General features: G+C 35.7%; 5 protein-coding genes across 7 annotated transcripts in view; 1 reads left to right on the top strand and 4 right to left on the bottom strand.

The window, feature by feature from the left end:
• The window catches only part of LOC100372125 (small conductance calcium-activated potassium channel protein 1-like), a 60,209-nt gene extending 4,647 nt beyond the window's left edge, over window positions 1-55,562 (bottom strand). For both annotated transcript variants that reach the window (XM_002736164.4, XM_085506929.1), the window contains exons 1-7: window positions 55,365-55,562; window positions 31,524-32,781; window positions 30,673-30,768; window positions 17,318-17,736; window positions 3,336-3,471; window positions 749-859; window positions 166-293 (exon numbers count right to left, since the gene is read on the bottom strand). In XM_002736164.4, coding sequence (XP_002736210.3) covers window positions 166-293; window positions 749-859; window positions 3,336-3,471; window positions 17,318-17,736; window positions 30,673-30,768; window positions 31,524-32,243 — 1,610 coding nt within the window. In that variant the 5' untranslated portion in view covers window positions 32,244-32,781; window positions 55,365-55,562. The remainder of the gene's footprint in view (window positions 1-165; window positions 294-748; window positions 860-3,335; window positions 3,472-17,317; window positions 17,737-30,672; window positions 30,769-31,523; window positions 32,782-55,364) is intronic.
• Window positions 55,563-67,568: 12,006 nt separating this feature from the next.
• Window positions 67,569-93,867, bottom strand: LOC100371979 (vacuolar protein sorting-associated protein 33B-like). Of its 2 annotated transcripts, XM_085506927.1 has the most exons (21): window positions 93,749-93,867; window positions 90,777-90,857; window positions 90,043-90,104; window positions 88,211-88,260; window positions 86,910-86,977; window positions 86,198-86,243; window positions 85,716-85,810; window positions 84,445-84,549; window positions 83,709-83,883; window positions 79,048-79,121; window positions 78,536-78,622; window positions 77,729-77,822; window positions 76,140-76,214; window positions 74,873-74,937; window positions 74,526-74,555; window positions 71,558-71,612; window positions 70,140-70,345; window positions 69,147-69,245; window positions 68,652-68,745; window positions 68,132-68,239; window positions 67,569-67,672 (listed from the first exon to the last, which is right to left on the bottom strand). In XM_085506927.1, the coding sequence occupies exons 1-21, from the start codon at window positions 93,794-93,796 to the stop codon at window positions 67,587-67,589; spliced, it is 1,803 nt and encodes a 600-aa protein (XP_085363053.1). In that variant the 5' UTR covers window positions 93,797-93,867; the 3' UTR covers window positions 67,569-67,586. The 2 variants fall into 2 exon arrangements, with proteins under 2 accessions (XP_085363053.1, XP_085363054.1); XM_085506928.1 differs by lacking the exon at window positions 74,526-74,555.
• A 9,331-nt stretch (window positions 93,868-103,198) lies between these two features.
• LOC100370765 (coiled-coil domain-containing protein 124-like) lies at window positions 103,199-114,550 on the bottom strand. The gene is made up of 5 exons (XM_002736156.4): window positions 114,439-114,550; window positions 110,045-110,222; window positions 107,278-107,449; window positions 106,709-106,826; window positions 103,199-103,817 (listed from the first exon to the last, which is right to left on the bottom strand). The coding sequence occupies exons 2-5, from the start codon at window positions 110,201-110,203 to the stop codon at window positions 103,610-103,612; spliced, it is 657 nt and encodes a 218-aa protein (XP_002736202.1). The 5' UTR covers window positions 110,204-110,222; window positions 114,439-114,550; the 3' UTR covers window positions 103,199-103,609.
• Window positions 114,551-114,796: 246 nt separating this feature from the next.
• On the top strand, window positions 114,797-115,472 carry LOC102802350 (uncharacterized). The gene has a single exon (XM_006818272.3). The coding sequence runs from the start codon at window positions 114,807-114,809 to the stop codon at window positions 115,095-115,097; it is 291 nt and encodes a 96-aa protein (XP_006818335.2). The 5' UTR covers window positions 114,797-114,806; the 3' UTR covers window positions 115,098-115,472.
• A 16,888-nt stretch (window positions 115,473-132,360) lies between these two features.
• On the bottom strand, window positions 132,361-134,671 carry LOC146735004 (uncharacterized). The gene is made up of 4 exons (XM_085506724.1): window positions 134,596-134,671; window positions 134,351-134,477; window positions 133,999-134,205; window positions 132,361-133,212 (listed from the first exon to the last, which is right to left on the bottom strand). The coding sequence occupies exons 1-4, from the start codon at window positions 134,623-134,625 to the stop codon at window positions 132,599-132,601; spliced, it is 978 nt and encodes a 325-aa protein (XP_085362850.1). The 5' UTR covers window positions 134,626-134,671; the 3' UTR covers window positions 132,361-132,598.
• Window positions 134,672-144,179: the final 9,508 nt, after the last annotated feature.

Here is a 144,179-nt window from a genome sequence, read left to right as displayed (position 1 = left end):
TGTCCGTAAACCACTGACATGATGGAAAGTGATGATATGATGGACTATTGCCATATTAACTGGATATTTATCCGCCCATGTGCCGGGTACAATAATTGTACGTCGATTTACTTTTGAATGAACACATGTTTAAATGTAACCTTCTAAACTTGCATATAAACCTACTTGTGGATGGCACTCAGGAATTTCCGTTGATGAGATCTCACTCGCATGGCGTTCACCTTCTTGGCTAACTTGGTATACTTGTAAATAAGCCATGTTTCACGTAGAACATTGGCAGCAGCGTTTTTCACCTGCAACCAATCATGGTTTGAGTTACAACGCCGTAGTCGTATTGCAGTACGTTCGTGTAAACAAAAACATGTATTTTTCACACGTTGTATGCGTTGCATGGGACCCTCGTGTAACATGACACAGATAGATGAATGTGGCGCTCTGACTCAACAACTGGGTTTTCTATAATTATACACCACACTTAATTTAATCGTTCTTCCCTTTGAGTCAGGTTGAAGTGACTTGCAATATTGTGTCTGATTGGACACCTAACCCTTACACCTGAAAATCAAGCTAATCGGAACCACTTGTTTGTTGAAATGTTTCTGGGACATATAACATTCTGCCTTATATACATGTTCGATTTAGCTGGTCATTAACCTTCTTTTGAATTAGAGTATTTCAACAGGGTGTGATAAAATAACATAAACGTAAAATTTCACAATAATCCCTTGGGGTCACAATAATGGCTTACCCTTTTTGTGAGCTGCGTGTCCATCATAAAATTGTGAACATGTTTTTCAGCTCTTGTAAGTTCCAGTTTTCTGGCCAAAACAGCCACGACAAGGGCCGTGCAGCCAGCACCCTAAATTTGATGAAAAACGACATTATTAGGTAACTGTACTGTGGGTTATTCATCTGCAACTAAAAGTAATTAAATTAACGATTATCGATATATATTTGTGAATGTTGTTGGTGTTGTTGTGTGTGTGTGTGTGTGTGTGGGGGGAGTGACAAGAAAAATGAACATCCAACAAGGTTGGGTTACTTGAGAAAGTACCCTAGAAATTCGAGATGTTTAGATTGGCAATGCGTCCATCGTGTTAATACACAGCTATATATTGCTACCACGCCAGCTCTGGTGCAGGCAATATAATCTCTCAGTGACTTGTACCACGCGACAGCGAGTAAACCAGGCTGATATTCCGAACTCGTTCGAAAATTCCCAAGCTATTTGTTTTTATTTATTTTATTCCGTGATTAAATATTCTCAGCATGCTTGCATGAAGCAAATTCTGCTAGCAGTTTATAAATTATAAGTTGACATGGGTATGAGTCAGTGGCCACGGAGGTGCACGATGGGATAGATGTAAATAAAATGAATAATGATGACATATTGTAATTAGGCTTGTGTGTACATTGATATCAGCGAATCAACTTACTGGAACATATTTAAATGCACTTCTGGAAAACACTGACTACTCCTCCACATACAACTTCGGTTTTTAACAACCACACACGGAATAATACAGTAAATGCAATGCAATACAATGCACGCCCGTACGTGGGAGCATGCACAACCATTAGAAAGCTGAATACATCCGACTAATTACGTCCTCCAACTTGTGTTTATTTCAATATTGGAATTATTTTTTTAGCGAATACGATGTGGAAAACCCACGGCACTGGACGTAACTTTGGGTTTAATAAGGTTTATGTGTCAATAAACGCTGACACGTCTGTTTTCAGTTTGGGAAGTTGTTTTGGTTTGAACTGAATAGATGATTCGTCTACGCATGTAAGGTCACTTGGGGTCAACCGGAATCCAATTTGCCACAACAGACGTCGGAATATATTTATATACTATTGATGTGTTATATTATCGTGTACACCCTCCGAATGAAATTTAATCACGTATTCGAAGTTGTTGCCAGGACGACCAGCAAGAGATAAAACTGACTCACGCGATAGTCGAAATCTAACACCACAAGGAATCGAAATTGATCTTAAAATTGCACTGAATAGAAATCCATGACGTCATCATATGCATACACGCGTTCTATTCAACGTTTGCTTCAAACATGACGTCATTATAAATTCAAACAAACCTATGTTTTCTTTTAATATTTTTATTTTTTCAAGTTTAATAAATTGAGTTTATACTATTATCAATATACACAATATATATATATATATATAATTAGAACTAATTGACTCCCACAATAGTGGGCGACTCACTGTGAGTGGGCTTAGCGAGATATTCATACACACAGGATGGATAAAAATAACCGTACAAATATATGTACACCATATGGCGTCATACATTAAGCTTTTACGAAGAAAAAGTCGTTTATCGTCCACTCTGATCTGTAAGATGTCATTAAAGTGTTCTGTATGACGCATGAATTTCACGTTAATTTTTATTTTCTTTCATCAGGTTTGGATGGACAGTTACACGTTATGCTTTGATGATTACCAGTGGAGATCAGTCTTGCTTGTCGCAGAGACTAGAATTAGGTCATTCGGGGAAATTCTTTGAGGCACTTGCGTGGGTGGAATGCGTGAACCTTAAATACGTACGGTTTACATTTATTGGAGAAAACAAATATTAACAACCTCTTATGATAATAAATACAGCACCTGGTAAATATATATATATATATATATATATATATATATATATATATATATATATATATATATATATATATATATATATATATATATATATATATATATATATATATATATATATATATATATAAACGTTTACTAGGCCGAAGGTCATGACCTTTATCATAGTTACAAGACCTCTTAACATTTAGAATTTCCGAGTGATTACAATGATGTTCGACAGGTGCACCTCGTGAATTCGTATGCATATTTCTAGTTAGGTAATATGTAAGATAGTACCGCTGATTTTAGCAGGGAATTGTAACCAGCATCAAAATATACTGTTTGTGTGTCTGTTTGCAAATTTTATTTAATTGATATCTAATAAATCTGTGGAGTTCTGATGTAATCATTGATCTCATTTGCGACCATGGTAATTTGCATATTTAGTGCCCAGGAGGCATAATTTAACATACATTTACATAATTACTTACTCTCAATCATTGGAAGAAATTTGAAAACTAAAGAACTGAATCGGGAAAGAGAAATGGGGCGGCCGTAAAAACATAGTTGGCTTTGTAATCAAAACTTCCAACGTTAAAATTATTCAAGAAAAGTCGTTCTCTCGCCTTTATGTGACAGAACACGTGGTCGTCTGACGAATAGATTTGAGACACAACTACTATGCGGGATATGCAAATTGACTTAGTCGTAGATATTTGACTTACCATAATCCCCGTGATAACTGCTACACCCCTGCCACAGTATGTATTCGGCACCATGTCGCCATACCCAATAGAAAGAAACGTTATTGAAATCATCCACATAGCGTTCAGCATCTCGCCATTGTGCGCATCATGGTAACTGAAAACATCAAATGAAGCCTGATTCATTAAGTGAAACTTCATACAAAAAAAAAACACACGTTTGGAAAACCCTTTTCTGTAAGAAATTATAGAATTCACGACACGTATACACAAATACTGCCTCGTCCTTTAAGGGGAATAAATATGTGAAAATGGAAACATGTTTGAATTAGTACAAATACGCGTGGGCCAATGTTTGTTTCCGATCGCATTAAAGGTATTTTCAAATGAAACGCTTATTTACTATATGGACGGGGAAGGGCATTATTTGACTGGTGCACATTGTTAGTTCTTCTGACATTACAATGTCACAGTTTCAAGCCCTATGGATTCTGTCTCATTGGTTTCCGACAATTCACACAGCAGGAATAAAACGAGCATTATTTAATATTGTAAATAACAGTAACATGATGTACAAAACAACTCGGAGAATAAATTCGTAATGGATAAACTACATAACGAGTTGTGTGCTTGTTCTTGACAAGCGCGCATGGATGTGTATGGTATGCAGCGAATTCAAGTTAGCTAGTATTCCTACTGTGGTATGCACACAATTAATGGATTAATAGGTCTAAAAATAGGCGACGAAACCGATGCCACCGTCAGCTGGAAAGACGATTTACCAAAACATGTCAAAAACCATTTAACATTTGAGCTCAACCAAATATGTTTGGTTCTGTAAATAAGGGACAATGCATGGCTAGAACATCAATAAAATTAATGACCGTATTTGTAAAATCGTTAGTCTGTCCCACAGAACACATTAATTTTCATAACATTGTGCACCTGGAATTCTTAATCATGGTTAAACTATCGTTATGATCAGAACCTCTGAGCGCCGACAGCTCATGGGGAATGCGTTTGAATGTCACAATTCCACTAGTGGAAAATGTCTCAACTGATCGAAGCAAGGTTGAACGTTTTTTTCTTTTAGTTTTCAGGAAATGTGAGCTATATTGTGATTTACTTTCTGATTTTCGTGAGTACCGCCCTGTCGTATTTATTCAACAGTAAAGCCGCGTTAGTAAAGTCGGCCAAATTCGTATTTTGTTCAAAGAACGTTTTTCCCGAGGTTGGGATAAGTGGCGAGCACAATTTTGCTAACCAAAACAGAGATAAGGAATCCTAGTCGTAAACAATGAGAACCGTTTTCTCTAGAAACAGATTAAGGGTTGTCCAATTGAATTCAAGTGGAATATTTTCACAATATGTATCCAGAAGTGTTTTTTTTTTAATATGGCGATATACATGTTTTAATACCATGTTTTAATGAACCCACTGACTTGTACACATATATATCAATTAGTAGCAGAATCCTACCCACCCCTTTCAGTTCGAAGAGTGGATCCTTATCTATTTTAGGAACATTATTGCTTAACATTCGACATCTGATTTGAAAGGCCCAATTTCGACGACTTGCACAATTGCACCTATTCCCGTTTTCCCGCGACAAAATTATTTGGTCTATTGTAAGAATTCTGATTACGACATTCAGGGACTGAAACCCACGTGATAGTAATCGATGCTTTGTGAAATGTGCAACGGGCTCGTTATACAAATGTATTCAAGAAGAGGAGTAATTTCACGGTATGAGACACAATCGACTTTACGACAGCGTAAATATGTGAACACTGGTTACAAATCCTAGATTACCAAGTAACTGTGTAGGCTCACCGTGATAAGACACCTCACGGGCAACACGTAAATGATGACAAACTGCATCAAGTACACCGTTCTATATCTGAACTAATGTCAGGCAATATAAGAACACAGTTGCATGTTTTTTTTAATGATAATATCCGAAAGTTTCGAAATTCGATATGTGTATTAATAATTATTTTGCATGGTTCTGTGTAATATACGATGATTGTAATAGTATTATAAGTTACGAGAAACCCCAGCTATCGAGGGATTTCGTGACGAGTCGAATGTCGATCCTATTTCACTGTTTCTTTCTATTATAATAGCATCGGGAGAACTGGACATGAATAATTCAGTAGAAGATATGAATAATTCTGTAGAAGATATGAATAATTCAGTAGTTGGATATTCGATGTTGCTCTCAATGCCAGCGCACCAACCAGCAGAGTTGTGCCATTTTTCAGACCGGGTTCTGGTGCAAGTCAGAGGCGCACAGCCTCGCAGTGGCCGTTGCGATGTGCAGTATGGAGAGTTGCAGTACCATCGCAATGTGTCCCCTGGCATAGCGTACATGTGTTACGTAACTCATTTTGTATATAGGGATCGATGATCAGACCGAAAAAAATTATCGATCAGTCGGAAAAGGTGTGGTGTTATAGTAGGATATCTTATAAACGTATTGTAAACGTACTTGCCACACAGAGCTGAATCGATAAATTCGAACACTCAGCAAAGGTGTGGTGTTATAGTAGGATATATTATAAACGTATTGTAAACGTACTTGCCACACAGAACTGAATCGATAAATTCGAACACGCAGCAAAGATACTAAAACCAAAAAGTCTAATCCGATCGTAAATTGTCAACCCATGGAATGGCTTCGCCGTATACGGACACCCGTCAATTTGGAATGAAGATTGACAAACACAAGAATGTACGAAATACATATACGGAACGTCCGTTTGCAATATACGCCTATGCGGGCTGTATTTAGCAGTATACGCATTTGAAATGACTATCCGATGCACAAACAAATGCTGTCAGACTGACTTCAGTACTGGCCGACTTCTCTCTGAAACTGAAAGTCTGATACCATATTCATATCATATGTACCCGATATCGAAGTGGGCCACATGTATTCAAACACAATTCAGTTGCTTAGCTTATTTGGTGAGTCGCCATGCAGCTCGTCGATCTGACGATCCAGGTTATTTGTGATCAAAAGAAAAAAATGCCCATAGATTAACGATATACGATTTTAGTATGTCATTTTAGTTTTAATATTTATGCTGCTTGTTCTAATTTATCGTTACAGCCTAGTGGCAAGTGTTTTTTGAATATGTTGTCCCCGGGTTCGAACTGGAATATGTGCAACTGTTCCTCTGTGCAAAACAAGTCACGTAACTCACATGCACCGTGACGTCACACACACACTGCGACAGGGTAGCCGCGAACTCCTCCTCATACGTCAACGAAAATTATCAGCCACTTTTGGAGCCTCGCGCCTCTGTCTTCTATCAGACCTCGACCCCAATCTTTACAGTTGCTAGTCATTCCCGTGAACAAACGAATATGGAGTAGATAACTGCCGATTGGCACGTATTCCCGAAACATAAACAGCCGCCTGAATAGTAAACGTTTCAGTCGAAACAATTTCTGTATGTAATTTATGGATACTCTACCAAGTATACGTTATAATCGTGGGTGTTTAAGTAAGAACAAATGCAAAGACGTGAAAACAAACAAAACGCAAATAATGCGGCGACATTGCATGATCAAACGGTCAAACAACGAAATATCCAGTACAGTCGCCATGGAAACGTGACGAGCCACGAAAACGATTTTCAACTAGACACCGCACAAAATCATGTAATTTTGCTTAAATCGCTGAAACGATCATGAAAACAACTGCCAGGAAAGGACACTCTTAAAATTCGTGTATTACTAGTACTAGTATTGTGTTCTCTGAAATTCACACATAAGCACTGTATAGGTAATAAACAACGTGGTTAGTTCAACGCCCCCATGCTTCACGTAAACCGTGGAGTACTTTGGAAAGTAACAAATATAACATACACATTCTGAATACATTTTAACAACAGTGGCGGCATTCCGATATTGACAAAACCAGTACGGCATTACGATCAGTCACCCACATACTGTTATTACCTCGCGCCCTTTCTGATTGATTAATTTATATACATGATATGCAGCGATAACGACTATTTGCATCGGAGAGTCCAGTCCCCGTTCAGTGTATACGCAATATCTAGTCGAGGCACCGCAAAACACTACGGCGACAACAAAACTAGAACATTTCATTAATGGTGGTGTCACTGCCGTGTGTTAACAAGGTGACACATACAAATGAGTCTTGTTAACCGACAATGCACAAGTTAATATCGGAAAAGACACGAGTTATTGAAACACCTACTGAATGTCGGTATGAAATAAAAGCTCGTCAACATCCCAAGGGACACTCGGGGTATATCTAAGGTGTTTACCGTGCACAGCGTTCGTTGCTACTTTAATCTGTGCAGCGAGCGACAGAAGAGAAAGCGAGAACAAGGAGAATGTAGGTTGTTATAACTCCGATGTTTCAGATGCAAACTGAGAAAAACAAAAAAACAGTCAGTCTATCCAGATAACCAGAATACTCATTAAGAAAATGAAGTTATCAAAATTAGTGAAATAATCTGATATCGGAATGAATCAAATCAATCTGGCAGTGGTCCATTTAAAATATCAAAACAATCGGGCTGACGTTTACCAAAAATATTCATTTAAATTAAGTAAAATTAATGTCATGAAATGAACTAATCGGTGAGCGGTTCACCCCAAAAGACTACATATAACATGTTGAAGGAATGGGCAACCGTTTTCACGAACATATTGAAATAAACACTTTTTTTTACCAAAAATGACAACAATTTTGACTATTGGTTCGTGAATTGAAGGTATCAAAATGACAAAAAATATTCACTGAAATTAGAGATTTGACGGCATCTTCACAAGATACATTTGTAGCAAATATGAAACCCATATAGGTTTTTAAGAAGTTGAAATCGTAATATACGACGACGGAAAACGATGTAAATAGCTTTGCTCAATTTTGTCGACAGCGAGAGCTGCAAAATAAAGTTTCATGATATGATCTGAATGTACGATGAAAATATGTTTTAAAAGAACACATACGGAGCATAACTAATTAATTTCCATTATTTTTATCTCAAAACTTTGATTTTAATTTTATAAAATATTTTATATTTATTAACACTGGGTGGACGTGGGTCGATCATGGCTGGTATCTGGGATACTTTGATAAGTTAACATGAACCTCCCGATCAGGGAATATTAATGTCCAATTTTCTGACAAAACAAACATTATTATGTTCGTGCACACCTGCGTATGCGGTGAGTTTAATTTGTGCTTACTATATTATAGGAATATTTAATTAGCCTTATTCGTGTACTGGGCGAAAAAAAGCCACATCGTTGAAAACTACGCGACAAATGCATGAATAAACGATTTGTGTTATGACGTATTGCAGTATTAATTAAGAGCAAGTTCTATAATACTTGACACATCTGTGGTAACTTGCTCTTTGCCCTAGGTAATAATATTTATTGATGAAATATGGCGATAATAATAGGGAAAAGAACCAATGCAACGGTAAAATGTCGGACACTTCACCACCGCAATAACTGAACAGACGTATTGCGTTTATTGTTTCAGCTTGGTAAAGTAAACGGTGTAAAAATGCTTTCATTGCCAGAAAATGACCAACGAATATTTCTTCTTAAAAAATAAATGAACAATAAAACAAACGTACAACACCTAGTTTAAACAATTTGTCTCTCTCTATCTCTCAAAAAGGGTGCGCTAATTGAAAAACATTACATAAAAAAGAAATACGCTGCATCTGAACGAAGCCTTTACGTTAAGCGATTAACCTTTACAAGGCAGAAAAACACATCTTTCGAAAAGCAAAACATATAGGATATTATTAATTAATACTACACATTTATAAGTAATAAACCAGAAATATAGCCAATAATAAACCGGGAAATAACAGAGTACACGAAATAAACCCGCTAACAATAGCACTGTTTAAAGCACAGAATTGATAACTACTGTTAACTATTGACAAATTGTTGTTGATGTTATACAATAACAACTTATCAATTAATCATTCACGCCTAACCAACACAACTGTGACTTTATTACATCCAATAACATATTAATCTTGGGTATTTATGAACGGAAATGTGTCTATTATAATCACACGAAATATACACCCATCTGCGGCCACATTTCGTTGTTTATGCATACGCAATTCAACCTTATCTAATATGCGCAATTATTTACACCATAACACACAGTTTTTAAACTGACTGTACTCCAAATTATCGTTATATATTATATAATTGTAGCGCTAGCTACTGTTATCACATTAAAAATCCACTTTTTACTATATTTTATTAATTATGCTTTCGAAATTAACCCTCTTCAAATTTAATATATATAAAATGATAGTAGGTAATTGCATTCCCTGTAGTAACTTGCTCGATGCCGCATCATGTATTAATCAGTTATACGATCACAGTGGCTTAAGGAGGGCTTGTTTCAACGTGACAACAGTCAGTTTACGGAAAACTACAAAAAAACACATCTCTGTGATAGCGGCCTCTCAAAAGTGACCTCGAACAATACGAGAGTAGACAATCTTGTCGCGATTTGGACTACTGGAATGATACAATGCACGAAGTCGCTTTACGTATTCATGAATACATTAGTTATCTGTCAAACTTCGTTCTATTATACAGCGCCATACAATTATCTAGGGGCAAGTTCAGGGAGTGTGTAGTTTGTGTAGTTTCTACTCAGCTTAGTTCCAACTTAAATATGTCTAACATGGTTCAAGTACCATAATGTAACTTACTGACCGATTAGTATCGTTGTAAATACATAAGTGATACGGATGAAAGCAGAGTGCTTTCAAAATATTAAAATGCCGACAAACGAATGCACTTTACATTACACCATGGTAATCACATTAGTGAAATACACACCATTTGCAACAGAGAAAGATGGGCGACGACAGATTTGGCACTATGAGCATCATCGTGTGTGTGTATGTGTGTGTGTTTGTGAAGTTTGGATCATGATGAAAGTAAGGATTCCCGGTTGAGATGAAAACAGGACAACTCGTTGATATGCATGAAATATGTATCCTGTGTGAATGTACTGGTAGCCGACCATATTTAAACTAGTTGCAATCTAGAACAACTGTAAAACATGCGAATGATCTGATATTATCGATTACATGAATTATAGTGATCATGAAAACGATGGTATTTATTATTCAAACGTTTCGACAACACATTAAGATGCGAAACCGATGGATGATAGTGCAACATGAAATATATATATATATATTAATACAGGCGATTGGATTAAGAAGTCTATTTTGCAACAGGTTGTCGCACAATTATTTTCACAGGGTAAAATCAATCCAGAAAAGATAAAAAAAACAAGATTTTATTAGGAGCAAGGGCATGCAAACAAAAGTTAAACTGCAATGAGTTTTTAGAAAAGAGGGGTAGCATATACACTTACTTTTCGAAAGACCAGACGGAGTTTAAAACACGGCGGCTAATATGAATAGGTAAAAGAGATAAAAGAATACCATGAACAAAGACATCGGGCTAATGCGAGCACCACGACAAAAACAATAGAAATGCAAGACACGAATCTCTCTCGAACGAAAGCCAGATTAATTGGGTCGAAGCATGCGGCTATTACTTATACATATTAGCCAATCGCAGAATAACTACTTTGGAGTCTGCAGATGCAACAACTTGTACTGTCACAGAATACTAAAATCGATCAAGCAGGGAGAAGATTGACACAGTCAATTAAACGAAGAACACATGAACTCTCATCGATCAAATGCGAATTAAACCCCATCCTCTCGCGATATATCCTTCAAAAATCCGGCAGTTTACACAACATACACACATCATATTAGATGTAAGAATATAAACGGTTCAATAAATAACACTGAATTTGAATAATAAGTTGCCCACCGGCATTGAACGACCTATGCCTTCACAACGTGCATCTTGGGGTCTTTTTTCACTTGACCAAAAACTGATCTAGAGCGACAAAAGAACTCATATATTCAAAACTGCCTCTAAAGCATTCTGGTAATATCGCACAATAGTATATTTCGGGTTCGACCTTGACATTTTGGTAACATTTCGATTTGAACGGCCGTATATGAATAGTTCATCCACTAGAGTCGTGCTAATAAGTTAAAGGTCTATAAATCTTTGAAACGATGTCGACGTGGTGTTATGTTAAGGAGGAAATTGGTGAGAAAATGTATTGCGTAACACATTTATATAAATACAAATTGTTTAATCGAAATTCGCTCGTTTCGAAATTTCAGCTCATACACACGATTTTACATCCAGAGCCAGCAGATTGAAAAATACAATTCTTTGAAATTTGTTCCAGTTTAACGACTCGTTGTAAATACATACCGTTTCTACATTTGTCGTTACTTTAAATGATCTTTCTGCAACGAGGTGTGATGCTAAACAGAAAGGAAGTTGTAGCGTTATTTATCCGGGGAATAATTTCAGAACTCGCAATTCAATCCAATCATTTGCGATGATTTGAACTCACTCATACAGACGGGAACCTCGTTAGATATCTTTTTTTTACTGAACATAAAAACAACGATTATACGTCCGGATATAGCAACGTAATATAATGTATGTAATGATATGCAATTGACTGCACTGTTTTTTTTTTCGCATGAAACGATCTAGCTTATTTCTCTTAAATATAAAATCATAATGTCGGTGTCTTTGGTGATTTTAAAAATAATAAAGTTAAAACATTTAATTAGATATTTTGATTATGTCAAGATTTTATAGGGCAGGTTAATAAAACAAATAAGAGTGAGAAATCACATTTTCGTTTTTTTGGGGGTAGTTAGTTAAATAAGACAAATATCGGTAATGTTTTTCTATATTAGTATTTCCAAAGTTGCTCAATTGTATTAACACTAACACCACAGTAATCGCAGGACAAAAGAAATTGTATTCCGATTACATGTGGTTTGGAATGAATGTTTTCTGCGATATTTGTTTTATTATAAACGAAGATTTCACACAAAATATCTGACGAAAAAAAAATCAGCAGCATCCTCAAGGAGAACTCGGTATCGTTATCGATTACAAATACAGGCGTATGAATTATTTATGCTGTCCTCGGAGAATATTACTTGCACAGTGACATCTGACAAAGAGACTGACTGCACAATAATGATACGTGATCAGCTGAACATAAACAGGGACTGTCTTTAGCAATTAATCGTTCACTTAAAATACGCATGCGCAACAGTCTGGACTTTCCAATTCACGAACGCCGTCTTAACTCCAACCCCCCAATCGCCAAAATGTCGGTGATACATTTTTTATCTATTTTCTATAATTTCTTTGTTAATTCTGCACGAGATAGACACATTCCTATTAGCTACGGGTCTTGAAACACATATTCGCAGGTTAGTCGACGAAAGGTAATACAAGGTGACTTCGAAATTCAAAGGCCCAAAAGAATATTCAGAAGTTCAATTAAGGAAACTGATGTACTTCGTACTTCATCATTTATCCACAATCTCTAAATTATTTCATTAATGTATTAACGATCACAAAGGCAATTACCGTTGTATATGTAAGGAATTTAAGTTATGTTAAGTATAATAAAATATACATTATAGTACGACATGTAACACATGACATGCAGTATGAATAGATTCCATTGTAGCCATATTGTAACGTATTTTAGACAAACTGAGCAAGACGTCTCGAGTGACGTATCTAGTTTTCGTTATTTCGCTAATAGTTATGACAATAACATAAACCAGTTTGTTAACATCGCCAACACGCTCAAACCTCCGATACAGAGACCGTAAAACCGACGCGTCCATGTATTAGATGCGGTGAAAAATCAATAAAAATAACAGTAGCTCATAGCGAATCCGCATAATAACTAGGTCACCAGCATGCAGGGGTCACCAAGGTTTCCATGACAATACGAATTGTAACACTCGTGGGGGCACATGTTTCCTCTGATCATCTAGAGAAATAAAATCTTTATTCTAAACTCATTCCCATAATAATTGCATTGAACAACAAACCGACAGTATACATTGTTAATTACGTTGCAAAACTACTCCCCAAAACCGCGTAATAAGTCAAAAGATGAGCCTAGTCGACAATTGCATTGCAATTTAGGGCGTGTAAAAATGGCTTGTAGCCATAGTAACCAATCTTGCTGAATATACTAGTACTGTCTTATCAAGAAGACTGGGACTTCGCGATATTTGTAGTTCCAACACGTCAAATGTAGCAAGCATTGGGGGGAACTGAGGCGGAACAGTATATCATGTACCGTTTAGACACAGTTAACGCTATTGAAAAACACGCAACTTCGGTATTTTGATGGGCCACAGCTGGTCTGCTTATATAATACTAGTGCTACGCGTTTTTGTCTTTTCGGTATTTCCGCAAATAAATGTCTCTACTGGCGATTACTCGTAATTAACGTCAGTTGCATGAGACTATGGAACAGCTGTGCTTCCATGTGTTGTCAACAACAAAACATGTACACGGTCTACCTGTTTACAACAGTAAACGGTTTGCCTACCACATAATTGTTAACGAACGCCATGGAAATGTAAAGGAATAAAGAACGTCTCTACTCAAGGCACAGAACATAATCGGACATTTTGCATATCGCCACACTTTAGCACGTTTTTATCTAGTTAATCTGCTCTTCAGTCAATAGATGATCAGACTCGGGCACTGATCTCAATTTATTACATTAATAAGGCATTAACCAAGGTCAAAGTTTATTCTGCGAATCGAGTGATGTGAATTAATGATGTGCCCTACAATGTAAAAAGTCTGGATACGAAACAAAACATGGCCACATGAAGATATGTTTTAATAATACAGTCAGGAAGGTGGAAACTGAGACTGCGTCACGGTGAGCGTAAATTAAAACGTGAGGGGACGCCTCGGAATTTAAAATGTTTTACTGTTTTGGCTGTATTTGATTGTGGAAGCGCACAGCATGCATATGTGACCTGGTTGTAGTTAGCTATTTGCTCTTTCCATTTAATGATCACACCCAATATAAAGATATAACAGATGCACAAGTGGCGTTGGTGTCCCGGGGTAATGATGGAATCCTAACATCTGACTCGTGAAAGTTGATTTTTAACATCTTCACACATTTCCACATACCTACCAAAGGTGAATAAACAATAAGCGAACGGTTTTGATTTGTTTAATGAAGGAATACTTGATATGTAGGATTTTACATTCAAGTTAGTGCAGACCAAATAATCTTCGGGTTCGCCATATACTTATAGTAGCATGGTAACGAATACTGATGGAGATAAAATGCCTATATTTGAGTCTCTAAAACATCATAAACCTGATTGCAAAATAATGAATTTTTGGTTATATTTTTGGATTTTATTAACATTAACTTTTCTATGCCCCACTGAGCAATGAATGTTTTTTGTGAAGAATAATAAAAATATACAATATATTTGAAATACGGGATTATCTTCAGACTAGTTAAGGAGGTTGACCATCTACCCGTGACGTTCAAAATGTATAATGCGCCGCATCGAGACAGTTCCATCTATATTTCCACCATTATACAGTGTTCAGTGTACTTTGGGGGCTCAACATCGGTTAATTCTACAGGAAACACATAGTGAGACGTTTGCCATCATATATCTAAAGTTGCCAATCATTTGAATGCTCCCTCGACCCTTTCAGTTGACCCCGAATTTGAACTCTATTAATAAGCCAATTATTGCAGTCACGTGCAAAATGTGATCTTCATTTACTTCAATAACGACAACTTGTTTTCCTGTAAGTAACATTCCAGTAGGGATCGTGGTGTCGACTTAAATGTAACTCTACTATCTATGACGGAAATGAAGTGATGCAGCTGCAGATTTAGACAAGTTAATGGACTGAAACAGCGCTCCACAGCGCAGTGCGCATATTGCAATGATACTAATGCCCAAACCGCGACTGGCTATTCGAATATGGCCGCCGAGATCTCGTTGAAAACAAGAGTCGCGTGACTTGACCATAGTTCATCTGAACTATCTAACAACCGTATTTTGAACAATGAACATGATGATGGTGGGAGACAATGGTACGCTATTTAGAGGTCAAAAACAAGTCACGTGCCACTATTTTGCAATCATCGAATATACGACGACAAGTTTTTTGTTGGTGGGGCAATGCCGTTACATATTTGCATTGTCGTGTTACAGCACGTTGTGACTGTGTGTATAACAAAGTATAGTTTGCATATTAATTATAGGTAAACTACTAGGTTGGAAATATCAATATAATAGAAATATTCCGTCCGACAGCAGACGCCGTGGCTATAGTACATCATATCGACCGCACCACTGCAAGCGCCACGTTGCCTTGAAACACTGCCACCATTAGATAAGTAAAATGATGTAACCAAATCGGCAAAGTAAACGGAACAACGACCCAAAAGCCTGACATAGCACCACCTGTCAATAAATCTACGGAAAATCGTAACAGAATTTAACAGTAATGAACTTCAAGTTAATTGACATTTTGATGGAATACAATTTCGAGAATCTACCCTTCGTATATATACACACACCTGTTCACTACACATTAGTTCACTACAATACAACTACTACTAATATTAAAGCTGTTCATTGGACATACAGTTAAATATACGTGACGCTTCGCGGCATAATAATAAAGCACTACCATTTACAGATACAAATATATTCTTCTTTAAATTGCAATGTGCGACACGTGCGGGGGAAACACAAAAATCAGAGATTCGTCACAATACACCAATGCCTCGCCATATGTGAATTATTTAGTGTATTCTATAATTTGTGGCTGGAACAATTACCACATGTGTTCCATGAGTGATGCTGATCACCCAAGATTATAGAACACAATAATGGATTGCCAGATACATTGATAAATAAATAGCAAACGTGTGTGGTAGCTCATCTAAAAATAGCTGGAAATGACATTGACACTACATATTAGAAAAAGAATATGCACATATATTAATGACAACTAAGCAAAAAAAAAGAAGAAGCACAAGTTGTCTCGCATATCTCTACCGAATGCATAACTAAATCAGTTGATTTAAAATGCAAGCAAATTCCAATAACCCCTGGGGATGGACTTAAGTGACGCGTTATTAATACGCATGGAGGAATTATAGAGTACGTACGAAATGTATTTTCATGAAAGTGATTTTATGATGTGTTTTATTAGACTCCGTGCAGCATTCAACTCGTGTATGTAATACTAATTAGGAATAACATGTATATTATTACATATGTATATGTATGTGTGCGATAAATCATTCATAGTCGCAACATATTTAATTATACGCCGCATAACCCTAGAGAAGTATATATCCGAAATCCTGGTTTATCTTATGGTTGCTTTATCACAGTTATCGTCCGAAACCTTAAGGTTGCCGTGTTAAAAACAACTGAATAATTAAATCAAATTTGTTCTCATTCTACTGATGGGGGCACGGAGTTGTCATAGCTTCAAAATGATGGACGTTTAATGTCAGAGATGCTTCACGATTGCATCTGTGATTTTCACAAAACGGGACAAAGCGGCAAACCAAGCTGCAATCAGTGAGATCATTTACAGATACGGCGAGTTAAATAACGGCGATGCTTCGCAGTGAAGAGTGACAGGCATTATCCGATTTTTTCCCCCGCAGATTATAACCGTGCTGTCATTATTTGCAGTAAATTGCACCATGGAAAGAATCAATCCAGTACCTCGACAGGGAAAGAGGAGCATGGGATCAGTTTGTGGGGTCCACTGTGGGTTTGTTTTGTTTAGCAAGGCCACGTATTTCCTATAAAAACATAATTGCTAGTTGCGATATTAATTCTCTAAAAGTTAGTCTACATAACTAACATCGTAGATGTGTACAGTATAGTATGAACAGATATTCTAAAAAGATCTGACATTATAGCGTATAAATCATACACGCATGCAAATTCATTACAAAGTACCTATATTAACATTGCAAACATAGGGTATTTAAAGTAAACTGAACTCACCGTTCACAAACTCGAAGCGTCCAGCTGGCTATCATCCACAATGTAACCGTAAACACTAGAAGCACTGTCCCGGGGCAGATGGTCATTAAAGTCTTCAACACAAATCGTGTATTAAAATTGATTCGATTTAGTGCACCTATGCTTCTTGACGAAGCGTCTGTAAATAATTTACTATGTAACAGCATCACTCTACAAATTAGATAGAGCCTGAGGAACATCGGTATTGAGAGAATAATATCCAAATCAGCCGTAGCCACAAGTGGTTCCCGTGTATAGGCATAAAAAGTTGTCCATTGGAAGGTGTAATGACCGGGTATGGGATGGATTGCACATACTACCAACTCCATAGTTATGAGTGTATTACGCTGCCACGTCATTGCTATCCTCCAGTCGTCGGCACAATTATCTACTAAAAATAGCTGAAAAATAAGAAAGAAAGACAATTTAGTGAATAAAAGATTTACCTTATTTTAAGCAATCTACGTCACCAAATATATAAAATCGATCATTTGTCTCATGGTTACACTAACATGAGCCCCAAATCTTCCCAATAAATTCAGGAGTCATTACATAAGGAGCAATATATTACTCATATTTCCTTTTTTTTTATAAAATATAGTTTCTTCATGTATTTGCATTTTTATCAGAGGAACTGGTTGTTAACAATAACAAGCACTAATTCTCTCGAGCTCCATAATGACAGGTACGCAGGCATTCACATTATTATAATCATAAATAATAATAATTCAATGTCAATTCCTTCCTTAATTACAAAATTAATTACCGTCTATTTGGCGACTGAATGGGGCATGATCCACTCTCACAAAAGAAACAAAATATTATGAATCTATTTCGGAAATTACAATATACTGTCTCGCTAGTAACGTAAGAAAATTTGACAGATATGCAACTATTAAATATAATGATGACATTCAACATATACAATAATATACAGCTGAATAACAGGGTACAACCTGCTCCATAAATGAGTAAACAATATTTAAAGCGGGAGGGTCGTCACCTGCACACGCCGCGGGAATTGAGTCCCCAAGCGACGATAGCAGCACACGCTAAAATCGCAAAGGCTCATGGGTAGACGCTTGTTTGTAAACAATGACACGCTATGGCCATCTGACGCATGCGCAGATGACGACTACCCCCGCTTTAAGTATGAAGAATACGACTGTGTGCTAAATATATTCAATCAAATCCAAAATATTCCTATGTGACATAATAAATTAAAGTCTCGAGTATGGAGTACATACTTTACTAAATGGAATTACAATAGTATGTAAGCGGAGATCAGACAATGTAAATATAACACAATTTCCAACCATTAGTCCCACACAAATGTGAGCTTATGGACGAAAGTCTAATACATAATATTTATGAATATATACGTAATGAACGCAAACCACTCTGTGGTGGTCACTCATCTATCTAAATGAAGTTGAAGTAGACGTTCTTCGGTTGTGGGTGAGATAACTAGTATACTACTGTAGAATACTTTATTTTAGCTGGAATTAATTTTCGCTGAAAAGGCTTTTTGGGTGTTTTGTTTGGAATATATTTTTACTGATTTTTGATGAGTTGAATGTAAAATATAGGAAAAAAATTATATTCGCTGGATTTTATTTTCTCTGAATCATCCCTTCAGCGAAAATAAAGTATTCTACAGTATTAACACATCGTTCATGAGCGAGGAGTATTTGCAACCAAAGTGGAAGGCGGTGCAGTTATTTCCTAGGTCTGCCACCGTGGCGATTGGGAAAGTTATCGAAATGTATACCAGCCATTCATCACACTTTTGAGGAGAGGGAATCTGTGGCATAGATATATTCGACCAATGAATGATCGAGATGGTTCCTAAGGTGGTCATACAAAAGAGATATGGTTTATGATAGTTAGCTAGTTGTATTTCCAGTCATTTATGGCATTTGCGAAGAGTGAACCATTGCAGCATCGATGTACTCAAACAATAGAGGTGTCAATCAAAAGGTAGCCATACAAGTAGATCTACTAGTAGTAGCTTATAACTGTCTGCTAGTCATAAACCTCTCTTGTGAAGATTAAGGAACTTCAGTATAGGTACACTTGAACACAGGAGGTTTGAGATGGTTGGAATGGTAACCGCAGACGTCAGGCATTGCGAATGCCCATCTAGGTTAGCGCTCATTCACGCTATTTTGGGACGATTAGATTGGCATAGTAAAGTACGCGCCTGGCCACGGTGGCTTCAGCGTCTTCAGTTTCAATTCCGAGTTTATATGTTCATAATATGCCTGTAATTTATAATGCAAGTAGAAGTAGCTTACAATACCTAAGCGATATAAAGTTATCTGTTATGAAAAGTGGAGAACCATCAAGGTACTTATTCATGGCTACTGGAGGTTCTAGATGAATGTAAATGAGACTGTACACATATATACAGCTCGCAAGAGCTACTCAGTTGACATTCCAGACATATTTATCTCTTGTTCAGAGTGTGATAACTTAGTAGTTGCACGGTGTATGTTGGTTGACATGGTTGACATATATTTCTCCCGGTGAGAGCGGAACCTTGTAGCAACTGCATGCGTGTCTTGTATTAGGAGAATGATTAACAAAGTAGTTTTATTTATATTACGAAATTACGATTGAATGGAGTTATCCAGATTTATTGATTCACATTTATGTCAGAGAAATGGGGTAAATAGCATAGCAATTCTATTATATGTAATAAGAGAAATGAGTAAAACAAGACTTTCAATTGGTAGCTGATGTTACAACCAATTCATTATTTCAAATGACAGCGTGTGCGTTATAGCTTAGATTTACATGAATACACGTAAATATACAATGTATTTATTTTTCAGCGGAACGCTCGTTTGTTAATTAATCGTCTTATATAAGGCGGACGAATATAATTATTTTATAAATCGGCAAGTCGAAAGATGATATGAGCTGCTTTTATTGGTGTTCGGAATGTGAATGTGTGGGTATCTATCTAAAATTTGTAACTTTTATTCTGTGTACAACCACGTACAAATTTATTAAGCAACAAGGAGTAGAGAAATGTACGGATATAATTAAATTAATCGGAATATGACATGATTACATTACTGAAGCATGAACTGGCAGTTTTAGATTCGCTATTCTTAGAAATGGGCGGAGTCATTCAAGCTGTCGCGATTGTAGATTTAATTATATCAAATTATGATCGATTTATTTTTTTATATGTTCACTGGTAGGTTCATCGTATTCAGTTGTGTTGGTATTACGTTTAATACCACTTGTGATGGTACGAATTATGTTCACCCGCTTTATGAAAGATATCGAGCGCCCTTACAGCGTGATTTGTTATATTATGTTACTTGTTTTAATGGCAGTCGATAAGGAATAAATTGAATGACCAAATGGCGCCGATAGACAAGGGCGGTACATCGAGAAACATGATCAAAAAATTTAATTTAATTTCACGTTCCACGACGTTTGCATTATTAATAGATTTTATTATTTGTTTTCAGGACCTTGCCATGGAATATTAGTATATATTTATATCTTAATGATCACTCTACGTGTGGGACGCACGTAACTAACCTTTCTTGTATATCAGTTGGAATCATCTGTAATACTCATTTCTTTTTTTCGTTTCTTTTGTTTACTAATTGAATTGGTCCAAATAATCACTGTGGAAATTATTGAAACCCAAGATCCTGTATATACCGTCACACAAACTGTAATATTCAAATTGTGGTCCCTGCTTTGGCACTTACAACACCCGAGAGAAGAGGGTTTTCAAAATGTCGTTCGAATGTATGAATCGTGGCGCCACAGTTGTCGCGCCGCATCGCGTACCACCATACGTATTTAAAGTGTGTGAACACTTTGTTTGCGTATATGTAGTTCGAACGGGTGCGCTGCGTGGTGTGTGTTGCCATTTTATCACTAAATGACGGTGGTCTCGGGGTCGCGTGTGTTCTGTATGTTGTATGAGACCCGCCATTAAAGCACATAGCCACGACGATAACCACATTTTGTATTACTGATGGTCTGCTTTGTCACGTTCTTCAACACAAATATGGGATTGGTAAACGGAACAAGTGGTCATAAATGGTCTATGTGATGTATAATGCAAGACAGCAAGACAGTATCAAGGTGTAACCATACTTCCCTTGCACATAAATCAAACGTCTTACTTTACGTATTCCGCTTAACAAAATATGCATTTTACAGATTAATTACAAATCATTTCACTTTTTTTATTGACCGTAACTGTGTAACTTGAATATGTCACTATGTGCTTTTTGCCCCACTGAGTTAAACGATTTCGGGGATTAGCACATCGCGGACATGAGAAGACATAATATGAAATCGTCTTTCCCATAGCAGTGAACGAACGACCACTGTAAGAACTGATCGAACAGGTTCTAAATTGTTAAACCCAAAACGCCCGTGCTTTGCGGCCGCGCGCCGGTAATCCCCACGTACAAGCGATACCACTTCCTTCCGTTTATTTCCAACCTCTTCCCTTTAAACCATGGATTACTGAGAAAACATGGTCACCATTAACACGTTAATCTACGTGCACTGATCACGCAAGCGAGTTTACGTTCTGTGTACCAGGATATCAGTGATATAAGTTTTAAATGAGACATAATAAAATTTAATGCATGCGGCTTAGTCAGACCGCCGCATCCCCGTCGCTCGAATAAAACGCATGTTGTCATTTTTTGTTTTTGTTTGCGCACTACCCTTCGCCCCGAACATGACACTCGAGCTATTCGCAATAAAATGCCTTTGCGACCATCCACAGACTTAGAAATTCTACAAAATGTTCGCCGCTACTATGCCCGATTAATTAATTATTCAGGGCCAGGTGAAAGTGGATTATCTGCATTCAACCGACAAGAAATCCTAGATGGGATCCGGTGTACAATGTCGCAATAACAGGGCGCCGGTACAAAGATTGTTAGCAGAATACGACACGTGACTATAATACATGTTATAATATCGACCTTCTATTTGTAAGCTTCGGTTTAGTAAGGTCGCTTCAGGGTTAGGGTGTAATCAGCGTCGGGAATTGAGTGTATCATTGTTGAAACCATAAGGGATTTCAAATTTTCCGGTTTTTGACATGACATATTTCGACTTTATTTATTTCTCCTTTGTAGATCATAACATAGTACTATTATGCTAGGTATAATACTATGTATGTTTGAGGTGAACTGATGGGACAGAATAGAGTACGCTGAACTGTAAATATCATGTGCCATGCATTTTGGGTAATTCAAACGCATTAATTAATATTGAACCAGTCATTTCCAATCGCGTAATATGCCAGTGAAAAACAGTACTTAAATAAACATAAACACAAAATGATTGTTGTGAGTCGGCTTCGAATGGTGCAAACTCAAATGAGTACGAATAAAAACGGAATCAAACAACGAATAAAATTATAAATCTGAATAAGGAGCAATCGACACAAAATTTATGCCAAACAACCAAACTGAAAGTAGGAGTCGACATATAATACTTAGTTAATAAATTTGTAACAAAGAATATACATTATACATCGTTACAATTGTTTGTTGTTGTTGTTGTTTTTAATTGCGTATTTCTATGATTAGTTGATCGTTTACAATAAATGCATTCAAAGGAACAACAGCAACGACGACGACGACGACGACAACCGTGAAAACAACATACCTCAGCCCACGTAATATTATCATAGACGAGATACTTTAAGCCGATTCGAATAAATTGTCTACCCTGTCAGTAAGGACAACAATGCTATATATAACTTGGATGCATCAAGAATATCAATAATAATAGTTTATTTCAAATTTAAAGGGTATCCAGGGTATCATCTTTGTTATAGTCTCTTCACATGCTACAACATATTTGACGCTTTCCACATTCCAAATATAGCAAACTCCGGCGGCGTAATTGAACAAAAAAAACAACTTAAAAATCCATTATATAATAAATAATTAAGCTATATTGATTGTCAGTGACACTGGAATACAGTGACAGGTGTTACTGTTATCGTGTTCACATGGGTATTTTTGAGTCCCTTTCCAAAGAAGAAAGAGGAAATGGACATGTTACGCGGACGTGGAGGGATTTAAAAACGGCTTAAAACCCCTTGAAGTGTGTGTGTGGGGTGTCACCACCGGCGTAACTGTATTACTTAATAGTTACGTCGACGTTACAGATAAGAACACGTTACAGTGTTGTAAGTGTATTTACGTCCTAAACTGAAGCAGGCTCACAATGTGTGTCAAATTTTACGACAGTTTAGATTAATAAATTGACCTATATACATGTATGTGAAACTCGGAACATGTCCATTAGTCCCAGCATGGAGGTTACAAGAGATTTCACATGACCCAGAATTGTTAATTATTATTACTCGATTGATAAAGTAAAAAAGACAACAACAAAAATGTATGGTCAACCGCAACATTGCCTATCTAGGAGTCAGTGCCATTGTGCGCATGATCCAACTGAATAGCCGCCATATTTACGCCTCTTGTAAGAATTGCTAGCGTGAATGTAAGATCATAAGATCCGTATGGTTTTAATTACCGAACTAACTCAACTTATTACGCCAACGTTACTTTTTCTAGTGAAAACGCGGTAAGTATCATCTCGAAAATGCCTATACCATAAGCAAACACGATGTCGGGGCTGCGTCATACAGGAAATATCATACATATCGAAACGCTACTGAAAGCTCGCAATACACATAGATGCATTCTACTCAGAAAGGACACTTCAAATTTTTCCATTCTTACATCTAATTGGGACAGTATTTTATTATATTCCGTTCACTAACGGGAGCGTGTAAGTACATTTTGTATGGTACTTGATGAACATACTACGGGTAGATCGAGAGTTCCTTAATAGCTCTCGTACCTTATACAAACTTCGCATATATGCTGGGTAGCAACCTAGCATAATTGGTTTACGATTTGTTTTTGTTGTGTTTTTTTCCGGTTGATATCATCAGATCAACGAATGTCTCTAATCGACACGCAATCACACTGCATAACTACATACAAGGCGACGATTCAAAGTAAATGGTATTCGATTAATTTTCACTAGCCTGCTTGTTACATATTTGGTTTAATGTTGCGTTGTTTAGTCGGGGTTAGGTGAGGGAATTTAGCAACTCGCGCGACATAGTCACCAGTTCGGTTTCATCTCAGACAACTACTAAATGTATTAGTTATCTGAGGTTTCGTAATGCACCTCCATAAGACAGAGCAGTATATTGACAGGAAGCCGCAACAAATCGGCGGCACGCATGCGTACCAGGAATTGCAAACGAACTGACATATTTCCACAGCAATACAAAAGATGAGCGTTTGACAGGGGGATTATTTACCCCCACAGGTAATGGGTAGCACACAACTTTATGTTCAACACAAAATCTTGTAATGAATCGCTTCTAATGAAGTCGATGTTTTCGTAATATCAATACTGCCAGCCCCAGTACGATTCTCAATGTGTTGAAAGCGGCGATGCGCGCTTGTGAACAATTTAACAATACGCATCTGTTTAGATTACTAATAAAATCACAGGGGATGGGTTACAAATCTTGAACCCAGTTTGTTAGTCGTTAATTTGGGAAACAAACTAAGGCCAATTAGTACATCTTCATACACGAATAACGATGTACCAGCACGCTAAATTTAACCATGCTATAAATTTAATAAATAGTAAGCTTGGACCGGTTTAGTTGTTCAACACTATTAAATAGTACATGCGGCGAAATTGTTATCCCATTACTACAGTGGTAGAGCAGGTATCTACTGATATGTGGCGATAGGTAATCAAAATGTCATAAAGTTACACCGTCTAATTTGAGTTTTGATACTAGTAGCTGCTTGAATACTATTACGCAAAGCTTCGAAAAAAACACGTTCAGACAGTTAATATATTTAACTTGATTTTAGTAATTTGCTTTTATCCTCGAGGATCATAACTGTGCCCCTTGATTACAAATCAATATCGGCTTAACTGTGACGTCATACATACGTGCCAATTGTATGTTTAGATAGCTCTATTTAAATCCCCGCTCCATGCGTGTGTGTTTAACACATGTACGATCTATAAACAAACTGACATTGCAACATAAAACAGAGGAAGGTTGAACGAATCGTAAACTCTATCGTCGGTGTCTCGTTGGCGGACAACCAGATTACAATTGATGATTGTGACGTCATAGTCACGTGCGTCCATACTCGTTACAAATAATGCTTTTGTAAACCAATAATAGGCAGTGAAGGACGCGGCAATACTAGTAATTACCAGTCATCAACAAATAACCGTCAAAATTACATTTTCGAGTACCAATGAAAAAATATAAAGTGGTAGGCAACCAATTTAGATTAATATTCAACAATTCCCATTAAATTGCGGGCAACGGTAAAGTATAATGCACTCATTTTGTCATTTGCGGCATTTTACTTCGTGAAGGTAATTCAATGAACTCGCTGAACTTTGAATGACCCCACCTCCTCTTGCTCCATATGTAAAAACATTTTAATCTAGGACGTCCTGCGTAACTACACTTTTACTTGACCTGGGGGAGATTATATGTATCGCCCTCTCTCCCTCTCTCCCCCGAGTGCGGCGTTGGCCTTAATACACATCCTTGTGTAAATCACAGTGAGCACATGCCGCGTTCTTCATTTTATATAAATAAGCGGTTGATCTGTTATCGAGCTAGTATAATCTCGTCCAACTACAAGAGAAATAAATATACCCAACCTCTTTCAGAATACGGTGACGTCAAGCAAAATATGCTGACAGTGACCTGCAAGATGGGATTTATAAATAACACCATGAATGAATATTGTAATTTTTCTCGCCAGGGGAATTGATGAACACATTACACATTGTGCAACCTTCACGTAAACTACGCTGCTTACTGGGACATGGTTGGGTACATTTGAACATTAAACCCGTATGATCACACTACATATAACCATGGCAACTACATCAAGGTAAGTCATGCTTGAGCGCGATTTATTTTTGTTTTCATTCTTCGTGGTCCATCCATCCATCCTTAATTTTCCCAAATTGCAGGCACACTCACGGTGGCGACACTGTTGTTGAGCAAAACTTAGATCCGGAGAAAGGGTCACTGAATCACTGTAGCGCGCATGTTGAGTTATGCACAAATGTCCGGATGTCGAGTGTTTATTGAATTCAAAGAGTTCCAGTAGTTCTATTTATATATCTATTTGTTTGATATTACCGGAAATGAATAAAAATGTGCCTCTGATACATAGCGTTGTTTTGAAATGATGCGTGGTAAATTTCAGCGTTTTGTGGGGCCTCTTTGATGTAGATTTCACATCCATACCCATATTAATGTTTGATAATCCAGGTAGACGAAATCACTTACTTCGTAATTATGCACACGCGGTTTGACGAGTGACATGTACGTTTCACAGCTCATGCGAACTACATAAATCAGCACATCGCCACATGTCAGTTTCTTTACTCTTGTCGACTGTGACTGAAACTTGAAGAGATGCATCGTGGGAAAATAGTCGTAGAGGTACAGTTGGGTGCAACCGTCACACGTACACATATCTCGCACACGGCGATTTCGAGCATTCCGAGTTTCATCATGACCGTGAATGTTGACATATTGACCTATTTGCAAAATCGGTATTTTTTAATTAATAATCGTTTGAATAATTTAACTGTACGCCGCCAAAATAAAGAGGTATACTTTGGGTATTATTTTCTGATGGATTTGAGATAAACAACCTGATAACAATGTATTCGACTACGCGACCTACCTTCAACATCTACGAGATACCGTATTTGTCCAAAAAAATACTAGTTTGACCTCGGCCTGGTACATTTATATGACACAGGGGAAAGGTTATTTCTGGATGAAAATATAACGATTCATCGAGCACACACCAAATGTCTTAAATAAATTCTTTGCAATTGATACATTCTTTTTTGCCAAATCCTCTGAAATACGCTTGAGTTGGGTTAGTGCCCTTTCATTTTCAACAATAAATCCATTGTGCAAATAATTTGTTGTCTAATATAAACCGTAAACGGTATTACTTTACTTTATTACAGGACCATTTTCAACCGGTGAAAAATAAATCTATTCTAATAAGTTCAGCTTATTGCCTTCATGGATCTCCCAGTTACAAATATCGCGTGACTACATACGACGTCCAGCACCTCCAGAGGTTAACTTGTCATAAGTTATGACGTCACGAATGCAAGTACTCCATTTTTTCAGACATGTATCTATCATTGTTGGCAAGTAAATGCATATTTAATGATCCGATACTGAGTTAAGTGATGACATACACCGTCTACACAACTACAATTGCACAGAGAGTGTAAAACACCGGACCACCTATACAATACCCGGCGAGAGACCGATCCCAAGGGGTCGGGAACTCACTAGCTTTGTGAAACGCTGGCAATTTCAACTCTTTGACTCAATGCTCAAATGTTAGGGGTCTTGTTCCTTTATTATGGTGTCAAGATTTGTTCTAGTACTCGGTAACTGGTGTAAGGTTGAAATGTTTTGTTTCAATTCTGGTAGCTACATTTGCTTAATTGCATGATAAACAGAATCTTAATTTAGCTGGAATGCCAGCAAATTTTTTGCGAGAATATACTTTTATATTTTAATAATTCATTGTATTGTGTATGTTAAAGGGTATATTGTGCAAAGTTCCGACTGTACAGATGTATGAAACGTCATTTCCGGAATAATATAAAAAAATGATACTGTTTTTAAAAAAATACAAACAAGGCACCCTAACTCAGTGATTACACTAGTATATTGTTTACAAATCTAGCCTAATTTAGGATCTTGCTTAAAGTCATATTATACAGGCTAATTGTCATTACCTACCTAAGATCTCAACATTTCATAATGAATATATTGGTCAGGGGTGATACTTTACAAATCTATGAAGCGGGAACGGAAATTACAGTTCCAGCAACACTACGGAGCGAAAATCCCAGAGAAGCTATGCGTAATCCAGATGATATGAATCGACATGCGTTTGGGGGGCATGGCCCCCTGGCCCCCTCTGGATCCGCCACTGGGAAATTATACAATCTTACTCGACCGACGTTGACATGCGTGTTAATGTTATTACGACGGAGTATATTAAAACGATTATTCTGGTATATTCCCTGTCACCATGATTCAACTGGGTAGAAATTCTTCATCATTCACATTCATAAAATACCGTATTCGTAACCACAAGTATCGTTTATTTTTTTTTTATTCCGCAGAAATATGGTTGTCGTCGTTTTGATCGTAGCACATGAGTCCTGAGATACAACCTGAACAAGGTACATTAAGACGACCATTGGGCTACACTTTCTAGTCTCTGAACGTTATGTGTATTTTTCATTTCGTGGCACCCCCCCCCGAGTATAGCAGCTGTTCTGGTCACATGATGTCAGAATTCCCAACAATCAGGAACGCGAACTACTTCAGATAGACGAAAATCTACATCACATTATAACACGTCGTCTTTTTTCAGGCGCAAATGAAACGTGAAACGAACATTACATATATCCCGAAATAAAAAGACGCAATTCAAATCAATTTCCACATAGCCCTTTGACCTGCGTGTATCACCTAACGCCTCACATCCACTGTCCTCGACATTTCACAGCATATGTGGATTATTTGCCGCCGTGTGTTACTAAAAAAATAATAGCTCACTCACTGACATTGAAACAGCCTAAATACAGACGCCAAATTTGACTGACCATCTCCAAAGGAGGATTATTTTTAAACGTATTAATAATCTATAGCCGTTATTTTCATCTAATATTTTTTTATAATCGGTATTATTATTGTGTGTGAAAAAAATGGTAATAAACCATTTGGTGGGTCGTGTTCAACTTGAATGTGGGTATTGCAACCCGGTATTGATTGTCAGATGGCGTTTAACAATTGTGACAGAAGGGGTTGTTCATGTCGATCACTGTAACGAGCATCGTGGTATTGTAAATAATAACACTTCAATTTATATATATATGTATATATTATTACTACAGTAGCGTTGACGTACATCTGAAATACGTTATATAGTGTATACGAGATCGCCCAGTAATACAGCAAGGTAACGAGTGTTGTGGTTATGGTATTACATGTACATGGTATGGAGTGCTGTGTTAGCTTACGTGTTTAGTGTTATAACGGATGGTTATTAATAGAAGGCCCTACCCATTTAAGAGTGTCGCGTTATGTGTCGCAGCGTAAACCGGCGGCAGCTAGAAGTGTATTGAATTAGATTCGTCGTTTCTTTCTCGGTCCCTTTAAAACAAATTAAATTACAAAGCAGCTTTTTTGCGGCATAACGATTAATGGGGCCCTTTGCAAAATTTGAAACAAAAAACAAAAAAAACACAGCGTTTAACGTGTGACTACTTTTTTCTCTACCGACACCGCAACGTTTGTTCCGAATTACGTGACATTTAAGTGACACTACGAATACTCAAAAGGCGACGTCGTTTTAGCGTGGCGACATGTTAACTTTGAGAGGCCGAAGAGTTAGACGAATATACATAAATACAAGTCGTAAGACAGCAAAATCGAGGGGCCCACAGAAAGGATTTATCAGCCGTTCCAACTGTCGAGGCGCCTGTTTTGCCGTATTTTCTTTACGTCAGTGGCGTATAGCAAACGTAATTCTAGACTTATTTGTAAACTTGGCTTCACGCCGACGAAGACAATACATGACGTCATTCGACGTGGTCACCAGGCAACGAGCGATGAAAGAAAGGCTTGGCACCGTTTTGTATCTAAGTAAAAGGCGGAGGGTCAGGGAAAGCCAAGACTGATTGTGAGGGTTGACTGAGGCGGAACAATGGGTGACGAGACACTGAGTATTTATTACTCTGTAAACAATATAGATGAATGGTATAACGCCATTGTTATTGTCGTTATAGCGTAAAAATAGCGTCATCTCTCACTGGCATCCACAGTGAATGGTTGTAGAAGACTAACTCGTATACATACACATCCGTACCAGTACGTTTAAATGTCCCACTTTTAGTAAATGCACGAGAATACATAATCCGCCATGTTTAATATTAAGTAGCTATTAGATCTGTTACTATAATTAAAACTACCAACCCCCGGACAGAACCGGTATTTTTTTAATGCTACTGATACTGAAACAAGCATATATTACATATGTGTAATCTATTTTATTAAACTCCAATTGTAAACCAAGTAGCCGGCAATATTCGAGATATGCTTTGTTTACGTTTGACTCCCGATCTGACTACGATATTGACGAAGTTACGCGGCACATCAAGGACATATCGTAAACACATTAAGGACTTACCTGTATTTCTCGGGCATGATAAGCAACGATAAGGCCGAGCAGTACAATTGAAGACAAACTGATCAACGACTTTAAAGCTACTGAATAAACGGCGTCCTGAAAATAGAATAAAACATAGAAATACACACAGCAATAACATGAATACATATTAAATAATATTGATCATTCATAACAAACATATGGAAATAAACAAGTTGATAATTGAAATAATTCATAGTATTGGTACGAAATTATTGTGAGCGTATCGTTTTTGTTCTACGCTTTAGTGTGTGTATATCCATGGAGTTAAAACATATTCATAGCACCGTGGTATGCCATTCGCGCTAAACCGGCGTTTCAATGTGTTTCTGTTTTAATATGGTGTACCATGTCAAGAACTGTACACGTATTGAAACTGCCCACTCAGTGACCACGTTTGGTTTATTTCACTGGGCACGATTGTCGTCTAAATTAATTTTCAACTCCAACAAGCTCATGAAATGGGAAAATCCGCAGAGCTCACGGCAGTGCCGTGTTGACATTTCAGTCGAGTAGTGAGGGTACGTTAAAGGTAATTTCTAACGAGTGCTCTCCGTACACTGACACACTGCCGATGTCACACGGCCGAGCCATATTGTCAGCTCGTTGACGTTTGCAATAGTAGAGTTCATGTAGATATTAACTATGATTCCAAGGAAGTTTGCTTGGGTCAGTGTTTGTTTTCCTGTATACAGGGTTCAATGTCCATTACACATGAACCTGTTGAACCCCCTTCCACTGTGTTATGCAAATCAGGAGAACGCCATCATGATAGCACACGACTGTTAAACTGTTTATAGAGGCTGGGTTAAAGAAGACAGTATTTTCCTCACCTTGCTATACACAAAAAACGATAGTTCTGTTTCCACGATCATGACCACAATTCCAAACATTCCTATTATTAGCGCATAATCGCTAAGTCTTTTCCTTTTCTCAAATAGAGTTCTCCGTAATCCAAGCCTGTAACTTACATGGTGGTTGCTCGCGTTTGATCTCGATCGCCGTCTCTGCGCATCCGTCGCCGATGGTTTCTTATCTTGTGGTTGAAAATGCGGACGATTTAGATGGTAGTGATGCTGTGGGCCTTGGGAATTATTGTCTTTCATGTCGTTATCAATATGTGTTGTTGTCTCTGGACTACGTAAATGACGGAACCGTGCAATCGCTCCGTTGACAAGGACGGAATCACGGGCTATTTCTGCAAACCTGTTCGGCCGTTCATGTTGTCCTGTGATAGGGCTCGGCACACTTAAACTATCCGCTTGTATACTGTCAGACGGCTCCGTTTTTACATGAATTCCGTGACTGGGTTTAAACCTGAGTGCCGGTAATATTACATCGCGGTGATCACACGTGCATTTCGGTTGCATTTCCAGAGATTCGTTAACGCTATACGTCCCATCGTTCACCCCACCGGAGTTCATTTTGTTCTCACCAGCCAAAGCACACGGCGACCTAGCATTTTGCTCTGTGCAGTCAATTTGCCTAATTAGGTCTTCAGTGGAATCGATACGCTGATTCTCATTGGCTGGCACGACAACAACAATAGACATGATTGGCTCTCTGTACTGTCAGTTATCGAGCCTCACTCTGACGTGCATACATTATATGCATTGGCATGTATTCATTTCACTTTTTGTTAATTTATTTTGCGATTCCATGTCGGCATTTCACCTCCGCTATACAGTCAGTTCTTTCAAAACAAACTTTAAAGTATTATGAACAAAACACGCCGAGTATTCTATCAAATTCATCACGCCTTTTGTATGTATTCTAAACAGAGTTTATAATAAGCTCAGCCCACGCACAGTGCGGTGAATGTGCAGAGAATGTACCCTGTCAGGGAATACACTAAAAATAGACACATTCCCGTCACTCTATTGTGTTTTACAATGTATATATTACAGTAACCACAGTTGGGATAATCATACAGCCTCCAATATATAAATACTATGACGTAAAGCGACTAAATCGAGGTTAGTGTCACGGTGTCACAAATATTTCAAATTGAAATTATTTATTTGATCATGACCACAAGTTGTGTATTTTATTTTCTACTTTGGTTTCTTCATTGCTGTACAGAGATATTGCCTGTAAACAAAAATGAAACAAGGATTACGTCAACAATTGCATTACATACAGCACCATGGTCGATGTGATAACATGTAAAAACTGTTTATCAGTCAATTTTATAATTGGTGTATCGGAAATAATATTATTAAAAATCAATATTATATATTCGATCATGATGCAACAATAGTTTCCATTCCTAGTCCTATACAAACGTGGAGTAATTTATAAACACATTTCATAATAGTTTAACAATCACCGTCCTTTACTGTTCTAGTCAGGTCGATGGTGTTGGAAATAAGAAAATTAAATTAACCTGTGTATAGTTCGTTGTTCACAGAGGAACACCCGAGTGCCGGGTTTGTTAATCAGATGGGACATGTTATCCAGATTGCATTGTGATATATACACAACAATATTATACAGAAGAGAAAGAGAGGAAGACAATCAATCGATCTATCAATACAAAAACAATCAATCACCGCGTGTATGTGTGTATATATATATATATATATATATATATATATATATACACATATATTCCATGAGCAGTAACAGTCGCACCAAATCGATCAATCGATCAATCGATCAACCATGTTTATACAAAGAACTGAAGGAATGAGGATATCACGCCAACTAACTAATTACTGAGTTAAAATCAAGTTCACCGATATATACGAGTAGTACCAATGCCAAACATTGTGGATACAACATTCAATAGTGAACTGATCCTATTTTTATTGTAAATATAAAAAGTTTCTGTAATTTAGAAGAATATCCATATGCTATTGACACCCACATGTTTTCAGTTACAATAAGTCTAAAATAAAACGCCTATAGTTCTAAAAATACCCCCATCCGCTTGAAAACGGACAAAAAGTATCGGTGTTCTAGTATTAAGTATCACATTTGAAATGTTAAGCATATTTATGACGTCACATTATGTGGCCGATGACGTAAAAGCGAGTGATGGGAAATGTTCTGCGGCGCCCGCCACGTGGTTAAGTGTGCCAAGGTTAAGCCGATCAGATGGAATAGGATTCTATTAATACACCAGCAAGTCGAATTATTACTAAAATAACCTCATATCCTTCATATCACACAACATAATCGGAGATGATTAAGACAACGGCTGGCGATTTAAGTAACTCTGCGTCACCGTGAATTTTATAGCATTTGTGCTTGCGGCCAGCTCATATCGGTAACTATTTTATGAAGTGTCCAAAGGTCGACTTTTCTGGCTGATATGCCATTTGTCCTGTGGGAGTACTGACATTATATTTTAAATATTTTATATAGGCTCACTTCTTGCAAAAGCTATAGGTCACATTATTCAATACATCTCAAGAAATCAAAATGAATACATCAGAACTTTAAAGCGGGGGAGTCGTCCCCTGTGCATGCGGCAAACGTCCATAGCGTGTCGATGTTTACAAACCAGCGTCTACCCCTGAGCCTTCGCGTTTTTAGAGTGCGTTGTTACCGTCGCTTGGGACCCAATTCCCGCGCATGCGCAGGTGACGACCCCTCCGCTTTAATTTCGCTTGGAAGTAAATCAAATTAAAATGTTAAAATTAAAATAAAGTGGCAATATATGACAAATGCCAATCCAAAAAATGTTCAAGAACAATCTATGGATGCAATTTTTAAAATCTTTGTGTGAAATTCGCAGCTGTAGGCTCATGCGAATGGGACGGGAAAGGAGACAACAAGCTTAATCAAGAAGCACCCACCCCCGTGTTTCAACTGAATCGTGAACAAACTGCCGTTTTTCGAATATGCATGGTGTGTACAACTTAAATTCACTATGCCAACATACTATCATGCACACATTTTTGACCTACAGGGAATCAAAAACTATATATATATTTAATGTATTTTAACACCATTAAATTGTTATGTTGTTCCCACTGCCTTTGACATACCTCTAACAATAGCTGTTCCATTAAACGAAGCCTTGCGTGCAGTGTCACGCCAGCAATAGTAGTTTCACACTCAGATAAAATAATGCTTATATAACATGCGCATGCGCATAATTAGTAAACAACATGGCGGTGCTATGATAAGGGTAATGTTTTCAGGCTTCATTAATTATGTACTGATAGCCTGAAATCTTTGCCTTATTTTTTTTCAAATTTTCTTCAGTATACATATATTCAGTGAAAAACTAACTTAGCTAAGACTATTAAAATGGTGGCCATCCACGTTAATGAGTTTCTACAGTTGACACTGTCGTACATGATGTAACTGGACAATACCCGCTCGTTGACGTGCTATATATTCGTCTCAGGTTGCCGAAGACGGTGTCATTGACTTCTTGATGTTAATTGGCTCGTTAGAAGAATTGACAAGCACGCAATCTCCAGATTCCCAGAAAACGCACTCTGCATTGTCAATAAGTATGGGAATCTTACGTATGCATATGACCCTTAAAAAGTGCAACATCCCAGCGAAGTCACTATCAACGAGATTTTGCAATTATTGTTTTTTGTTTTAAAAAGTGCATGCAGATGACATTGAAATTCAACGAGCCAAACATTTAGGTATGTTATTGCATGTCCAGAATGGCAATAATCAATGAAAGTATCAGGACGTGTGACTTTTAGGGACCCCCACAAGTTGGTACTTCTGATCGACCAATCAACACACTTGGTAGTCCAAGTGGCTGTATTTTGTAACAAAAAAATCTAGTTTTATATTCGGGGATTTTTATACTTGGCGAATTAGTAATGAAACGTCTTGTATGGTGGAAATCTCGGAAGATTGTGACAGGCTTTCGTTATTTTGCGACTGCTCCATGCGTTGTTACAATATTAATGAGATATTAAAGATACCCTTTTTCATTATAGAACAGACGCCATTTTGGGGAAAAAAACGCGTCATAGTTCCTTATTTGGAATGTACCCGGTTGGTTCCACGCACAATATCACGAGATACACTAAATAGAAAAAGCGTGTTACGTTGAAGTGAAACTGTGATTTCTTTGAAAATGCTCATCCAGTTAGTTGATAAATGCGCATGCGTGAAGTTCGGTATTTCGTAGTATTGTTATCCCCGATATTACCCCTATCACATGGACAGAGAGTTTAAAATATGTTTGTAAGCTGAAGAGAACTCGGAGATACACTGTTCATACATTCCGGTCAGCAAACTGAACACGGGGTCTAACAGGATTACAATGCCATAGACATAATACGGACATTTGAGCTGTGTACACTCATTGTATCTTAATTGCTATTAGCTACTTGTGGCGTCATAGTTCATCTCTCTAATGTCAACCTATTTCCGTATTGTTGATTCGAAGTTTCCTTTAATGCGCATTACTTCAATTGTCGCCAATATAAATTTTCGAGATATGATATGGTGACGACATTAATGGGGAAGAACTTTTGACAGGTTAGGGTCTGTCTTGAGTGCCCACTGCTACGAACTTTCGTTTTCTCAGTCTCACGAAAATAACGCGGTCTATAGCATTAATGAACACGCTTGTCCTGTAGAATAAGTGCCGATTTTTTCGTACATCTAAAGATGAGATGACAACTTATGTTTGATAATTTGTGTTCGGTACAATCTTCAATAACAACAATTTGGAGATCCCCAATACTAAAATTGTAACATTCCAGGCTCGGCACCGTGAAACGTGGGGGGGGGGGCATCGTGCTTGCCTTTCAGCGTGTCAGGAGTATATAGATATTCTGGTCGCGTTTAAAGGGCGACAGTCGTCGTGCCGCGTCCTGTTCGATATGGGACTCATAGCGACGTATACAACGCGTATAAAATACATTGTTTATTTACATGAAATTCGAACACGCACTGCGCGACGACCACCGCGCTTTAATTCAAGTCGATAGTGTTTGCCTCGTTTCTAACTGCGTATTAGTTTAGACGATGTCGCCCGACGGCCGTTTATCATCCGAGAGAAGCATGAGACAGCAAGAACTTACTAAGTTTCTAACTCATCTTTGTCGGAAATATGAGCAAGACCGGTGCAATAAGTGAATGCAATAATCACGGATACATGGGTAAACGAGAATAGAACGAGTGCAACGAGCATAGAGCAATGCCGCTGGTCAGAGATTTCAGATGACGCATATGAAACATTATACTCTGTGGGTGGATCTATAATGTGTGTACAGACCAGGAAAACGAATTACTGAGAATATCACGAAAATTGAAGAAATATGACGCAGGTTTCAATTGAGGCGTTTTGTATCGGCTGAATTTCGACTGAGGTAAAAACAAATTCTGAGCATGACGATTCACTTTGATATCAAGGTTTCAGAATATATATAAGAGCTCAATAACTCGCGGAGTTGTGAAGTCACTATATACTAGTAATTCGATGACCGAATCTGCAACATGCCAGACACAATGTATCTCTTCATCTCAGTTCCCGTATTATCGCCGTGTTGTCATTTGCATTACCCGAAGAGTGTTAGTAATATCTTAGGAATATTTGCAGCTGATCTGAACGTCTTCTCAATGTCTAAATGCCGACGCCATATCGCACGAGAGTGGAATTTGATTTGTATAATAATACTTATATTATATCTAGCCTTTACATGCCTTCCTTGTAGAGAGCATATTCTTTCAAATTCGGCCGAGTGGTATACGTGACCGCCAACATATGCAGTGAAGAACATTCACAAACCAATCAACTGTCTACCCCGCAGTGGAAACAGTCTAATTTAGTATTCTATTAGCATGTACAGGGTCGCTGTTTTCATGGATAGGTGAATGACGTCCAGGGTTCCCTGTGCTGTTACCGTCCTCGGCGCATGTAAACAAATCACAGTATTTTTCCGTACTGGATATCGAAGGAGCTATTTGAGTTTAAATAAAAGTAAATAATAGGTGATTTTCCGTACAATTGCGAGATCTCGCGAGATGCATGAAAGACGCGCGTCGAACGTCTGCCGCAAAAATCGAACGATTTGATTTTGAACTAGAATTTCTTTATTTCGTAGCTTACATTGACCGGCCGATCTTCGACAGAGGAATATTGCTTCCGAATATCCTTACTTAATCGAAATTGCCTATCATCAAATGTGGACAGCACATATTTAAGCATGGAAATGTCCCCGAAATACTTTCGCGTTTGTCGAATCCCACGCGATGTTTGACGCCACTACGACGCTATGACCTTTGTTTGTCCTGTTTTTACGTTCGATTTCACGCATAACGCGTGATTCTCGCAGTGTACGGAAAATGGTCTATTAGAGATAGCTAATCTGAGTGTGCACACAAAATAGGGTAGTTTGTACGAGATGTCGACAGATGAAAGGTAGACTTGAAAATTTTGTATAACGCGTCATCATCTCAAGGGCTTTGCGCGTAAATTAAGAGTATGGAAATTATCATTTCCACTGAGTGTATACATTAATGTTAAACAAACTTCACCCAACTCCCCATCGCCTCATCTGGTCGTAAGTTTTTGAAATCCCCCGTCATGCAAAGCGTTTATATCCATTCTGACCACGTTCCGAAGAAGCTCCCAGAATAATAACGGCTCACTATAGCTTAGTGAAACGGTGTCTGGATTATAAAGACTGTGCACAGATGTAATATTATCTTTCATATAAATACAGTAAAACATGAAAATAAAAAAATACCCCCTTCCCCAATAAAAAAACGCAGACTAATAAAGCAGATGCCCGAATAAAATATTTCTAGCGACCGAATCGCTTAGTTTCGCGAACTCAATATAAACATAATAATAATGATTCCACGGGGATGGCTGAATAAGCGGAGTTTGGCGAGCGAAGAGGCCGTTTCGCTGACTTGTACTCTGATTCATAATAATGAAATAAATATTAATTAATATGCAAGCTCGAGTAGTTTTTAAACAAATTCGCAAATAATAATTTCTTAAGCTTAGAAAATGTCTATACATTTCGGTCGACGACTCACATGTTGTAATAATGTTGTACAAATTTGTTTGGGATGCGAAGTTCGAAATGTTACTGTCATCACTGAATAGTTACGTAATGCACTGTAACACCCCAGTAGCTATTGGTTATATCATGTAAACGGTTAGTATATACATAATAACATGGCGTGACTAACGATTAACTTTCTTCGTAAAATATGGTATCGCAAGTTAAAACACAATCGTGATTTAAAGCGACCGTCAAAGATACGACCAGGACACAGACAGCATTCATAAAAAGACAAATATCGAAAACTCACAAATAATTAACGAGTACGCAATTGCAATCAATCAATTTTACATTAAATTTTCAAAGGTCAGAGTTGATTTGAATATCTGTGACCCGGAAACTTTAGAGAGTGAGAACAGGTGCATGTGATTGATTGGCAATACTGGTTATTATTTTATTTCCATAATGCCATCAACGTAAGCATTATTGTGGCCGGGCGCCATCATTACAAAGTATCACTTTTGGTATATTGTAATAATGGAACACCAAGTTCAAATTCTGGCAGATGAATATTTGATAAAATACAATGGCCACAGAGTGTAATTCACCACGTCACTACAGTGATTGAAAAGACAGTGGTTTCAAATGACGTAACATTTCGTCGGTTTTATCGTGCATCAACTAGCTCGCGTTTTAGTCTCCTTCAACCAACAATTTCGCGTCAACCAACAATACATCGAATGGGACACACGACGCGTCGCTGCGACGACTGTACGCAGTGTTTGTACGTATGTCAGTCAACATCATATCAGCGAATATATCAACCAATTGTCTATAGCCAATAGTTTTAATAGTGATTCCACGGTGGGAGCACCGTTACGTCAAAGTTGTTATACTTCTTGAAATGCATTATGGGGCGGGACAACGTATTACCAAGCAAAGTTGTAGGATATTAAGTATTTTTTGCGGTATAGGAAACAATGGCAACATGCCGTAAAGCAACAAAATTGGTTAAATTCAATTTTTTTCGAACTTTCTACAGAGACTCTATATTTTATTCAGTTTGTGTCATCCTGGTAAAAATGAAGAATAACACAAATTATACTTTAGAAAACCGTTCTACCTTAAGCGAATACCGGAACCATGAACAGGCGCGTCTGGGTAATAAGAATCTATTCACTTATTCGTGATTTTCTTCACCATATGCATGAATAGAAGCTTATCCACGAATACAGATATAAAAAGGTTTTTTTTGTTTGCATGCCGATCAAATCCTTCTAGTTCTCTAGCATTGCAAGAACCGACTCGTACCCCGTAGCGTAGCGTATTAATAGCAAAGCGCAAGAAGAAGAAGAAGAAGAAAGTATCACGTCTGAGAGGAATGTGATCGTGACAGCACAGTGTGAATTCGTGTATAGTTGTAAAGACAGCCCCGGGAAATTATGGCTCTATACTGTAGCAGTTTTGAAAGACACATCCATCGGACATCATGTGTAAAAGAGGCAATCCAGTGTGCAGCTTTGTGCGTGGGGTTTCTTTCACTTTCCTCGCTCACGTTATTCATTTTGTCTCACCAACTATAGCTCCGTGACGCGCTGCCTTGAGTTCAGGGCACAGTGCATCATGGGAAACATACGATGAATGTTTACCGTGTCCTTAATAACAGAGTTTCGGAGTTGGATAATGTACACAATTTACTGCTCCAGCAAACATGTGTATAACTAATAAACTGCGCAATAAACACCACTCTCCCCGTCAACGTCACTCCGGCTAATCTATCACATACACGTCTCTGACAATGTTTTTTATCGGAAGGTCAAAAATTTGCAATTTGTTCGGCGACACTGTATACGTATCGGCATTTGTGATGACGCTTTTAAACACCCTTTTACTGTTGTCGTTATTTTGCTGTTTAATTGCTGGGGCCTATTTGAATGGAACATTGGTTCGCTGATTTATGACACTTCTAACCAGTTTTGACTAACTGTAGATTAATTTTTCATCTCGAAAAGTTTGATAATTACTAGGTCGACACGATAGATACATTTCAAACAGCACTTAGTAACTTTTCACTGAATTAATAATTATTAATTTAAGTTTTAATATGGGTATATTATCTTTGACATAATGCACATTATATAAATCTCACCATCTCGACAGAAATGGTTAGACAAAAACAAAACCACGCACTTCAAGTGTGAATTAAGACGTGTAAAGTAAGACCGATAGCGTGTCATTTTTTAAAGATGTATTCATATTTAGTGTTATGGTATATTTTTACCAGCAGGCACCACTTTTTAACGCGTTTGATTTATTGTCCTGCAGCGAAGACTAGCCATCATGATTTCATCATTGTACTCATTGCAAAACATTGATGCGTGCTTTCGCGTGGCTCGATTGCCGGCACAGAGTAAAATACGACAAAAACGTGTTGCCTTGGCAACATGCAAGTCGTTATTTAAACGAGGGATGCGTCTCTCCATAATGTTATCAGCTTAAGGTTTGTTTGTAAGACATCTTCGATTATTCGCCCCGATTGTCGACGTTGCCATGGAGACTTGAGTATTCCGCATTTAGACACACGTCATTGTTCATCATGTATTTTTTTCTGCTTGAAATTGATATACAAGAACAATGCACTCAATATACCGTCCAGACAGCAGTAACAGCTGCCGGGCTCTGATTGCGAGCCATACAGGAAATGAGTAGATTTGTTTCACAATGTCGCTCCTGTCTGTCAAAAAATATTTAATTCGCTATTCGCTTGGTATTATGATACATTTATGCCCCCCCCCCCGCCTGAGGCCGATATCAAGAGCTACCATGATTGTTCCCCAAATTTATTAACCGAAGCTCAAAGCGGGGGTCAATATCGGCCACTTTTAGCGACAATTGTAGATATCGGTCTAAGCTGATGACAATACCAGTTGTATTATCCAGAAAGAGAACAATCAGGCAGTAATAAAGTCGAAACTGTGAACAATAATGCGAACTTTCCGGGTTAAAATCAAAATCAGCATTGAAAAGTGTCGTACCTCAGGCTGGTAGTCGCCTCGACAATCTAAGTGTCCAGACTGTTATGACATTCGAGGTCAGTAACATGCATAATGACGACAGAGGCAAGTAATGCACCAAGAGAGACCAATATCAATATTTTTCAAACAATCACGTGACTCCTTTTGACCATTAACTTTGACTGTGTCACACTTGAACGATCATAATTTGTATTGCCATTCATGTCATACCCCTGCCGTGGCGCCGACACGGTGCACTACTTTATCTTAATTAACTACAAGGCGACGTTAGCCGCATCGAGGGCCATCCTCCCACTCTCCGCCATATATATTGCCGGGTCGGATCAGATAAAGAAGCGACGGTAAAAAGTGTGAAAATGGTAAATTGTAAATCAAAAATATATGCACAATTCCATTTACAGTAAATAATCCACATTTCACTCAAATTGGTCTTGTTGGTTCTATGATATCATAAAACCATTCGAGAAAGAGCCTTATTAGAATTTCAATTTCAGGTCATAATAACTATATGACCGTGTTTTACGTAAATATAGAACAGTAATTAAAAGTTAGTAGAAGACCATTTTTAATCACCACGCAATGCACCATACATCGACGGTAACATGAATTCGAAACCGCAGTGTGGTGGATATCTGTCACTTTTCATGAGTTTGACGTTTGTTTTTCTCCGATTATTTGTCACAGTGTCATCGACCCGTACTTTCAATGATCGACACTATCATACGGGTCGTCATCGACTGTGCAAAAAATAAGATACACTAGTAAGTAAAAGTTATGGCATATACGTCGGATAAATAAGCGACACGATATAATTGGGGATGTTTTACCCGAAATGTTGCATTTGACACCACACAATGATTCGTGGCATACGTTTGATGTACGAAGACAATGCCAATCACGGGGGAGGGATTTTACACACATATCACTGATCACAAATTTAGCATATAAAATTAATAATAGTTTAATTTACACCTTGATGTGAACCACTTGTCCTCAGAATTATTTCCATAAGAAACAAATAAGGGTCTGAATATTTCGACAATTAAATAAAAAACAAATTGATGGTAAATTATGATTTTTATTATTGGACAGACGAACTAAGAGGCACGTTTCCACACAGAATTGAAAATTACGCAAAGCATTTCCTTTTAGAATACGCATGCGCATGTGATGGTCCGACACAGAGACGCGCTTGTTTCTTTTTGGGACGTATTGGCTTAACTACGTTTATTTGAGCAATACTGTAAGCATACCGTTCATTTGTGCAATACTGTAACCCTGTCGTTCATTTGAGCAATACTGTAATCGTTCATTTGAGTATTAGTAGTTCGTTTGAGCAATATTACAACTCGTTCGTTCATTTGAACATTACTGTAACTGTGCCGTTCATTTGAGCATTACTATCTGTAACTTCGTCGTTCATTTGAGCTTTACTATTTGTAACTCCGTCGTTCATTTGAGCTTTACTGTAACCCTGTCTTTCATTTGAGCAAAACTATAACTCTGTCTTTCATTTGAGTATTTTTGTAATACGTTTTATAGAACGTTACTTCACCTCTGAGATTGGTAACGTGGTTGCCTTCAGTTTTTTGAGTGGTTCTTATGTGATCATCTTATTGACGATTTTGCATCCATACGAGATGTAGAGAAAAAGTATTCTAATAGGTGGCACATCCCTCAGTGGAACTAAACGTACTCAACACAGCGATCACAACATACATGTCAACTCGATGTCGATGACCTGACTGCCTATCTATATATCTACATACGCACGTAATACTATACCCATATCTTTACCGCCGATTCTACTGCATCAGTGCATGGAACATACGGGTATCCGGACAGCAGTTCAATACGTCTTGTAACAACCTAGGCAATTTGATCGAAAATGGCCTTGGGCAAAACATGGGCAAATGCCGATCGACTTTCTTATAGGAAACAAAACTCTGAGTAGGTGAATGCACAGAGGAGAGAAGTTCAAAGCCATTCAGATCATTACAAGACAGAGAGCTTGCTATCAACGCAATCAGTCAGCTACCAACGTTCATTTTTTTTATCATGATATCACTAAATCAGGTATCGGGGTTTGAGGTTGTAACAATCGGACGAAATCTTCTAGACTAAACGGGATATCATTTAACAAAGAAATAATAATAAATGTACATCTTCTATAGCCGTATATGTTGACAATAATATTTTGAATGAATACAGTGCGAATATATATGTACGTGTTATACGCAAGTGCTGAGCTCAATCGGAATTTGTCACCAACTAACGACGACAGGACAGATGTTGATACTAAATGCGATGACGTCATGGACAACTAACAGGTGGCCTCATCTGATTGTGACTTTACGTCTGGGAGACGAGTAACTGACAGCTTAATTTAAAGATAAGAACTCATTACAGTGTAACTTATGTGTAACAGCCGATGATACGATCTCGCGATCAGGCCATGCAATTGACAGATGATGTATTTCACATACCTCAAGGAAACTCACTCCAGGCACTTGCAAATTACTGTCGACTTTCAGTAACCGCTTTTCAAACTTAAATCAAAAATTTGAATCAGATTGAAAATGGCGTCTAAACGTGGCAATGATGGGACCACAATTCCGGGCACAACCTCAAATATTCACGAAGGAAAAAATAATGTAAATTAAAGATAGACGCCATTACACGAAGCTCCAACAAAGAAATTCAGCCGGGTACACCAAGCTCCGAGAGGTTTCGACTTTGATATAAAGATCATGCTCTTCTAGTGTATTTAGATTTTTTTCGGAATAAGGGTCTTTTCTTGCTCACGGTGTCAAAAAGGTCGCAGTATGTCTTGCTCTACCAAAAGTGTGATTTAAAATCATTTTTTATGGCTGATGTCCGGAAATCTAGCTAGCCTAATTTGAAATCGCCAACATCTTGAAAGCCAGAAATTATATCTATATGAAAAACAAAACAAAAATAGAAACAAATTTTCCTTTGTCTGCTTGAGTTGTTATGAAATTTATTTGCCATTTAGTAGTGATCGAAAATGAATCCCTGTAGTCGTGTACGCATGCGCATGGTACGGTAAATGCGTTTTTGTGAGCTTTGTGAGCTTTACGCCCTCTATACGGGCGATCCATATACTAGTATATATTTATATATGTTTATAAATAATTTGTTTCAAGGTTGTACTCAATTCTGCTCGTTAAGACAGAGAATCACAGTCACCAGTGACATGACACGTCTCACTGACAATCGCCGATCACCAGCAAACGCTGTTCTTGCAGTCATCTTAAAAAAAAGCAAGGTATTAACGTTCCCATCCTAATCCGAGGATTAATGTGCCGGAAATAGCATACCCGACGGCAAAGAAAGAATACACGTTTTTTTTTTTTTGTGATGTGTGACATTTTACGCAAACGATTACAATATTCATAAGTGCGGCTCGAACACTGAAAAGCGTCGCCTTGTGGCGTCCTGTGACGTCATCGCATGGAAGTGCCATCATGTGGGGGCGGACTGATCGGTATTGCAGGCCCGGGGAGAAATCCATTCCTCGCAACAGCGGGGGGTAGATCTGCATGACGCATTTGGTTGAAAAATCTACACAAATTTATATTCACGAACAATGAAAAAAAAAAAACCATTCTTTGTCAAAATGCATTCCCAAACTATCGATGTAGCTTTAATTTAGATGAATATAAAAATGAGTGTGATCAGAGAGGCCAACAAACCACGGTCACTCAACAAATAGTTAGACCAAAGCGATTTGCATTGCTGAGTGAACGTGAGCAAACTAAGTTTCACTGAACTGTATTCTGGGAATTGCATTTCAGAGATATTCAGATTACTAAACCACTAATACAAGTAGGATGTTGTCGAATCAGTCAGATTTTTGCTATTTCTATCGTATGTTGCCCAGATGTCACCCCTGTATAGAATGCAGTATGTGGTAGAATCGCTTTTTGCAAAGGCTCAGTACAACCACATTACGATCAAGTCATTTGTAAGACGTTTATATGATATAAGGCACACCAAGGATTTTTGAAGATCGCGCGACAGAGTTGACCTTTGACCTTAAGGTGAGGAAATCCTTTACCCGACTACACTATTAATAGTACTAAGAAGAAACAACCAAAGCCGGATTAGAATTTATTCCCTAGCGAATAATCATTGGGATACCTGGACCTATCCACAGCCAATAGAGGGATTGTGACCTACATGGCCTGGCTATCTCGGTTATCGACTTACTTACGGGCTATAGCATGCTTTGAGATGAATCACGGAATACTCGTACTCATGAGTTTGAATATGAATTTAACGTCGATTATATCATTATGTATACTTGGCTCGCGTATTTCCGGGCGAACATCCGTGCATTTTGACCGCCTGGCAACCATCGCCAGAGAAATTGAAAACCCAAAACTCTAAAAAAGAATTGTACTTTGGGCTAGCTGTTGAAACTCCACTACACGTGCAACATATATACATTTGTTTTTCCAGGATTACCTCAAAGTTGAGTTTGTGCTGTTTTTTTGTTTCAGAGAAATTGAAAACCCAAAACTCTAAAAAAGAATTGTACTTTGGGCTAGCTGTTGAAACTCTTCTGAACATAAGAACAGGATTTCCACTACACGTGCAGCATATATACATTTATTTTCCCAGGATTACCTCAAAGTTGAGTTTGTGCTGTTTTTTTTGTTTCAGTTGTATTCTCCCGCTTCTTCGACCGGCGTTCCAGAGCAGTGAGATGTGATAAATGCCTTTAGCGGAATTTCCCATTTATAGTAGAACACAGACGCGCACACAATTGTGTACCCGCAATAAGTTCTTAGTCGGTGGGTGGCGTTGTTAAATATTGATAATTTACGGCTTTCTCTATTTATCCCATATGTGTCAAATCGGTGAAGAAATTGTATGTATAATTAATACGTACATTATTATTAACTAGTAAACTTACATTACATTTACATTATTTAACAAATCTTTCAAAACAGAATGTATCACTGATTCAACACTTTTGCCTAAGCCCCTTGGTCTGAGCAACGTTCTGTGACATTGGTCCGCTTCGAGAATAGCGCCCACTTGCCACATTTCAATATCCATATTTTACGAGCAACATTCACGGCTTGTAGGCACATATACTTGGGTACTTCTAAAATATAAATCCCTTCCGATAAAATGTCAATATTTTAATTGTCGGAACCGAAGCACAATATCGGAGAAACGAAAGTGCAAAATATGCTACCACTGAGGGAGTTTATTATGTGTTTAATAACCCGACTCACTCCGTTTATCGAAACTGCGGTTGGATGACGAATCACAGATACAATTGCTCGATATCAAATCCCACATATTGACTCAGAACCACATGGTTTTTAAAAAAATGTCGGAAGTAGCATCAGAGGGCGCTGTAAACACGCGATGAGCAGCCACTATCACTTTATTCTCAATGTATTGAGATAACGTAATAACGCGCTTCTAACTGCTTGAGAAATAATCTTATACGACAAAGCAGTATATATAATTCTAGTTGATTATTTAACCCACCTACTGGCGGCATACATATTAAATAAATAAATAAATAAATAAATAAATAAACAAATAAACAAATAAACAAATAAATAAATAAATAAATAAATAAATAAATAAATAAATAAATAAATAAATAAATAAATAAATAAATAAATAAATAAATAAATAAATAAATAAATAAATAAATAAATAAATAAATAAATAAATAAATGCGTTGCAATCATCATGTTTTTGAACATAAATTAACTTTATAATTAATAATATTACTCGCTGACTCTTATTAATTCTTTCTTTTCAAAGCAATAATATTTCTACAATCGCTAACTTGTTGATGACGAATAAAAGAACTTTCTTTTTTTACAAAATGAAAATTCTCTTTAATAAATAGTAACAAATAGTCTTTCCAACTACAACAGAAACATAGACCTGGTAATAACTGTGAAACAACTAACAGTATGTTGTTGTCTGTGGACAATGCTGACGTCATATAATCACGTGATGAATCAAAGAACACATCGCATTATACATATAGATATGAATGATATACCAAATCAAGTGTGACCTCACCGAAATTCGCAACACAACCAATGCCAAGTGCACGCGTGATTTGACTGTGCTGGTCCATAAAAAGAGATTCGTTCTAAGATATATGGACGACCTTGGCGGCGGACGATGCCATCAATGTCGGCCGTAACCAAGGCCAATAAGTTTATTTTATTCTTATTAACGACAGCTTGTAGAACGAAATTGGCCACCGGGGATGATAGTTAGTCAGACTTATTATCGATTGCTGTACACGTTGTATTGACACTAATAACGTCATAGGTTAATAAAGTAGCATTAGATGGTATGAAAAGAGGCCAATAGCACATTAATCGGATAATATATTTACCGACGACCACGTGTTCATGTATGTCCAATCATAACAACAGTTATTAATGAAGCACTGTATCTCTGTATTATTATATTATTTGTCTGTTGTGAAATACATCGGAGAAGACGTGACGGTCTCACCATCGTCAACATTTTCTCGTCTTGGATTACCTTCCATGCATATTAAAGAGACATAAAGTCGTTGCGCACTGGCAGTGTCCATTGAATGTAAATAAATAATGTATTTTACACGCGTTGTAAAACGTGTCGCATGGGACCCATATCGAACTGGACGCGTTTTAACAACTGCGGTGTTTTGATATTCTTAAACTCTGTTAATTAATTTAGCTCTGGACTGCCTGTTAATACCCAGATGTTTACCCCTAACTAGTTCATTTGAACCTAACATAACAAAAGAAGGTAAAAGAAAATACATCAAAAGTTGCACGAACATTTTTGGCGGCAATAATATGGCGTTAAAAGTCAAAGGTCAACCAGTTTGAACAACACCACAAACATGAAAATGTCAAATCAATTCTACGAATTTAACTAAATAAGTGGCTGTAATGTCGCATATTTGACGGATGTACGTGACGTCAGAACACTGTTTTTTTTGGGGGGGGCGGTGACACGTTTTTGATGCAATGTCTTCTTTCAAAAACAATATAATAAGAATTCTCGAGTGATACAACACAACAATCGCTGAAATGCACTCAAGTGCGCACAGCGTTCATTACAAAGCGCATTTACCGTTGTCTGGGATAGTTAGAATTACATTATATCGATAATTAGAGTCAATAGTAAGGAATATGTAACAATGTTATTCCCGAATGTCATTATTATCAAGAAGCGCGTAACTGTATCACTATAATATTATATAGACGGTACAGTAATGTACACAAACTATATAATTATTGAGTATTGTTTGATGAACTTCAGTAACAGACTTTTGAAAATGTTGTTTGGTGATACTATGCCCAGAGTGTGTATTATCGTCATTGTCAAAACTAGACTCGTCTCGTTCCTAATGATGTGTTAAAATCAAATTTATTTGAATGTATTATCAAAATATCATGTAGAGGTGGGAACGACATTTAATAGTTGGTAGTTACAAGTTATTAAATCCACCCCAAATCGTTTTATTGTACCTTTCGATTTTTATTAGTAATTACCTTTATTACATTTTTTTTCGGTTTTAAAACGTTTTTATATTTGGTTAGTTGACTATCATTAAAACAGATGATTACGTTTGTACAGCGTTAATTATGATATTGTTCACAAACCCAAATATTAACATTAATCATTGGTTTCTATGGCAAAAACGTCGCAAAATTGCAGATATAATAAGAAAGTTACATATAGTTGTCAAGAATAATTAGAAAATGCTGACATAATGCTACACCGTGGATCGAATACGGACAAATATTTGTGCTGGGTTAAAAAAAAAAGTTTATAATATGTGTCCAAATGAGGTTATTATGCTACAAAACAAAAACAAAATGCTGTTAAATATTCACTCTCATTTATTAGGACGAATGACCTTAGAATAATGTATTAAGAAAGAAACGTAGCTGAAAGATAGCGCGGAACTACACAGAATAGTTAGGTTACAACGAACTACCGCGCGGGGTAAATCAGAATAGACACAACAATTACAACGTGGGTGAATGATACAGAGGCGGTATCGTATCGCTGTAGGGCACACCGCGGTATATGACGTACACTGGTTTGTTGTTGTGGTCCCCGGGCTGTTCGCTAGTCATTAGTAACGGGAGACTTCGGTATATATTTCTTCAAGAAACAAAATCAATAGAAATAAAGCTTACGATTTTTCTGAATACACATAACTGATTATACCCGATGAATGGTAGTTTTTAAGCACATCGTGTTTAAACGTTATTCGTTGTCCGCCACGCTGTTTTGACTTCTTTAATTGGGAGTTCTGAAGTAGATGCATATTTTACCCTTGCAGGGTGCATTTCTTTATTGTGATTTACATAACATGTCACCTTACCACACTTTGAAATGATGTACATTTAGTTACGAGTGGTTTCGTAAGTTTATTGTACTAAGTATATAATCGCCCACATGAAGATAATGCAACGAACAGAGTTGTTTTAACAAATTGGTATTTCAAATGCGACCGTTCTTTCATGTATCGTGTAGCAGTCTTACACTGTGTTCCACTCATGTCATGTGATGCAATCTTATAGAGTAATACATTCTTACAATCTTACAATTACAAGGTCACAGTGTATTACATTCCTGCATGAAGTATATTACAAGCATTCAGTGCACCAGTCTTATAGTGTGTTTCAGTCTTACAATGCACTACAATCTTGCAAAGTATTACAGTCTGAAAGCGTATTGTGTAGTCTTACTGCTGGTTACAATATTATAACGGTTTACAGCATTGCACCGTATTAGTCTTACAGCGGATTACATTGTAGTGTATTGCATTCATACGTGTATTACAGTCTTACAGTGTGTTAAAATGTTACCGTAGTATTACATTCCTACGGTGTGTTACAATCGTTCCAAGTATAACAGTCTTAATGTGAATTACAGTAATACAGTGTATTGCAGTATTGCGGTGTGTTACCATCGTACCATATATAACTGTCTTAAAATGTATTACAGTCATAAAGTGTGTTACAGTATTGCGATGTGTTACCATCTTACCATATATAATTGTCTTAAAGTGTATTACAGTCATACAGTGTATTACAGTATTGAGATGTGTTACCATCGTACTATATATAACTGTCTTAAAGTGTATTACAGTCATACAGTGTATTACAGTATTGCGATGTGTTACCATCTTACCATATATAACTGTCTTAAAGTGTATTACAGTCATACAGTGTATTACAGTATTGCGATGTGTTACCATCGTACTATATATAACTGTCTTAAAGTATATTACAGTCATACAGTGTATTACAGTTTTGCGATGTGTTACCATCGTACCATATATAACTGTCTTAAAGTGTATTACAGTCATACAGTGTATTACAGTATTGCGATGTGTTACCATCGTACTATATATATAACTGTCTTAAAGTGAATTACAGTAATACAGTGTATTGCAGTATTGCGATGTGTTACCATCGTACTATATATAACTGTCTTAAAGTGTATTACAGTCATACAGTGTATTACAGTATTACGATGTGTTACCATCTTACCATATATAACTGTCTTATTAAAGTGTATTACAGTCATACAGTGTATTACAGTGTTGCGATATGTTACCATCGTACTATATATAACTGTCTTAAAGTGTATTACAGTCATACAGTTTATTACAGTATTGCGATGTGTTACCATCGTACTATATATAACTGTCTTAAAGTGTATTACAGTCATACAGTGTATTACAGTTTTGCGATGTGTTACCATCGTACTATATATAACTGTCTCAAAGTGTATTACAGTCATACAGTGTATTACAGTATTACGATGTGTTACCATCTTACCATATATAACTGTCTTATTAAAGTGTATTACAGTCATACAGTGTATTACAGTGTTGCGATGTGTTACCATCGTACTATATATAACTGTCTTAAAGTGTATTACAGTCATACAGTGTATTACAGTTTTGCGATGTGTTACCATCGTACTATATATAACTGTCTCAAAGTGTATTACAGTCATACAGTGTATTACAGTATTACGATGTGTTACCATCTTACCATATATAACTGTCTTATTAAAGTGTATTACAGTCATACAGTTTATTACAGTATTGCGATGTGTTATCATTGTACTATATATAACTGTCTTAAAGTGTATTACAGTCATACCGTGTATTACAGTATTACGATGTGTTACCATCTTACCATATATAACTGTCTTATTAAAGTGTATTACAGTCATACAGTTTATTACAGTATTGCGATGTGTTACCATCGTACTATATATAACTGTCTTAAAGTGTATTACAGTCATACAGTGTATTACAGTATTGCGATGTGTTACCATCGTACTATATATAACTGTCTTAAAGTGAATTACAGTAATACAGTGTATTGCAGTATTGCGATGTGTTACCATCGTACTATATATAACTGTCTTAAAGTGAATTACAGGCATACAGTGTATTACAGTATTGCGATGTGTTACCATCGTACTATATATAACTGTCTTAAAGTGTATTACAGTCATACAGTGTATTACAGTGTTGCGATGTGTTACCATCGTACTATATATAACTGTCTTAAAGTGAATTACAGTCATACAGTGTATTACAACATATTGCAATGGAATATTGCGATGTGTTACCATCGTACTATATATAACTGTCTTAAAGTGTATTACAGTCATACAGTGTATTACAGTATTGCGATGTGTTACCATCGTACCATATATAACTGTCTTAAAGTGTATTACAGTCATACAGTGTATTACAGTATTGCGATGTGTTACCATCGTACTATATATAACTGTCTTAAAGTGTATTACAGTCATACAGTGTATTACAGTATTGCGATGTGTTACCATCGTACTATATATAACTGTCTTAAAGTGTATTACAGTCATACAGTTTATTACAGTATTGCGATGTGTTACCATCGTACTATATATAACTGTCTTAAAGTGTATTATAGTCATACAGTGTATTACAGTGTTGCGATGTGTTACCATCGTACCATATATAACTTTCTTAAAGTGTATTACAGTCATACAGTTTATTACAGTATTGCGATGTGTTACCATCGTACTATATATAATTGTCTTAAAGTGTATTACAGTCATACAGTGTATTACAGTGTTGCGATGTGTTTTCATCGTACCATATATATAACTGTCTTAAAGTGTATTACAGTCATACAATGTGTTACCATCGTACTATATATAACTGTCTTAAAGTGTATTACAGTCATACAGTGTATTACAGCGTTACGATGTGTTACCATCGTACCATATATAACTGTCTTAAAGTGCATTACGTATAACAAAATTACAGTGTATTACAGTCTTAGTGTGTTACAGTAGTACGGTGTATAACGTAATGTGTCACAGTCGTACAGTGTGTTAAAGTCTTGCAGCGTATTACAGTCAAACAATAGATTTATGTACACTATTCAAGTAGATCATAGTATTAAAGTATATTACAATCTTGTAACGTATTGTAGTCATGCAGTGTATTACAGTCGTACGGTGTGTTTCAATCATATAGTGCATTGCATTATTGCATGGTATTACAGTATTACAATGTGCTTACAGTTAGTTACAATCTTACAGCGAGTTACAATCCTATACTACAAGTTAAAGCGATAACAATGATATATTCCAAATTTTACAGTTTTATATGTGATTTGTTATATCTACATAGTTCCCATTAACTTCTAACGCATGGTTTTCATAGTGAAACAGTAGACAAAATCAAGACTTTACAGCCGTTTAAAGCGCCAGAGGAAGGGAGTTGTTTTTACTTGTATTGATATCGTACTTTATGCAAATTATAAACTCCAGAAACAGAAATATAGCATTATTTTTGTCACTCCCGGGCAAAGAAAAGAATTGATAGTACTGTAAAGATGCCGAATACCCATGTTGATTTCACATACGCTTCTAAAAAGTATGTGTATTTACCCTGAATCCAAACTGTATTATGTTGAACGAGACCGACATGTTGCTGACGCATGTCTATGGAGTGGCGAAGAGACCCCTGCTATAGTACTATATTACTTTATTCGCTCCCCATCGAGCGTTGCTGTTCTTTGAGTAGGATTAGTTAAGATTTTTTTTCAAAATCTATGTATTAGTGGATCAGTCAGCTTACGGTTTATTTGGGGGTTAAACATTTTACATCATGGTTTTGTCTGTACATTTTTATTGATTTTTAATGTGCCAATATGTTTTTTTATGCTACACCTTTCAATCCCTCACGATTTTAAATGGTCGATCCCTTACCACATACTCAACATAGCGATTCCTTAAAAACAATTTAAAGATGGTGATTCCGCAAATAGGATTCATTTCTGTTTTAATTGAGCTGCTCTCCTAAAGGTCATGTTTATGAGATCGAAGACGGAACGCGTAGGCAGACATGTATGTTATGTCAACGTTTGCCGTGAATATGCATATGGTGGTATACTTTGACCATTACAAACATTTGGTCGGGGAGATTTTAGGAAAAAACTGCTTTTAGAAAACTTTGAAAATAAAATAAAAAGGAAATATTCCAACATACATATGAGAGAAAAAAACCTTTTAAAAAATATAACGACATCATCGTTTGAAACAAAATCTAGTCTAAAACGAACTGAAAGAAAACAGCCATTTACACAATAGAGTTGTCCTCAACCAAGTTTCTATTGGCCGACCACTATGACGATCAATAGGAGATTTATAACCATATGATTAGGCACAGAAATGAAATTACATGAAAAGTGAATTAATTCATTAATATACCGGTACAAGTGATTGCCTAACGTAAAAGTTAGACGGATTTTAGCATTCCCAATGTGTTAACATGTTTAAAAATTTCATTCTAAGAAATGCATATATTGGTACCAGGGCTTAGAATGATACGGTGTTATCCCGTTAACATTTCCAATTTATTTAAACTTAATTTAGGTTACACTTAAGTTAAACTGCATTGATTTTACCTAGAAAAAGTTTAATTAAACTATAATGAAGTCGAATACAGATAGTTATTTGCTTTTTATTGAACTTAATTAACTGTAATTAAATTTCATTTCTATAGACAGTTATTTAATTAAACTTAAACTTAACTGAATAAAGGGTTATTTAAATTTGAGTTAATTGCTGCACTTTTCATGAGAGACCTGTGTGTGTGTGGGTGTGTTTATGTCACCGGGGGTATTACTGTATACAACAGGCAATACAGTGAGCCACCCACTCAAAGGCTAGCCTTAAACCACATTTTGTTGTCTCAAGCCGAATGTATGACTATACACGGAACTTCAAACAAAGGTGTAACAACGTGTATACCGTTAACTATTACTTATGGCATTAAATAGTACTGTTATTGAATTATCGACAGTGTCGAGGTCGCATTAATCGCGCACGTAGCCATTACTACGTCATGAATGACGTGTTTGGGAACATAACATTCACAACATGACAGTTAAATATATGCGGTAGGCGGGGGAGAGGGGTGGGGGACAGTACAGTCATTGTTCTTCAGAACGCACAAGTTGAATCGCCCAAAGCTCTCTGTATTTGCGCGGGATGGCGGACTATAGTTTGCATACTAACGCGTACTCCATATAACCACGACACATTCCTAATGAAAATGGTAAAGTTTATCCATATCAATTCCTACCTTATATCTGTTCAGTGTCCAGGGGGTTTAGCGTCATTTTATATCGTATTGAATTGTAACACCAATGTCGACCCCATGTTAGCGATAATTCCATCGGGTAACGAAAGCAGAGTACGCAGTGTCAGAACGTGTTTTAGACCACACGCTGCACGCTGCCTGTAATCAACATATATCCACACACTGCCGTTCCAGACTGGCCAACTCTTAGATTAGTAAACATACTTTAAAACGTCGACGTAAGCGTTCCACTTGGCTAGTTTTATGGATACGCGGGTAGCGCAGTTATTCGTTGGTCATCTATCAACACATTGTCTACACCGACTGTAGAGTTTCGGCAAGTTATATCAAATTGTCTTTGTGATTGGCGATAAATTAAACCCCCTACACAAACAATTGTATTTAGAAAATTATTTATTTTTGTATATGTTGTCTAAATCCCCTAGACGATGTCTTTCACTAGTGGGTATACATCAGACATAAAAGCGTTATTGTACTTTTGGTAAACTTCCAAAATCCTTCAAAGTCCTGCTCTACCACTGTTTTTTTTTTCAGGTCAAATTTGTAATGAAGTGGTAGTTTCCAAGAGCAACGAAGTAGCTGAAGGCGATACGGTTATACATACTCACATGGGAACATGACGTGTACGTCACGATGTGTGCTCTAATGTAAATAATAGTCGGTCAAAGCAAAGTATCACTCCGTACATTATCCGACCTGTGCTATATGTGTGTACATTATAGTTCAATTAAAGCGGGGGTGTTGTCACCTGCGCATGCGTCATATGGCCATAGCGTGTCATTCTTCACAAACAAGCGTCTACACATGAGCCTTTTTTGCGTTTTTAGCGTGCGTTGTTATCATCGCTTGGGACTCAATTCCCGCGCGTGCGCATGTGGCGACCCTCCCGCTTTCGCCAATTGACATAGATCTACAGATCACAATAGATCCATGAATTAACTGACTACGCTATATACTGACGAGTGCTTATATGACTATTAGGGGCACCTGGGACACGAGTGCGATTACGTAATTCGTGATATATGTATGCAAGTGCTCTCACTAGAAAAAGTTACGTCGGTGTAAGTTTCGCCCGGCAATTAAAAAAGATATAACGATTTCATAACCCACACCAGCGATGCTTACAAGATGCGTAAATAGGCTATGTTTCATTTCATTTTTCAGTCAAACAATAATGCAGTAGTGAATCATGTAAAATGTCATAATAATATACATACATATAAACTTGTTGGCGCATGTTGGAACCATGCAACATACTTGGAGTACCCATCGTATACAAGTAAGTTTAACAATTTGATAAACATTGGCGAGCCTTCCAGCTTTGAAATAAAATAAACTTAAATACAGTTGACTGTGGCACTCAAATTTAGTCTAGGACGCCAATGCACTAACGACATTCTTCACAATTGCTCGCTGGTATTGCCCCTTCTTTACGCTATTACGTAATAGTTACGACAGTGATGATACCTTCCTTTCAAGGAGAGTTTACACTTTGTTATTTTTAAATTCATTTACGTCGATGTAAAGTTGCCACGCTGTGCGTTCGAATTTTCAATAAAACAATTTTACAGAGATTGTGACGGGGTTGAGTGGGGGCGATATCCATTCCCCGTGGGTTCAGGAAGAATTATTTATTTGTTTTTTTTTTTTAGAAAAACAACTAAACAGTGTTTTGAAATAATAAACAATTGCACCGTGACAATACAACCCTGTCGTGTACCTTATATTACCACCACTTCTAGTTTTGAATATACAAAATCAAAATTGCTGAACACATTCCGAGGTATATGATAAGATCATTTACACATAATCCATCCACGTACAGCACATATAGCGACAATTTTGTTTATACCTAACTGTAGTTTTTAAGAAACATTTCCATGCGATGCTCGTAGGGTGATAGCGTGTACCCATCTACATCAAATATAATTCGACGACAAAACGCAATCGCACATTTTTAACTAGGCGAACAGTTAGATATTCTTGTTCACGGCGGAGTCAGCTTATGTTAAATGAATAAGAAACTTTTCACTCTTTCCCTCTAGAAAAATATAATAATACTGTAAAATGACTAATTTTCACTGGGTTCAAATTTCACTGATTTACCATTTCAGGCATATTCAGTGGGTTTTAAATGCACGGTTTTATCATTTACATAATGTAATGTATTGCATGTTCAATTTTACATATTCACTGGGTTTTAATTTAGCGCATTTTCCAGTCAGCGAAATAAGAAAAATTAAAACCCAGTGAATAATTAATCTTTTTACAGTAATCGAGGATTTAGAATGATTATAAATTTCATTTATATTGAAGGCGCAACTTCTCTGATGTTGACACAATAATCAAATGTTGTCTAAATCTTTGCTTCAATTTTCCTTATAGCAGATTTTTGAAGGGAATTGTCAATTCTTTTTCACAGCGTAAATTATTATTTATTTCTGTATTTATTTCCTTTAGTTCTGTATTTTTTTTATGAGTAATAAAAAAAAATGTCAAAAAAAGAGAAGCTTAATGTGACTTGCTTCTCATAACGCGATTTTCTGTAGTTCTCAAATGAAGTAAAACAACCAAGGATGGTGTGACGAAGAATGAGTGGAACCCGCTCGACTTGGAACGTATAGTACTCGACTAAGATGAGCTGTTAGATAGGTTGGATATGGAAGTTAATCATACACGTATAATAAAGCGTTACCCCGTCGCCTTCCCGAGATTGGTATTGCTTACACCCGCTTTAGGGTGGAGTAATAAATGACATTTTCACCTTGTATTCCAAGTGAACAAAGCGAAAACAACTCCAGATTTACTTGCCTGGAAGCGAAAGCGAATACGTAAAATAAAAATGGGATTATCAGTTTTGTTTTTTAAAATGTCATGTGTGAATTATATGAGCTAACAAATCGAACATAAATGCGATTTCGTGTTATCATTACTATATAAATTATAAACAACGCCTAAACAAATATAGAGAGAATACGCTTGTCAAAGAGCATTTACCTCGTCTGAATCCCTCTCACTTTGGATGGAATGGCGCACTGGTAAGTCAACAATCACGTGTGAACGGGCACGTATCAGCCAGCAGTCCACTGAGTAATTTTAGAGAAGCCAGTCAAAGGAACAAAAATCATACATTCACTGAATTCGAAAGAAACACGTCAATGCAAGACTCAACTGATTACATAATAGTAGACTCGAAAAACCGAAATGCGAGAAGTCCAATTATGTTTTTATTTTTATCCGTAACTATAAAATAGCACCCACGCTCACGTATGAAAGTAATATCAGCTGTTTGCGACACACACAGAGAACAAACAAGTGATTGGTGTATACTTTAACGCCATCTCTTCCTCACATATTAATCAAATAACTTCTCCTCAATGCTAACCTGATATGATTACCTACCGGCTGTTTGAGACGAGCATTATGTCAAAGCATCATATTGTGATCGACTCGCAAAACGATTTATTGAACTTTCCTCCAATAGTCATCAACTTATATTTGCTCTACTATGTTTCATTTTACTGTTCGTACGATTTCAGTGAGTTATTCTGTGACAAACATACTTACAATGTAACTGACCACCGAGACCAAAGGTGAATGTAATTTGTTTACAATTCTAACTTAATTTAAAAACAATGTCATTATATCACTATAAACAAACAAGTCATTCACTGCCAAGTCAGCGAGCTACATACATGGATATGCTCACATATATTCTACATTAAAACAATTTCGCATTATACGTTTATAGTACAGACAATAGCAAAACATAAAATGAAGCAGAACATCATGGGTATCATCTAGTTTACTGTGCACAAACTCCAACATAACTGTCGTATCATTTGGGATAACTGGTTCACCCACAATGATGTTGGATATACGTATATGTCATGGTACCTATATGAGATATGAAGGTTTGCAATGACGTGAAGAATAAAGGGAATGATATTTTCGATATTTTTCAGAACTACACATTGATGCACATAATTATGTCACCTAAAACAAAGAAAGCAGCATAATCTATTACAACATGGCCTTCTTATTCTTCCAGTGCACGACTTCCGGCAAAATTTTGCGTGCGACTACTTCATCATGGTATTGCGTTTAATTATTTAGTTCATCAAAAAACTAAATTCATCAAACAATTGCCAGACATTTTCTTTAAATGCTGCTCGTGTTTTGGTTGGTTTGTGTTGATATCTTACACCACAATCATTGCAGATATTACATTAATTCATAGGAGTATTTATTTCAGCAAATGACGTAACTAACGAAGGAAGTATTGCAAACTTATGTTTGGTTGTTGTATCACATGAAGAGGAAGTATAAATATACCTCGGTTCCACACGTGTGAAAAGACTTACCATAGATGATCTATGTGAAATGGTAATTAGGAGTGCCGCGTCACATATTTGTTCTTTGACTGATGGTACGGCGATATGAATGTCATGAAAGGTGTCCAAGCATTCGCGGACTGACGAATCATCAAAAATTTGTGACGGATTGGCGTAGAAAAACCGTGCAATGCGAAATTTAATTTAATGTGATTACACCAATTTTATTTTCAGTAGATCCAATGAGAACAATGTGATATCTTTAGTTATCTTACTTTATTACATCTAGGTGAATTAACATTTGCTGACTACATGATGCTAAATGCTAACAAGTTTGAATGCTATCTGCTCCCGAATGTCTGAAAATGGTTGATATATTTTAGAGATTAAAATGAACACAAAATGGCCAAAAGCTACGAGATCTTAAAAAAAATGTCGCGTATTACTTTACCAACTATTGGCATAGTCTGTACGGTCTGATGCATTTTGTCATCAATTCGATCGACGTCTCAACTAACATCTGAAGCGTGTTTTAGTAAATAGAGTTATTAATATCGAAGAGTTGAGTGGTGTTGTATCAGAACTCACAAAATATTAAACAGTCGGCGGTATGTGGGTGCAATCCGATCACAGAACGCCATTGTCTCGACCGGAAGTTACTATCTATTACTATCTACTATGCAGTATCTACAGTGTTACCGATTAGAAATACATTACGTGTTTACAAGTTTTAACAGCGGTAGAGTCGGTGACATTTTGACAGAGTTGAATTCTGTCCATCCAAGATGTAGTTGATGAGGATCAATAGACTCAGTCTGCCTCTCAGTACAAATGGTACGCATACTCTGTGCTCTCCTCGCTGTAATTTAGTAAAAGCTGAATCTAAACAATCCTGTGCACTGAATGATGTTTCGCGTCATGTAACGATTAACATACAGCCAGAATATACCAGGGACAAACATTAGAAACTAAAATGACATTATAAATGCCTACCTAGCGGCTTTAACGGTGTATATTTGTATTCCATGTGTTGTTTCCACATACAACTTCAACTATGAAAACTGTCAATTTCATGGTCTTGAGTCACAACGTGCAGTTTTTCCAATAATATTGAACTTATATATACGCCTATTTGACAAGAAAACATCTTGGCATACTCTCCCAGACGACAGTTTGTCATTAGGGCGTGACTTTATTTGGATTCAACTATTTATTGTAGGGTTGAAATATACACCAGTTATGCTAATTCATTCGGTTGCACTCGGCGTTGTTGTTCAATGAACTTAGTAACCCTCTTTTTGTAATCCACATGTTACAGACTGCGATAACATGCGACATGTCACCACCTTTATATTAAATAAATGCATGGAATTCGACCATTTGACTGCGCTCCCTAATGAAGACGACGTTTGTTGACATGAAATAGTAAATTCATTTAATAATCGCTTGAACTGAATACATCTCAACATAAGTGATAGGCATATACTGATATTTCAAACCAACGGAAAAGAGTAAACGGTGCAATATGCGATAAGCAAAGTGTTTTTTCTCCTTGTGATGAGCGTGAATGTGTGTATAACGATACAATTATTGCGCATGCACACTTTCAACCATGTTTTACAAGAGGGGAAAGCGAAACATTATATACTAGTCGTCTCCAAAATTGGTTGGATGTGAAAGATTTCTTTTAGAGAGATTCGTAATGTTGAGATATTAAACGATGATATCATGTCCAAGATTGAATTAAGTTTAAAATGTAGAAAAAATTTAAAATGTAAAAAAGTTCGTTTTTTATATTTAACAGTTCTAATTATAAGATTGTCATTAGTCATTTTCAGTATCTACACAATACTAACAACTGGAGTTCAATGTTCAATATACTGTTTCAGCCATATTTGTCTTAAACCCCTTTGCTTGATTTGTTTTACATGATAGACATGCTACCGACAACCCGTTGCCAGATGCATGTTTGTAGTTATTTTCTTGTAAATAATAGCGATCAACTAGCCTACAGCATCACGAACATCCTGCGCAATTATTTGTGTGACTGAAAATGTAAAAAAGTACAATAGGGAAACGTTTTAAACATACATTTGTATAGCATCTGTACTTGTTTCAGATGATGTATATGTTATTATAGCAGCATGGTTAGTAACTGTCAGAGAATGACTGAATCACAAATCAATTTTATCTTCTTTTCCCCTGTTGTTGCAAATGTTCTTTACATTATTATGTTGAATGTATTTCCAATGAAAACTACAGAGAACATTTTTTAGCAATTCCTTTTGGATGTTACTCCAAAGACAACATAATCTTTTTCTATTGTCTTTAGACTATGAGCAAAATCGGAAATATATATTGTACAAATCAGTCATTTTCTTGATTTTGACTCTTTTGAATATATTTAAGTCAAAAAACAGATTTCTGCATTTTATTTGATCGACTAAAATACACTATTCAACTCTTCTATTGATTGTCACGTATCGCATAATTATATCAAATGCGAATTTAATACAACCGGTTTGATATCTTTCTCACGAGAGATACTGTTAAATCCATTGATTTAAACACAAAACAATAATACTAACCATTAGATATGCAAGTAATTGCTCTGAATTATATATACTTGACACTGATATCTGATAATAATATTAATTTATTGAAGTAGAACAAAGCACAAGGAAAAAAGAACTGAATATTTGATTTTCGTATCGATCAGACATGAAACAAAAATAACACGTAGGTTCTAAACTATGTATGATAAACTTGCTTCGACGAGTTTTATTAATAACGATAGATTGTCAATACTAGAATATAGGTTATGAATTATATATAGACAAACCCCAGAAAATAAGTGGAAATAGGTATAAATATTTTCACAGTGTCAAACTTGACCCTTTTTTTATTATCAATGATACAAATACGACCATGTGAAACAGTTTTTTAACTAATGTATTGCTTTCTTGCTGGGTGGCTTTCCTACGATTGCTTGCGGAGTGTTCCCATCGACAAATACTTTGTTTGTGATTTGCTGTCAAAGAATTATGTGTACTGTAATTCACAACAACTGATGACGTTTACCACAAAATGTCATCTCTGGTACTTAACGATGAATTTAAAGTTAGTATCATGAATAATATTTATTATAATAATTTATATTACAAAAAGCAATTGTCAGGCTACATTGAGCTGAATTCTTCGAATACATTGCATCTGTTCGAACTATATTTCACTCAATTTCACCAAAGAATCAACGTGTTATATATACACGGGAGAACACAAAACAAATTTATTCTTAGTCGATAAACCCGTTCCGCTACGCTCGCTGACATTGAAGTAAAACTTGTTCTTAAATTTAATAAGGTAGTACTTTTCAAAATCCCAAAAAACATTCGATCTATATTTATTCAGTAATTTGGCAGATGAAATCGTATAGTGTTCGACAGAAACCGTATGCTATTGCTCAAATTAGGATTGATATTTAAAAAATAAATGTCAATATTGCTTCTAGCAATACGACATGTTATCTCCGCAAATAAACTCTAATTATCGAAACTTCTAACCCATTAAGAGGAAACGCGAACTCTTCTGGCGATGTATCACCCATAGATACACGAGGCTTTAGATGTAAAGTATAATGTACCGAACATATTCTCAGTTGGCGGTGAAGCCCACTACGGAGTTGCTGTCGAACATGACTTGGATATTTAAAATGATGCTCCCACTACGCACTAAAGTATGATGACTCTCCCTATAGCTATTACTGGATTAAGAAGTGGGATTAAAGAGGAAGCTAGACAAATGCGAGACAGTGGACATTAGACACATTTACACAATTTATTCATATTTTTTATCTTCGATCATATTTTTGAGAAATACATTTTTTTAAAGGATTCAATATACTTATATATAATGACACACGACGAAACTAAGAAAAAACGTGAATGACGCAAGTGATTCGGAAATGACATTTACAGAACCCGATTACATATATCTGTTAGTATGTCATCTTCACCTTACTTCACTTCAGTTCAACAATCAATCAAAGCTAGTTGCCAACAGTGTCAAAAGCAGTCACATCATTTCCGTATTTATATTTACGTCATTATTTAGTTTCCGGAAATGTGCATACAAATATAGACAGTAGTCGCTGCTTTGCCAACGTCTTCACATTGACGGATCTCCCATCCGAATTTGAATCATTCACGATTGAATATATCAAACATCATATGCATTAGCGAATAAATTAATTCGTATTGAAATAATTGTGAATACAGAGAGTATATGAAAACATACAAGTATTTCTTGTAAATACAATGTATCGCATAATATGAAATGACGGGAATACTTACAGTGAAAAAACAGTCATCTCCGCGATTTGTTACGGCGAATAATATAACGCGCCAATAACGTGACGAGCACGACACACACAGAAGCACTCGAGTGGCGTGATAATAACTATAAGGGACTTATAAGTGGGTGTTTTGCCGGGTCTTAGTCTTGGAAATTGCGTGCGAATCGCGGATAAACCAAACTACAGCCAAGGAAGTGAATTGTAACAATTGTTAAGAACAGATTGATTATTTCTTTCTTTTGGGGGCAGCTGAATTGATAACGTCAACAAGCAGACAACGTCCACTGCAATACGTATCTGACGTTGCGTAATTAATGTTCAAACTGATTCGGTGAATTCAATGGGCTTGAAATAACGTTTCCTGAAAAGTTTAAACATAATTCTGCTTACCCTTTTCCATGCAGCAAACTGTGATCAGAAATGCAGTATTGGTGGCGACGTTTGCAGACTTGCTAGCCTGACGGTTTGATTCCGCGTGGCTCGTTGAGTGAACTATTACATGAACTTGCTAGGCAACCAATCGAATCAACTACTCTAAGTTTAGCTTACATAGCAACAACACGGTAATTTATCATGGAACCGCATCTCACCGGTTCGGAACACATCCCATGGCAACAAGGTTCGCAGAATGTGAACAATCCGTACAAAGACTATATCAATTTCGTATTTCATTCTTGTGTTCTGCAACATCGAGGTTTTCAGTAAACTTTGAACAATTTCCTTGGAAAATGTTTCACAATCATGCACGTTTGACGCTATATGTAAGAACTTGTCGCGGAGCAGGGGGCGCAATGAGAATGATTACCATGGAAATGCAACGTTTTTCTGCGTGCAATTCTTATTATTAAATTCCGTCGTTTTTTTCTTCCGTCCTAATAACAAGACATTTTGTTGCAGTGATCCGCGTACTGCGCGGGACTACCATCGTTTGAACATAGTATAATATTCAACAATCTACTAGTATATGCATGAGCATATGAAAAGGTGCTTCGCCAAACAACATTCTTATTTTGACACAATATATATTTTGACACAGCTCAGCAGTTAAAACTACCTGGCGTCTGTATGTCCTTAACTTAAAAAAATAATTCCCCCCAAATACGGCGGTAGTTCGAATTCTACTCGTACTTAACCATGCATAGTGATAACACCATTGTCACATGAATATTAGCCTACCAGAAGAATTTGCGGAATTGGTCTATAATGTGGTATATTACAAGCGTGGGGGACTATTATATACAGATTTTACATGGACAATGTCGACGCATACACGTAGTACTACTACCAGAATCAGGCGAATTTATGTCACTTTGTCTAAGCTAATTGAACCAGCAATTTCTCAGCCTTTCTCAAGACTATATATATATCTCGTGTCTAGACACCGGAGAGATTATACCTCAATTGACTTTTTTATCTGGTATATGAAACACATGCCATACCAGACAGTGGTGATACAGTAGCATACTTTCATCTCAGGATGTTGATAACTTGGATTTGCAGATCATGTTCGCAATTGCGTTTGTAAACTAGTCTATTTTGTGCACAAAACATCAGAACATTGGCAACAAACAGTACAGTAAACTGAAGCGATTCACCAAATGTCAACGGATTGAGAAGCATACTATACTTTCACAAATTGAAGTTTTTACTTTAATTATTCTAGAATCGACTGTTGCTTGGTGTGATAGTGGTGTACCTTTGAATGTAATAGTATGCTTATTTATTACCCTTGAGAGATATATCGATTAATCATTACTCACTAGTTCTGAAGGGTACGAGTTATTGCTGTTTAAAATGCCATTCAATTAATAAATTGTGGTTTTTGAGCTATTGAGGATTTGGTTAACTCAAAGAAAATTGTCGTAATCAAGTTATTTCGATATTAGTGTGAATTATTCACGACCAGTTATTTCGAAATTTACAGTTTGTGATGCGAGTTTTGGTTATGATTTTATGCATATATGCATATTTGGGTAGCAGCAACCAGACCACATAGTTAGATATATCGAATAAAATGAATTAAATATGCAAAGTGGATTATTGATAGAATATAAAATAAACTTTCTGAAAATAGTTAACTAGTATGCAAGATTACTATCAGACATAATACACAAACAAAATGTACACATTGTCATCCGTCCATTCGAGTAGCTAAATTATACGAACAAAACAATTCCAAACTGGTCAAATTTCCTAATTAGTATGCACAGATTTGTACCAACAACTAATCAAGTCTGGAGTATCTGTATAACGAAATACATTACAATTGGTGGAACAAGATTTAACACACATCTGTATGACAATTTCCTGTTTGTGCTTTACAGGAATGCTAAAAATAATGTCTGAAAGACGCAATGGCAACCAAGAAAACATTATACGAACACAATCTGGTTTTCATTATATACATATAAATATTCCATATTTACTTTATTATACATATAATTACGAGTATGTACACACATCACGATAACATAAATTTTAAAATACATACTGTTATGAAAAGAAAGACTAACAAGTAAAAAAACAGTAACATTGTTCATTCAACAGTTCTCAATTCTCATCATCTATAAACTCTGAGTCTATAATATGTTAGGCATTTTGTCCATTATTGCATGATTGTTATGCAGGTTATCATAGTTTCTATGGTACTGTTTTGTGTTATTATTTCACAGTTTATTTTATTATGTTTTGTTCTGTGATGTACAAAAGTGATAATGATATTGTGTTTCACTGACATGCTAGACAAAAGGTACTGAGCACATTGACTTTTCTCATCTATAGTGAAAAAGGTGTTCTTCATTACAAAGATAACGTTTTCCAGGTAAGAAGCATGTGTAAAGAAAACTACACAATTGGAGAGCATTTACAACAGATATAATATTACCTATATAACATATTTTCTCATTTCGACTCAATTCTATGTTTACAAACTGTATGTGGTTCACAACTTCCATCTTAAAGTGTGTCAGTTTACTAAAAGATGCATAATACAAAATTACAGGAATAAATGCATTGAATGGGTTACATAATTACAATAAGTATTAATATTCCTTTGGTATGGCCATACAAGAAACAAGCCCACAAATTAACTAGCCGTTTTCATTACCCTGAATAGTAACTGCTACCTTCCACATTTTTGTTGTTGAAAACCTGATATATTTGATGAAATTACTTGAATCTAATCGGTATTTTTTGGGCAGCGTTTTCAAGCAAAGTGCTTAACTGGATAAAACTAGCTGGAAGAAGCGTGATCAGGTTCAATGTATATTTATCGATTTGGATGAAATTATCATCTGAGCTGGATACAAACTTCATCTCAGTTGACTGCATACAATGATTGGATTACGCAAGAGATGTTTTGAATTAGTGATATCAGAATAACAGTTAGCACTGTTGCCTAAGGGAATATTCTTAGTAATTTAGGTTGTGGCAGATGAGTGAATTGATTCATCGGAGAGTTCCTGCTGGTGATGTGTTTGCAATTCATATCCACAGATGAACCTGGCATGTATACTTTTATTTATTATCAAATTTATCAATAATAGAGTCTATTAGAGTATTGCCATTGATTATTGCCGTGGTTGCTATGATAAATCTATAACCTGAAATATAAAAAAAAACATGCATGTCAATCACTACGTGTCACTCTCATGATTTCGGTAAACAGACATTTCATAGAATGTTAATTTAAATCTATTTTGAATACAATGGTTTCAGAGAAGGTTATTTTGAATACAATGGTTTCAGAGAAAGAGTTATTTCGAAAACAATTGTTCCAGAGAAGACATTATTCCGAAAACAATAATTTCACAGAAGAAGTTATTTATTATTGTTGACAAAGATTTCCTAAAAGTAGGAAGTGGGTAGGATTGATGGCATTGTAACAAAATAAGACAAATCTGATTAAGGTCCACCCATGGTACCAGAAACCAATCGAGGGTAGGAAATATGACCCCCATGGCAATATGTATTATGTGAATATGGTAGGATCACACCACTGTTAATGTTAACTACAATGAAAAAACAAACCAGATGTATGTCTAATAATTATAGTACACTACCTTTTCTATTACCAAGTAATCTCAGTGCAGCTATCTCAGCAAATGTACATCCACCCAGGAAATATACCAACACTACTTTGTTCGATAATGAATCTGATGTGCCTTTACCTGCACAGAGAAAATATATTCAACATTAAAATTAGTTCCTTATTTGGAAAAAATAATTACATTATATATGGAAGAATTAGTTCCTCATTTGGAAGAAATAATTACATTATATGGAAGAAATAGCTCCTTATTTGGTAGAAATAATTACATTATATGGAAGAAATAGCTCTTTATTTGGAAGAAATAATTACATTACATGTATTTGGAAGAAATAATCCCCTGAAGTATATGAAGACAGACATAGTAGCACTGAGCACAGGAAATTATTTCTAGCACCAAACTTAATGTTCTTATATCCTATGAATTCTTATTAATGTAATGAATATCTCGACAACAATCAATATGGTGTAAAACCTGATGTGTAACTGACATGAATAAACTTATTAATTATTGTATTAATACTTGAACTTACTTTTTGCAGACTTGGCTTTCATATGAGAAAAAGTAAGACCTGGAAACAGTTTGGTGATATCCTCCAAACCAGACCAGCCTCCTCTAATCAACAACTACAATGAATAACACAGTGACAATCAGAAGAGAAACTAAACAAATGAAACATAACAAAACCTAATATGTGCAGGTGTCAATGTTTTAAAAATAGTGTTATTGTGCAATGGTGCACATTGTACATCACAAAAATGAATATACAAGGCTGGGCCACACGGTAAGATTAAAATAAAATCTTACAGTGTAAAATAGGATTTCAAATTAAAATTATTAGAAATCATAGTTGAATACGTATGACAAGTTGAATACCATCAGAATAACAGCCACCATTCAAGCCAAGTTCAAGAAACAGAAAAAGAAATTGACATGCTTATATATATATTATATCATGTCCTATCTTTGCCAGAGAAATGTAGACAGACAGAGGGACAGACGAATTTCAGATTGTGTCACAACATACCTCGTCAACCAATCTACATGAGATTGGAGTATATGCACCGCTGAAGACGTACCCCATGTCTTCCGGGTTTTTCACATCATAGTCATCAATCTTTGGAACCTGTAAAGGAAACAAAAACAAGATACTGCAATGACAGTCGCAAAGCATGTTTTATGAGTTTCATTCACATCTATTTTGGGTACTTCATTCACTCACATTTTTTAAAAATTATAGATTAAAGGACGGTAATCATCGCGGCACACATGCGTGAGATATATGGGTCTTATATAAACAAAGATGGTGACTTTGAATGTTGCGCAGATCAACAAGTACAAACAGAGATGTTACCAAGCTCTAATTTGGTATTTTTTAGGTGATTGGAAGGTATCGAAGGACTCACTGGCGGTAATTAGTGCAAGTTGTGCCCAGGTCAAACCTCATACTTGTGATTTCCATTAGATGAGCGCATTGGACCATCGTCCTTCAAGCGTTTAAACTTGTGCATTATGATCCTCGGTATGCAAATTTAAGTCAATTCAGCAATTAATGTTGCTAAAATTTCATTATGAAAGAAAAATGCCAATCATGTAAATCACAAAAACGGATATCACTTATAGAATGTTTAGTTACTACTTGCAATTTGCTCATAATTAAAATAAAGGAGAAACAAAAGTAACTGTCACATGGCATAAACAGAAATATGATAATTTAGATATAATAAAGTCCTTGTTTAAATCTTGTATATTTATAAGGTGTATTAAGTATAATATAAAATTTGAGGTTGACAATTGAGGGTGCCCTTGATGAAATAGTGCGTAAAGGGGGAGTTTAATTTGCACCAACTGAGCAATGCACCTGACTTTGACCAGTGAATTCATAGTGTCCAGACTAATTTAGGAATTTGCACTTTGGAAAAAGTCATTTATTATTTGATTATTATTATATGAAAGCCAAAATTGTTATGTTGCAAAGAGAAGCGATGTGCATTCCTTCAATCAACAATAAATTTCTTACCAATGCTAACTTTTTGCTGACTGCTTTGAAAAAGCTTTTCTTCTGCAGGGAAGTGACTTTATCCACAATGATGTTACTTTCTCCAGTTTGTTGCTGTTCAACAAATATGCCTAACTTTTTTAACTTTGAAAAACTGATCGTGTGTTCGTAACCATGGCTCTGAAGAAACAACGTCTTGAAAAACTTGTGATCTTTTGGTGGTAGACCTAGACACAATCAAACACAGATGTTTTAGTTATTAAAACATAATAGAGCATACTGACTGCAAACATAGTCATCAATGAATATTTGAGGGACGATTTCATTTGAATCAGAATCTGATTGAATCAGAATATATCTGATTGGCGATGGGTGGCGGGAGGCATCCAGGCATTTTCAGTTTTTGTTGTTTTTCTCAACTTCAGCTGTTTTTCACCAACCCCTCGCCTGGCATTCTACAACAAATCACACATAACGCATAGTACAGTGGTGCACATCAAAACAATATAGAACTTTCTGTGACATCTACGAGAAGAGTCATTACAATGAAAACCTGGAAGTCCACTTGTATTTATTAGTTTTTACAAAATGTACACATAACTTTAATTTTCACCAGGCGAGGGCATACTTCATATCCAACTTCTAGTTTGAGGGCAGACTTTCATCAGACACCATTTATAAGGTTTAATAATGAAGGTCTCATGCCACTAATTAACCAATGGCTGCTCGTAGCCCTCAATTTAAATGCCCAGCAAGAACCAATGAAATTTTTTAAATATTATTTTTCTCAGGTGCTCCCTGTTTGAGGGCGTAATCACCTGGGTCAGAGGTGAGACCAACATGTGGTCTTTTGTTTACTACTTAGCGGCTGTGTACCTGTGGGTTTATTCTGTGTGTTAATGGATGTTCTAATCTTGGTGTTTTTCCAGTGATTTCTCTTGGTGCAATCCAAATACAGTAGGTGTGTCTTGTTTACCTGAGATTTGCAAGAGTTTGAGCTGGCCAACATGTTAGTTTTTTTCATATGGTTGATTACTGGCATGTTGATTTCCCATTTTTGAGCCATATTTTCAACTTTCTTCGTCATTTTCATATAGCAATCTCGTCATATGTTAACATTGTCGTCTATGGAAATTCAATTAGTGGTATGAGCCCTTAAGTGACACTTGCTGAACAGTAACAAATAAAGCTTCCATTCAGATTTACAGATTAACCTTTTGTGCACCAAAGTAAACATTTGACACCAATCAGAAATAATTTTATCTATCAAATTATCAAATTTTTCTATAATTTTTCTAAAAGTTTGATTAAGACTCATAGCAAATAGGAATTTGAGTCTATTTGGTCCAAAATTATCAAAAAACGAATACATAAAAACAGGCAACATGTAGCACAAACATTTTGCTGGGAAAAAGTGTTAATAAGGAACCAATACTTACCGCCTTGTGTGAGTGACATTAGACACAGCAGTTTCAGAGGAATGTTAATCAAAAACTGATAAAATAATACAAGAATATATTAGTAATTAAATATGAAGCAAGGATATAATAATTTACATGACAAACAATTAATTACAGCAGGTAAACGTACATTAACATACATGGCATAATATGTAACAATAAAACATCAAAGGCGGATATAAATAAGGGTAAGTAGCTAGGGTGATGTGGAGATAATTTTGTTGACATTACACTTTTTATGAGACACATTACATAGTTTCAAAGGCGGATGAATAAGTTTAAGCAACATTGGAGACATGCGGTGAAGACCTCATTGAAATAACGCACTAAAATCACATACTTCAAGACAAATTACATGATGAAAGATGTTAAGAATATACAGCTTTAGTATGGAATTACTGACATCTCTAACTAATCCATAATGCCATTTTATTTAAATGCAAAAACTATTAATCTGATGTATTTCTTTTAATTCGGTGCTTGTGTATCAGTTAGTGAATGGGTCAGGGGTCAAACACTTGGGTCACAGGTCATGAGTTGTTTGTTTCATGTACAATACCATATTATTGCTATATTATTTATTGCTGGACAAAACATTCAGGCAGGTATACTGCCTTGTCTAGCTCAAAATACAGTGAGCCCACTTAATAATAAGGTGGCGACGCACCATTATTTAATTTTTTTTTAATTTTGCAGTGTTTTTCTTTGATTTTCACAACATTACGACAGACACCCCCTGCCCCTAACACCACTACTAAAAAATAACTACCAGACTTTGCCCGAAGAAGAACTGAATATTTTATTTTACTACTAACTACAACCATAAAATTTATTTTAAGCGTAGCATAGATGTTAATGTACATGTCCACCAATCACTACATAAATATCTTACATTGACGTCTTGCAATTTGATCAGTATGCTATTCCACAAAAATCACCTTTTAATGTACTTTGTGCAGTTACTGGGGTTCATCGTGGGTTACTATAATTCAGCATACCTGAATGCTGCCAAGGAAGGGCTGTATTTGTAGCTGTATTCAACCAAAGACTCTTCTCTATAGTCTTTGATTCAACTGGTATTAATGTGTGGTTAGTACATTGTATGTATAAGCTCTGGTTTTCATTCGCTGGAGCCTAAGTCAACATTGACAGTTATTCTAGTCTTTGTATTGTACAAATACAAATTGTGCCCACTGTTCTAAGTGTGATGCTTATTTTTGATAGTAGACGGTTTTAGTTATCAGCATCCTTTGTTTGTATTTACTAGGAGAGAACCCTTTCTGTCCACAAAGTCCACGGAAGCTTTGTTGAAAACAGTCTCCATTTTCTACCAAGCTGACTGTCTTTAGAATCAGTACAAGTTTTTTCTCACTATTTTTCAAACAACATCCTGGATTTGAAGCAAAGATTTCCAGATCGACTATGTGATGCATGGTCAGTCTACTGAATGAGCTAAGTAGGTGATTTGTGATTCAAAGCAATATTAGGCCAGACTTTTATTATCCCTTGTTTTGCGAACCCGCCGAATGAACAGGAGCTGAAAATGAAATAAGAATAAAATTTTATTTCAGCATAATTTCTCACGCCCGCCGACTTGTAAGTGCAAACAATTGCTAAAAAAAACTTATTTTTATCTTCATATTTTTTTTCGTCCGCCGCATAACAAACCCAAGTTGCATTTTCGTGGGAGAATCATGATCAAAGTACCGAAGTCTCGCACAGATGAGAAACAAGGTTATACATGGAATAAAATTTTATTTCATTTCTTCTTTCCGATCAATGATCTCAATTCTTTGAGAATCACACAAATCTAATAGAAAAAAAGAATTAATTTAATTTTTGTTTTCGCCATCCTCAAAAAAAATTGTCTTATAAAAACTAGAGAAACAAGAAATAAAAAAAGTCTGGCCTTACGTATCAGGTATGATATCTACAGGTTATTGGCCTGGTATACAAGAAGAGTTACACAACACAATATATGTATTAATAGGGCTGCAGAAAGCCCTCAAACATTTTTGCAGCTTCAGACTTTTACCCCAGTCCCTCTATAGAGAGAAGAATTAAAAATGGAAAGTAAATTGAGCTCTACTGTCACATGACAAAGGTGTTAGTGATCCCATGCTATAACTACAAATACAGAAATACTGTGGAGTATTTTTGCTTGGAATTCATTTTCGCTAATTTCACTGAAAGAATGATTCAGTGAAAATAAAATCCAGTGAATATACTTTTTTTCCTATATTTTCAAAAATCAGTGAAAATAAATTCCATACAAAACACGCAAAAAGTCTATTCAGCGAAAATTAATTCCAGCTAAAATAAAGTATTTTACAGTACACAATTATGTTAACGAAACCGATGTCACTAAACTTAAAGTACTGTATATTACCTAATATAAGCACAACAAATACATGTTCCTACACTGTAACTTGAATGGTGATGGTTGTCACACTGCGTCCTGTTCAGTATGGGACTCGTAGAGATATACACAATGCGTGTAAAATACATTGTTTGTTTACATGAAATTCAATATGTGCTGTGCAACGACCACCACCCTTTAAATCCACTCATCTACCATATGGAAATCAGAAACTGCCTTCTACATGTGAATAGCAATACAGCTACTTCAACTTTTTATTTTTAGTTTCTATGGAGATGATGGTCAACTTTAACTTTTGTTTGTAAATAATATTCAGCGTATACAACTGCTGAGTGATGTGGTACGAGTTACATGTGACTTTTACAGCACACGGAATTTTTGTTTTTCAGTTTATACGCAATCTGAATGTGTGCTGCGCAGAGAGTGTGACATGTTGAACATCAACTTTAAGATTTTACTCAAAATTAAAGGTTTGTTCAATATTTGTATAAGTGAGTGCACTTCTAATAAAAGAAATATGGTATAGTGGTATACATACATAGTGGGTTATTGTGAGTACAAACTTACTGAGTTAGTTCTTAGTGTTAAGTCACATGACTAGTGAAAGAAAAAGCGAGATTACATGTATGAATGAAGTAAATATGACAAAGATATGATTATGATATGAAATTGATAATATCACCACACCCACCACCATTGCAGACTAACAGAATATTGTTAATTTTGAACTGAAAAAAAATATCAAATCGCTTTTAAGTATGACTGAATGCAAAATAAATCGTATAACCTTCTCAATAAATGCTGCATGAGTATCTCTTCACATTATTTGAATGGAAAATTTTAAGAGTCTTAAGACTGACATTCCACATGTAGAAAATTATACCCCAAATTATACAGTGAATAGAAATTCTTACCTGTCTACATATCAATTCTTCAATGTAACCATGGCAATCCTTTAAATCAACCCCTTCCAATAAATCTGTGAAAAAATAGCATTTACTGTATTAATTACTACCGCTAAGTTAGGTGGTCATATTTAGTCAATATGTTCATAAAGAAGGTTATCATCCATGACATGTAGACATCTATTTTGCTGTCAGCACTTTAAATAAGGAGTGATGTGCGCCCTCTATCAATGCAAACATTCTGTCATCATTATGGACAAGCATTACATCGATAGCAGACGGCACACTTCTTGCAGATTTTGTTTCTTCTATTTTCAGAACATCCACATTGACAGGTGTTTGCCTCAGCAGATGAATTTTTGATTTAATAATGCCTGCGTATTGCATCTAGGATTATTTTAAAATCTTACTGTCAGGAATATAAACGTACTTGAACTTGACGAACACATTTTACTATGTGGTGCGGACATTTTTTAACTATAAAATGTTCCAGGAACTGTTGACCTAGAGCATATGTGTCTGTGCAGTGTTCAAATTTCTTGCGGTTATTTTCAATGTTGATTTCCCAGACGTACTAAACACGAAATGATCAGCAGTATACCCTCTAACAGGACTGATTTGGTACGGATTTTGAGTTGAAATGGTCATCCCAAAAATTAAGTTACATGTAGGGCTTTGTGAATGCTGGGAAGAGGTATTCAAGAAAATATAAAGATTGTGTGCAGCTGTAGTGAGCTTCTGATTTTCTTTGTTTTTACATTTATTTTGTTATAAAATGTGAATTTAATTTTACCAAATTAAAAATTTCAAATTATACTGAAATGTTTTCCAAGATTACCATACCAATGTACAATTTTCTGTTGCGTGATTGGTGCACCAGGTAATAAGCACAACTACATGTGTTTGCATCACGATATACCTCTGTGCGTTGTTTTGGCTTAAAGATTGCACTAGTGGACAGGTTTCAAGGATTTCTGCATGTAATGAGCTGTTATTAAGCAACCCTTTTTTTGCAAATGCTTGGTGGCCTAGGGAAGGACATGCCATGATGTGTATATAAGTGTCAGTCGAGTCACGCAAGAAGTACACATTTACTTAGATTTTTAAATCCTGTATTCATCTTGTCATATGTTTTGTATTATTCTCTTGCTTTATTTCATATGTAGCAGATTTTATAAGTTTACATACATTGACCCCATGGTTTTTTGTAATTTTATGGATTTGAGCAAAATTGGAGAAATTGTGAGTTTTATCTGACAAAGTTATCATGACTCACTGTGTTCTGCTTTCATATGTCTTTCAAAATCCATGGCTATTTTTTTCTTCATAATCACTTCACATGCTCCAATATCTAGACAAATACAACAGAAACATTAGATTAGGAATGGACATGGCTAACACATTTTGAAGCATGAATTGCTAAATTATTTCTTGTGACTGGCAGGCTTTTCTACCCACCACTAAATCTAAAAGATGAATTATGTATGTATTTTGACCAATTTTTAATTCAAAATGGACGTCAGAGTACTTTTTATCGCTATGGGGAAATCACAAAGTCATTGTTTCCATGGGAACATTTGTGGGTACCTCCACTTTTTGTTTGTACTTAGTCGTTTATTTCACATTGCGAAATATATCAAGGATTCAGCATTTTTTCTGTTACCAGCATCTATTTTCGTCATGTGAAGTTGTCGCAGTGTAAATAAACACAATTAATAAGTGCACAATACGCATTTTTGCAAGATAACCGACTACCCAGTAGCCTAAGCATCATGGATTTGGCTGTGATTGGGTTTTCAACATCTTTGGGTGAATCATGAATGCAAATACACTATATAAAGAAATTATTATTTGATGCATTTTTCATAAAAAAATTAGTCGATACGCACACAAGACTCTAAAGTTCCTGTGTAGTCATAGTTGGTCGAGTATAAGCCCCCATTTTAAAAAAAAAAAAAAAAATTTCTTCAGAGCAATAATTTATGCTAAGTTCAAGTATGAGGCATTATTGTGTTCACTGTTAACTAAAATAGTCAATAAAAAGAATTGCTGGTTGTTGTCGTGGTTACTCCCATCCTTAGATGCATTTTCATGTTCCAGAAAAGAATGTATTACCAAATATAGAGTACAACCTATATTTAGCTTTGGAATAAATTATTTACTGACTTCAAGTTATCATTTGTCTTCATTGATGATTTTCACATATCTGATTGCCTATTTGCATACCATCAGATTTTAAAATTTTTCCTTGACCTCGCTAATCAAAAATCATGATTCACACAGTATGGAATTTGGTGATTAGCACATGACACCGGATGGACCCGAAAGACTGTGTGTTACAATATGGAGAAGACATGACATATTATGTCTACCGGCCACCCTGGAGAATGCCGAGATTATTGGTATGAAAATACATTCAGCTTGAATAGGAAAGCATGTGGGGCCATTCCTCTGTGGGCTTATTATCAGATAGATTACTTTTGTAAAATTCTGCAAATTTGGAGTGGGGCTCCTACTCAAGCAGAAGTTTATACTATAGTAGATCCCTCTCTTTATTGAAATTTTTTTATAACATCAACCACAGAACTTGCATACTACCTAAGCTATTTGTGTTTAGCGTACACGAAAGCAGACGTACAGGAAAGCAGAATTCAAACAAAAATGCATGAATGAAATTAAAAGAACTGTTAACTATTTTTTGTTATCAATATGAATATACAAGTTGAAATAAAATGGTAGGATTCAAGAAAAAAACACAGCAAAGTCTTGACAAATTTCAGACTGGGATTATTTGACTTACACAAATTATAGTCAAATTCAATAAATATTTCATGCAATACAAATGGTTCATTTTCAGTAACTTACGAATAGCTAGAGACTTGTGTTGTTGTTTCAACCCTCGTAAATCATTGGCTACAAAACTTTTCATAGCGCCAACTGAATCCAAAGTGTGTCTTTTCTATTAGAGGAACCAGAAAGCAAGAAACATACAAGTTAACACAAACAGTATCCAAATCTTGTTTTCACAATTAAATGTATGCCTACTTACTCATGTCCATCACTAGTTTAACTAGTTTATACCGTACTCTATCATAACTATAAATAAAAGTTCAGTTTCTCCGATTATTTAGTTCATCCCTAGTCAAAATATAGTTTACTAAATTAAAACTGATAAATCCTAGTGAAAAAATAAAAATTAAGTTCCTTCCCTACAAAAGTGCTTATAGTTATATGTGACCGAAAATTTATAAGGGGGTATGCCACTTGTTTGTACTGAAGATTACACTTGAATTTACACAAATTGCCAGATGATACCAAACATTCATTTTTAGAGACACTCATATGGAATTGAGAAAGTTTGTAAAAAATCAGAAAAATCATGTTTTTTTTCTCAGAATTGCTTATTCATAAAATTTATATTACCGGTACATGCTTTTTTGACTTTTTGAATACAAGATACCTAATTAAATCTCTCCAAGCGGCCATTGTATACCTTTCATTGATGCAGTACACAAGAAATTCATGTAGAGGGAGCTCTTAATTGCATATCACTATCTCATAAACCTTTGATTGGACTTTTATACACTAAGCATAGCTCTTTGTATCAACAAATCTATCTCGGTAGTTGTAGTTTTAATTGCGCACAGTAAATGTGAGAAAGACAATACTCACATTAAATCCAACTTGTAGAGCCTTGGCCTTTGAACTCAGAAATTCAAACACATTAGAGAAATGCCTGTTTCTGATTTGTTCAAAAATCTGAAATAAAATAATTATGATAATGGTTACTATTCATATAGTTATATGTATGTAATATTAATTGAATTAATTGACATTGTAGGACAAGTCAATTTTTAGACTTTTTGCAGTTCAAAGAAAATAGGTTGTTTGTCAATGTTCAGATATTTTAAAGTTATTTTAGAGGATATCATCAATGCTGGAATTGCCGTTATTCATCACCATGACAGAGAATAAGCATTCTGCCATTTTCTTGATAATATGGATGCAGTGTGTGTTTTACCAACACTACACTCGCCTGACTTGAATCCTTGTGAGTATTTATATTTACATAAAAACTTGTCTGAACAGACTGTGAAAAAGACAACAACTGTGTGAAAATGTGGATCGAGTAGCATTCAATGTCTTTCAAGATATGCGTAGAGTAATATAAATATGACACTTACATTATCCTCACAGTTGAGTAGCAATCGAGTGCTTTTATCGGAACCAGTAACGTCCTTGTCAAATTCACAAAAACCTGAAATACAAATTGCATAATATGGTCTACAAATTGGTGAAATAAATCATGTGAGTGTTTGGAATAACTTCTACTACCATTATCCATTCCTGAGTTCAAAGTCACATATTAGGACAATACTTTTACTGGTACATGTACATGTATAGCAAAATGATTTTTCCTTTGAAGTGATAACAGTTACAATCCAAGCAGTTAAGCCATCAAACTAATACCTGTGCATATGTATGACATGATGTATATATAAATTATATAAAAATGATGTTGTATAAACATGATCAGTCAATCGTGTCAGATATTGCCCTGGAAAAGCTTTCATATATATGGCTACAATTTGTCCATTCCAGATCCGATCTTAAAAACAAATTGACGTGCATAAGGTCCCATAATGTCCAATATATGTGCCAAGTTTGAACGAAATCCATTCATAAACGACTGAGATCCGGTTCCTGAAAGCCAGAAATGCTGGATTTGGGTGATTTTTTAGAACAAAAATGGCCACCATTTTCGCCCTTTTTAAATTTGCTCGTCAAACCAATACATCTGTATATCTATGACATGATGTATATTAATGAATACATAAAATTCAAACATAATCAGTCAAAACATGTCAGAGATATGGCACTGGAACTGCGAATTGGCTATTGGCTATTTTGAATCCAATCAGAAAAACAAAATGACATGATGCATCAAGGTCCCATAATGTCCAATCTATGTTCCAAGTTTGAACAAAATCCATCAGTAAACAGCCGAGGTCCAATTCTGGAATGTCAGAAATGCTTGATTTTTGATGATTTTTCAGCACATAAATGGCCACCATTCGACCATCTTGAACCAGAATGTGAAACAAATGATGTGCATATGAATATGTATAATATAAATACACAGAGGCACACGCACAGAGGTCAATCCATATGTCCCCGGTTTTAGGATTGTGTCCAAACAGGTACTAAAAAAGGAAAAAATTTAATTGAAACAGGTTGCTTTAATACAAATAATGGATTCTTTCAAGGCCCGCATTAAGAGGATTTATCATATACCTCATATTGCCCTGCCTCATAATGCTATAGGAATCCCGATGCGCGAGCTGTGCAATAATTTTTCCATATCACGCCCAGGCCCCGTTTACCATATTTGGTAAATGCGTCTATTTCCTGGAATTACTACTCTGTTTACAAACAACGCGCGTAATTTGAGTCTGCGCTTCAATAATGGCTGACGATATTATTCTGTTGAAGGAAAATATACTGAAAACACCAGTTGGACTCATTATTACCCTGACGAAAGCCGGCATTCCACCACAACCAATCATAAATATAACTGGTCACAAAAACGTGTCAAGTTTACAGCACTACGATACTTACATTCAGCTGGCATCGGTATCGCGGGATACACCCAGCGACACCGATGACAGCTGACTGTCTGACGATACTGTCTCTCAACGGAAGATCGTCGGCGCATTTCAGATATTTTTAGTTACGCCAGAATCTGGAACTGTAAACCAAACTGCTTTTTGTTTCAATTGTTTCTCTTTCACCGACTACAGTTTTTAACAACTGTGAAATCAACATGTCTTGACCTGTGGCTACAACATCAGCTCCAAGAAAACGCACGCTGTCGGACGGTCAGTAAATGACCAACTTAGCTGAACTGTAGTGTCCATTCTTAAGAAAGAAAGTTTATAATGAGTTCGTATTTATTACCGTTAAATATTGTTATAAATTTATGTTCATTTGATGTTTCATTAAAACGTAATTTGTGGATATATTTGGTGACATTAGTTTGTCTATAGACCCCTGTCACTGACGTCATGCGGTACCGGTCTATTGTGTGAGAGATGTTGACGCCTTTGCGTCATTTAGAATCCTCCGTATAAATCCGTACCAGTAAAAAGGCCCATATCGAAACCCGGATGAAATCGAATAGGTTTCTTTTGGGCAAGATGAGCGAAAAATAACATAACTAAAGACTTTTTTTTCATATAAGGTATATGATAAAACCCTCGATCGTACGGCTTATGCACCCTCGCAAGCTCGGGCGCTTCCGCCGTACGACCTCGGGCCACCAAGCCGTATCCAGTCCACAAAGAATAAAGGTGCCTCAAAAGATAAATGTGTTGATTACATTGGTGAAAGTTTTGCACAAATAAGTGGTGTCATTTCTTGAATGATAAATTAGCAATTACCAGTAGATGAAAAAAATTGCCCCATACTTTTATTTAAATCAGTTTTAATAATTTACATTCCCAAGAAAGCATAACTTCAGAATCAGACTTGATCAGCCAAATTCAAAATACATGGAGTTCCTCAAATTTCACAGATGTTGGCAATTTTCACTGTATGTTTGTTGTTAATAATATTTCAGCTTCTCAAACAAACTTTCTGAAAATGGAAAGACTTTAAAAACAAACAATGCCCTTAGGAAAAACAAAATAGTAAAAAACTTCTGGTAAATTTTTCCAAAATCAAATCACAAGTTTTTTTTTTTTTTATGGCACTCTGAAATTGTTATTGAATTAGTGCTCTTATTTTTATTTTTCAAAAAAAATTAATTTCTTTTTCATTTTTTCCTGCCAAAAAAAATTAAGAAAATGCTGTGATGCATTTGTTTTACCAGGTAATCAAAAACATGAATAAAAAATTGGTAAGATAATAAGAACTGAGGAAAAATACTAAAAAAAGGAAAAATACTAAAACCACTTTTAATTCATAAACAACAAATTTTTCTTCACTAGTCATAGAAAATTGCAACATTTCATAGCAGTATACTTGTCACAACACTGCTTAAGTTTGCTCAAAACAGTTTTCCAAAAGTGGATAGGTTCAAAATGGACACGCAAGAGTTTTCACAGCATAGGGCAAATTACTGAAAGTATAAACTTTTTATTCTTTAAAACTATAAACAATTCAAATTTTTTTTTTAATTGAATGAGTCATGTTTTACTTTTCCTACATATAGTCCCATATATTAACTCTGAAACCTGAATAATAATATCATGTTTATCTGTAAATTTACTTGTATGCAATAAGCAATGAAAAACCTACAAATGGGCTTAGATTCAATTGATATTGATGTGTTCAGGATGAGTGTGCTGTGAATGTGTACATACAATGGGATGTACCGGTATATTGTTCTTACTATAAACCAATTTTGGGTAACCCTGGTTATTTTGTACAGTTTGCTTCATGGAAATGGTGTTGAGCAGCAGTGACCATGAAGGAGAACCTGATGTACATACATTAATTATTATTAATATAATAACACCAATGTAGTGGCTTAGTGTCTGACTGACACTGTGTGAATGACCAGCAAATATACAGTATACATACTGACTCAACCACAAGCTGTGCAACCAGGATATTCAGTTTTCAAAACAGATGGTCACCAGAATGCTCATTTGTATTGGGTAATAGGTGCTTTTCTGTTCACTGCGAGATCATGCATAATACTTGAAATGTGCAGACCAAACATCTGCGCAAAAATTGAATGATTTGATTTTTGTTTGTAGCTCAATGTTGATATGCCGATTTTTCAGATGAATATGGCATAATTTACATGTACTTTTCAAAATGCAACTAATGCATTTTACTGTGTAACAGGATGCGAGTTGCACCAGTGTGATGCCCTGCAGTTATTAATTAATTATTATGGATTTTAAACTGAAATTTTGGGTGAAATTTGTTAATAAAAATATTAATTATCAGAACCTATATGCAAAGTATTTTTTACAATGTGATCGATTAATACATATATGACACTAGTAGGAATTTGATGTGTATTCACTTTGGCAAGTGTGTCTCAATTTTGTGCGCGAGTCTTAGATTTAATATTTCCATCATTGATAGAAAATTGAAGAATAAAGGCAAATCCCCTGAATGTCAAAACTGTCCTATATATATATAAGCAAGGTTTAGCTCACATAAATGTGTCCATAAAATGTAAATTAATTATATGATAAAGTCATAAACACCTGAATAAGTTTTAGGGGTGGATCAGAGAAAAACCTAGGAGGGGTGGCAGAAAAATTGTGCAAACTATTTTTTCCTTCACTTAGTTTTGTGGCAATTTTTTTCCCATGATGACTTTTCCATAATTTTTTTACAATGATGTAGAATATTTTTTCTTTAAGATTTAGACACACAGAATTTTTTTTCTGTTATTGATTCCTGTAGGATATATTTTTTTACTTGTGCAATTTTCGGTTTACAGTTAGGCCATCTAATTTTCAACCTCTTATATTACAGGGCGTTCTATTAATTTGCATATGTCACGGCCAGTTCATAGGCTGTGACTAAACAACAAAATTATTTTTGAAACCATCGATGTATTTACGGTTACAGTGAGACACATTGGCAACTTTTGAACTAATTTGTGAGATAGTTTTATCAGCTGCCTCCATGCATATCCGCAGTAAATAAGGAAGGTTTTGTGGAGACATGAATCCTGCGTGTTACCACTATAAAATTGGAAGAATTGGAAATGCAAAATCTTCAAAAAAGATTTAAAACAAAAATGCATATTGGTGAAAGCGACACAGTGCGACAACTGTGGAACTTTAAATATGAGCAAAATTTGTATTGACTGACTTACCACTTTTGATACCAAATATTTCATCTAGTAATCCTTCATACGTGACAGTTGAACACAATGGTGTGACATAGTCTATATCTCTATCTAGTAATATTAAATGTCCGATCTCATTATTTAGTGCCGATTTAAGCTCTCCCTGTCTTTCTTGGATCAACTTCATCATATCCTCAACCATCTATGAATCAAAAAAAAATAGAAATTGAAAATATTGTTATGCGCTGTATGACAGAAATCGAACAATGATGTCATAATATTACTGTATTGTAACAAGTATATTTGATTGATTGGTAGTGCATGTGCTTATGTAATTGTCAGAAGTATGTCTATGACCAAATTACATCGATATCATATTAGACAATTATGACATCATTCATTATGGTTCAGTGGAAGTGATATCATCAGTTTTCGTGGTTCAGTGAGTGATGTCTTCATTCTTTGTGTTTCAATGCAAGTGATGTCATCTTTCTTTCAGTGCAAGGGATGTTATCATTCTTTTAGTGCAAGTGATGTCATCTTTTATTGTGGTTCAGTGAGTGATGTCATCTTTCTTTGCATTTCAGTGTAAGTGATGTCATCTTTCTTTGCGTCTCAGTGTAAGTGATGTCATCTTTCTTTGCATTTCAGTGTAAGTAATGTCATCATCATTCATTGTGTTTCAGTTAGTGATGCCAAACTGGAGATGCAGAAGTAAACATCAATGCTAGAGTATTATAAATTCAAGCTGACTGTGACTAACCTTGGCACATCTTCCCTGTCCATGCACATTAGGTATGGTTCCAAATAATGACTGTATGGTGACTAGTGATGTAGCCACTGTATGCAACCATGTTTGATCACCATGCTGAAAATAATTACATTATAAAATCACGATGGAAATACAAGTATATGACCTGTATGGCTATGTATGTATACGTGAGTAAATGATTGTTTGATTTGGAGTTTAATACAAGTGATACTAAATTAAATCAATAATCATAATTACTAGTATTTTCTCATGAGTGGATTCCAATATGTAACAGGCAATGCCTGATGAGACAACACAGCTGATTAGATTATTGATTTAGAAATAACCAAATAACATAGAAGCTTGAGAATTTTGAACTTTGAAATATATATTTAAACCAAGCACAGTTCAAAATGGCATCACCTAGCGGCATTGAACAGAAGTATCTAAAACAAGCTAAAATTTGGTCTGTTAAATGCAAATTTCAGAAGATAATTTGTCATGAATGAACATTTTCATGTTGAATAGTACGTAAGTCAAAAATGGCAACTCTTTGGCTGTACTATACATTAGTACATGTGAAGTAATCACTTAGAGATACACTAATTATAATTAAACAATCTTGATATTAGAATACTGTAAAATACTTTATTTTCGCTGACAGGATGATTCCGTGTAAATAAAATCCTGCGAATATACTTTTTTTCCTATACATGTATTTCACATTAAACTCATCGAAAATCAGTGAAAATAAATTCCATACAAAACGCCCAAAAAGCCTTTTCAGCGAAAATTAATTCCAGCGAAAATAAAGTATTCCACAGTACATCACTATTAATCAGATGTATAGGATAAATAATCTGCTTACAAGAAGTGCCATTCAGCACCATATAAGGATTGACAAGACATATTATATGTATTGAGGTGGAAGCCTGCTCATAATTTTTGTGAAAATTAGTCATAAATCGCATGACATGAACTAAATGTTCATTGGTTTATTTTGTAAAATCGTGAAGTTATTGTCCCATGGCACTATGAAATAACATTGTGTGTGTGTCACAGTGACATACATGTATTTTGAGAAACTTGTCCTAATATTTTCAAGAATCTTTACTTTAGAACAATTCCAAAGAACACAATGGTAAAGAAAAAAAGCTTTTTTTGACACATTATCATTTACAATATATGATTTTTTTTTCAGCCTATGTCACCAGTCTACAAATTGAGATATGGCATAATAAATATGCTCAAAATAGTGAAAATGATTTTCTAACCAAACTTACCATAAAATAAGCAGGAAAAAATTCAGGAAGTTCTAAAGACAGTATATCTCTATCTAGTGGGATTAGATCTAAATGGAACTCTTCAAATGTAACATCTAAAAAAAAAAAACAAGTCAATTTACAATTCAGACATCTATCAAATAACATTGGAAAGTGTTATTTGAAGATTTTTAAAAAATATTTTTATGTCAGGCAACAGCTGCCGACATTGAATGTCACTGTTGTCTCTCCTGACTTTTTAAGAACAAATTGCAAGTATTGATGGTGGATGTGGTGCATTTCACCAAAGAAAACATCCCTTTTTGGTGCACAACCCCATAAATTTCAGATGCAGACATTAGGAGTCGGCCATTTTTCTGTGAAGTATTCTGAATCAACAATATTAATTTTCTTATTCTTTCAGGTCACATGAATGCATTCTGACCAATCAACATGATCGATCAACAATGGAAGACAAAAATGAGATTCATTATATTACTTACCTCCATAAACACCTTCCTGTTCAAGAATCATTTCACAAACATACAACTACCAAAAGAAAAATAACAGCTACTATTACACAACATGGATTATGAAAATATGTAACAAATAATATGAGATTAATAGGAGAATTCTGCACAAAGTCAGTACACAAATGTATCAATTAACCCAGTGTGAAGGTCGATGCGATCCTGTACTGACAGGTGTCAGTTGAGTTGCCCACTCAACTGGTATGGACACAAAGACAAAAAGATCTATTTGTCATCCCACTTTTGCAGTATCCTCGTTAAAAGCTTATCATTACACATCTTTTCTTTTTCTGCTTGTAGTAATTATTTATTGAGAGATAACAGCCAGAAATAGCGACCAAAAAAAGTCTTGCGAAGTGCAAGCAATTGCGTACAATGACAGGATTCCACACCGTCATGCACTATCATGCTTCTTCAATACAGCTTTTTACTGAAAAACAAATTGTTTTTAGATCTAGGTGTTTAATATAATACAATCTAAACAAAATAACTTACTTTGACCACAGACAGACTTCTGTGATAAAAGAGCATGGGCTACTAATAGAGCAAATACAGTATGAAATTTAGACATCGTTTTTTTGAGTTGAATTGAGAGATAAGTCTGGTGATGAAATTTGTGTTCAATGCAGGGTATGGCTGGCTTGATCACCCTTAGAGGAAGTGATACATGACTAGAATAACTTACCTTTCTCGGAACTAATATAATTTTGTATTTTCTACTTCTAGACTCGTGTTTATCAGAGTTGATATGATCTGTAAAAACAAAATCAACACATTTCAATCTCACACTGAATACATATTTCCGTCAACGTCATATTGTTTCTAACACCAAAACAGCCAGCTGTCTGCTGAGTTGCTGACTCATTTGCAATGTGCGTCTCGAGATTGTTCATTTCAAATTAAAACTAGTTGGTTCAAACCATTTGTACAAGGATGTGCTGTATGGTTAAATGCGCCCATTCATGAATGTTATGACATGCACCAAACCAACCAGCGGCTGAATCGGACATTTCAGACTGTGGCAGTACATATATTTTGTTTGGATAAAATTGTCATTTACTTTACAGCAATTTACATGATAGAATGAAATAAATCAAAGATCAATTGCATCGTGAGACTTCTTTTTATATTCAACATGCCCAACTACTAATTTGACATGTTAAGGTTGGTTTAACGTGACTTGTACTAATCATGTTACGATCTCCAGACACGCATAGCAAACCAGTCAGCAACCTAGCTGGCAATATTGCTGTTTTGGTGTTTGGAACAATATGACGGTGACAGTAACTGACTGAGTTACTCACCTCATTGCAATACAATGCATAAATGTATAGCTACTGCCAAGTTTGTTTGACATGGTGGTATAACCGATACAACACTGCATATAGGATTTTAAAATGAAAACTCCAGACAATTCTTTTAACGAATTTATGTTGAATATTTTTAATGGCTTCACATCATATAAGATTTTATGTGAATGAGTATGATGTCATCATTGAGAGGTGAATTTCAAGTGAGTGCCCCCCCCCTAAAACTCAATACGAGAAAGGATACAGTCATACTGTAGAATACTTTATTTTCGCTTGGAATTTATTTTCGCTATTTTCACTAAAGGGATAATTCCGTGAAAATAAAATCCAGCGAATATACTTTTTTTTCTTATATTTCACCTTAAACTCATCAAAAATAAGTGAAAATAAATTCCAAGCAAAACGCCCAAAAAGTCTTTTCAGCGAAAATTAATTTCAGCGAAAATAAAGTATTCCACTGTACATAAACACAGGATGACATGTGTGTGTGTATATATATTTACAATATTCATAGAAAGTACACAATTTTTATAGTACAAACTGTCTAAATTCTATTGAATGTATGGGAGACTTGCATACAAGTGTGATGTGGTCAAAACATGGGTAAGTATCACAGTGTAGGGTTCCATCAAGTGGTCGGCTAAAGTTAATCGGTTGTAGTGTTCTGTAAACTTACCAGCTATCAATTTCATAGTTGTCATTCTCGGTCTAACTAAGTAAATACGTCTGAAAAATAAAATACATTCACTAGATGTTATAAATATGTATCGTTTTATCAATCAATAGTTCTGAGTTTTAAAAATGAATTGTTATATTATACATCTGTCACCATAATGCCATAAGTTACAGCATACTGTAATTTTGCGGTATTTTACAGGGTATTTTCATCCTACCATATTAGGAAATGTGAATTCCAAATATGGAATGATTACACGCGTAAGTGTCCTCTAATAATAAAAACAAACATGGCTGTCACCAGAGTTTGACTGGACTCCACACAAAAAAGTTCACTGATTCTGTTCTAAACATTTAGAATTTTGGCATTTCCATGGTGTATCCTTGGAAGGAAAAGATGTATAATGCACTCAGACAGTACGTTGTGCATCAACCTCTGCTGCACATTGATCGATAGTCCAGCTGTACTGTCTATGTGCATACTTTGAGGTATTCTCATAATAACCTTATATTATATCTAAAGCAGCATAATGTATAATGTTGGTGACTATCAGCTTTTTCTGTATCATTGATATGACTGACATGTTTGTAAAGGAGTCACTGACATGTTTGTAAAAGAGTCACTGACATGTTTGCAAAGGTGTCACTGACATGTTTGTAAAGGAGTCACTGACATGGGTGTAAAAGAGTCACTGACATGTTTGTAAAGAAGTCACTGACATGTTTGTAAAGGAATCACTGACATGTTTGTAAAGAAGTCACTAACATGTTTGTAATGGTGTCACTGACATGTTTGTAAAGGTTTCACTGACATGTTTGTAAAGGAGTCACTAACATGTTTGTAAAAGAGTCACTGACATGTTTGTAAAGGAGTCACTGACATGTTTGTAAATGTGTCACTGACATGTTTGTAAAGGAGTCACTGACATGTTTGTAAAAGAGTCACTGACATGTTCGTATAGGTGTCACTGACATGTTTGTAAAGGAGTCACTGACATGTTTGTAAAGGTGTCACTGACATGTTTGTAAAGGAGTCACTGACATGTTTGTAAAGGAGTCACTGACATGTTTGTAAAGGAGTCACTGACATGTTTGTAATGGTGTCACTGACATGTTTGTAAAAGAGTCACTGACATGTTTGTATAGGTGTCACTGACATGTTTAAATAGGAGTCACTGGCATGTTTGTAAAGGAGTCACTGACATGTTCGTATAGGTGTCACTGACATGTTTGTAAAGGAGTCACTGACATGTTTGTAAAGGTGTCACTGACATGTTTGTAAAGGAGTCACTGACATGTTTGTAAAAGAGTCACTGACATGTTTGTAAAGGAGTCACTGACATGTTTGTATAGGTGTCACTGACATGTTTGAATAGGAGTCACTGACATGTTTGTAAAAGAGTCACTGACATGTTTGTAAAGGAGTCACTGACATGTTTGTATAGGTGTCACTGACATGTTTGAATAGGAGTCACTGACATGTTTGTAAAGGAGTCACTGACATGTTTGTAAAAGAGTCACTGACATGTTTGTAAAGGAGTCACTGACATGTTTGTAAATGTGTCACTGACATGTTTGTAAAGGAGTCACTGACATGTTTGTAAAAGAGTCACTGACATGTTTGTAAAGGAGTCACTGACATGTTTGTATAGGAGTCACTGACATCTTTGTATAGGAGGAGTCACTGACATGTTTGTAAATGTGTCACTGACATGTTCGTATAGGTGTCACTGACATGTTTGTAAAGGTGTCAAAGTTATCTTCATTAACAACATGTCTACCAGTTAGAAATTGTTGGAAATGGTCGCCATGGAATCTGTGACATATACTTACTGATCACAGCCAACTTGAAGTCTATTTGCCTCCAACTTGAATATCTTGTCCACTCCATGTTGCTGAAGGAAAGAGTAAATAGATAATTAATAATTGACTAACTGGTACATACATGTACAGTCCTGATTGACCAGCTCAGTTAAAACAGAACAAATAAATTCCAAGTGAAAAAAAAGCATTTTACAATATTATCTTCATAAGTCATTATTTTACTGTTACAATGAAGGCGAACAAAAATAGAAGCTGGTCCTACATATAAAAGTTATGGATGAAAATGATAATACAGTTTTGCAATGAAATCAACATGTTGCACTAGAATTAAATGTTTGCTCAATATTATTAACAGTATTGATGTAATTGATTGTTGAAATTATCACAGAGTACACAACATTGATTTTGAAAAAAAAAAAAAACAGTGTGAAGATGTTGTATTAGTTGACAGAAGTAATTGTTACAGTAGTATTTTATCCAATCGTTTACTCACAAACTGCATTTTCATTTTGTGTAAACATTGTATGTATCACATGAGACTGACATAAAACACAAAATATATTTCCAACATTTTAATATGCATTCAAGTATTTAGATCTATATTACTCATGAATCCTAGATATACGTCTGGATTGTAAAAATGTTTGAATTCAAATTTTACGTTGCAATGACCAAAAAGGCTAGCGTGATCTCTGTCAGTCAATTCAACCAGGTGTTCAAATAATAGTTTAGAATGGTCTTACCTTCAATAAAGAGGCTCCTGCAATTCTGTCTAATGGCCTCATTAACTCTGGATCTATCACCAAATCTTTTCTACCTGATAACTGTGAAATAAGAACTGACCATTTAACTTATTCATTCATATAAAACAAAACTGCATTCTGTGTCAATTTACATAGGTACAGTAAAACTACTGTAAAATGTTCTAAGTCTGATAAAACATTTCATTTTTACACTTTTTTACACATAAAGTTTCTCTAAATTTTGTCATGAACTCATCCTACTTTAAAATAGAGGAAAGTTACACTTATTTTTTACTTTTGAGTAGTGTTCTGCAGTATTTTATGCAGAATTATCAAATAGTTTTATCCAATGTTCCACCACACAAAAATTACATTTCCCAGTCTTAGCAACATGTCCCAGGTAAAGTAATATGTAGGGAATAATGGGTGAAGCAGTGGATGTTATGCAGACGAAAATGACCATGATTTCTTTACATGAACAAATCATAATGGATTTGTAGATTACCCTAACAAATTAAATATACTGTAAAATACCTTAATTTAGCTGGAATTAATTTTTTCCTGAAAAATGACTGACTTGAATGTAAAATAAGGTAAAAATAAGAAAAAAAGGTATATTCGTTGGACTTTATTTTCACTGAATCATTCTTTCAGCGAAAATAATTTCCATGCACAATTTTTTTTTTCCAACACTGAAAAGTACCTTGTACAAAGATTGCATCCTTGCAGCCTCTGATATTATAATTACTGTAAAATCTGTATTAGAAACCGTGGCTCCTGTTAAAATGATACAATGCAACAGTGGGGATACGGCTTTTATTAGAGCCTCTACACATATGAGAAATGATAAATTTCTTGCTACTCAATTATTCAAAAAAAAAATGGTTGCGACTTCTATTAGGGATGCAGCTTATAATACAGATTTTAAGGTACAATTATTGCCTGCAATGACATGATGTAAAGCTGTATTTTCATTCACTTTTCTCATGAAAATACAGCCACGGAATACACTGCAATACTCATGAAAATAACTTCCATTCCTCACAAATGCAAGCTGAGGCCATGTGATTCTGTCATATACTGTTATGATAAAATGTAAGCATTTTTACCACATGAAGAAAGATAGAACTTTTACATAATCGAGTAGCAATGAACATACAATGTACTGTGGCAGGGCAGGTCACATACCACAAGTCGTTTATATGGTTACACAGTTTACAGCAATTCCAGGCACTGATTTGACGCCGAAGTAGTGCTAGATGTTGATAACTTACTACAATAGGTTACACACTTTGTTTTCACATTTACAGAAGTTGTTACAAATAATGCAGACAGCATGTCTGCAATTTGAAGCGCGCTGGAGGGAAGTTCCGCCCATAAAAGTGGCGGTACATTAGTTTTGAATTTTTTCCTCCAATAAACGATCAAGGCTCTCAACTTACTTTCCTACTTCAATTTGCATCCACAGCCCTTCAACAAGGGACTGTGTTGTGTAACATATTATTTCAGTGAGAGGGACGCATAAAGTTGCGGCACTGTGAAGAACGTTGGTTATTTTAAAGAACCAGCTGACCGACTGATCATTGCAGAATTGTTGATCAAAGTGCATTAATTCCTACTATGGAAATATTCGTATCACGCCAATCCATATAACTGAAAGCTGCCTGCAATAAATGTCCTATGAAGACTTCGCCCAGTATATCAATAATGAAATCTGTTACAGCAATTCCAGGCACTGATTTGACGCTGAAGTAGTGCTAGATATAGATAACATTCTACAATAGGTTACACACTTTGTTTTAACATTTACATAAGTTTTAACTAGAAATATAACAGACAAATATTGCCCAGAATGTTTTCTATTTTTGCTACAAAATCCAATGCCCCAGACTTTGTGGTGCGTCTGTCCTCAGTCACTTTTGCTTAAAGCGATTATTTGGTGGCACATCAACCTTTTGGTTCTCATCGTTGAGAACTATAATAATCGAATAACACCCATTCTACTTATGTATTCAATTTCATTATTGATATACTGGGCGAAGTCTTCATAGGACATTTATTGCAGACAGCTTTCAGTTTTATGGATCGGCGTGATACGAATATTTCCATAGTTGGAATTAATGCACTTTTATTATTAGTAATAAGAGCACAATAAGTTTTTCAATCGTTAATGCTTCTATGGATGTTTTTGATTGAGTGTTGCTGTCGATGACAGCCAGAGTGTCTTTTCCATCTAATATAGTTTTATTACAGCAGAAAATAATCAAATCTGTGTAGAGCAACCACCTATACCTTTATATAACAGTTGGATTACTGTGTTATGAATTGCCAACTCATATATTTGGCACAATATTTGTCCAGAAAATAATAACATACTGTTACAAGAAAAAAAAAAATTCATTGCAGTCAAATAAGTTTGATACGAGAAAATTAAAAATTGTTCTATAAACGTAATGTTTTATTATTACAATGGTCTCTAAACAAAGTCGAATCTGTGAAAATATTTCCAAAAGGGAGATCACACAAGACAGGTGTTCTTTATGTCATTATACAAAGATTTCTCATACATTATGCCTTGGCACTGCCGAAAACCGTCACTATATGCAGACGGTTTTGAGGTGGACACGAAGGAAATGAATGTATGATTGTATTACATGTACATTCAAAACTGTCTTAGTGTCCACCTCAAAGACCACCTGCATATAGCTGCCGTTTGTATATGATACAGTATATCTGTTTATTGCAAATTAGATTATATGTATAAAACACTATGTTACATGATTTGTATGTTACATTATAATGAATGCCCAGTCACCCCCACCCCACCCTCTCCCCTGTCAGCCGACGATAGTGCTCGAGATGTAAACAATTGCATTATACTGCCGGTTAACTGTAATCCTCAATGATTTTGACTTCCCAGCTTGCCTCTGTCAGCACGTATTCGGTAATAATAATAATGAAAACACACTCACGACTTCCAGCAGATGAACTAACTGGTCTCTTGCAATCTGCCTAAGCATCTGTACATCGGGATAATTTGGCAAATTTAGAATCGATGGGTCCAACCCACCCGGAACTGTTCTGGACGCAGCCATTTTGGTTTGTGCCCTTTAGGTTAGTCAAAATTAAGATGCGATAGGAAACACAGGCAAACAAAGAAAATCACGATATTTGTTGTACCATCTAGGTATTATTATTACTATTTTATAAGTGAATTTAATACAGTAAAACCTATTAGTCATGAATTATGTTTACATCTAACGAAATGATACTTGTCTAATTTACGATTTTTTCTCACAGTCGAGTATCCAGGTGACAGTCGAGATAGTCGAGTGTCCCAGGGTGTGTTGATTGATTGATGTCAGTTTCACGATGAGCCCCACTAAAAAATGTAGTATTCGCAACCGGTGTTCGATAGCGAAATATATTAGTGTTTTGAGATTAAATTGACATAAACAAAACATCATCCTGGAACACACGATACTGTTGTGTACTCAAAGATTATAAATTTGAATAAAATCGGAATTATTATTTTTTCAGCCAGATCAGGCAGAGTTTAGTACAGAATTTTAAATAATCACCATAATTTGATTTTTTGAGACCTAATCAAATTATAAGTAAATATATTCTTCATACGTTAACGCAGTATGTCCCACCAAATGTTATTCAATTAATTAGGCATTGATTCAAGACAAGTTTTTGTTCAACCTATTTTTCGAGAACAAAAATTACAATGCCCGGACAGGGCCAACGTAATTTTACGCCCTCTATCGTTACATATCGCCTGAGAGCGCGTAGCCTGCAGGAAGTTGTGTTGTTGGCTTTGTTTGCTTTCTTCAGTTATTTCTTGCTCTTATCTTAGATTACTTCAACATTTCAAATTTAGCTGAATTTCGACTTTAATACAAGCGGGTAAGAGACTAAACATGTAAGCAAGGTATAATAAAAACCTAATAAATAAACTACACACGGGTAAATACTTAGACAAACGCCAACATAAAATACTCCCTGAAAATACCGACTGAGAAGATTTCACAATTTCTCTCGCCGAAACCCAGCCTACAAACATCTCCTCCTGGACACGTGGTGTGTCAATTGAACAGCGCATTCGTGCCATAAGTACGTGTATGAACCAATATTTTACGGTTCAAGTAATCCTAAAATTGGTATCCTTAGAACATCCGTCCCCGGAAAACATTTGCATATAAACAGCTTTTACTCGCTAACTGAACTTCAGCATTATTTTTTAACTCAAATTAATGGTCTGAGGTTGTAGTTACCTTACTGTATCCTCTGATGTTATAGTAGTGTAATAAAGTTTTTTTTAAACTACCCCAAAGCCATGTATTATGGATAGTATTTTGTGTAGCCCACGTCTTCAGCGTATGCGTACTGGGTGAATTGCCAACTTTTCCCAGCATACACAAAGATGGGTGAATGAGTTTAAATAAACACCATAGTTCAGAGTGCCAATGTACAAATCAAACGACACTGAATATCGCTCTACATGTCTGATCTGTTAAATTATCCTCTATATGTATATGTATCGAATGAAAACATCATCTGTTTTCCCTTCATTGTAATCCCTTATTCTAAAAACATCCACTTTTTGTTTTCTCTAAACAAACATTATTGCTACAGGGATACAGGAAATGCCCGAAATGTCACGGAAAATAATTAAAATCTGCATTGCACTGATTTCTGTGGTAAAATTATTTCTTCATATCTCCAATTATTGCTCGATGACATAAACAAGTAATAATAATATATGTCATATCTTTAATGCATCTTTGGAAATACAATATCTTCGTTCATCCTTATAAATACAATTGTGCAATAGGGTATTAGCAATATGATATAAATAAAATCAATATAAAATCCCCTATTAATATTTTAATTGGATTTTTACTAATATTACTGTTTTCTGTATGGTTTTGATATTTTTTGGACGTTCCAAAATGAAATTATTTTCATTTGATACATAGTTATTGTTACAATACACTTGGCGTTTAATTTAATGATTTCGCAATATGATAAAATCATTTGCATATAGTATGAGCAGTAAAATGCTCAGTAGTTCATAATTTGAATTTGGTGTAACCTCTTATAAACAAGTCCATCACGATACTGTGGAAATTACGGCGCATGAAAAGAATGAGAAAGTTTCCAACAGAAAATCTACAGAAAATTTCAAGAAAGACAAAAATATTTTTTTTTATAAACATTTATTAAACGTTTTTCCTGGAAGACTCGCGCGTCATTTAAATCCAAATAATTTCATTGGCTAGTGGAGCCATTTGGTGACGCCCACTACCCATGAGTGCGGGTTCCAATTACCAATTCACTACGACTTCATATCTTAGCACGTTGTGATTAGTCAAGTTGCTTTCAATTTATAAAACATTTATAAAAACTTTATATATATAATAAACATTCATGTCTTCACGAAAATTGCTGTATCCTGGTCATATATTTTTTGGATAATTTGTAAGTTATAACCGAAAACTTGCAACATCGACCACCTTACCATTTTAATGTTTACTTCCCATATGGGGAGTACACTATAATATATGAACGCCTATAATTATAGTAGAATATAATGTGTTTGCAAACGTTATCTAGGATCGGGTTTTTAGTAACCGTACTGGGACACAGAATGGTACTCTTAAATTCTGATACTTTTTCTGACATTTTTAAGTTACTGTAAAATTAGATGGTTCACCATTTATGAAACAATTGTATATATTAGTCACCGGAGTGTATCATTCTGTGTTTTAAGTACACATTTCGACTTGACGCCACTAGTAGAATACTAATTAGAGTGTCCTGGTGAGTACTTGCTCGAACCGTCACATACAAATATAGCATGTGTAAAGTAAAAGAAAAAAAATATCTTCACTGTGTTTGAGTGAACAAGTGACCTCAGATTCATGATATTTACATATCTGGTCCTCAAACACTCAAAGTAACCCGGTAATATACATGTTGTCTCATCTTTTTGCAAGTGACCCCCCCCCCCCTAGGTTGATGTCATTGACCCCACTAGCTACATGAGTTGGCATAGCAACCTTTGCTTCATGAATGTTTCAATGATTTGCATTTCGAACGTTGGTGTTTGTTCCGATCAAAAACAAAACAAATACTTCTAGCTGCCGCTCTGACACGTGCCACGAGTCTCAGACCTAATCACATTTGATTAATATTCATCAGCCTGCCATACAATACAAAATATAGCATAAGGAGTAATAAAGTAGAAACAAATACTAGATAGGTACAATAATATATTAATCAGCACGTTAAGGGGTTGCCGAATAAAATGACCAGCAGCAAATCATTGTAAAGTTGTAAACAACATTAAGAAATAAAATACCAAATTTAAACGTGTCTTCAAAATTGGAGATGATTTGACTAAAATCACAAATCATAAACGAAGACAGCTGTTCTTTAAATTCGGAATTCTGACCGTAAATTATTGATTGAGAACACAAGCAAAATCACAATTTCAGAACGTAAATTCGAATCTGACAAATAATTGAAGATGACAAAAAAGTAGAAAGGTCAAAGAAATTAATTATTTGATGACTGTAATACTGATAACCATCTTGGCATAGAAAGCACTAGGCAAATGATATAAATATTGAATGAGACAAGGTTTATGCCATAAAATACACTAATGGGCACAGCTTATAAGCTTGGTTTGAAAATGCACACCTTAGGTAAGATGTAAATAATTCATGCACAATGACAACAAGGCAGAATACACGAACCATCAACTGAGAACGTATACAGATTTTTTTGCTAAAGAAATACTTGCAGATAATAATCAAAATCGCTATATCGTTCTGCAGTGACCAAACTGAGAAATAAGAGCTGATTTAAAAATCTTCAGTTTGTGAAATTAAGGAAATTAATTATGAGAAGCATTTTTGTTGTCATGTTAGTTATACACAAGATTACCCAAGACAACAAAAACAAATGCGAGTTATTAATATTTTAAACAATAAGGATAAACACTTTATAAATGATGTAGCGAAACGTGTACACATTTATAACTTTTTTAACATGCAAGAACATTTAAAGCGGGAGGGTAACCTGCGCACGCGTGGGAATTGAGTCCCGAGCGACGATAACAACACACGCTAAAAACGCAAAGGCTCACGGGCAGACGCGTATTTGTAAACAATGACACGCTATGGCAATCTGACGCATGCGCAGTTAACGACTCCCCGCTTTAATTAAAAGTGAAATGCCCAAACCAGCTGCTTCAGGAAATACCTAATTTGCCATTTTTTGTCTAGAAATTTGAGTGTTGCTCATTTTTATGTCTTCAGAATTTATTACTTAATAGCATTTTCTTCAAAAACTCAAATATGGAGTATGATAGAAATAAAGGTTCTATTCTATTTCCTACAAAAAAATGGCACACTGTGGCTTCGACGATGCACAGTTTACACATATTGTTCTGAGAATTAGAGACATTTTAATACATGGCAACTTCAACAGAATAGCAGGACAGCTGTGCAAAGCGAGCTTATTACACATGAACCAATATTTATTGACAATAATCTTTGCAAACGATTCATTATGTTTTGGGCATTTTGCCTCCTTCAAATAACTGTCAACTGAATCCATAACATTTTCTTCTAATACTGATTTTGACGTATTTTCTAGGGCCTTTTCTATAGACTGATAAAAATACCTGTGGATGTAGCAACATTTACGTGCAGTATGTGAACGTTCTAAGCTCGTGGTGGGTGTGCGTCTTTAGAGTGAACTGACGGTGTGTGTTAGAGTGTGTGTAGGGATTCAGATTCAGATAGCTGCTCAATGCGGTATTTTTTCTCATATTTAATTCCCGTTTCTATTCATCCATAGTTATTATACACAGTTTAGTGTCAGCTAGTTCTTGTACTGCTCAAAATACTTATATTAATATATTAATATTCATCAAAACTATACGTTTCAAAAACTTTGTATGTAGTCTCCATTTTCCCCATTTTTATGTTTCCCAAGCTTCCCGCTTTTATTTGCAATAGTGTTCTGATTGACATAAACAAAATCTTCAAATCCTTCAAAACCTGGTACTTTTTTTGACAACGTCTTATGTAAATAAACCTCTTGGCTACCAATTAGAAAATTCAATAGTTGCGCCATTTCCCAACAAAATAAATTCAGGGCTGATTCCCCGAGTCGGATAACTCAAATGTTCCCTCCCCATTTCTCTTCAAAAACCTGCTTACTTTCCAAAACCTGCTTACAGAATAGACGGAGCAATGTTTCATCGCTTTCTTTACAGAAGATACATGCACTTGAGATAACTTTTGGTGGTGTCAATTTGTATATAACCGTGTTAGTGGGCTGGATATTGTGTGTAATTTTGCACTGACATTCTCTGAGCTTTGAATAAACTTTACGTTTAAATGGCGATAAATATATGCTTTCCCATTTATTTATATAGGTATTCATCACTTTCACAAAATTATTTCTGATCTTGGTGAAATAAAGTATTGATTCACTATACCTAAAACCACTAACTGAGCACTACACTGATTTAGATGATTGTGTGCTCCAATAATTGAATACTCAACATTATATCTTGATTTAAAACAGTAAAATGCGACATGTCAATATATGTTTCCGCTTAGCTGGCAGTGATAACAAAACGCCATACCATTTTAAAAAAGCAATTCCTTTCAGTTCAACTTCATTCCATTTAAACAAGTATCACAGAACAGGTCATCGACATATTGGATACCCGCCTCTGAAAGTTGTCTAAAGTACATACTCTTAATTTAAACACAAACACATTCACCATGATATCAACGATAGAAGTGGTTTAAACATATTCGCTCCTCGACATATTGATTGTTGTGACAATGAGAACTGTTTTTGATTGTATGATCATTTGTTTCTACCACATGCCAAGTCCAAGAAATTCAGTCTTGAAATCTGCAACTTCTACATACAATTCATCCAAAGTGGGCAGAGTAACTCCATGTTGAGTTCTTATATTTTTGTGTTGCCCCTTATTTATGATTATAACAACAAATAAACAAATGAGGCAGATTTAACTTTCTGTGTAATCTGTCCTTAGGCTACTACTCCAGATTAAAGTTTGTTTTACAAATGTACTTCTCCATTTACAGTTTAAAGGGCGGTGGTCGTCGCGACACGCATGCGCGAGATATGGGTCATATTAACAAAGATGGCGATTTTGACTGTATTTTTTTGACTGCGCACACCAACGATTACAAACTGAGATGATAAAAAGCTTTAATTTAGTATTTTTGTTGGTGATTGGTAGGTAATTGTGATTTCATTAAAAAAAGCGCACTGGATTGTGGGAAAATCAATGTTTATCCACACAAATGTCGCACATGCGCGGCACGACGACTACCGTCTTTAAAGTTAGTCAGTATGTATTGTTGACTTGCAGAGACCGCTATATAGTTTGGGTGCAACAGCTGTTAAAACGAGGCGGCAGAGTTTGTGATAGTCCGTTTATCGAAAGTGTAGTGTATTGTGGCAATCGCAATCGCAATGGAACTGCTTCTGTTTTTTTCACGCACACCATTTAATGCAGCAAGGTTTGACTACCTAATTGAGTGCATATATGAAAGATGAAGATGAAGTAATTGTTGTTAGCAACAAAGAAGATATGGAATTTAATTTCAATTCCGAAGGTATGACATGACCAATCAATGGGGTTGCTTCGTCTACGAATTTACACCATACCCCCGGTTAGACTTTGGACTTAGAGATCAAATCGTTGGGGTTTGAGGGTTGAGAATGCTGTGAAACTTATCATCAGGAAGTGCGTGATATCAAATTCCCGAAGAAGGATTTAAAGCTGTTTCTTTTGCAAGTTCCAGTGCGACTCCTATCACATCAACTACATCATTACGTCAAATAAATAAAGTTTAGCAGTTTAAATACTAAGGCCCAATAAAATGATTATTATTTCCAATACTTTGAATTCGTCGTGTAGTCTTTTGTATTTGCGATTTCAAGTTGTTATTCTTTCTGTTGGTTACTAGTAATTCTCAGGTGAGTTGTATAAGCGATTCCAGAAATGATATAAACAAACTAGCGGCAGTCGATGAAAAATTATCAGCCTAACAGAAATGTACACGTATTTATGTATGCCCCTAATGTTATGTATGTTTCAGTATATTAATAATACAGTATAGCCGGGCAGTGGAGGTAAACAGATCTGAGATATGAGAAGTGATTTAGATACGAACTTGTGTTTCACGAAAGTCGGTTGAATTTGTCATGTCCTAATTTTATTCGATATGCATTTTTTATTTTGATATATATTCGAGCATTCATTTCCTAGTAAAACACAATTACTACAATTTCTGCTCTAATCACGTAAGACCACCATTGCACTAGACTACGAAGTGAATTAAGAGCAGATTATTTTGCAAAGACCTTATCTACAATAAAAAAAAGAATCCATTGCTTGCAGTTCAACAAGATATGTAGGGTAGGTTGGATGTGGGATTGTTTCATCGCCTGAAATCAGGTGTATACGCACTATAATTTCATATACAAGACCATCGGTGATTGGAAGAATTTTGTATTTTCCAAATGTCTGGAGCGACATTATTATTATTCAAAATTGTTTACAAGTTTTCAAATAAGCAGCACTTGACAAGGAGCAGCTTCATTTGCATATTGAAATATAGAAATAAAAGACTATGTTATCTTGAGTGTTATCTTAATATACACATACAAAGATTGCTGCAACGAAATGAACACTAAAGTTGTGATCAGGTTTCACTCTAGTATGGGCTAAAATTTAAAGCTAATCGCCTGTACTTGCACATCCACTAGTCCCAGTTGGAAACTTATGAAGAATATACATATTTCCAGTCAGTCGTTACCTATGATTAAAGCGCGGTGGTCATCGCGCAGCGCGTGTTCGAATTTCATATAAATAAACAATGTATTTTACACGCGTTGTATACGTCGCTATACGAGTCCCATATCGAACGACTGCCGCCCTTTGAAAGCATATGATTAAAAGTATTAATTATTAATACCAAAGGTCCCAACTAGGTTATTAGGTTTCTATTTCGATTATAACAAAATGAATATCGCTGCAACATAATATCCGATAAAAAAAAAAATTGGTAATATTAACCATATGAGCCTACCATTGGAAGTAACATTACATCACAATGATAAATGATGCAACATCCCGTGTACAGTCACCGATGTTTACTAGTTACTAGTATTTCTTTCGAAAAAAAAAAAATGCAGAGATTAAGAAAAATTTACAGAAATTAGCAAAAATGCGAAATAAAGAATTCATTGTGATTTTTTTTTTGTCAGAAATAACAAAATTTTAAAAAGTGTATTTTCACAAGCTTAGATAATCAAATTTCACATATAGCCACTTCATATATCCTTGAACCTTTAGCCTTGCGGCAGATTACAAGATTCAAAGTCAAGTGTAGATTATGTAATCTTAAATCAACACTTGGTGACATCACACTATTATATTGCCAATTAACTTGAATGACACCCTGACTGTAGGTAGGTCAAAAACTACCAGAAGAGAGTTCCAGAATTTGTCTTAGAATTCACCCGAACATCTCGCAAGATGACAGTAAAGGTGCAACATCTTCCTCAATTTTAAGAGACATTTTTTTTCAGTATCAACATTCAGGACTCAACCCCAAGTTTCTTTAGATCAGAGCAGTGGTAGGATGGTCACTCTCCTGACTCTAATGGCCGCCGAGGTGTCGTTGAGAATGAGAGAAAGATGTATGCAACTTGTTTGTTTGTTTGTTGCCCCCAAATAACGTTTCATTCTCCTTCACTAGCATGTCTACTTTTCTAGATACCATGGTTACATAGGTCAGAAAATCATTAGACACGATGATGATTGAAAATGAAACACTATTTTGGACAGCTATCTCACTCTCAAAGACATCTTAGTTGGAATTTATGAGCAAAGGTCTATAAGGAGGGTCCATTGTTGTGTGGGTGTGTGCGGGTGGTTCAAGTAGCAGAACCTTTCTGATCCCTCAAAGTCTTCTAACTTTAGAATAGGCCTGGCCGAATTTGGCTCAACAGATGTTAAACAACCTACTCCCTAGTGAGGCCAGAATTTGCAACAAAGTTTATTATTAACTAAGAATTTCAGAAGTCACCAGTCCAGCTAGAACTGCTGAAATAGACGAATACTGAAAATGACATTATGGGGAATCAAAAGTATATAAAAAGCCTTGCTGGGATAATCAACTTTACATCTAATCTAGATACAGCGACCATTTTGAATAGACAGATATAACCATCATTGATATACATGTGCCATAATTATTATCCCTATTACCCCAGTGTTAACATACAAATACAACTGGCATAATCCTCAAACAAAGAAGCTGAAGCTGAAGCAAAGATGGCACCACTTGTACATGTAAATACAAACTTTTATTTACTTCCCTTACAGTACATAACATGTGGAAACATACATGTATTTTTAGTATGGATCGACAAATAATGTTACGAATAATGACAATTGTGTTTAATGCATACTACCAATCTCGCCATCTTCAAATGCATTTTATATTAATGTTACATACAAACATTCTCCAAAAATAACATCAAAAATGATGTACTCGTTCGGCAAGCCTTTGGGGTTAAAAGATCTCTGCTTTTGCTAGATTTTGGAAAACCAAAGATACAAATGCATGCAAGCAAATAATCAGAGCTGCTGATTTTCTTACATAGTAAGTAATGCATAATGAAGTTGACCCCACTCGTGATATGAAACATTAAGATGCAAGTGTTTCTAATAATAATATTTTATAAGTGTCTGATCATCTTTTCTTATTATAAGATTCACTTCTTTGATTCATTGGATTCTCTGGTGATTTCATCCAGTCTTTTTTCAACATCTGCTTCAGTTGTGATAATCGGAAATTTGGAAAATCAGCTTTTAATCTTGGTAGATTTTCTTCTTCAAAGGCTTGATAAGCAGCTTTCATCCTTCTTTCTGGGTGCCTCTCAACTTGAGACTCTTTAACACTGCAATAATGAATTTCAAGAAAAGTAAACAACTAATAACAGTTTACAATATTAAAACAAAGACACTCACAGCACTGTTGTGTTTAGAGCAAAGAAAATCAGTTTCAAATGAGCCAATCATACATTTTTTTCGGCATATATGAAAAAAAAGGGAAAAAAAACGAACGAAAGAAGAATCAAAACTGTGTGATGAGAAACAAAATGCATCACCACATTATTGTTTCAAGAAACCTTGCACCAAATAGATATCTATTTTTTGGCCCTTATTTATAAATACATGTCACGCATACAATGGCACTATAAAATGCATAGTAATATAGTTGGAACATAAACTTGTCAGAAGTATGGATCCAGAAAATGATGCTTGATTATGATGTTTTTTTAGCACTAAAATGATTGACATTTTGTATCTGATTGTCAAACCAGTATTGCTCTGGAACAGCCTTAATTAAAACAAAATGGCTACTACATGTAGTTGGCCATTTGAATACATCTATATATCTACAACATGATGTAAAACGAATATATTTAATTTGAACTTAATCATTCAAAGCACATCAGAGATATGGCTCTAAAAGTGCATTCATTAAAACGAAATGGCCACCAGTCGGCCATTATAAAATAAAATGACGTGCATCAAGGTTGCATAATGTCCAACGTGCAATGTATGTACCAAGTTTGAGCAAAATCCATCCATAAATGTTTGAGTTTGATGATTTTTTAGCACAATTGTTTCAGCAAGAAGCTGACCGGGCTCAGCTATATTTTCTTGTTGCAGATCGAAGACCAAGCTCAGATATATTTTCTCACAGATAGTAAACTAAGCTCAGCATTTTTTCACAAGGGGTGGGGGTGGGGGGTGGGGGTAAAGGGAAAAGCTCAGCTATATTTTCTCACAGTGGGTAGCAAACCGAGAGCTCAGCTGCATTTTCTCACAGTGGGTTGCAAACTGAGAGCTCAGCTACATTTTCTCACAGTGGGTAGCAAACTAAGAGCTCAGCTACATTTTCTCACAGTGGGTTGCAAACTGAGAGCTCAGCTATATTTTCTCACAGTGGGTAGCAAACCGAGAGCTCAGCTGCATTTTCTCACAGTGGGTTGCAAACCGAGAGCTCAGCTACATTTTCTCACAGTGGGTAGCAAACTGAGAGCTCAGCTACATTTTCTCACAGTGGGTTGCAAACTGAGAGCTCAGCTACATTTTCTCACAGTGGGTTGCAAACTGAGAGCTCAGCTACATTTTCTCACAGTGGGTAGCAAACTGAGAGCTCAGCTACATTTTCTCACAGTGGGTTGCAAACTGAGAGCTCAGCTACATTTTCTCACAGTGGGTTGCAAACTGAGAGCTCAGCTACATTTTCTCACAGTGGGTTGCAAACAGAGAGTTCAGCTACATTTTCTCACAGTGGGTTGCAAACTGAGAGCTCAGCTACATTTTCTCACAGTGGGTTGCAAACAGAGAGTTCAGCTACATTTTCTCACAGTGGGTTGCAAACAGAGAGCTCAACTTCATTTTCTCACAGTGGGTTGCAAACTGAGAGCTCAGCTACATTTTCTCACAGTGGGTTGCAAACAGAGAGCTCAGCTATCTTTTCTCACAGTGGCTTACAAACAGAGAGCTCAGCTACATTTTCTCACAGTGGGTTGCAAACAGAGAGCTCAACTTCATTTTCTCACAGTGGATTGCAAACAGAGAGCTCAACTTCATTTTCTCACAGTGGATTGCAAACTGAGAGCTCAGCTATATTTTCTCACAGTGGGTAGCAAACCGAGAGCTCAGCTGCATTTTCTCACAGTGGGTTGCAAACCGAGAGCTCAGCTACATTTTCTCACAGTGGGTAGCAAACTGAGAGCTCAGCTACATTTTCTCACAGTGGGTTGCAAACTGAGAGCTCAGCTACATTTTCTCACAGTGGGTTGCAAACTGAGAGCTCAGCTACATTTTCTCACAGTGGGTAGCAAACTGAGAGCTCAGCTACATTTTCTCACAGTGGGTTGCAAACTGAGAGCTCAGCTACATTTTCTCACAGTGGGTTGCAAACTGAGAGCTCAGCTACATTTTCTCACAGTGGGTTGCAAACAGAGAGTTCAGCTACATTTTCTCACAGTGGGTTGCAAACTGAGAGCTCAGCTACATTTTCTCACAGTGGGTTGCAAACAGAGAGTTCAGCTACATTTTCTCACAGTGGGTTGCAAACAGAGAGCTCAACTTCATTTTCTCACAGTGGGTTGCAAACTGAGAGCTCAGCTACATTTTCTCACAGTGGGTTGCAAACAGAGAGCTCAGCTATCTTTTCTCACAGTGGCTTACAAACAGAGAGCTCAGCTACATTTTCTCACAGTGGGTTGCAAACAGAGAGCTCAACTTCATTTTCTCACAGTGGATTGCAAACAGAGAGCCCAACTTCATTTTCTCACAGTGGATTGCAAACTGAGAGCTCAGCTACATTTTCTCACAGTGGGTTGCAAACAGAGAGCTCAGCTACATTTTCTCACAGTGGGTTGCAAATCGAGAGATCAGCTGCATTTTCTCACGGTGGGTAGCAGACATTTTCTCACAGCAGTTGGAGAACCAAGCTCAGCTACATTTTCTCACAGTGGGTAGCACACATTTTCTCACAGCAGTTTGAAAACAAAGCTCAGCTACATTTTCTCACAAATGAATAGCAGACTAAGCTCAGCTATTTTTTTCACAGCGGGAAGCAGACTGAACTGACAATAGTTGAAACTGACAAACTGAAATTTACCAGGACTAAAAAAATACTGTGCATCAAACTGACAACAGATAAAATCACTATAAATAATATGTGCAGTTTCTATTGATGCACATAGGAATGGGATTTAATTTTCAAGAGGGTTAATAAACAATCTCAGTTTTAAGGGAAATCTACCTGAGTACAGCAATGGCATCTTCAACAGATCTGGCTTCCACAGCTCCTTCTTCTAGAGGTATGTTAGGGTTCTCTTCAAGAGGGTCTTCATTAACACTAATGTTACGTTTTGCTTTTTCTGTGAAGTAACAAAAAATATGCAATATAGTGTAGGAAAATATTTGTTGAAAATTTTTAGATTTCTAACGAACAGCATAAAGAAGATACGAAACATTTTAGAATTGATATTCTATTTTTATTGAAGTATAAATACAGATAAATGATGTGTTTATAAGTTTATGTTGTGAACAGAAAAGATTGAAATTCCTGTTTTGTTTGAATCGTTGCTTTGCAAAATGATGTGTTGTGAACATGCACTGGAGTCATACTTAGCGAAACGACGATGAATGCAATTCTGATGAAATTAAATTTATTATTGAAAAAAAATTTTTTTGAAAATATTTTCTGATAATAATTATTTTTTCATCTATGTTTTACAAAAAAATGTTAGACCGAGAATTAAAAGGTTACAAATTTAAATCATTTTTTTTGAACACTTTATGTAGGTTCATTGTGAAATAGCTACAAACCTTTTCTTTGCTGTTCTTGTTTCTCTAATTCTTGTTGAATTTCAGTTCTTGTCAATTTTGTCGACTGTGGCTTCGCCGAAATTTTAGCCAGAGCAGCTTCTTCTTCTTCAAGGAGTTGTTTCTTGGCAAGTTTCCTCTCTAAATCTTCTTGTCTCTTCTTGTCCTTCGATGCCTGCAAATAACGTTGTCAAGAAAGACTACATCATTTTAAGATCATAATGTTACTATTATATTCAAACCACAGGATTATCCATAGTTACTTGATGCAGGAATTCCATGAATATTTTTCATTATATTAAGCGTGTGGTTATTTTCATCACCTATCCTCTCCCTTAAAAAATGTAATTGGCCTTATTCATGGCTAAATACAACATGGCACAGTTCACCCATACGTCACTGTCTATATATACAAACAGGGTATGCAAATTTCAAATCATTGATACAAATGTTGCCAACAATTATAGTGGGTTTATAGTAGGAATTCTGCCAAGGTATAATGATGAGGCGACTGCTGAATAAATGGACCATTGCTGGCAAAGATGGTTGGCTGATGTAGCTCCACTGTGTCAGATGCATAGCCATTTTCAAGATAACAAAAATATCTGACATCTAAGGTTCCTACTTATGAACAATCAAAAACAATCGACTAATGGTTTTCAAATAGCTGTCAGAAATAGTTTTCTTTCACTAAAAAATGCTCCTAAAATTAGAGCAAAAGTTATTGTTATGAAATCAACAAGTCTGGGAGAGATCCACACAAGGCATTGAAGCAATTAGGCAATTTTCAACAACAATCTTTCAATCATTGAAAGTATCATCACATTAAATCTGACTGAAGTCTGTTAACAGTACATACATACATGTACATATAAAATATCAAGTCAATCAATCATACCAGCAATTTTCAGTAAAAAAAATAGCATTTTTTCAAATATGACGCAAATATTGAATAAAATTAGAGACTTGAAGAGACCATCACAAAATGAACAAATTTGACTGAGGTTCACCCAAGGTGTCTGCATATATAAAAAAAATATTTAAAAAATTGGGCTTGTCATTTATAGCATTTTTTACAAATTTACCAAGATTAGACTTGCTTATATAAATTGTGTAAACGAGGGGTGAACGCGAAAGTCATGTGACCGCGAAATCCCAACAGACTTGCCATCAGTGTAAACGCCTTCACATTACAGGCCAGATTACAGTGGGTGGAGCAGCCGAGCCACTGATCATAACAATAAACCGGACATTGCACCTGTCTGTGTTTACTTGTCTCGCGCTATGTTACCATGTTGTTGACGCCAACAAAATTGAGTAAAACAACCATCGTTTATCCGAGAACGCAAGTTTTATAATATCTTAGAAAGTGTGTATGATTTCCGGGGTCTCAGTTGATATGTTAATTGGCCTGTCTTCTGATTGGTTGAAACATATTAGACATGTCAATCATTACAAGCCCGAATCTGGCCTGTAATGTGAGGGCACTTACACTGATGGCAAGTCTGTTGGGATTTCGCGGTCACATGACTTTCGCGTTTACGCAATTTATATTTATTTTTCAAAATTTTTTGCAAGCAAGTCAACGAGATAAACAAAAATATTTATATTAAAAATAAGAGAATTGAAAAAAAGAACCACCCAAAGTACGGTACATTTGTATTGAGTATGAAACCAATTCACCCGATGATTTTTAAGAAGTAAAATCAGAAGATCAATTGGTAATATGAATAGCTCAACAGGGGAGCTAAATATTCATTAAAAATGTGTATTCTGAATTATTATTATATCTAAAGCAGTATACAACAAAACTGTAAGAAGGGTTGATAAATTCTGCAGGTTTTCATGCAAACCAAAATTTAACATTGCAATTAAGTACTACAATAAACAAGCAGCCTCTCGGCTGGGATAGCTCCACTGTTAGCAATGCACATTTCAATTAAAGAGCAGAAAATATCATTAGAAAATGAATAATATGTATAGTATCAAAACAATCAGACTTGCGGTTTTCAACAAGAAGTGGAAAATATCACTTTTTACCAAAAATTACAAAAATATTCATCAAAATTAGAGAATTGAAGATATCATTACAAAATGAACAAATCTGAGAGAGGTCCACATGTAGTACCTATATATGTAATATCAAAGCAATTGGACTTGCGGTTTTCAACAAGAAGTCGAATATATCACTTTTTACCAAAAATTACAAAAATATTCACCAAAATTAGAAAATTTAAGATATCATTACAAAATGAACAAATCTGAGAGAGGTCTACATGTAGTACCTATATATGTAATATCAAAGCAATTGGACTTGCGGTTTTCAACAAGAAGTTGAAAATATCACTATTTACCAAAAATGACCAAAATATTCACCAAAATTAGAGAATTGAAGATTTCATCATGAAATGAACAAATCTAAGAGAGGTCTATCCAAGGTACATATACACCAAGTATCAAAGCATTCAGGCTTGTAGTTTTCAAGAAGAAGTCGAAAAAGTAAAACATTGACACGGACGACGACAACGATGACGGACAATCACTCATATGATAAGCTCCGCTCGACAAAGTCGACAGCGGAGCTAAAAAGCTAGTTGGTAGTTTTATTCTGATTTGAACAAACAATAAAACTACATCATTTACAATGTACACGTAGGTGTATATATTATTACATAAAAACTATTGAAATTTAGCTGCTTCTTGCGGCTTGTACACTATGCCAAACCAAATACAAACCATGGACAACAAAGTGTTTAACTTTCATACAAACCTTTCTTTCTTGTTTCCTGGCTACGTATTTGTCGTCATCTCTCCATTTCTCGTCCTCAATTGCCTTTTCTCTTCTTTCATCTTCTATTGCCTTGGCTTCCGCCTTTCTGGCTTTCGCAACTACAGCCTTCGAGTTCTCACCTTTAAATTTTTTCGGCATTGAACTGTTATGGTATCACCTGTTAAAAAGAAGTTGTATTACAACAGTTTATTTTTTTCATCTTTCATAAAATAAACCATAATAACTTTATTAAAACCATTGTCTTTACCATTGAATTGTATAATGTCATCACATCAGATAATGAATATTTAGACATGAACCCAAAGCATGTAGGTACAAGTATTCAGAAATAAATAAAGAAGAGGGTATTAGAAAAGAATGAAAGTGAAAGTTTTGGGGCAACAGTATGAAAGTATACTTGTCATAAATTTCAATATTGAACTCATACAATTTGTGATGACATTGTTGCTAAAACTCATTTGATCCTGCACACTCACTCCTGAGACTTGCGTCGCTTTCACAATTGGTTGATATTGGCCGGTTGAGTCATTACTTGTTAGTACAAGAATACAAAATGAAGCACAACGACAGTATGGTACTTGTATCAGCTGAGGCACATTGCCTGACTTCATACTTTCCATCGATAACACCAAAGAAAATTGTTCTGCACTGAGCGAGCATTTGCATTCAATGACAAGATTCTATTTCCGTCTATACTTATAGTGCTAATTTCTGTGTCCAATGAAAACAAAGGAAAACGTTTGAATATGATGTCAATATCCTGGGACACGTTCAATGTTAGTGATGAAGTGTAGTATACCCATATAGGGGGCAATTTGAGCAAGTGCAGATAGAGGTACATTTTGGAACAAATAAATACACTGCTTTTTTAAACAATTAAAATTAAGTCTATTGTTTTAGTGCTTGATACATGTATATGACAATTAAATGTCAAAAACCTAAAAACTAATTATAATCAGATGCAAGGAGTGAGGTGGGGGGAAATGTGAATAAATATTCCATTATTTGTGAAACAAGATGATGTGACTTGTAATTTCCAAGTATTGCAATCCGATAGTGAATGCCACCTATATTCTTAGGTGTGCTCATATCTCTCAGAATGAATTACAATCACATGCAAATTCTTTCCTGTCAACAAGCTAATTTTCCCTGAAAAAACATTTTGGCTGTGAAGTTTATTTTCACTGATTTGTGATGAGTTGAACGTTAAATATAGGAAAACAGATATTCACTTGATTTTATTTTCACCGATTCATCCCTTCAGTGAAAATAAAGTCCAAGTAAAAGTAACTAAAAGTACTTTTAAGTATTAAAAGTGTTTTTTTTTTCTTGAAGTGCACATAAAACACAAATTACTTTTATTAAAGTGGAGGGCTTGTCACTCTCATTGATTCCTTAAGCGACAATAACAAAGCATGCTAAAAACCCAAAGGCTTCTGGGTAGACACTTGTTTGTAAACGCTATTGCCACCTGCACAGGTGACGACTCCCCCGGTTTAATGCATTTATTAAAATACAACTTATTTTGACTACAGTCTCACATCTGTTATTGTACTGTTGCTAAAAAAAACATCTCAATCCAAAAAATAATAAATTAAGGAATGCTTTAATAGAAATTAGAATTTCCTGCCAAATATGATATAATATGAGAAAATATGATATTATTGTAAATATGCTAAAGTGGGGGTGCAGTCACTTGCGGATGCTTCAGATGGCCATAACTTGTCATTGTTTACAAACAAGCGTCAACCCATGAGCCTTTGCGTTTTGTTGTGTTGTTATCGTCGTTTGGGTCTCAATTCCTGCATGTACGCAGGTGACGACCCTCCCACTTTAATTTAAAAAAGTGCTATAATTTATTAAGGAACGAAATACATACTTATTACATAATACATTTTATTACATATGTACTGCAGTTTATTTTGATTCGTCCATGAAATCAAAATCGGTATTTCCACAACCCATATGCAAATGAGGTCTGAGAGCAAACAAAGTAGTCCCTTCAGGAGTACAGTTTTTCGAAATAAACAATATTTAGAAGTATGATATTTTCCCCTTGGGGTACATGAATATACTTGCCGAGTGAAATGAAATTTGAACAACAGTAATGGTACTTTTAGGCAGTCACTTATTTGGCCCAAACTAATTTGCATATCACCCATGCAATAATGTTTTCGGTATTTTCACGGTCGATATGCAAATGAACATGGTATTTTCATTGGCTACCGAACTATTTTTATTTTGTAAACACATTTTCGTCTGCTATTTTTATCCAGTTCAAATCATTCAACAACATTTTTGGCATGTCAGGTGTACATCAAATGAAATACTCCGATTGGGAGAACTTAATGTATGTTGACCACCTGGAAACTGAGTTTTATAAATCTTGAAGGGCTCTCAGAAGATCCACCAGCAGTAAAATCAGCGATTACTATGCAGCCACAACCATCAGCATTGAGATACCAGGTTTCTGCTGGCGACGTTGCGGCGTTACTCAGTTCCAAATAAAAATTACCAACGCCAAAAGAGCAACATTTTAACTGGTAATCAAGACTCAGTCAATCCACGACCAGCAAGCAACATCACACATGAAGTTGTAGCGTGCAGCTCAGCGACAACCGCTGCCGACGAAAGTCATCCCGTCAGTGGAGTACCGCAGTTGCACAGCATGTTTGCGGAACTTTTAACTTCAACATAAACTGTGTATCATAGTCGTCCAGTTCAAGTTCTGGTTCTGTCGTGTTCCCAACTAAACGTCAACTCAGGCGTGTCGAGAAGGAGACTATATTCCGCCTTGGAACTAAAGAACCCCATGGTATTAACAAACAGTTCAACTCATTTGTTGAGCTCACTACCTAAGGCGCGTTATTTGTTCTATTGTGGAATTTTTTGTGATTCTAACTTATAGTTCATGCGCGTTCTTACGTTCCTATGTTCTACCTGTACGTTATTACACTTTCTTCTATGCTATCGATAAAGAGCCATTGCTCGAAACGTCTAGCTATTTTTAATAGTTATTTAGGACTACGATTACCAAATATTATCTTCTATATATCTTACTATAAATAATATAGAACATCGAAAATTAAAACAAACAGTGAATCAGTAAGCTTGCAAGAGTTGTGACTTACCAAGCGACCAGTATTTTTTACTGGTGATATGCAAATCAATGTTATTTAATGACTGACATGCGAATCACACAAGTTAAATCTCGAGTTAGATGTATTTGAAAATACACGTTTAATCTTTGAAGTCGATATTAATTAAAATAAGGTTGCCATGTCTTGTACAATGACAGTGGATTATAGTGTATTGTTTTTTTATTTTAAAACTCTTTGTTCTGTTTGCTGCATTTATCAGTCGGTATTTCCGACGCTAACACTGTGGGCGAGCACATATCTGCAATTAATTAACTACATATCAATACACTGGGTTAACCAATCACGGATCAGAATTTAAAGTAGGTCACAAGACTTGCGCACACTTGTATAAAAAATTATAAGCGCAGCTTCACAACTTTCTAGCTGATTTTTAGTCTGGGTATATATATATGATTAATAACACACCCCATGGCCTCGCTCTAATGTTTGTGGGGTATGAAAGGGTGGGGTATTGTCATTTGTGATGTGGTGGATACATGCTGCATTGTGAATAACTTCAAAACTCCACAAAAGTCAGAGTGAGGCCCTGGGACTCTGTCATATTAGGTATTGTCCAGTTCGACAGTGGGATTGCCAGGTGACTATAAAATATCCAAAATATGCTTGTCAATAAAAACATTGAAAATAGGATAAATATCTACTTGTACATTTACTGTTTTTCCAGGCCTGTTGTGTCAGGTTGTTGGATGCCACACTGCCGTGCTTGGCACTGAGACCATGCATGGACATTAAAATCACCACACGATTGTGAACAAGTAAACTCCTGAATTCAAGATGACAAAACAATTATTAACTGTAAGCTTTGGGGTATATGAAGATTTGACTCCCTGATGTGGCAAATATTCAACTCGGCTGTGACTTGATGGATAATTGCCACATCTTGGAGACAAATCTTCATATACCCCTCAGTCACGGTTGCAGTTTGTTTTACATCTATCTGCCGTCTACCTACATGTATGCACATTTCTACATGTATATATCCTCTAGTAGGAGTGAGAACCCTAGATAGTAAGTCGTGAGTTATATATTGTGCACGATTGTTCGATACAATCACAATCACAATGTAATGTACCAACTGGACCACTACATACCATCTGCAAATATCGTTTTTGTCATCTCAGACTCTAGCAATATTTGTGATATGTACACTGCCTGTACTGCACAGTGTACAGAAAACAGGCAATCCTCAAATGGATAAATGAGCACACTTACCTGGTCTGACAAGTAACGAACATCTGGAAATATCACAAATTATAGGTACGTTCTATTCTAATGAATTGCACAATAACGAACGGCAATCAGAAATAGAGTTCCTGTATGCGAGCGATTGTTCGTTACTTTACTCCAATTATAAAATTCAGATCATACCATTTATTTAAAAGGGTTATAAAGAAGGTGCATTTACTTTTACTATCACATTACTTCAACCTCAACAATACAACCAATTAGTTACTCTAACTAACTTTAAATAATGTTGTCAGCCTCTTTAAAAATTGCTTAAAATAAATTAGCATAAGTACGAGGCATCTCAGTAACTTAGTACAACACCCGACAGAGAATCGTTGAATCCAAACTTCTAAATGGCGGACAAAATCATGGCTGATTCGCTCTCGTCCGAAAAACCTGAGGACAAATCATCGCAAGATGAGAGATCTGGCAACGGCCAAAACCTGATAGTAGACGAGGAGGAGCAAGAGAAACAGGCGGAACGTGAATTGACTCAAACGGACCATCTGAACAAGAAGTTATTGAGCTCGTTTTTGGATCGATTGAACCAAGCAGCAACACAATTCCCGGAAGTTGAACGGGCAAGAGAGCTCGAAGAGGATGGTCGTGACAACAAACTTGCTGAAGAGGGTTTCGAAGACTAACAATGAGTGTCCGAGTTAGAGACCTTGGAACTCAGCACGACAGACTTGTATATGGACAAATACAGTGCTTAATTGGTATCTTTTTTAGCGTCATGGTGCATTTTAACTTCCGTAACGCTATTCTCAGTTTGTGCCAGTGGATGACTAGTATACAAGGTCAATTTCATATAACCGACAGGACTACTCAGCACTACCCAGTGTTACATGTGCATCTTTTATGGCTTTCACGTGACACACCTTGAACTTTGAATGAATCTCGACAATATTTATGCAAATGAGTTGTTACGCTGTGGGACGAAACTTTATCTTGTATCATTGACCTGGTGAGATCTCTGTATTTTGTATTGCTGCACAACATAAACTGAACAAAGCGTACGTGTGAACCATATTTTGTTTGTTACCTAGGTACAGCCACCCCTCCTAAATTGAAAATAGTTGTACCATGGGTATTACATCTCTCATATCAGGGTCACTATGGTATCACCTGCCCCTCCAGCATGATCTGACAACTGGAAATTATCAGTCGGTTTTTGTTTATAATCTTGAGGTAAAAATAGAATCTGTTTATCTCAAAAATCACGCAATTAATAAAGCATCTTAATGCGGGGGAGTCGTCACCTGCACATACGTCAGATGGCCATAGCGTGTCATTGTTCACAAACAAGTATCTCTATCCATGAGTCTTTTTTAGCGTGTGTTGTTATTGTCGCCCGGGACTCAATTCCCGCGCGTGCACAGTTGACGACCCCCACTTTAAATTTACATCTTGAACGTGTTTGTTTGGATGTCTTAAAAATAAAAAGTCGGGGGTATTAAAGATTTCTGAAAAAAATACAATATATTGTTATTCTAGCTATTTATATCATTAAATATGTTTGTTAATCGCAAATGTTGTTCCTAACTACATTTACCCAAAACCACGCCCTCACAACACCTTTCGTGGTTTTCTATACACATGTACATTTAAAAGTGCCCATTTGACAACATTCCATCACAATATAGTAAATTATATTACCTTTATTTCATAGGTACAATACTAAATCGTTCGATTCTCCTCTCACCATTTCTCTTCAACATAGACAAAATACAAGTGCTTATTCTATAACAACGCGGCAATACAATTATAAAAAATATAGCGTGGAACTATGAAATTGATCAGAAATTATTAATCATTAAATTATTAAACGAAAAACAATGATTTAATATGTATTTTTTCGGATAAATGTAGAAACACAGCGTACTAGGTTAGAGAACAATAATCCCAAAACAAAGATTTGAATGCCAAAACAAGACGTATAAGCCTCGTGATTATAAGATATAACATGCGAGAGTGAGTATGTACGTGTATTCAATACCACGCGAATTGATCAGAAACTACAGTAACTGTAAACCCTAAACACAGAACACGATTTTAGATATTAGCGGAATGATGAGTATGGCAAAGATCTAGTCAACCACAATATATTAATATTAGTTACTATTCTTAATGCACGATTCGTTAGTCTTGTGTTTCTTTGTATCGAAGGTGATTCATATTCACTGATTGTAACATGTTTCTGTTGATAAACAGCATTTGCATTTGAATAAGTGGCAAGTATTTAGTTGAATCACAATCCATCTGACCGGCATTCTGCCTCATACACTGGTACGCCTACTCTACCTGAACATGCCGTATTTTGTATGCGACATCAAATCCGGAGGAATTTTTTACTATAGAAAGAATGAGATACAGTTGCAATTATGAGCGATTAACAAAACACAGATTATAAGGTATTTGAAACAACCGAGTGGTGTAAGCGGTATCCAAGCCGAGGTGCCATAACTGTAGCGGTTATTTCTATAGCATTGATATTAAAACCAAGTCGTTAATTAGATTTTAAACATTTTTGAGATTTCTCCAAACAATAATTTTTAAATGATAATTTAATATTACAATCATCATTATTACAATTATTGTTTGCGTAATATACTGTCGCATACGACTTGTTTACCACTTCCGTGTGACTGAGTATGTTCTAGAACCGTACTGTGTCTGGGTGGAATTTTTAGAAGTTGGTTGAATAGGTAATAGGGCACTGTAGAAGGCAATAGAAGGTAATGGAACATTCTAGAAATTTGTAGTAAGTTCCAGACTCATTATGTATGCTGATGTAATGGTCTATTTATAGACAGTGTGGGTATATATAGGGGAGTTGTTCAGCACTGAGATCAGATCGGAGATCTCGTTGAATTGTATTGGAGTTTAAGTATCTAGTTATTGGAGTAGTGGAGTTTTACCGCGTTATTGTACTTGATGTTTGCAGAGTATAATAATACCAGTACCAGTTGAAACCTCATCTGTTGGCTCCGTGTTCGTATTTTATCATCGCCGCCAGGGACGTCTTTTTGTTACTGTTGCCATTTTGGTATTTGAACCATCACACCTGTACTATACCAATTACGGTAATATTACGTTGTGTGTGACATATACACTTCTAATTTGCTAATAATATTGAAATGTATATCGTTACGATCACTTCCCTGAGATTACGACTAGAGGGTAAAACTTGTATACATCACCCCAAACACAATTTCATTCCAATTCACGTGAAAAAAAGGAATCTCGTGAGAACAATCTAATAAGAGTACATCTGTGCCTTGTATATATTTTGGCTGCTGATATTTTTACATTTTTACAAGGGTTGCACATTTTGGTCACAGAATTAACTACTTCGAATCTCTTTCCATATTTTAAAACGGCATACAAATAGTCCAAATGTATATTTCATTTTTTTTTATTATAAAATGACTTTATGAACTACTTTGAAATCACTCATTCGACAGTTTATCTGTTCATTTCTGTCTGTTAAGAAGCTCTAGCAACAATCCAGTAGCTTATAGCAAGAGAATGGCTATGTTTTGTTTTCGATGTAGATCCTCGAAGTGATTACGAAAGTTCTTTTTATACACACTCGCATGCCACCTGAGATTTAGATGGACAATACTCCATAATTCTATACCACCAGATACCTGCGAAGTGCTAATCTAAACAGCAAGAACAGTTTGAGGGAATCCCCCCAAGAACCAATCTGCTTCGAGTATTCAATTCATTATTTTATGGCATGACTTTTCTGAACTGAAACTGTAAAGAAGCAAATTATCCTTCTGCCCGTATGGTGGATTTGCTCGGTATAGAAACATTATTAGTGTCCTTGTATGTAAAAGAGAAGTTCCGGCTCCATCGTAATTAAAAAACAAACCCCAAAGTTAAATTTGACAGACCAATTTAAGAGCAATAATGTAAGAACCCCAGTTTTCCATTCACAGAGGTGCAGGATGGTGTATGTTTGTGGTTAAATCCACCCCTTGGTTTTATACCGTGGGGTCCATGTATCAATCTTTCACTGGGATGATTATGTTTACCAACGCGTTATCCATGTACGTCGGTTTAGTAATTGTTGTTATATCTATATTTGGTACATTATTTTCCCCTTATTGTAACAATTTCTCCTTTTTCTTTATATAAACCACCAAGTTCTCTAGTTTAGGTGCTGTTGGTGGATTGAGTCTCTAAGGGCACTATAAACCTGGTAATTTCATAACAGATATGATAATACACTACACACCGACCGAGCCGTTGCCAGGTTAAAAAGGTCACGATAGGTTACATATACCACTGTCTCTAGAAATATGTGTGTCCTTTGGATCATCAGGATATTGTAAAAACGCTAGAGTACAAGGTAATTTAAGACAAAACCATAACTTGCTATAAGAATATTAAACCAAGTCAAATACTACACTCTGACAATAAATGTAATATTAAAACCCACAAAACATGCAACATTCTCATATAACATCACTGGATTTCAGCAGTATATATATAATATAATATTTTGACTTTGAACTTTACAAACATTTTACTCAAGTAGATGGGATTCTGTGCTATCTATGCGTGTTCGCATTCATGAAAAGATATATCATTCCACCGACAGCTTCACACTTTTAGCTTTCCGTAAATGTCTAATTCTAAACCATATTAAACTGTATGATAGTGTTCCTAGGTCTATCATCATTCTAATCGGGACAAGATATGCACTTTGCTGGCCAATTTATTTCTTTATTAACATGAGGATTAATTTGTTATAAACAAAAGGTACAAAAACAAATTCAAATATGTTAATGGATTTACCACCACAAATATAGTGATTTTTATCCAATGAGGACTACATAATCTTTTTAATTTTAATTTTAATACGACGAATGCTCTACTCCTCCACAACAATATCTCACGCTCTCCTGCTTGTGGCATATAGATTTCCCAGCTCATAAGCTATCGTTTTTAAAGAGATATTGTCTTCTTAAATCCTAACTAATAATAAAAAAGTAGAAAAAACGACTAGCCTTAGCAATAAAACGTTCTTTCACAACAGAAGCAATTTTATTCTGAATTAGAATAAAATTCACTGGGTGCCACATATGAGTTAGGATGTGCTAAGACTTTGAGAAAAAAATGACATCGAAACTTCAACAGTACTAGAGGACGCTATGACCTCGTCAGGACGTGTGTGTATATGAAAGCTATTCTCATTGGTGATGCGGTGTTCGCCAAAATACAGCCCCAAAATATACCGAATCACTAGTGCAAATAAATAACTTCCACATTAAAGTCTTAGTGAGCAATCCTGTTTTCAGATTTTTTATTGTGTGTGTGAGAACTAAAATTCCTAAGTTCAGTGAAATGTGTATATTTTGAAAACCAAGTGTGAAGTTATTATCCTCTCAAAACATTTTTTCAATGCATTTCTGACTTCAGAGGTGTCTTAAAAATATAATTTTAGTTCTGTCATTTTCGCACGTAATCGTAATGCAATCTACAAAAATATTGTTCATATATTTATTTTTTATATATTCATTTTTATAGTTCAGTTGTACATGCATTCTATAGAAATATATACCACACATTCAGAAAGTACTTTGGGATTTTTGTTGGATATCATGAAAATTTGATATTTATTTACTTTATTTTTTTCAAATTGCATCTTATAACCGTTCTTACAAAGACACATCAATTGCAACTATCTATTGAAATCTGTCCCGTTTTGTTTTTATTTGTTACCATCGAATTACTGAGAAGAATAAACATAAAAGCGGAACTGTGTTTCTTTGCTAGTTAGAGCTAACAAGTGACTAACAGCTGTTTCTGTATATGTAACCTTTGATGGTTACGGCGTGACTTATCAAACAAAATAAAACATGTGCGACATTTCTATAACACACTTCAAGCAAAGTATTACAAGTGAATTTTCAACAAAGCAAAACACAAAAATGGAAAAAAAGAAAAATGAAAACCCAACTACGTTAATAGTAATTAACTGAAATATATAAAAATGAAAAGTACAGTTGAAAATAAACCACAAATGAAACTGCAATGTAATATATAAAGGGGAAAAAAATATTAGAAACATAAAAAAAAATAATATTGAAATACAAAAAGACAAATGAAAATATTCCCTCATAAACGTGTAGCGCTTACCAGTCATGTCACATCCTGGAGCTGGTTTAAATTCGCCAACTTGATTAATCGCTTTTTTGACAAATTAACATTGGTTACTAGTACCTCACAAACAAATCCAAATCATGTCAAGTTTTCATGCAGTAGAAATATAATTGTAAACACTAACCATTCACCAACAGAACATGAATTCAACACATTCGACTTGAAATAAACCGCTACATATGCTCCTCTCTTACGAAGTTCAATAATTACGGCCAAACACCAATATTTGTGCGTATCAAGTGACTTATTCACAAACTGCTCTGTATATGAAGAAACATTGAACTCAACGCAAATTAATCTCTACCAACAGCTTGCTATCCACATATCTTGGGCTGCTTGTCTATGGGTGAAAACATAAACCCCGAATTGTAAATTGTATCATACCATAAGTTACAGTTAGTTCAAGCGTTGCATAATAAGAACGACCCAACTTTATGTAAGACATTCAATTCGAAACACTTGCTAAGCGCATTGACATCAGAATACTAACGAGTTCATACATCATGCACCGTTTTATATGATGAAATGTACTCATGATAAAATTATGTACAAGTATGTACTTTTTAGTGACTTGTATGATATATCATCATTAAAGAATTCTAGTGCTGCGTATTAAGTTTCGTCATTTGCCACTGGTGTTGTTATTCAGAGGGCTAAATTGGATTTGTTCAAATTTCACAATCTACCAAAGATGCCTATTATTTCATTTTCATACTTCATTGTTTCAGAGGAAATGTCTTTTTTGAAATTGTATCTGTTATGGGATTGATTATTTTATGTCACTGCCGACTTTTGTTTCTTCTAGTTTGGAAATATTTTTTTTTGTTTAAGTTGAGCGCGAATTTAAATAGCTTAACATCCGGGGGTTATTTTGTACAAGTAACATACATAGATCTATTATGACAATCCCAGCCGCGAGGGAAGTTCGCAGCCGAGTAATTGATCGATGTTAGTCAGCTGTATTGAATTGTAAATCACACTACTATGTTTACAAATTTACAAATACCGTTTTGGTCATATAAAAAGGAATTCTACTTGAGAGATATTGAACAAAGCATACCCTTCTGTGTATATATCAGAAGATGGATGTAGTATTGGGACGGAGGCGTGTTATGTGTAGTCTCTACGGCATTTCAAAATACATTGTATTTTTTGTATTATTTACTAATCTTTCATTCTGTGTATGTTTCATTTTGCTTCTAGTCGTTTTTTTCTGTTTGTAAAAAACAATAAAGATTATTTATGTACAGACATAGATTTTCCGTGAGAAAGCGCGTGAGTTCACCACACTTCTATCTCTTCACTCGCACTGTAAAATAAAAAAAAAACATTCGTGTACTTCAAAGTTGCAGAATGAAGTGTTGGGCCCAGTGCCATTTAATGAGTTCATCGTCAATCTACCCTGTAAGTAAGACAAGGTATAATATTTTTTGGGAAAATTAGAGAAGATGGTACCAGAAGAAGCTAATATCATACTACTCATAGTCTGAACAGTTACAAAGTTATATCCGAATACTGGATCACTGGAGATATCGTACTTGTCAACAGAAGTATTTCAACACAGTTAACCATTATCATCTGGATTTTAAAAGACAACTCTTACATCCACTAAAAATCTATATCAATCTCATTCTTTACTAAGAGGGAGACCGTTCGAAAATTGATAATGATAATGGATAATGAGCGTGCGGTATCGTAGTGAGCTCTAAACATTTCCTAGGTAGAATCAAATCAAACCATTTGATGAAGGAACTAGACAAGTGGTGCAAGCCAATGACAGCTTGGCGTTAATACTATGAAAAATAGAGCGACCTCGTCCTTTATTTTAAATATGCAATTCCAAATAAGCTATTATGTAGTATTTATTGTAAATGGTATGAAACTTTTTCTCAACATCTGAGAACAAATTCGTTGTCTTTAAAAATAAACACAGGCAATACGGACAATAATTGCAGACTTCTTGTCTATTGGCATGAATAGTATATCTAACTAGGAAAATAGCCGTGTTTAACTTTTATCTTTGAAATTATCGTATGAAGTGGAGGTTTCAGGGCCTATGAATAAATTACCGCTACTTTGTATTTATGTCCGCAAATTATTTATGAAAATATTGAATGAAATCGGTGCTCAGGCGACTAAAAGTCATTATTGAATATGTCCACATAAAGTGTAAAAATTGGTCAATTTACCTAAAAGTAATGTCAGACTTACTGCTACTGGCCAAAAATATTAATCAGAATTCTTTTCATTGATTGGGAACATCTGGAACATTCAACATTTCAATCCAATGTGTGTATAGTGTAAAAAAATATAACAGTATTCAACTAAAAACACGGAATCCATCATTTACTCAGTGATAATAGGGGCAAAATTTTCCTGTCTTATTACTAGTGTAAAGGAAGATTATATTGGCAATAGGAAATGAAAAAACAATTTCTGGATTTCATTCTTAACTAGAATACTGAAGATATTCACGCCACAACATCGATGCGCTTCAATATATGTTTATAACTTTGTTTGTAATCGAGTGTTCGCGCTACCTACCGAATATATGTGTGTGTGCACATATATATCAACAAACAATTTAATTGTCAAACATTATTTTTAATAACACTAAGAAAAATACAAAAATAAACCTTATTACCCACTACGCCCAAAGTTGCTAAAATATTTCAAAATCTAACCCACACATAGTGACAAATATAATTCTGTAAAATCAATTAAATACAAATAGACATAACATTCACAAGACTTATTCGCACACATTTCTGTATACAAAGAATAAATCACAACAACTACCTCATAAACTCATCTATCTAAAAAACAAACAAACATATTTGTTTCCATGTTGCATTAAGCGCAGACTGACTGGGCTTGTGTAATTTCGTCAATTGATAACTCCCTGTCATAAACCTGGACGCATGACATCATTCCACCAAACGATCTGTTATCACCCATTCGTGATCCCAAACGTGCTTCAAATTGAGTGGCGATCTCTGTCTGTCCTATATATTCAGAGCTCACCTCTAGTCCATTTACGTATATTCTGGACATACCGGTATTATAATTATAGCTGCCACCTACAAACAGCCACTGATGAAATGGTAGGTATCCATGTACAACAAAAATTGGACTACTCATATTTCTACGTACAACTTGGAAAACTAAAGCACCATTTACTATTATGAAAACGTGAACTCCGTAGCCGTTTCTATTGAAATAAAAAAGTGGCCCAGGCTGCCCCCCCAGATTTACGTACATAAGAATTGTGATTGAATAACGAGTATCCAAAATACCGTTGTTTGGGACTTCAATGTAGGAATTCGATGAGCCAGTGAAACGATACGCACCACAGCGTCCACCATTTTCATCTAAATATGGACCTGTGGAAACGCCATGGTTACCACCAGTAGATATATCGGAGAGTCCATACTTCGAATTCAGTGGCCAAAACCCTACCGGCTGCACTGCTTACAGAGAAAAGAGACCAAACATCAAACGAGAATATTATAGTATAAGCAAGTCGAGAATTCAGTAACTAAGACGAAAATAGGTCTATTTCTTCCAAAATAGTATAGACAAATACAAATTAATGAAAAAAAGTTTCTAGCAAATCATAATAAGTATACAGTATAATCGAAGGTTTATGGCTACTTTGGAGCATCCATTCATTTTTAGTCTCGACGCCATACTACAAGGTGTTGTAGTCTCACCTCATTTGTAACAAATTGGAAAATAACAAAGCATGATTTAGAATTCAAAGACTTGATTACGCAACATTTGACCTGTGTTTAATATTGTTTGATGAGAACAATCATTGCTATTAAAATAAATAGGATCTCACCGCAGACATGAAGGTTTCGTTGAAAAAAAAAACATGTTAAGGTTACACAAATTTAATCATCCCTGGCCATCTGAGTTGCAGAATATTCAACCAGTGTACATTTTTTCTACACGTAAAATCACATCACACATAATATAAACAATGCTATTTTATGAATATTTATGCTTTCGATGTGAAAAAAAGATCGTGTTATCGCTTCTTAAAACCAAATTATACCTTTCATTTTTGTACATGCTTGCAAATTATGCCCCAAAAGCATTTTGTGATAATTCGTGATTCGTATGCTCTGTTGGTGACCTCCAACATTGAGCAGTATCATACTTAAAGCAGTTAACAGTTTCCAAGAATGTCCCGGCAGTGCACTTAAGCATTAACACGGTATATACCTATCAACATACCTCGATATACTTACATTCTGTTGGAAATATAATGTTTCCCGTACATACATCAGTCGTCACATCAAATTTTGTAGTCGGCACTGTCGTGATGGATGTTGTCAGTCGTTTCGTAATAGTGTCCACATCGGTGACAAGATGGGCAGCCGTGGTCGGATGTGATGTCCCTATCCAATATGAGGTGCGTGAGACCACTGTATATTGTCTGTCCACAACTGCCGTAGCTAATATACACAATATATGAAAACAATTAAATTTACGACTTCACAGATACTCCAAGATTGTAGTTATATATGTCTGCGCACACTTTGAGTGTTTTAACCTACGCATATCAATTCGAATTTTAAAATTACTAATTGTTACATTTACCTGCAATGCCAGGTTCAGTATTACCGACAGTTGACACAAGTACGGTACCGACAGTGAGCGTTGTTGCAATAACGGAGGTAATACCAACAGCTAGGCGCTTGTAGAAAGAGCCGCCAGCTTCCACGGGCTGGAAATAGACATTATAATTATGTTATAAATACTAATCAATACTATAGAAAGTATATGTCAGCCATAAAGATACTTTCAAGTTTACATTATAGTCAAGAAAATGATAAACATCATACATTGCTTTTTTCCGGCAACACTCTGTTCATGTTTGCAGATACTGTGAAGAACAGTGTACACTATCAAATGGTGCACTTATACGTGAGAAGTTGTATATTTATAATCGACGCATTCAACATAAAAAAGCCGAGAACTCCCTTAGCAAGGGATTATAACATACATGTATATTTCCGAAGGGTCTTAATATAGTGTATTGTACTGAAAGCAGACAATAGCTTCATATTCTGTTTTCTTTTACTAAGTGTTGTTGGGTTACTTTTTTGCATAATTCAACGAACGTATTTGGATAACAGATGATGTGTAACATGAACTAAAATGTTCGCTAATTTTTATTCTCGATCAACTTTGATATACTTATAATAAGCATTTTTTAAAGATTCTAAGACGTTTTTACATTCCCGGGGAAATCGTGTCACTTATATGTGACGGGGTGAACTATTAGGCATGGTTTCACCGGTGAGAGCAGATTTAATCATCGGAACTTTTATTTATTTAATTTAATTTAACACTTTATTTAAAGAGGGTAGGCCAATATACAATAAAGTAATTTTCATTGGGCCCTCTGTAGGGACAAAAAACACAATATACATATTATAGGCTTGAGCCATTTACAACAAATTTTTCACTCAGATAAATTTTGTAGGTTTTCTTAAAAATGCCTAAAGAGGCTGAATTTCTGATATGGAATGGCAAGTTATTCCATAGGGTTACCCCTCTATACTGAAACGTCCTCTGACCCATGGATGTTTTCCATTTAGTAATGCGTAAATTATTTTTAAGAGAGGAACATGTACTATACTTGTGGGTTTGGGAGATAGGACTGAACATTTCACTTATATATAAAGGCGCCAAGCCATTGGTTGCCATATACATTACGATACCTAGAAAATATGAAATTCTGTAATCGATAGGCAAGATACTATGTTTTTTGAACAGTTCAAACGACGATTGGCTAAAGTTGTCAGAGGAAATCACACGAACTGCCCTTTTCTGAAGCTTATACACCCGACATAAATTTGATTGACTTGTATTTCCCCATACTATACAGCAATAGTCCAATAACGACTGAATAAATGAAAAATACAATGTTCTTCTGACGGAAATAGGTAAGAAGCTGCGAACTCTCATAAGAACACCAATTCTTTGGCTAAGCTTTTTACAAAGTATATCAACATGATAATCCCATGATAGAGTTTTATCTAAAACCACCCCGAGCGACTTTTCGAAACTGACTGTTTTAATTATTTCACCATTGAAGTTAACCAGAAAATCTTCGCCATTATTATTTAGCCTTTGACAGGATCCAACAAGCATAGATTTTGATTTAGATGTGTTGATTGACATGTAATTGCAATTAACCCAACGCAAAATTGGCCAAACATCATCATTAATGCACTTTGTGACTACATTGATGCTTGGTCCAGACGATAACAGAGTTTGATCGTCCACATACATATCAATGGAACTGTTTTCAAGAAATAATGGTAGGTCATTAATAAATAGAAGAAATAATAATGGTCCTAAAATCGAACCCTGTGGTACGTCATGTCGAATATTGACAGCATCCGACTGTTTACCCATCAAATACACAACTTGCTTTCTGTCAGTTAAATAAGAATTAAACCAAACAAGGGAGATTGGAGAAATGCCATAAATTGAGAGCTTATTTAATAATACATGTTTATCTACCATATGCTTAAATCAAGGAAAAGCAAACCACACAATAAGCCATCATCCATATTGTAGCTGTATGGCAAGAATGTGATTTCCGAAAACCTGACTGCGATTTAGAAATTAAATCATTACTGTTCAAATAATGGTATAAGTGATCATGCACGTGTTTTTCAAAGATTTTTGAGATTATTGGGAGAAGCGAAATTGGACGAAAATTACACATGTCCTGGGATCCGCCCTTGTGTAATGGAATAACTTTGGCATGCTTAAACATGTCTGGAAAAATACCTGATGAAATGCTAAGGTTGAATAAATAAACAATACTTTCACAAATGAATGGAGCAGAAATACGCAAAAGTTTAGATGATGTATTGTCAAAGCCAGCTGACTTAGAACTTGATAGTGAAAACAGTTGGTTCTTCACGAACTGGCATGTGACCGGCGGAATAACAAATTGACGAGTATTGGTCAATTTGGGTTCAATAAATTTCCGTAAATTCGTAAAATATGAATCACCCACTGAAACATTGGGTCGTAACTTGTCGGCAACAGAAGCGAAATGTGTATTGAAATTATTAACAATTGCCAACTGAAATATTAACGTTGAGAGAGTTAGATTTACCACCAATGATCAAATCGTTAAGGGTTTTCCACAAGGCGGCACTGTTGGAGCTATTGATTTTGATAAGTTGAATATAATGGTTTTTCTTAGCGGCCTTGATTAAATTAACTACCAGATTACGTTTGGCTCTATATTGGTTTAGGACAGTGACATCACATAAAGTACGTGCACGCCTCCGAAGTTTGTCTCTTTCTCTAATTTTAAGTAGAATGTCCGTATTCAGCCATCCTGGCTGTCTTAATTTTTTCACACGTCTACAAACAAATGGGGCATGCGAATCACAAATATTATTAAAAATAGAATGCCAAGTCTCAAAAGCTAAATTAGTATCAGTAATGTTGTGAACGGAAATTAGAGGCGTGTTCCGAAAGTCAGCCAAAAATAGAGACTCAACGAACACTTTGAAATTTCTATAACGAATAGAAACATGATTGTTTGATTGAGGGAAGGAACGGAGTTTGCGAACCACGAATATAGGGTTATGGTCCGAAATACCCAAGTTGTGAATGAGAGCCAAATTAACGTTTTCATTATGATTTACATAAACATGGTCCAGACATTTACCGGACGCAGGCCTCGTAACACCATTAATAATTTGAGAAAAGCCTAAATCAGCTAAGCAATTAAACAAGTAGTGAGAACAATTAGATAGAACATCATAATTAAAGTCACCAAAAATATACATTTCTTTGCCTTCTAGATAAGCGTTTTCAATGTTATGAGCTAACATCACATCTATGTTATGAACAGTACTTGGAGGTCTATAAACGCAACCAAGTAAAATAGACCTACAAGTGGGTAGAGTTAATTCAATCCACATAATTTCAATAAAATTGTTCTCAAGGTCAAGTCTACGACTGAAAACGATGTCGGAGTTGATGAAAGCCACAAGTCACCCCCTCTCCCGTTTGGACGGTCCCGCCTAATTAAATTGAAACCATTAATATGAAACTCATTGTCATGGTAAGATGAATTGAGAAAGGTTTCACATACAAAAAATAAGTCGACTTGTTTTTTACAATCAGCAGTAAGTATCAAATTAAGCTCATCAATTTTGTTAGATAAATGGTTAATATTAATAAACCCAAGCCTCAGACCATTCTGGAGGTTTAAATTATTCACGAGACTGCAATTGTCCGAAATACTACAACTGGAGTGGCTAGAAACGGCCGTGTCATCCTGGCCGGATATCTAAAAGTTACAGTGTTTCTGCTTGTGACCCGTTTTCCCACAACTCCAGCATCGAATACCTGTTACTTGACGACCTACGCGAACTGTATGGCCTGCCTCGCCGCAATTGTGACACTTTACATCGCTACTGTTGTGCTGCTGCCTATTTAAATTACACACGTGGAAAGTATGACCAACACTACCACAGCTGTAGCACGTCACACGTCGTCTGCTATTAGAGTGGATATGAGGATTCAAATTATCCCCATGGATACTTCTACGATGAGCACTATTACGTCGGTTTGAAAACTGGATGGATCGAGTTATAGGACACATGGTATTACAATTTCCCACCAACCTGCCTGTACCCCGGGCATTCAAATGAACCTTGTCACTGTATAAGTTAGTGTTAATGGTACCAGCATTGTTACGTAATATTGTGTCATTGTCAATGAAAGAAGCACCATTGTTTTCCGCCACGAGTCGAAGTGATCGATTTAATTAATTCACAGCTGCACGCAAATAGTCGTCTCTTGGACACACACTTGAAATAAAAATCTTGGTTGCTGGATTAATAGCTTTAACTTTGTTAACAGATGATGTGCATTCGTTAACGATGTCATGTTCAAAAATAAAATTCTGAACATGATTGGTTCCACAATGGATGATAACCGAGTCGCTGTTTGCAATCAATTCTGACATATTGTCAATACACCTTGAAACATCCGGGAAAAGCGCCCCTGACATTGCAATCACTTCTGTTTTGTATAATCTACTTGAATCAATATCTCGGAGAAGTGAATCTCCAATAATAATTGAATTAAGCCGATCTGATTCAGATTCATATGGCGGAGCTTGCGGTGGAGAATGAGTGACTTCACAGTGCTCTTCCGAAATACCAGGTGGTACATTTTCCATACAGCCATCGTTAGAACTAATCTTACGTATTCTGCTTTCCAAATCTGTTGCACAATATGTTTCTAAAAGCTTCCAGATCCTTTAATAGAGCATTAATTATAACTGGGGGTACTGGTGGTGTATCGTCTGAGTGGCCATCTTCAGTGGTAGTACCGATGCTAACAAGATTGAATCCTTTCTGTTTATTCTATAGACTTGTGAAACCTTTTGTTATAAAAGTGGCCGTGGGATTGATGTATAAAAAAATGGGTTCAGTTCACAGGGATTTATTTGTAGCTTTCATAATGTGCAATGCCAGCCCCCAAAGCGAGACAGTACACCGCCACACAATCCCCATACAATACCTCCTCCGTGTCCATGGCTACGAAGAACACATAAATAGATGTTACCGTGGTCCCATTGTTCCAGCGCTGCCGGTCAGCATTTCCGACCACACTATGAACGTGATTAAGTATCAGTCCCACTTGAAGTGTCACCAGTATGATGGCGTGTATGGAATCATTAACAGCGTATACGACCCACAGAATATAATGGTCGTAGTTAAAACAATAATTTGAAAGATACATATGTATGTTTGGCACGTGCTAACCTTACACGCGACGAATGATTCACACTCTCATGTGTAAAGTGTGCACGCGCAGATATTTGTCAAAAAAATTTAATTCGTCGTTATTATTATCGAAGAAATGACTGTGATTTACTTTCTCGCATGAAATGGTTGTTGACATTCAATAAACAGCGTGTTTATTTGTTTCACTGCTCTTAGTCATGGAAATAAATAAGCATTGTATATATAAAATGTTTCAGTTCACAGTTCATAGGAAGAAAATCGGCGATATTAAACCCTATGCATGCACGGAAGTAAATAAACCGGGAACGTCGAATTTGATTGAAGTTTGTTCGGTCCGCTTGTCATTAAAGGCATTGTAAGACTGTTTTATAATACATCGATCGGTGTCGATGCGTCATAAAACATGCACGTTACAAAAACAAGTCTGGGTATTATTAAGTCTAAGGCCAAAACAATACTGTTGATACCTGTGTGTTTATGAATATGATTATATGTAGTTCATTTTGCTTCGGTGTCGTAGATAACAAGAATTGGAAAAAAAACACGGAAAATCTTTACAATGCTCACGAAATGCTCATTATATAGAACAGTTGGAATGTGAAATTCGTTGTCTCTCTGCTTTTCGTATGGGGTTATGCGCAAACAAAAACAAAATTCCCATTTTAATAGTGAGAGAAAACTAAAATTCAGTCTTCAAATATACCCAAACTATAACATTTTGCATTAAAATACTTCATCAGAACTATGAATGAAGATATGTTATAGTTATTTGGGGGGGTTGTGTGTAGCGTGGTGTTCCATGTATGTAGCTCGCTGACTTGGCAGTGAATGACCGCGCACAATCGTTATCTTCAGTAAACGAGATTACTATTTGAATATAAATACTGTAGCTTGTTCAGGGAGCGATGTTTTTTGTTTCGAACACAGGGGGACTGTGTTTCGAATGAGAAACTAGGCAGTGCAAAGCCTGGAAAATATGTGTGTCTTATGCACATTAATTTTCTTGAATTGGAGCTGATGGATATGTGTTTTTCTAGAGTTAGGGTAATCAAAAAGGAATCGACGAATCGCGTATCACGAATCAACAAGCTAATGACGACTTTTGGACTACAAATAATACAAATATTAAAGGTGAACAGCAGAGCCTCAAACTTTCCATGTTTAATTGAATTAGGGAGGTATCCTCTTACAATACAGGGTACAAAACAATTGTTAAAATATTGGATGAGGGTTCAGGAAATGCCTGAAAATACATTAGTATGTGAAGCATACAAGCTTGCTATAATGATGCATGATTCTGGTACTAAAAACTGGGTATCTGGTGTGAAAAAGATTTTGGAAAACCTAAATTTAAGTAATATCTGGGAAGATGGGCAAATTAAATACAGCAATGCAATTCCAGAAAAAAAGTAAAAAATGCATGTTTGATGATGATAAGGGCGTGCATCACAAAAACAAATTGAGAACATACAGAGAAATAAAAACTGAAATCGGTTGCTCTGGCGACTAAAAAATCATTATTGAATTTGTCCACATAAAGTGTAAAAATTGGTCAATTTACCTAAAAGTAATGTCAGACCTACTGCTACTGGCCAAAAATATTAATCAGAATTCTTTTCATTGATTGGGAACATCTGGAACATTCAACATTTCAATCCAATGTGTGTATAGTGTAAAGAAATATAACAGTATTCAACTAAAAACACGGAATCCATCATTTACTCAGTGATAATAGGAGGAAATATATTGAAAGAATATATTGGCAATAGAAAATGAAAAACAATTCTGGGTTTCATTCTTAACTAGAATACTGAAGATATTCACGCCACAACATCGATGCGTTTCAATACATGTTTATAACTTTGTTTGTAATCGAGTGCATATATATATGTATGTGCACATATATATCAACATACAATTTAATTGTCAAACAGTATTTTTAATAACACTAAGGAAAATACAAAAATAAAATGTTTCAAAATCTAACCCACACATAGTGACAAATATAATTCTGTAAACTCAATTAAATACACATAGACATGATAACATTCATAAGACTTATTCGCAAAAATTTCTGTATACAAAGAATAAATCATAACAACTATCTCATAAACTCATCTATTTAAAAAAAAACACATATTTGTTTCCATGTTGAATTAAGCGCAGACGGACTGGGCTTGTGTAATTTCGTCAATTGATAACTCCCTGTCATAAACCTGGACGCATGACATCATTCCACCAAACGATCTGTTATCACCAATTCGTGATCCCAAACGTGCTTCAAATTGAGTTGCGATCTCCGTCCGTCCTATATATTTAGAGCCCACCTCTAGTCCATTTACGTATATTCTGGACATACCGGTATTATAATTATAGCTGCCACCTACAAAAAGCCACTGATGCAATGGTAGGTATTTATGTATAGCAAAATTTGGATGACTCATATTTCTACGTATAGCTCGGAAAAACAAAGCATCATTTTCTACTATGAAAACGTGAACTCCGTAGCCGTTTCTTTTGAAATTAAAAAGTGGCCCGGGCTGCCCCCCAAGATTTACGTACATAAGAATTGTGATTGAATAACGAGTATCCAAAATACCGTTGTTTGGGACTTCAATGTAGGAATTCGATGAGCCAGTGAAACGATACGCACCACAACGTCCACCATTCTCATCTAAATATGCACCTGTGGAAACGCCATGGTTACCACCAGTAGATATATCGGAGAGTCCATACTTCGAATTCAGTGGCCAAAACCCTACCGGCTGTACTGCTTACAGAGAAAAGGGACCAAACATCAAACGAGAATATTATAGTATAAGCAAGTCGAGAATTCAGTAACTAAGACGAAAATAGGTCTATTTCTTCCAAAATAGTATAGACAAATACAAATTAATGAAAAAAAGTTTCTAACAAATCATAATAAGTATACAGTATAATCGAAGGTTGATGGCCACTTTGGAGCATCCATTCATTATCAGTCTCGGCGCCATACTGCAAGGTGTTGTAGTTTCACCTCATTTGTAACAAATTGGAAAATAACAAAGCATGATTTAGAAATCAAAGACTTGATTACGCAACATTTAACCTGTGTGTAATATTGTTTGATGAGAACAAACCTTGCTATTAAAATAAATATGATCTCAACGCAGACATGAAGGTTTCGTTGAAAAAAAACATGTTAAGGTTATACAAATTTAATCATCCCTGGCCATCTGAGTTGCAGCATATTCAACCAGTGTAAATTTTTTCTACACGTAAAATCACATCACACAAAATATAGACAATGCTATATTATAAATATTTATGTTCTCGATGTGAAAAAAAGATCGCGCTATCGCTTCTTAAAACCAAATTATACCTTTCATTTTGTACATCCTTGCAAATTATGCCCAAAAAGCATTTTTTGATAATTTGTGATTCGTATGCTCTGTTGGTGATCTCCAAAATTGAGCAGTATCATACTTAAAGCAGTTAACAGTTTCCAAGAATGTCCCGGCAGTGCACTTAAGCATTAACACGGTATATACCTATCAATATACCTCGATATACTTACATTCTGTTGGAAATATAATGTTTCCCGTACATACATCAGTCGTCACACCAAATGTTGTAGTCGGCATTGTCGTGATGGATGTTGTCAGTCGTTTCGTAATAGTGTCCACATCGGTGACAAGATGGGCAGCCGTGGTCGGATGTGATGTCCCTGTCCCATATGAGGTGCGTGTCACCCCTGTATCTTGTCTGTCCACAAGTGCCGTAGCTAATATACACAATATATGAAAACAATAAAATTTACGACTTCACAGATACTCCAAGATTGTAGTTATATATGTCCGCGCACATTTTGAGTGTTTTAACCTACGCATATCAATTCGAATTTTAAAATTACTAATTGTTACATTTACCTGCAATGCCAGGTTCAGTATTACCGACAGTTGACACAAGTACGGTACCGACGGTGAGCGTTGTTGCAATAACGGAGGTAACACCAACAGCTAGGCGCTTGTAGAAAGAGCCGCCAGCTTCCACGGGCTGGAAATAGACGTTACAATTATGTTATAAATACTAATCAATACTATAGAAAGTATATGTCAGCCATAAAAATACTTTCAAGTTTACAATATAGTCAAGAAAATGATAAACATCATACATTGCTTTTTTCCGGCAACACTCTGTTCATGTTTGCAGATACTGTGAAGAACAGTGTACACTATCAAATGGTGCACTTATACGTGAGTGGTGGTATATTTATAATCGACGCATTCATAATACAAAAGCCGAGAACTCCCTTAGCAAGGGATTACAACATACATGTATATTTCCGAAGGGTCTTAATATAGTGTATTGTACTGAAAGCAGACAATAGCTTCATATTCTGTTTTCGTTTACTAAGTGTTGTTTGGTTACTTTTTTGCAGAATTCAACGAACGTATTTGGATAACAGATGATGTGTAACATAAACTAAAATGTATACGCTCCTTTTTATTCTCGATCAACTTTGATATACTTAAGCATTTTTTTAAAGATTCTAAGACATTTTTACAATCCCGGGGATATCGTGTCACTTACATGGGACGGGGTGAATTATTAGGCATGGTTTTTCACCGGTGAGAGCAGATTTAATCATCGGAACTAGTTGCCCCGCTATAAACATGCACTGACGAATACACAAAACGACGCACGGAATGTTGAGAACACTTCTTAATCGATGTAGGGAACCAGTGATACTGTAAATGCCTATATTTAAACGCGACACTAGTTTGAAATAAGTTATACTTGTCTTGAATAAAATAATTGATCTCAAATTCAGTATAACCTACTTTGTTATGCTAACAAGTTTGAATCTTTTCTGTTTATTCTCATAGGCTTGTGAAATTTATTGAAAACCTTTTGTTATAAAAGTGGCCGTGGGTTTAATGTATAAAGAATGGGTTCAGTTCACAGGGATTTATTTGTAGCATTCATAATGTGCAATCCCAGTCCCCAAAGCGGGACAGTACACCCCACACAATTCCCATACAATACCTCCTCCGTGTCAATGGCTACGGAGAACACATAAATAGATGTTACCGTGGTCCCATTGTTCCAGCGCTGCCGGTCAGCATTTCCGACCACACTATGAACGTGATTAAGTAACAGTCCCACTTGAAGTCTCACCAGTATGATGGCGTGTATGGAATCATTAACAGCATATACGACCCACAGAATATAATGGTCGTAATGGTCGTAGTTAAAACAATAATTTGAAAGATACATATGTATGTTTGGCACGTGCTAACCTTACATGCGACGAATGATTCACACTCTCATGTGTAAAGTGTGCACGCGCAGATATTTGTCAAAAAAATTTAATTCGTCGTTATTATTATCGAAGAAATGACTGTGATTTACTTTCTCGCATGAAATGGCTGTTTACATTCAATAAACAGCGTGTTTATTTGTTTCACTGCTCTTAGTCATGGAAATAAATAAGCATTGTATATATAAAATGTTTCAGTTCACAGTTCACAGGAAGAAAATCGGCGATATTAAACCCTATGCATGCACGGAAGTAAATAAACCGGGAAGGTCGAATTTGATTGAAGTTTGTTCGGTCCGCTTGTCATTAAACGCATTGTAATACTGTTTTATAATACATCGATCGGTGTCGATGCGTCATAAAACATGCACGTTACAAAAACAAGTCTGGGTATTATTAAGTCTAAGGCCAAAACAATACTGTTGATACCTGAGTGTTCATGAATATGATTATATGTAGTTCATTTTGCTTCGGTGTCGTAGATAACAAGAATTGGGAAAAAAACACGGAAAAAACTTTACGATGCTCACGAAATGCTCATTATATAGAACAGTTGGAATGTGAAATTCGTTGTCTCTCTGCTTTTCGTATGGGGTTATGCGCAAACAAAAGCAAAATTCCCATTTTAATAGTGAGAGAAAACTAAAATTCAGTCTTCAAATATACCCAAACTATAACATTTTGCATTAAAATACTTCATCAGAACTATGAATGAAGATATGTTATAGTTATTTGGGGGGGGGGGGTTGTGTGTAGCGCGGAGTTCCATGTGTGTAGCTCGCTGACTTGGCAGTGAATGACCGCGCACAATCGTTATCTTCAGTAAGCAGGATTACTATTTGAATATAAATAGCTAGTACAGGGAGCGATGTTTCTTGTTTCGAACATAGGGGAACTGTGTTTCGAATGAGAAACTAGGCAGTGCAAAGCCTGAAAAATAGGTGTGTCTTGTGTACATTCATTTTTTTGAATTTGAGCTGGTGAATATGTGTTTTTCTAAGGTTAGGGTAATCAATCAGGAATCGACGAATCGCGTATCACGAATCAACAAACTAATGACGAATTTTGGACTACAAATAATACAATGAAACATTGTTTGAACGCTCTTGTGCTTGAACTATTAACTACTTTTAATAAATGATAGACCCTGTTCAGAATTTAACGCAATTTTTTCGCACCAACTATTTGTTATTATATTTACCTAAATTGGTAAGCTGTCATTTGAATCCCTCACTTTAAATCCACAATTCATTATTAACTTGACTTCGTGTTGTCAGGAAGTAAACGCTTTGATGAGAAATCCAGCGACTATCATCATCCGTTTTCGCGGTTTCTTGTAATTACATGTGCATTAAGGGCAGTTGACTATAAAAAAGACAGTACATTGAAGGAGTATTTAAGCTACCAGTTCACCATCGAACACTTACATTGCACCCTATCTATGGCGGTGAACGAATACCAGTCTGATAGTTGTTCACTTGTTACGTAGCACTTTTGAATACAATTCAGAATTTAATTTGACGTACGAAGATTGAATTCCCCTCGGGAATTTAGCAAGGGTGTGTCAACCAAAACTGACCACTACTTCAGTTTTTAGTGCATCTTTCAGTGGATCTGTCGTAATTTGTTTGAGGGGGGGGGGGGTGCTCTATTTTGGAAAAATCATTAATCCCCCCATTAAGACATTACTATAACTGGTTTCTATAATTTATGTTTTGAATTCACCATATGCCCTCAAATTATGGAAATGTGCAATTTGAATGTGTGTCCAATAGTGATTATTAAAGTAATTTTACGCAGCTCATTATAGACGCATTATTGGCTATGAAATGTACACAGAGTTGAATCTTGAGTACACTACAAAAACCGGCACGTCCATCTATTGTGAAATGTATTATGGGATAAGTATTTGAAGCCATTTTCTAAATACTAATTAGGACGAATGTTAGCTGAGGTGGTTTTGGCAAAGTATAATTGTGTTCATTGCACATTTAGAAATTATTGTGCATATTGAAATTGAAAGTTTGTTTTACAGTGTGTTCGTTCTCGCCACGATGATGCGTGTCGCAATCCAGTACATCAACATATCCTATACATTTCAAACGACGTTGCTGTTCAAAAATATTAAACTACCATTAAACTAACAGTTTAAATCTAGAGCAAAAATGTCAAACGTACACGTATCTGGATCAGAAATGTGAAATTCTAAACAAGATAGAATTGGAAGTGTAGATACTTTTGACAACAATGTAACTTCATGTAGAAATGGCCAATCACGTTACCATACTCGAATGTGTTTAAATAATCCGAAACCGTCGGGTATACCATGTGATACTTACCGATATATGGTCACGAGTAGCGGGCGACAACTCATATATAGAGGGTTATACAAGAAATATAAACTATTATAAACGAAAGAAATTAAATCAAACTTTCATGATAATATTATTTTGAAAACGTAGTTGGACTCTGGTGACCTTGCCCTTTGTTATATAATATTCCCTTTATCATAGTTTGTTTCAATACGATTACGCATTGTCATAATTAATTTTGAATACAAACAACTTTTGGGGTTGAACCAACAGTGGGGAATCAGTCTACCGAATGTAATTGATAGATGTAAATATCTTACAAAAACATTGGTGCCTAATTTGTTTAATTATTTTAAGGGACATAATTTCCAGCTTTATTCAAAGTAATTCAGATATTTTAGTATAAAAACAAATGCCTCATCGCAAAAAAATTGCTACACTTAGATGTGAATAGATTCATAAAACATGCAAGATAACAGAAAATTTTAGCTGGCTTTTGTCCAAGTATTTTGTACAGGTGTCTGTCAAAAAATAATGATTCACTGAGACAAATATGAACTGCCTTATTATATTCATTGTGTGACTGTTGCCTGTTGCTTCCTGACTATCTACATCTTCAAACACTACAATCTTTGTTTTTGAACTCCGTTTTTAAATTAGTATTATAAAAGTTCCAAAATGTGGATGCCACGTTTTGCTTTTTATGTATATTTATGTATTGTTTTTGATTTGATAACTTTGAATTGAACAGATTTTCCATTAGCTTCAGATCTTGATCAAAGTTTGGCACCCAGTTCATAGGAGTGCTTATATTGATTTTCTGACATCTTGATTTTATTGGTAGGTTTGCAAATGTGTATCAGACTGTGCAAAAAATCTCTCCATGAGTTGGTTTTGAAACCCAGTATAGTATTCCCATGGGGTTTGGGAGATACATTTCCAAGGATACTATTAAATGATTTGCTTCATTGAACACATACAACAATGCATATTTCCACTGAGATCAGTGACCTTTGAATGTGTATCACAATTTTCTCAATTTTTGCATATTGATATTTTCATATAGGAAATCTGTCCTTCATACTCAGGGATGACTTTATACTGATGAATAAGGTGACCACGTTTAATGAAGTTTGGAATAGCATTAGTAAAGTTATTGTGCACACAATAACAAGAACGACGACAACAACGACGACGACAACGCCGGACACAATTTTTCATCATAATATACCTTTCCCTTCCATCATGATGGTACGGGCAAGGTAAAAATGAAATCTAATTAAAAATTGAACCGTTGATTCGAGACTCGTGATTCGTTGAGTCGTGAATTACCGTAACTCGGTTTTGTGGTCAGAATACTATTTACATGAAAGCGGTTTGTTTGTTTGCGTTCTGTTTTTTTGGAGAAAATTACCCAAACACAAACGTTGTCGCCTATGGAAATCTAAGTAGCATTTTCCCGAGAGGATAAAACGTACATATTTGTGTTTGTCTTACTCATAGGCGCTCGGCACGTTTTTTTTTTGTCTCTTAAAACAAACAAAACACACAAAATGGTAGAAAAGGTTTTCGACCATGACATCGAAATTGTCGAAAAAAATGGTGTGCATGCCCCGAGGTTTTAGGTTCAATTATGGAGCAGCCTGTTCACTTGGGAGAACAATAGTATATTGTATTCGCTTCCCACAACTCAATGAAGATACTACTTTTCATTTGAACAAAAATAACAAGACAAATCTACAGATCTGCAGTTGGCAAATTTCGTACGCCCGTAATATTTCTATTTTTCGTTTCTTTTCCTCTTTAATATTAACACTCATATAAACTGTAGTTGTAAAATTATCTGTAACAAGCAATTACGCGTTTGTAGTGTTTTGGTAAATGTCTTCAAATGGTCGGTCAAGATGACTTGTCGTAGAGTTCCAATTTTTGCAGGAATTCCAGTAATTTTTATTTAGAAGCAGGATAAATGGTATGTTTCTTTCCATGGTCGTGTTTTTACTTATATCGGCGATTGACTAAGTATATTACTTTTTTATTATAGTATTTTTAACATCGTAAAAACGTACCGAGCGTCTATTTCTACGTTTACAGCACAGCTTTTTCTCGGAGCCGTCTCGACTATCGGGCCGAAATCACAACATCGTTAGTAATTTCGCGTAATTTCTGGCTTGACGGAGTGGTACACGCTCTAATATATATTTGACCACAGCCACTCTCCTAGTAGAATGACTGTGTTTTGGCGGAGTAAAGAAATACTGCGATAGATTGATAGCTCAACGGGAAACAGAAAAATGGCGTCCGAAATTATGCGAAAACAAGAGGAGGACGACTGAACAGATCCAAAGGAAATTGAAGGAAATTTTTAAAGACACCGAAGATAAAAACAGAAGCGGTCGCGTTACGGCGACGTGTTCCTACTAGGTATAGGTTGACAAAATATCACAACCGTTGAACAATTACAAGGTGGTAAATTTGTATGACAATAACTTAAGCAAATAGGCTGTAAGATATTTAGCATATTTTAGCTGCCGTGTGTCCTGTTTATTCGCGATACCTATATCATAACACCAGTGCATTATCTCAGACTCATGACTGTTTGTTTTTTCTCCTAGCTCAACAGCATTTTGGCATGTAAAGAAAAGCACAAGCACAAGACCAAAATCGTTTTAAACACTCTTGTTTTCATACTAAGTATTTGGCGGCGCTGTTCTGGTCGGCTCTGATCGAACTGAATTGAACTCTAGCAGATCTCAGCTCTTGTTCGGCGGCCCCGACCGTGTAAACGTATTGATGATTTTTCAAGAAAGTGAAGATGCAAGTGTGCAAATAAGACAAATCAAATCAACTTAAAATGGTGAGGATTTCAGATATCAACAATATAATAATAACATTAAGCGAGATTGGTAGATAGGCCTACACTGTGATAAACATATGAGTGTTAAAAAGTAACAATATATATTATGTCGGGAATGCTGAAACAAATGCAAGGAAATCCTAGTTACTTGTTCACAGATTTAACAAGAAAATGGAGAATACAACACACATTCAAACTAAAATAAACAAACATAAACAACATAACATAAACAAACTATTGAAAGGGAAGGGCACTTGAGTGTAAACAGAAACATAATGATCACTCTCAAATTAAACATGATAAAACCCAAAAAATGTTGATTGATTTAAAAACAAATCAACGCATGTAAGATACCAGCGTACTGAAAAGCGATGTTGGCGTCAATTCAAGTTATCGTTTGAAAAAACCTTCCTTGTATTCCTCGACCAATCAAAATGTTCTAATGCCGGATTTAAGCACTTCTTCTCAAGTCAAATTACATTTGAATTATTTTTTAAACTTAATTATCACATGGTTAGTGAAAATATAAAGGTTACAGTATATATTGTCTTACGCGAAATGTGTTATGCATATACATTGGTATCAACAGCAAATGAAAAAATCGTGACAGGACTACCGACCCTCTGCCTTTCGTCTATAAGAATCATAGGAGGAAGTCGTTTGCTAAACTAAGCAGATAAGTTTGAATTGACAAGTTTGGACAACACCATAGAAAAGATTACTGACTGAAAAAAAAATGTATGCTCCCAATATACCAATCAGCTCACTATAGTATGTGAACCTTAAACTATGGTATATATTAAACCTTTAGAAACTGACACTGATCTCAATATGAAGCGTACAAACTATCAATAAGCAATTTCAACAACAACTGTACGGTGTGACAGACCAGGTAAAAATGTCAAAACAAAAATTCGTCATATGTAACTAAAATATTTGTAAAAAATGTATGCCAAATTTTCTTTTAAAATGCTCTTGACATAGCGGTTCCGAAAACTGACATACATACACGGACAGACAGACAGACAGATAGATGAACACACGGACAGGCTGACAAAGTCAAAGTCATGTGCTACTGCCCACGGGGCCTAAACAAGCAGCATCTCAGCTGAGATAGCTCAGCTGTTGGCAATTTCAATTAAATTATTAAAGATATCATCACGAAATGAACAAATCTGAGAGCGGATCACCTGAGATACCTATATGTATAATAACAAAGCTATTGGGCTTGCCGTTTTCAACAAGAAGTTGAAAATTTCCACTTTTAACCGAAAATGAGAAAATATTCATCAAAATTAGAGAATTGAAGATATCATCATGAAATGAACCATCTAAATGAAGTCTACCCAAAGTACATATACACCAAGTATCAAAGCAATCAGGCTTGTAGTTTTCAAGAAGAAGTAAAAAAAAATATAAAGTTGACGCGGGCGACGACGGGCAATCACTCATATGATAAGCGCCGTTTCACAAAGTCGACAGTGGCGCTAAAAAGCTAAAACATTGACCTCACGTCACATACAGCAAACGTCTGTGATGTTTTGGAAAGAGTAATATCTCGGGATGAATTGTAAGTTGGTCTCGGTATTTCACAACCAAAATATTATTGACGCCAACTTGAATTAGGGGGAATTATCACATCAACGCATATGCGATACTATAGCATGTTGTGATTTTTTACCAACATTCAATTAAGAGCACAGTATGACATTTTTTGTCTGCCACACTTTCTTATATTGTTCTTTAAAGTTTAATTCCAACTTTGCATGATAGGCAGAAAAGCTCTTAGTGAACCCTGTAAGCATCATAAGGGCTTTGGATTTATAAAAGTTCATACTTTAGCATTTGTTGCCAAACCAACAGACTGTGTTAATATTTATGATGATCACAATAATCACTGGGAGGTGTTCTGCATGTACTACAAACTTTATATGTTAGAAATAGGTTTAAAATTACAGCTTGTGAAACTGTCCCAGAGACTTTTCAGCGTAGAATATGCAATCTGATAATATGCTACTCAAAACAATTTAAAAAATACTTGAATATTCTCAGTTTCAGCAAGATCCTTTATTTCAGATAAACCCATGTCACATAATTGACGTGAAACATCTGCACAATAAAACAGATGATAATGACTGCATGTAATCATTACTCATTTCGTTACATGAGTTCTGAAAGAGAGAAGGGCTGAAAATGAAAATCCCAGTTCATGGAACATTTCAATAATGGATGTGACCACCGCTTGCAGTAACACATGCAACACAACGTTGCCTCATGAATGTAACTATTCTCTGCAGTGAACATTTATGCGATTAAAAATCGCAATTGTGGCAATATTGGGGTTACATGACATCGCTTACCGTTCAAACGTATTTGATGTAAAAACTCAGGTGTTCCCTAAATTGTTTTGAGTAGTATATTAACCAAGGTTCCAAGAGTAACGATTCTGTCTCTAAGTGTGAAACTATTCATTTTTCGACCGAGTATACTTTACTTATTTTGCTTTATTCCAAGTTGGCAGTATTAAGCAATCACTATGCTTATTAGGTGTTGATTGGGTAATGTAACACTAGAATATATCTTGGACCAATTTGTTACGGGTTCTGTTCCTGCAAACAGATGCAGTTCAACAGGACACCATCTGTCAGCACGACAGGATGAATAATTTTGTACATATAACGTGTATAAATGAAGAATAACATTGATGGGCAAGCAAAGTTCCAGGGTAAAACTTTACATTGTGTTAGCAACATCTATAACAATGTAGAGCGTGATGGCGATTTCCATGTTAGTATTCAGACAATTTCTATTTCTATTCCAGAGTATGTGTTATCCTAGACAATGATCGATTCACATGTCGCATTAAAAACAATTGAGCTATATGGCCTTCATTTACTTATTAAACAGAAAAAGTATCATGGTAGTAGAATATAATTTACTATTAAATATGTTGTTTCTTAACATATTTCTTAATAGTTCAAAATACCAAATACACATTTTTTTTAGCATTTAGCTTGTTTAGACGACTTTTCACATGGGGATTCATATATTTTTCATGGGTGATATGCTTGTTTTCGAACCGTTTTATTTAATAATATATCCAAAACACGTACCTTAGATTTGTCGTTAGATTTAGCATTTAGTTATAAGCAACTAGGTTTAAAAACTAACAAAATATGATATCTAAAGTTGACAGTTGGGTCAATGTTCCTAATGCTGTCAATAATTGTGCAGTTTTCTAATTTTCGCATTGGCACGTTTGTTTC

This window comes from Saccoglossus kowalevskii, chromosome 13 (genome assembly GCF_978046115.1).
Source record: "Saccoglossus kowalevskii chromosome 13, keSacKowa6.1, whole genome shotgun sequence".
Classification (NCBI taxonomy): Eukaryota; Metazoa; Hemichordata; class Enteropneusta; family Harrimaniidae; genus Saccoglossus; species Saccoglossus kowalevskii.
Note: the sequence above shows the minus strand (reverse complement) of the source record. Positions and strands in the feature narration are given on the sequence as shown.

Coding starts and splice junctions, on each gene's coding strand:
- LOC146735004 (XM_085506724.1), bottom strand. CDS start 134,625: ATGAACAGAGTGTTGCCGGAAAAAAGCAAT. Junction 134,478..134,595: donor TGTTGCCGGAAAAAAGCAAT/GTATGATGTTTA, acceptor GTCTATTTCCAG/CCCGTGGAAGCTGGCGGCTC. Junction 134,206..134,350: donor TACTGAACCTGGCATTGCAG/GTAAATGTAACA, acceptor TGTGTATATTAG/CTACGGCACTTGTGGACAGA.
- LOC100370765 (XM_002736156.4), bottom strand. CDS start 110,203: ATGCCGAAAAAATTTAAAGGTGAGAACTCGAAGGCTGTAGTTGCGAAA. Junction 106,827..107,277: donor ACAAGAACAGCAAAGAAAAG/GTTTGTAGCTAT, acceptor GTTACTTCACAG/AAAAAGCAAAACGTAACATT. Junction 103,818..106,708: donor GATGCCATTGCTGTACTCAG/GTAGATTTCCCT, acceptor TCATTATTGCAG/TGTTAAAGAGTCTCAAGTTG.
- LOC102802350 (XM_006818272.3), top strand. CDS start 114,807: ATGGCGGACAAAATCATGGCTGATTCGCTCTCGTCCGAAAAACCTGAG.
- LOC100371979 (XM_085506927.1), bottom strand. CDS start 93,796: ATGCTTAGGCAGATTGCAAGAGACCAGTTAGTTCATCTGCTGGAAGTC. Junction 88,261..90,042: donor CTTCAAGTTGGCTGTGATCA/GTAAGTATATGT, acceptor TTTATTTTTCAG/ACGTATTTACTTAGTTAGAC. Junction 85,811..86,197: donor ACAGGAAGGTGTTTATGGAG/GTAAGTAATATA, acceptor TTTTTTTTTTAG/ATGTTACATTTGAAGAGTTC.